Below are 121896 nucleotides of genomic sequence, written 5' to 3' on the forward strand. Positions count from 1 at the left end.
ATAGTGCCAAAGTTCAGAAATCTTGGGTTTACTGCAGCAGGCACAGTGCTAGGTTCTGTGAATACAAAGAATAAGATAAGAGTGTGGGTGTTAGAGACCTGGGTCCCATTCTTGGCTCCACCATTTACCAATAATGGAATCTTGAGCAAATTGCCTAACTTCTCTATTTCTAGCAGTGTTTTTTTTTTTTATATATATATATAGAGGCATGTTTTATTTGTTTGTTTTGTTTATACAAGCAGTGGGTACAGTCAGAAGCGCGGGAGGGTGAGAGAATTCACCAGAGCCAGAGAGGGGAGCAGAGCAGGCAGAAGGACCGAAGTACACTGCTGAGGGGAGCAGCGGGCGGCAGGAGAGGTCTGCGCGCCATGTGGGACCCTCCTCTGGTGGCCTGGGAGCAGCCGGGGATTGAACCGGCGCCGCAGAGGCCGCGGGCAGCTTCGCAACCCAGCGCTCAAACGCTGGGCCACCGGGGAGGCCCTATTTCTAGCAGTGTTAATGCCACTTTTCTCAGTTACTGTGAAGCTCTTAAGAGACAATACATGTAAAATGGTTAGCATAATAGCTAGCAATTAGCAGATGTGTAACTTAAAACAAAGGGGAAAACCGTCACAATCTAGAAGAACCCAAAGGGACATGCTGAGTCAATGCAATGTTAAGTCCTAGATGGGATCCTGGAAACCAAAAAAGGGCATAGGGCAAAAACTGAGGAAATCAACGTGAAGTATGGACTTTAGTTAATAATAACGTATCAATAATAGTTTATTAATTGTGACAAATGCTACTGCAGAAATATAATATTAATAACAGAACTGAGTGCAGGGCATAGGGGAGCTTTATGTACCAACTTCATGACTTTAAATTTTAAAAGTTGATTTAAAAAAGAAAAAGAAAGGGTTTCTTTCTTCCTCTTCCTTTCTCTGAACTAAGAGAACATAGTCCCTACCCTCAAAGTTAACTCTCCACCTATTCAAACCACCTGGATGATGTCAAGTCTCAACCTGTATTCAATCAAATAAAGACCAATAGCATATGAGAAAATAAGACATTATCTTATAATGTCTTATACACACCAGAGGATTTATCTCTTCACCAGAAAAAAACAAAAACATAAATATTAAGTTGTTTTTATTAAGAGAATTCTTTTTTCAAAAGAGGCTTTATAGGGCCTCCCCGGTGGCGCAGCGGTTGAGCGCTGGGTTGCGAAGCTGCCCGCAGCCTCTGCAGCGCTGGTTCGATCCCCGGCTGCTCCCCGGCCACCGGAGGAGGGTCCCACATGGCGCGCAGACCTCTCCTGCCGCCCGCTGCTCCCCTCAGCAGTGTACTTCGGTCCTTCTGCCTGCTCTGCTCCCCGCTCTGGCTCTGGTGAATTCTCTCACCCTCCCGCGCTTCTGACTATACCCAGTGCATGTATAAACAAAACAAACAAATAAATAAACAAATAAATAAAATATGTGCCTCTTAAAAAAAATTAAAAAAAAAAAAAAAAAAAAAAAAGAGGCTTTATAACATTTTGTTAAGAAAAAGCAAAAGAACATTCATTAATCAGTAACCCAAAACTCATGAAAACAGAAAAATGCTAAGAAATATGTTTGAATTAGTAAAAGTGGGCAGTTGTGACTGAATGGGAAAACCTTCCAATACACCAATAACAATACTGCAATACTGCTACTGCAAATTGGTATTGGTAATTCAGTTTATTTTCCCTTTCTATGGCATTAGCAATGTCATGCTGAAAATCAAGATTCCCTCTGAAAAGAAGGCTGCAGACAGGTAAAGTATGAAAACAAATCTCCACTAATACCAACTTAATATGCTAAGAGACCTATCAACAAAAGCAGGCATTTGTTCCTGCTTGAATTCATACAGACTAATGAGATTGCATATGGGAAGTAGTTTGAGCTCCCTGGAAAAGTGATACCAGGTGAATTTAAAGAATTAGGTTACAGTATAAAGGGATAACAGGATACAAACCACTTGTCTACATTGAAAGAAGTATCTTCAAAGTATTTGCTGAAGGCTACCAAAAGACTTGACTCTTCCACAAAAGTTAGGGCCAGTTCTCAAAACCCCTTTAAGGTATGAAAGAGTTACCAATAGGTAGGGAAACAAAGTACAAAGTTGCTTGCCAGAACACACAGAAAGACAATGGCAAAGAACCAAGAGCTGGAGGCTCCCATTACTATGTTCACTAAGACTGTGACAAGGCAACTAAAGGGTAGAAAAAGGATTAACTAATGCTAACAGGTAGCCTTCCAACTGTAGTTAGGAAAACAAGTGAGAAAGTCAGAGTTCCCTGTTCATTGTACTTGGTATGCACAGGACAGTGGTCTTTTCCTTGGGCTCAAATCCACTAACCAGCACTTCAGCTCTTGCCCCTGAGAATCATCTACTTAGCTTTGAATACACCATGTGAGGAGTTGTTCATCAATGCCCAAAGCCCTAGGTCTGGTATCTCAGGTGTTACAGAAAACAAGGTGCCGTGAGTTTAATCATGTAAACTTCGGGAATACCTCCACCCATAGTGAGCCAAAAGATTTAAGAATATTCCCAACATCATTTAAGTTGTAAAGCAAGGAGAAATTCTGTGCTCATCTGAATCTCCTAAATTGCGGCAGATTAAAGTCATTATTATGATTATTCTTAGAAAAGTACAAATGAAAAGCAGTTCTCTATCACAACTTATCGTTAGCATGTTGAAAATTAAAAGGAGCATTTCTGAGCAAATCAAACACAAGACTGGGGCCACTGAGATGCACCCATTCGAATTGAGTCAATTCACTGACCACAGTCATCTTGAGGAAGGAGTCAGTTTCACTGGTTGGCATTTTAGAAATGAAAAGACTGTGTCAGATGGGGAAATCACCAATTCCTAAAACACCTCCCCTTGTAACTACAGAAAGAGTGAAAAGCTGTAACTGATCTAAAAGAGAAAAAAAGTATGTGCATATATTAACTCTTCACTGAGTAGCAGATATGCCAGAATCAGAATTTTAGAACTGATCATCCAATCCCGTTCATTTATTTGAACATTTACAGAAACCAAGCTGCTGGGCCTCCCTGGTGGCACAAGGGGTTAAGATGCAACCTATGAAGCTATCCCCAGCCACTGCAGCCCGAGCTCGATTCCTAGCTGGCTGGGGAGCTACCCACACCGAGGGGCAGACCTTTCCTTCCTCGCCTGCTGGTCCCCTCAGCAGGGTATTTCAGTCAGTCTGCCTGTTTTGTTCCCCACTCTGTCTCTTGTGAATCCTCCCACCCTCCCGCGTATCTGGCCTGTACTCCAGTTCTTGTAAGCATAAATAAATACATCTTTAAAAAAAAAAAAAGAAAGAAAAAAACCAAGATGCTAAGCAAACTACCTCCAAATTAAGCTGGTGGCAAAATTCATCAAGGTCTTTCCTAATGCCACGTAACCATTAAAAAGGTCAAAAACGTCTATTCATTGACATACTGTGTTTACCCAGAAAGTGTAACTAATAAATACCTGGAATGCCAAGTCCCTGCCTGCAGAACTTAACAGAAATCTCATCATTCCCAACAAGAGTTTGGAGAACAGTTTGTGCAAGTGAGGTGCTGTGCGCCTGGCCACACAGTGCAGCCAGGTTTGTGCCAGAGACCGGGGGCAAAAGCTCTACAATTCCAGACGTACTTGTCATAAGCGATGATGTGGAGCATTATCTGGAGACCTGAGGCGAGTTCCTGGCACGCAACGGGCTCTCAGCCGGCGCGCCGTGAAGTTCAAGTTCAGGCTCTAGAGTAAAAAGCTGCGCTCTGCCAGGAGGGCGGCGGGGTGCGCAGACCGCAGCTCAGCAGAGGGGGCGGCCCCGCGGCGGGGGCGCCGGCCCCCGTGGACACAGCCGTGGGGGGCGCGCGGGGGCGCCCCGGGCCGGCTCACCGGGGGGATCCCCGCCCCACGCGAGAGCCGCAGCCTGCGCCCCACCCGCCCCCCCCTGGCCCTGGGACCCCCAGCTTCCCCCGAGCGGATCCTCGGCACCTACCGGGAGGCTTCTGCGCGGGGCCGTGGAGAGCCGGGAGGTTCAGCGCGGCTGCCTTCTCCCGCACCGTGGCCATGGCCGAGCCGCCGGACAGCGCCTCCTCCGACCGCTGCTCCGCGCCGTGGGCGCCCGCGACGCCAACGCCGGTTAACTGGCCCGGGGCGGGGCGGGGCTGCCTCAGGCCCCGCCCCATGGAGCCCCGCCCACAAGGACCGGGCCCCGCCCACAAGGGCCCGCCCCGCCCCCTCACCCTCGGGGAGGCCTCCGCGCGCCACACGCGGCGAGTCACGTGCCGGCCGGGCGCTCCTGACCTGCGGCCCCGCGCGCTGAGAGGAGGTGCGGCGGCGCCCGCCCTCAAGGAGACCTCGGTGGCGACGCGAGTCGCAGCCAGGTAGAAAGTCTGGCAGGGCCCCCTTTATCCCTCTCCACCTCCCCCCTCTCCTCCGGGGTCGGCCTCGCCTGGCGGCCCCGCACCGCCTCAGCGGCGGGGCCGGCGTCCCCGGGCGGATGCTCCGGCCGCCGCGGGCGCACCTGTGACGTGGGGGCGTGTTAGCGTCGGCCTCGCGGCGTTTACAGTGACCCAGAGATGACACGAGCTCATGCAACATCTTAGAAAATGGATCTGGAGCTGAAGTGTTTAAAATTTTCTTAGGGCGATAAGTGGAAGACCCAGCTTCTCGCGCGTCTCTTCCCGTAAAGCACAAACGAATCTTTTTCTGGCCCAGAGCAGCCTTCTCTAGAGGTCTCAGGAGGGCAGCAGCCAAAGACCGCGGGCTGGCTGCTGAGGTAACTGCTGCGCCTTCAAAGTTACTCTGGGCCAGGTGTGTGGGAACAGTTTGCTGGGGAAAGGAAGTGAAGCCGAGGAAAGGAGAGAGGGCTGTTAGTAGGAAGTTGGAAGGGGTCGGGCACTCAGGCGTCCCGCGCTGGGGTACCCCTGAAAGGATGAATTACCTCAGAAACCAGTAATTCAATTGCCAGGTACGTGCCCATTTTTTAAAAAAGGTTTATTTATTTATGCATACAAGTGTTGTAGAGCAGCCCCGATACAAAACGGGGTGCCTGACTGTGGGTCCTCACCCGCGCGCTTAAAAGGACTTATCAGTGCTCTACTGCAGGCACACGTGAAAGGTTAATAAAAGGTTTATTTACAAGGGAAGGGGAAATGAGGAAATGTACAGCTCAGGGAGAAAAGTGGGAGACAAAGTTTTAAATGACTCCTACCCGATCTGCCGATCAGAAATCCCAAAATGGCACTCTCAGAGCTGGCGGCGAACCAGGAACCGTAAAGCCTGGAGGTGAGCCACAGCGAGCCCCCCCAAGGCCCACGTGTTTGGTTTTTATATCCAACCTGGCTGCCCAACTCCACCCTCAGGTCCCAGCCACCCTCCCTTTGGTGGTGATGGGATTTGTCTTTCCCAAAGGGAAAGTGGGGAGTGAGAGGATTCTCCAGAGACAGAGTGAGGAACAGAACAGGGAGATTGACTGAAATAAACTGCTGAAGGGAGCAGCTGGTGAATCAGGAGAGGTCTGCTGTGCCGTGTGGGTAGCTCCCTGGCTGGGGCTCAAACTCGTACTGCAGTGGCTGCAGATAGCTTCATAGGTTGCTTCTTAACCCCTTGCGCCACCAGGGTAGCCCTACTTGCCCATTTCCCCCCAATTTTGGAAATTTGCAATCATTTCAAACCTTTGGTGTATATAGTAAATGTCAGAAGGCGGATGCCTGCATGGTCTGCTGTTTAACTGGGAGTTCATAACTTGGCCTACTGGAGGAAGGGCCTATGTGGTTGTTTCGGAGAATACATATACTAAGAAGCTGTTACCCTAGGGACCAGAGTTTAGTGGATGGAACATAGGGGAGGGGCAATCATTGCTCCTAAAATTTAGAAAAGGTTGCCAATGGCTTAGTTAATCCATTTTTATGCACTTTCTCCCCCTGGTGGTAGTAAACACCGGCCTCACATCAAGGAATTTCTTTTGTGATTTCTCAGTGGACAGCTTCTCACAAGGTACAATTTAGGACCAGTTTCCACACCCTTAAATAAACCAATTTTTCCTGTGCTGCATAATTGAGTGCTGGGGTACAGGCCAGAGTCGCGGGAGGGTGAGAGGATTCACCAGAGACAGAGCAGGGAGCAGAACAGGCAGACTGACCGAAAGCACTGCTGAGGGGAACAGCAGGCTAGACAGGAGAGGTCTGCTGCGCCATGTGGGATTCTCCTGGCCAGCCGGGAATTGAACAGCTGCCGTGGAGGCTGCAGACAGCTTCACAGCGCTGTGCTCAACCCGCTGCGCCACCTGGGAAGCCCTGGAATCAAATCTTAACACCAATAGTGGGTCTTTTGAAAAAGGCAGGTGACTTCAATGACCACGTCAAAACTTTATTTTTTTTAAAGATTTATTATATTTATTTATGCATACAAGAGCTGGGGTGTAAGGTAGAGTTGTGGGGGTGGTGTGTGTGTATGAGGATTCACCATAGACAGAGTGGAGAGCAGAACAGGTGCATTGGCTGAAATACACTGCTGAGGGGTGCAGAGGTTGAGAAAGGAAAGGTCTGCTGCACCATGTGGCTTAGCTCCGACTTGTGATTGAACTCGTGCAGCAGTGGCTGCCCTAGCTCCATAGTGCTGAGACTTAGCCTTTTGTGCCACTAGGGAAGCTCCACTTTGAAACTTTAAGTAAGAAACAGTTCAGAGTTTTTACCAGCTTGTGCTATATTTGTCTACCTCATCTGAAATGCTGTATTTCCTTTTTACCTATCCACATTCTACCCACCCTGGAGGACTAACAAATCCCCTCTTCTTCACTAGACAGATTTTTCCAGATTACCCTGATAAATTCTTTCTCTGACCACTGATGGTATTTATCTAATACATTACCATTTACACCCTCTCCCCACCCCTTACTACTTAATCATTACCACACATATCTTGATTGCCTAACTGTAGGGTAAGGAAAAATGTCAGGCTCTTTTGCCCTCCCGCCATCAGGATAGATGATGGATCCTTGAGGTCCTGAATGCATGCCTGATGGCGGGCACCTGGAGTATGGTGTGGGCATAGGTAGATGGGATTCACCTGGGCTAAGACTGTGCTTTTTAAGGGTGGCGTCAAGGGGACATCAGTAGAAGCCGAAAGAAGCCTGAAGCAGAGAACGCCAGAGAGCCCAGATAGAGTGAAGATTTGCTGGGGGCTGGGAGGACTGCCAGCCTCCCAGCCCCCCAGCACCCCTGCCTGCCACGTACCCGTTGAACCCCAATAAAAACCTGCAAAACCACTGAGGACTCTGACTGCTCCTTTACCCAGTCTGCTGGATCAGAAAACCTGCTCAGTGGTCCAGTCCTGCCTTTACACTAACAAAACAGGGAAATTGTACAGTCAGGGAGCATATTTTAACCTCTCAGATTTCTTTCAGTTTCTGTAGTGTTGGGCACATAGATGTTTTGATTATATATTATCAAAATATAAAGCTTTTTTTTTTTTTTAAAGATTTATTCACACAAGAAACTGAGGTACAGGCCAAAGATGTGTGTGGGGGGAGGGGGGGTTAAGAGGATTCACCAGAGAGTGGGGAACAGAACAGGCAGATCCACTGAAATACACTGCTGAGGGTAGCAGTGGGCAAGTCAGGAGAGGTCTGCTGCACCATGTGGGTTGCTCCTTGGCCAGCCGGGGACCAAACTCATGCTGCAGAGGCTGCTGATTGCTTCATAGCGTGATGCTTAACCCCTTGCACCACCAGGGAGGCCCCTAAAATATAAAGCTTTTAAAAATATCAGCTTCATGCTTTTTAAAGTTTAAATGTTCAAGAACCTCTAGTTTAAAAAAAAAAACAAAAATTCCTCATATCTATAAAGTATTATATATATTATATATGGTTTACAGTGTGAAGGGAAATTTCTTCCATCTCTTTCTGATCAGTGAACTGCTGCTCAGTCTGCAGACTTTTTTTTTCCCCTCCTGAACTGTAAAACTACCAGCAGTATTCCCCAGGTAAATTTTACACTGCTTTATGATTTTGTTTTTCTTTACTTAAAAGGGTGATTTAAAATCACTTTATTGATTATTTCTCAAACAGGTGTGTCGAGTCAGTATTATTTTTAACATTTGGGCAAATTTCACTTGATTTAAACTGTCTGAGCTAGTATGAGATATGAAACAGAATAAAAAAGTTTATGATTCTCTAATCTGTTCTGATGCAATCCTAAATCCACAAACACACAAAAACACCTAGAACAAACAACACTTCTGATTTCTTGAGTAATGTAAACCAATGATAAGCAAAAATCTTTTGGAAAATAATTTTTTTTTTGTTATTAAGAGTCAATTTAATGCTACCTTTTTGGTAACATTGGAAGTGTAATTTTTTAATTTCCACCTGAAATTTTGACTAAGTCAAATTTCAAATCAATAACCAAGGCTCACCCTAGCAAAATTAGCATAGCAGACTCTTTGTGTTTAGGAAATTTATGCTTTCATCCTCACTCCCAATTTTGGTGCCAAAGAGTGGAGGAAAAGAGGGAGAGGGCACTGAAAACAAAAGGGAATTAGACCTATTTTTTGGAAAGGATCTGATGTATAATTTGGTGTGAATTGAAGTTAACAAGTTATCTTTTCCAAGATTCCATTTTAATCTCAATTTTTAATAGAGTAAAACAAGACTGTCATCCATTAATGAAATTTTTAGCAAGAGTATATTATGGGGCCTCCCTAGTGGCGCAAGGGGTTAAGACGCAACCTATGAAGCTGTCCGCAGCCTCTGAAGCATGAGTTCAATCCCCCAGCTGGCCAGGGAGCAACCCACATGGCGCAGCAGACCTCTCCTGATTAACCCACTGCTCCCCTCAGCAGTGTATTTCGGTCACTCTGCCTGTACTGCTCCCCACTCTGTCTCTGATGAATCCTCTCACTGCCCACCTCTGGCCTGTACCCCAGTTTTTGAATGCATAAATAAATAAATCTTTTTAAAAAAGCTGAAAAATTTGAACAAACTTCTGTATAATTTTACTTTAATACTTAAATCCTAAAAGACTGATGAATAAACTAGCATTAATAATGAATTACTTTTCATGTGATTGAGAGTGGATTTTTAAAGCTTTCTTATAAGTTGAAGGCTGTGGGTGCTGTGAAAGTATCAGAATAAATCATGTTTACCATAGCATTTTGTAGAAATATTCCAGTTATTCACAGTCCACCCCCTTTGTCCTTTGTATAAGCCCTATCAACAGTGATCCTTCTCAGGGAGTAGTGAAATACATTAAGTGGCTCTTTTATTCTTTCACTCTGTAAGTTTCAATTAATTAAAATCTGATATATATTATGACTATTAATCAGAACATATAGTGAAGTCGTGTGACTACTTTAGGCTGTTAAACTAATAAGTAAAAATAAACCCTGACCATTGTCATAATTTCATTGAGGTCTTCAGAATTTGAATTTATTGACTTTTTATTAGTGGAGTTTCTTCTCTTTCCACAAAATAGATGTTGCTTTATTTTTCTTCTGAAATAATATGTATAAACTCAAAAGTTACCACTATGTGATAGTCTTATAATCAAAAAGTTTATTTTTGTTTTATTTAATTTGTTTGATTACCAGAAAGGAAGGGCAAAGTGGGGAGTAAATTGGGTAAAAGAGGTAAACTGTATGGTGAAAGGCAGAATTGTGTTTTTAGTGGTGAACTTAATCTATATACCCATGTTGATTTTTAATGATACACACCTGAAACTTATATAGTATTATGATGCAGTGTTACTTCAATTTTAAAAAGGATTTAAAAATTGCTGAGGGCCTCCCTGGTGGCGCAAGGGGTTAAGCACATCACCAACTGGCTTGTTTGGTGTAGGTGTGCTTATCCTGAAGTCTTCTAATTTCTGTTTCTGTCTAAGGCCTTTTATTTTTTAAGATTTATTTTATTTATTTATGCATACAAGAACGGTGGTGTAAGCCAGAAGTGGGGGGGGGGCGGGGGAAGGGTAAGAGGAGTCACCAGAGACAGAGTGGGAGCAGAATAGGTGGATCTACTGAAGTACACTGCTGAGGGGAGCAGCAGGTAAGACAGGAAAGATCTGCTGCACCTTATGTGGGTTAACTCCCTGGCCTGGGATCGAACTCATGCCACAGTGGCTGGTGATAGCTTGATAGCACTGAGTTAAACCCTGTGCTGCAAGGGAGGCTCCTGTCTAAGGCCTTTTACTGTGGGGAGGGTATTTGGAATGCTCCTCCCTTAAAGTCTTGTGACCTCTCTTTTCCGTCAATTTTTAGTCCCCTGAATTAGGGATTAAGAGTTGAATTCTCCTCTATTTACTTACCATACTAACATCCTGCTTTCTTTGGAAGATTTGTTCAGCATCATCTGGTGTCACGGTGAATCTGGTTTCATTCAACATTCTCTTGAGCACATTTTATTAAATTTGAAACATTTGGATCATACATACATTCTGGTACAGATTTTTTCCTTTTTAAGATCCTTTGGCAGTTTCAGTTGTCGTTTGGCAGTGGTAAATTATAAATTGGTGCTTGGAAGTCTGAAGTATATATAATTTAATAATTGCCAGTAGGATTGTACAAAAATTTTCCATCTCTTCTGCATTTGGAAAAAGCTCCATAAGTGATTTCATTATGCAGCCGGATTTGAGGGCAGCTGGAGTAGGTGATCAGTGAGATTCTAGATCAGATTTAGACAATAAGTGAAACCTTATATCTAAGAGCCCATAGCAGCACACTCAATTGGTCACCCCTAGTTGCTTTCTTTTCTGACACTTCATTTTTTTCTCTCCAAAATACCAAAATACTGCAGACATCCAATTATCATTGCTTGAGGGTTGTTTTAAATTAGGTATTTTAAATTAGATATTTTCCTTCTGATTTCCCAATGTTTCAAGGGAACCATTCTTTCTATGGTTCAGTGTCTAGTAACAAATTTCATTGGTTCTTACTTATGGTATTAAATCAATTATTACAAAATATTTATTGCTCTTTTATCCCAGGTACCAGAATGTGATCCAGTTTGTAAGGCTTGAAATTCATCATAAATCTGTGGGTCCACTAAGATAAAAGGGGGAGAGGTGAAGGAGTTGGGAGGTGAAGAGGTAAAGGAAAGGGAGAGGGAAACAAAGAGGCATATAATAATACAAAACTAAAATCCAAAATTAGGTATATTTTTCCTGTTTCTGGGAAGATGGAATAGAAGTACACATCCCCACTTGTCCTACTAAGTTGAACTAAAACCCCTGGATACTACATATAAGAAGACTCTGGGGCCTCCGTGGTGGCACAAGGGGTTAAGCACCCACTATAAAGCAATCTGCAGCCTCTGCAGCATGAGTTCGATCCTCGGCTAGCCAGAGAGAAACACACATGGCGAAAGCAGACCTCTCCTGTCTTGCCCGCTGCTCCCCTCAGCAGTGTATTTCAGTCAGTCTGCCTGTTCTGTTCCCCACTCTGTTTCTGGTGAATCCTCTCACCCTCCGCATCTCTGGCCGGTATCCCAACTCTTGTATGCATAAATAAATAAATCTTAAAAAAAAAAAAAAAAGACTGAAGGGTGGAGGACAGAAGGCAGACTGGGTAGGATTCTTACAATCCAGGAATGGCATGGTGATGAGTTTTCTTTTGCCTGGTAATCCCAGATTTAGAACTGAAGAAGCTGGCAATGCGGATGTGCCCAGGGACACAGGGAAAAAGCCTGCTCTTTCCAGCCAGATAAGTATGAAGACTTCAAGGTAGGAGAATTTGTTTTAGTTCTGACTTTGTTATTAACAAACTGTGACTTGGTAAACGCTTTCCATTGTCAGTGAGTAAGTCCAGCATTATGACTCCAAGCTGGGAAAGAAAAGGAGTTGTGCTTTGAGCAAAGTGTACTTTTCACTGCTTAGACTAGAATATTTGTCAGATAAAGAAGTGTATAAAGAAAAATTCTATAATACAAAAGCAATCACTCTTAACATTTGAGGCATCTTTAAATGTTCTTTTAAACAATGCATATATTTTATGTATTTGAAATCCTATACCATATGACTAAAATTTTTCACTTGCATATATTTTGTTTAATGTTAAAACATATTATAAACATCTTAGCCACATTCTCTTTTATCACATTAATATACCAAACTGCACTTGGTCATTCCATTAGAAAATACATGGTTTTTATCCATTTGAAGCCATCTAAAAATGACTCAAAGCAGTTTTATATTTAATCTTTCTGCTGCATTTAAATGTTTGTTACTTTTAGTTTACATTTCTTTGGGACATTGACTGACATATTTGATAAAGCCCTTAGAAGTAAAGGGTCATTTGGAAATATAAAATGAGGGATTCCTGTGTTTTCTGTTTTTAGACAAGGCCTTGCAATTGTATGCAGAAATGAGATTTTAACAAAATTCATAAATATTAAGAAAGTCTCATAGAAGAAGTAAATATTAAAAGGAAACTATAAATTAGGACTTCAACAACTAAGATTGGAATTACAATATTGCTTCTTTCGTAAATCTTGTTTTCTGATGTTTGTGTCATGAGACTAAATGAAGCCTCCATTTAACATGATTCTTCATAATTAAATCAACATTTATTGGGGAATGCTTTTAGAATAGCAGAGCAACTTTTAAAAATCCGCTCCAGCATAAAGCCATGAGGTTACTGGCAATGGCCTAGCTGAACTTTTTCAGAACTCTGGAAAGTGACCAAAGCCTTGTAACAACCTGAGGGCAGTTTCTTCAGAGTTGTTTAAACTCTGACTGCTATGTGCAGAGTGAACTGAAAGAAAACAAGTTGGGAAGGGGGGAGAATAGCAATTCATAGGCTATCCTAGTAATTCTGACAGCTGATGGTGCTTTGTGGCTTTGTTTGGGGTTTTTGAAATTTTTTTGAAATTTTTTATATTTTTTTTAGTATATGTGCTGCTGAAGCAAGCACATTTTTTATTCTATTCTATTTATTTTTTAATTTTAAATTTTTTTATTTTTTTGGTTTTTGATTTTTTTAAATTTTTATTTATTTATTTTTTGGATGGTGCTTTGAACCTATAAAATGACAGCTGGAAGAGAGAAATGGGGAAAGATAAGATTCATTTAGAAACTGGCTATTACTGCTTTTGAGAAGTTTAGATTATATGACGAGAGAGTTTCACTGCAAACTGCAAACCTCTGAAAATACTAATGCAGAAGAAAAAGGTATATATAAACTGTTCTTGCTTCTAGATAAACCAGAGAGATAATTATAATGCAATCAGTGATAACTGGACTGGTTTTCAACTTTTCTTTTTTTTTTTTTTTTTTTTAGATTTATTTACTTATTTATTTATACAAGCACTGGATACAGTCAGAAGCGCGGGAGGGTGAGAGAATTAACCAGAGCCAGAGCGGGGAGCAGAGCAGGCAGAAGGACCTAAGTACACTGCTAAGGAGAGCAGCGGCAGCAGGAGAGGTCTGCGCACCATGTGGGACCCTCCTCCGGTGGCAGTGGCCAGGGAACAGCCGGGGATCGAACCGGCGCTGCAGAAGCTGCGGGCAGCTTCGCAACCCAGCACTCAACCGCTGTGCTACTGGGGAGGCCCTCTTTTTTTTTTAAGATTTATTTATGCATATAAGAACTGGGGTACAGGCCAGAGGTACAGAGGGGTGGTGAGAGGATTCACTAGAGACAGAGTGGGGAGCAGAACAGGCAGATTGACTGTAATACATTGCTGAGGGGAGTAGCGGGCAACAGGAGAGGTCTGCTGAACCATGTGGGTAGCTACCTGGCTGGGGATCAAACTCCTGCTGCAGTGGCTGCAGATAGCTTCATAGTGCTGCGACTCAACACCCTGCGCCACAAGGGAGGCCCTGGTTTTCAACTTTTCTATACCATAGTTGACATGTCAATGGCTGGTATGGACTGAAATTTTTGCTCCCCAAATTCATCTGAAGACCTACCCCTCCATGTGGTAGCACTTGGAGATGGTGCCTTCAAAGTAACTAGGGTTAAATGAGGGCACAAGAATGGCGGTCCTCACTTTGTGATTAGTGACCTTTGAGGACACAGCAATAAGGCAGCTGTCTAAAAGTCAGAAAGAGATTTCACTAGCAGTTGACTCTGCTGGACCTTAATCTGAAATTTCTAGCCTCTAGAACTGAAAGTAAGTTTCTGTAGCTTAAGCCACCTATGGTATTATTATAAGGCCCAGGGAAGATTAATATAGTGACTTCCGTCTTTCGCATTTGGATGGCAGAGTACTTGTTCATGAGTTGCAGGGACATACTTAAAGAAAGGCAAATTTTTGCTTTCAAGTTTTTCTCTTCTGAATGGTGCTTTAATATAATATATAATCTTCTTGATAGTGAATTGTTTGAAAACTCCTGTGATAATGTTAATGCATTTGCATTAGCCTTGGTTGTGAATGATCCTAACTTCCTGAAACCTACTGAAGTCAAATAACATTTTCTTGTAATAAACTCACTGGAGGACTGACATTGAAAAGGCCTACTACCAATTGGCCCATTAACAGTTTTTAAGTTATTGATAAAGAATCTATGTAAACAAGACTAATTTTAGAAATTCATTCTAAAGCCAGGTTCTTTCTGTTAGACTGTTGCCAGTGTTTTGAATTCTCCTGCTTCATTGCTTAAAGAAACCTATACTCTGATGATAGCCTATTTATTTTAGTGCATTAAATGGATAAAATATAAGAATTAGGAGAATGGACTCTGGTCTGTTGAGAAGCATTGTGGGAACTGGGAACGTGACATGTAAAGTGGCTATTATAAGGGATTTTTTTTTTTAAGATTTATTTATTTATGCATACAAGAACTGGGGGTAGGCCAGCGGTATGGGGGGTGAGAGGGTTCATCAGAGATAGAGTGGGGAGCAGAACAGGCAGATCCACTGAAATACACTACTGAGGGGAGCAGTGGGCAAGATAGGAGAGGTCTGCTGTGCCATGTGGGTCAGCTTCCTGGCCAGGGGCCAAATTTATGTTGCAGTAGCTGGCAATTGCTTGATAGTGCTGTGTCTTTAACCCCTGTGCCACCAGGGAGGTCCAAGAGAGATGTTTAAAAGACAGATAGAGAAAGCACGTAATATACCATCAACAGTAGAGCATTTCAAATTACTTAGAGGCCAGCTTAAAAACACATTAAGCTGGGCCTCCCCAGTGGCTCAGTGGTTGAGCGATGGGTTGCGAAGCTGCCTGCAGCCTCTGCAGCACCGGTTCGATCCCGGGCTGCTCCCCAGCCACCGGAGGAGGGTACCACATGGTGCGCAGACCTCTCCTGCTGCCCGCTGCTCCCCTCAGCAGTGTACTGCGATCCTTCTGCCTGCTCTGCTCCCCCTCTGGCTCTGGTGAATTCTCTCACCCTCCCGCAATTCTGACTGTACCCAGTGCATGTATAAATAAAACAAACAAATAAATAGATCTTAAAAAAAAAAAAACAACAACAACACATTAAGCTGATTTCAGGGCCTCCCCGGTGGCGCAGTGGGGTTGAACGCAGCGTTGTGAAGCTGTCTGCAGCCTCTGCAGCGTGGGTTTGATTCCCGGCCAGCCAGGGAGAGACCCACATGGCGCAGCAGACCTCTCCTGCCTTGCCCACCGCTCCCCTCAGCAGTGTCTTTGGTCCATCTGCCTGTTCTGCTCCTCACTCTGTCTCTGGTGAATCCTCTCACCCTTCCACGCCTTTGGCCTGTACCCCAGTTCTTGTTTAAAAATAAATCTTAAAAAAAAACTGATTTCAGATAAACTCACTTATATTCACCTGTCTATTTAACATACCTATTGAGTGCCTATTCTGTAAATGATTTTGTGCTGTTAGAGATATCAAGACTATATGGGAAAGACCTTAAGTACTTTTTGACTGGTGATATATCAGTCCAGTTTCTGATTAATATTATACAAGATGAACTAAGTGCTGCTAGGGGGTGTGTATAAAATATGTGCTTAATGATTTTGATATATCTTGCAAATTAGTAAAAGACAGTAAATAGAGCATTCTTAATATACTGCTATACCTCTTTTGGTATAGCCAACTGAATCACTTTACTTTCTCCCAACATTCTAGCCTTTATCCTTACCTCACTTTTAGGATGAGAACACAGATCCAGATTAGGTTTCACATGATATGTCTAAGGATAGTGTTAGTTTAGTGGTAGTACTGAAGCAGAAACTATTCTCCTGAATAAAAACTGGTATTATGCCTTCTTCCTTGTCCACTGTTAAAAGTCCTCCCAACCTCTAAAACTGTTCAGTCATTACTGAATCCATGAAGCCTTCCCTGCCCTTCAAGTAAATGAACTCTCCTCTCAGAGTATTTTGCTCATAATGAGTGTATTTTTTAAAAATTTTTTTAAGATTTATTTTTATTTATTTATGCATACAAGAAATGGGGTATAGGCCAGAGGTGCAGGGGGTGAGAGGACCCACCAGAGAGAGAGTGAGGAACAGAACAGGCAGATTCTACTGAAATACACTGCTGAGGGGAGCAGAAGGCCAGACAGGAGAGGGTCTGCTGTGCCATGTGGGCAGCTCCCTGGCCAGGAATTGAACTCATGTTGCAGTGGTTGGCAACATTTTTTTTTTTTTAATTTTTCTTTTTTTAAAGATTTATTTATTTATTTATTTATTTATACAAGCACTGGGTACAGTCAGAAGCACAGGAGGGTGAGAGAATTCACCAGAAGCAGAGCAGGGAGCAGAACAGACAGACTGATGAAATACACTGCTGAGGGGAGCAGCGGGCGGCAGGAGAGGTCTGCGTGCCATGTGGGACTCTCACCCAGTGGCCGGGGATCGAACTGGCGCTGCAGAGGCTGCAGGCAGCTTTGCAAGCCAGTGCTCAACCACTGCACCACTGGGGAGGCCCAGCGATAGCTTGATAGTGCTGAGACTTGTGCTACCAGGGAGGACCCAATGAGTGTATTTTTTAATTAATCTAAGTTTTTTTGTCACTCTAAACACATTAAAAATAATGTATTTGGGCCTCCCCGGTGGCGCAGCGGTTGAGCTCTGGGTTGCGAAGCTGCCCACAGCCTCTGCAGCGCCGGTTCGATCCCCAGCTGCTCCTCAGCCACTGGAGGAGGGTCCCACATGGCGCGCAGACCTCTCCTGCCGCCCGCTGCTCCCCTCAGCAGTGTACTTCGGTCCTTCTGCCTGCTCTGCTCCCGGCTCTGACTCTGGTGAATTCTCTCACCCTCCCGCGCTTCTGACTGTACCCAGTGCTTGTATGTATAAATAAATAAATAAATAAATCTTTAAAAAAAAAAAAAAAAAGCAATGTTTAAAAATAATGTGTTTAAAAATAAAATAAAAATAAAAATACTAAGAATGCTAAAAAATGGGGGCCTCCCTGGTGGTGCAGCGGTTGAGCGCTGGGTTGCGAAGCTGCCCGCAGCCTCTGCGGCGCCGGTTCAATCCCCGGCTGCTCCCCGGCCACGAGAGGAGGGTCCCACATGGCACGCAGACCTCTCCTGCCGCCCGCTGCTCCCCTCAGCAGTGTACTTCAGTCCCTCTGCCTGCTCTGCTCCCCGCTCTGGCTCTGGTGAATTCTCTCACCCTCCCACGCTTCTGACTGTACCCAGTGCATGTATAAACAAAACAAACAAATAAATAAATAAAACATGCCTCTATTAAAAAAATATATATTAAAAAATACTAAAAAATGATGGCCCTATATTTCACTTTTTCATAAAAACTCACCTATCTTTATAAAACTCTTGTATTGTCACTTTTTACCTTCTAATGTTGCAATTACTATTCTTTACTAAGGTCTTTAATGCCTTTATTGCAAAGTCCAGTGAAGACATGCCTGTCTTTTTTTATTTTTTAAAGATTTATTTATACATACAAGATCTGGGGTAAGGCCTCCCCTGGTGGCGCAGCAGTTGAGTGCTGGACTGCGAGGCTGCCCACAGCCTCTGTAGCGCTGGTTTGTTCCCTGGCTGCCCGGGGAGGGTCCCACCAAAAAAAAAAAAATCTGGGATCTGGGGTACAGGCCAGAGGTGCCAGGAGTAAGAGCAGTGGGTGAGATAGAAGTCTTTTGTGCCATGCAGGTCACCTCCCTGGCCAGGGATCAAACTCATGCTGCAGTGGCTGTGGATAGCTTTATAGTGCAGAGCCTTAACCCCAATGGCCACCAGGGAGGCCATGACTTGCCTGTCTTTACCTTTTTAATATTCCCTGTAACTTTCCTTTCGTACATCCAGTTATTTATCAAATATAGAATGAAAATGTACTATGTTCCAGACACTGTGCTAGATGCTGGATTACAGTAGTTAAAAAAAAAAAAAATTGGGTCTGATCACCAGAAGATAAGATCAAACAGAAGAGCGCCCACCAATCAAACCACCACAACAAAGTGTCCTAAATGCTGCATTAGATGAATCACAAGGCATCTAATCTCGAACTAAATTAAAACCTAATCTGGTTCAATGGAATGATGTTAAGTGGGTATCTGAAGAATGAGAGGTGAAGGAATTTCAGCAGAGGAAACATGAAGAACTGGAGGTAACAAAAATATGTTTATTTAAGGAATTTAAAGAAGTTCCTTCAGATAGGGCCACAATGGGAAAGGACAAGAGACCTAAGGAAGGCTTATAGTGTGATAGTTTGGATGAAAGGCAATAAAGTAATGGAAAGGCTGTGAAAGGACAGGGGAAATTAAATACTGGCAGCAGTTTAAGGAAAACATCTCTACCACGTCCATTATTTTTTATTTTGCTAAATAATTTTCAATGTTGACTTCAGATACTTTAAGGAGATAAATTTTTAAAAATACGTATTTGCTTTGGGTGAAAATAAATTCTCCCTGCATTATGGGTAAATTAGATGGAAACTTATTTTTACAAAGCAATTTCTTGACTCCTGATTAACATCACAAAAAGATAAGGTTTAACAATATACTACTAGGTAACTGTATCTTTTATTTGAAACCAGGTAACTCTAAATTATTCATTGCTAACCTAACAACAGATATATATAACCTAAAATGATCAATAATCTAGATTGATTCTACTTCACTTTGAAATGTGGTGTTCAATTTTAACACGGGTATTTGTGAAATCTACTTAATGTCATACCACTTACAAAATGGCCAATCCATTAATCTTGTTTTGAAAGATTTATTTATGCATACAAGAACTGGGGTGTAGGCCAGAGGTGCAGGAGGTGAGAGGATTCACCAGAGACTGAGTGGGGAGCGAACAGGCAGATGTACTGAAATACACTGCTGAGGGGAGCAGCAGGCCAGACAGGAGAGGTCTGCTGTCATGTGGGTTAGCTCTCTGGCTGGGGATCGAACTCATGCTGCAGGAGCTGGCGATAGCTTGACAGCACTGAGACTTTAACCCCTGTGCCACCAGGGAGGTCCCAAAATATTTAACATTTAAAAATATTCTATGGAGGGTAAGGCAGAACTTTAGTCTGAAAATTAAAGGATCAGCCAGAACAAATGCCTTTTTACCTATTCAATGGTGTCTATAAATAAAGTATTAGGATTAGCAGTGACTTCTAGCTATGCACCATTTTCAAAAACATTAGAAAGGTGACTTTATGAATTTATATTTCTTTATTTAAGGGCTAAAAGTAGTATTTGCCACAGAAACACAAGTATTTTCTGAGATTGTCAGTTGAGGCTGACTTAATCATTAGAGAAAATGATGGTGGATTGTGTAACATTTGTATCTAGTAACTTTAAGATTCTAACAGGAATATGTGGTGTGTGAGCATTCTATAACGATGTTTTTGGATAATACCTCAGTTTTTAATTTTTTTCTTTCTTTTTTTTTATTTTTAAGATTTATTTATACAAGAACTGGGGTACAGTTCAGAGGCACGGGAGGGTGAGAGAATTCACCAGAGTGGGGAACAGAACAGACAAACAGACCAAAGACACTGCTGAGGGGAACAGCAGGCAAGGTCCGCTGTGCCATGTGGGTTTCTCCCTGGCCGGCCGGGAATCAAACCCGCTCTGCAGAGGCTGCGGACAGCTTTACAGCGCTGTGCTCAACCTGCTGCACCACCAGGGAGGCTCTCAGTTTTCAATTCTTAAAAAAAAAAAAACCAACAACCAAGCCCCAAACATTCTGATTTCGTTGCTTAAAAAAATTGTTTTCATTTTAATGATCTGAGTTAGTAACAAACAAATATACAAAATTGTCTTTCACATTTCCATACATCATATTATGGACCACTTAAAACTCTGGACTACAAATGCAGGTTTCTTTGTAGCCTTAATTTCAATTATTGTCACTTATAAATAAAGGTGATTTGTAAAAACATGCATTTGTGAACACAGATGCCAAAAGTTGTACATGTAAGTTAATGCACAACCAATAATGTACATTGTTCATTTGTGCAGTTATATGCCAAGAGTAACTGACATAGAAGCAGTTATCCTGGGGCATTTCACACTATTTGAAAAGCATTTCTGAGAAACAGATGAAAGTACAATCTAAAACAAAAATTGTATTCTACAAATACAATAAAATTCACAACTTGCACATCTGAAACAACTTTTAGGACCCAAAGCTGACTCAATAACCCAGCTGCTATATTGGTTTCTGGTTATATCTCTAATGTCATAGGTTGGAAAGTAGCTGCTTTAATGAAAATAAATATATATTAGAAGTGAGACCTAAAAAAATGTGAGTAAAGCTTTGACAACAGCACTAATGTATAGTCATCAGTGTATTTTCATTTGAGAAATCTAAAGGTATTCTGAACATCTAAGCCATTTTAAGATTTTCCATTTTACCAATGTTTTCTATTTGATAAAATTATAGAAGATGGGGTATTTCTATTGTTGATTTACTATGATAATTCATAAGTCATTATAAATTAATACCTTAATAGAGGACCAAGTTAATAGAAACTGGATTATCATGAAAATAAGAACAAGGAGGCCCAGTCTCCAGCCACTAAACTGAACAGGCAATAAACACCAACATTAAGTGATTTTTTTACTATTAGTTCCAGATACCTGTAGGTAGGAAAAGCCAATCTGTCTTTAAAATGTTTTCCTATGTTGTGGCAACATGTGCTTTATTTAACTATCTACCCCTTAAAATTATTTCTATATTATAAATTCCAAAGACCTGGCAAGAGATGTGAATGCTAACCAACTAGGTATTTATTCAAGTCACACAAAAAAAGGACTCATGTATGGTTGTCATAATATTAGTTTCCCCTTTTCTCTAAGATTTGAGGTTTGATGTCTTTGCCTAGTTAAGAGAACATAGTAGAAAACAATTGGGTTTCATCCAGGCATCTCAGAGACTTGGCCTCTGATATTGTGAAATCTCTTGTTATAACTAAAATGAGTACAACTGGAAACAATTTGAGGGCAACAACAGTTAAAAGGAAATGGGATATTTTCTACAGGAAAACATAAGATCAACTTTAAGGAAACATTTCTGTTTTCCATGGGCCTTACAGAAAATAATGTGACTAGTAAGTTCAAACATGTACTTCAAAGTTACCTAAATGTATGATGGCTTTTAAAATATTTAAGCCATTAATGATTCAGGAAAGTAAAGGGAAGTTATGTAAAGATAAATACTTATAACACTCTATTAGGAGACGCAGTTATTTTCTCTTCACTTTGGATAGAAACCAATTCTGTCCAGAGTCAGTATCAGAAAGAAATATGGCTGCTTCCTACTCATTCACTTAGCAAAATTAATTTTGTGCTACTGATTGCTGATATTTTCTCATTTGAATTAGACAAAATGAATCTAATTGGTTACTTTTGTTTTTGAAATAAGCTGCCTAAAATATTTTTTTAAAACAACTGCAGAAATGAAACATTTAACCCTTGAGTGAAATTTCTGTGGGTATTTTGTCTGATGGCAGCTACAAGGATTGTTGGATTAAAGATTATTGCTTTTAATAAAAAAACCATCAGAAATAAACATGTAAGCTTAACTTAAAAAATCATTTTTCAACCAATGCTATGTTTAATTCTCAAATCAAGTCACATGTTACCTTCAATTCTTTGCCAGTTTACTGAGTTTTTAAGTGTAAGAAGTTAGCCTTTTTATTAAAAATCAAGACAACAGCAATATGGGCATAAGCACATCTTACTTGGGCACCGGGCAGTAATACTGCTTTCTTGCTAAGACTTAAGGCACTAAATGGTGGTAAAATAAACAAAAGTATGATGATTAACAACTTCTTCAGATAGATCCTAAAACGGAGATCATTTAGGACACTAGTAAACCTTTTTCTCAAACAAATAAGGCATCCTGTTGGCAAACACAAATAAAACACAAGGTCATGTTGAACCTAATACATTCACTGTCTCAGCTAATCTACTTGAAATACTAGCTAATAAACTAAAGAAAGCTACAATAGCATGTATAAAGGTTGGAAAGGCACCAAAAGGAGAACTCTACGACTTCCAGTTCTAATAGGTAAGCTGTGTTTAACACTGCATGTAGTCTGATTTTCAATTTTATTCTTTAGGATGTAGAATGTGGCTAGAATTTTACTTCAACAAATCAGTTAATCAAGTACAAGTTTACTAAGAAATTTATTTTAATGTATTAGAAAATTGCTGCAGTGTGTAACACAACCTCATTCATAAAGCTAAACTAATTCTGGTACTGAATGCATATTCTGGATAATACTGAAGCAAACCTGTATAAACAAAAATGGTTACCTCAAGATAAAATTCACAATGGAAATTCAATATATAACTAAATAAGATTTACTGAAAATGAAAGTGTAGCACAGATATATCAAACATAATTATAACCACATTTTTTCTTGTGAAAAATACAACTATTAGTGAAATAAAATGTACAATTGAAAAAAATTTCCAAAGGGAAACAGTATAAAGGAATATACTTTTCTTTGTGATAGGGAAAATAGTATGTCATTGTGTGTTTTTTTTTTTTATCACAATATAATTTGACACAAAAAAAGTCATAGAATTGCACCAATTCCACATCCAGTTTCCTGAACATGTTAAGAGTAGGAGTTCATAAAGCAGAATGAAGTTTCTGAGTTTTATATTTTAAACTGATGATATTCTCATACAGAATGTCACATTACATCAGATCTGTTTACATAATATACAATACTTTGTTTTGTGGCCAGACATGAATACAAACATATGCTTTCTGCCACCTTTCTTTTATTCTGGTACTTAGGGAAAAAAATCAAGTTACTTAAGTGTTATCTCTCTAGCAATAAAGAAAAATTATATTTAGTGCATGCTTTATCATTTGTCAAAAAACATTTCTGAAAATAAAACTCAGTTATCCAATGGTTTACAAAATAGAAAAGTCATTCAGTCAGATAAAAATGTGGTGGGATGTAGGTCCATTTCCAAAGGACTGACTCTGTGGGTAGCACCACTGTTCTTTAGCAGAGGTCTGGATGCCAAGTCCCAGGATCACAGCAGGTGGCCTGCAGGAGACCATTGCCTGATATTCTGTTATCTGACACCCCAGACCCTCTTTGACAACCCTTCTCCGCCATTTCATTAGTGCTATGAAATCTATGGGATTTTTGTGGAAATGTTAGGAACATTTCTGCTGTACATGATTTAGAAGTTCTCCAAATTTTTCAAATAGGTCTTCCACCCATTTTACATTTTTCATGCAAAGTTGAACAATTTCTTCCTGTCCTAAATCTTCATTTTTTTTCTGCACGGAAGAAATCTAAAATAAAGATAATTGCCACATTAGCTTATGCTTATCACTTTATAAGTGGACAAAACTTTCTCAATTCCTTTCAGTGGTGTTAAAAGCCAAATGACAAAATTTGGAATCAATTCTGCATTTCAGAACATTGTGAAAACTGTCAACTATTTTGCATGACCATTTTTATTTCCTCCTTTGCTAGATAGAAGTAAGATTTTATGAACATCTTTCCATACCAATACTGAATATATAAGGTATAACCTTGAGCCTACCTAACCTTTTTTAACTAGAGAGAGAGAAAGAGTGCTAGTCAGAAAAAAGCAGTACTACATAACCATCAGAAGTCTGAGGAAATCAGGCCTTCTATCCCACTCATAAAATGATAGTACTGTCATACATATTTTTTTTGAGCAACTTAAGTTATGAATACTTAAAAGTTACAATTAATTTTAAATAATTTTTTTTCATATAGCACCCACATTTCACTGCAGTTAAGGGATAAGGTCATTCAAATGATAAGGCAGACAGTGAGATAGCAAAAGTGTAACTAAAGTGAATTAAAGTAGGATCATTATGCATTATGAGAGAACATGCAATAAAGTGTTTATTATGGCAACGTGAAGCAAGCCCTAACAGCTTAAAAACATTACCACTTACAGTTCCTGTGAGACATGGTAAGGCTCAGTTTAATCTGAGCACAACATGTAACACAGACTCACAACAAATCTTTCAGACATTATTTACAGGAGAATACAGGACCATATACAGAGGCCCATATATATATATATATATATTTTTTTTTTAACAATTCTCTTATATTAAAAAATACTATGCTACAGTCTACTTGAGTTGAAAAACATACATTCCTTTTGAAAATAAATGGGAAAAAATTACCTCATCTTTACATATCAGATAAACATGGTATTTATAATGATGGAGTGAATGATACAAAGAATACAACTGTATTTTCTCTGGATCAACAGCAAACTCCTATAGAGAGAAAAAAATTTACAGATTATTTCACGTATCATATGGGCTAAGAATACTTTTATGAAAATACTTTTATAAGTATTTACAAGTCTCAATGGAAATCGTAAAAGTGCCTTGTATGGATAATAGCTTGTATTAATATGGGTAAGAGGTTTATGCAAAGAAGTTAAATTTTAAAATTTTCATTCTTTTCCTTGAATATAAATATATAGTGTTTAGAAAATTTTGAACATTGAAAAATGTAAACAGTAAACATAGAAAATGACATAAAACAATCCCATGATCTCATGTTTTAGAGAGAAATATGGTTTACAGAATGTTATACACTTACCCAGGTTTTCCCCATGTTTAACATATCCATTAATAAGACTGATTTTGTAATGGGAAGGGAATCATACTATATATATTGTTGTGTAACTTTATTTTTTATAACATGTTTTTTCTAACTAAAACTTGAGTATTTTTCTATTTATTATGTATATCCCTCCCCCAATATAAACAATAAGAAGGCAAGGATTTTTTGACCATTTTTCACTGTAGTTTTCCTGGTATGGAAAATGTACACAATAGGTACTCAAAAGCTTTACTGAAAGAATGAATGAATCTCTCTCTTCTTTTAAAAAAATATATAGTATTACATTATCTGGATGGCTTTTTATTTATCCAATCTCCCACTGGCTCTACATCACTTAATTTTTCTTACAAACAATTCTGCAATGCAAAGACATACATTTTTATGTACTTGTGACTGTATTTCTACAGAATACATTTTTTATATATTCTGTATTCATCTTATTGGGATTAGTATGTTGCCAAACTTTTCTGAAAAGGCAATAACACTGACTGTTTAAAATGAATGAAATTCAATTTTGAATATTTTGCAGATATGGAATCTTGCAGATATTGAATCTTCTTATGGAATGTAGGCATGTTCACTTATCTGTACACATTTGTATCCAGTGTCAAAAAAACCTATATAAAAACATAAATATAGGCATGGGATAACCCTTACTTATTAATCTATTAAAAAATATTTGTGAGCACTTATTATGTGGCTATACTAAGCCCCTGAATAAGATTGAGTCCCCATTCCGTAGGACAGAGCTGCTCATTCCTATCTGAAAAGACCACACATTTTACAACAATATAAAAAGTACTTGTTTTAATGCTATAAGCATCAGTTATATTAACGAGGGGAAAGGTATAATTACATCAATTAATATATACTTACTTGTGCAGATTTAGTGGTTTTAGAAGTCCTTAGAGTTTTCTTATTATAAGCTTTGCCATTCATTTTGATTTTAGAAATAGCAGATCCCCCATTCTTTGCTTTAGAGTCTCGAGTAATTATAGTTAGTTCAGGAAAACTTTCCAAAGCATTCTTAAAAATAAAGCAAAATAATTGACTTTAAAAGAAAACCAATCTAAATTCTTGCTATTCAAAATTTATTTTTTTAAATATGGGGGAAAAATACATAATGTGAGGAGATACTGATGGGTGTGGTAAATATAATATATACAGATATGTACATTTACAAATGTGGTGTGTTAAACATGGCCACAAATTCCTTGTAGTTCCTCCTATCAAGATAGGGAAATTATTTCCCCATCCCTTGAATATGGGCTAACCTTATGACCTGCTTCATGCAATAGCACATGGCATTGTGAAGATTCCTGAATGAGGCAGAGTTCTTTCTATAATGGCTCTCTGGCTTCAAGGTAGGGGAAAAAGGGACATACAAAAATCTCTTGAAGTTCTACCAATTAAACCACAGTTCAAATCCTGATCCTTGGCCCAATCTTACTATAATGAAGTCATCTGAGCCTGAGATGAGTATGCGAACAGAGGAAAACGTGAAGCACTATTCTTCTCTGGCTTCCCCAGTTCTCTTACTTCTTTTGACTACAGGAAAAGCAGTTGTGACATAAGATTGTAAAACAGAACTTGATGATTTTTCTGACCACCCTGACATAGTAGCTACCGCTGATAATTTAGTGGCCATTTGGCAGAATGAACTCCACTCCATTTTTGGAAAAGCCAGTGACATTTTTATGACCTTACCTATTTGACAAATACTGACAGGAAAGCTATAATTAACTGAATATTTGCAGCTAGATTTAACTAGTTTTAATACCGTTTTAAATTAAATTGAACTACCAGTATTTATTATTTTGACAGTAAATGGATTCAAGTGCTCCCATTATATTATCAGAATAGAATCTAGTTCTTATTCGATAAGCTCAACCTTTTTATAAATAGCTACAACCAAATAGAAAGAAAGTCAATCTTTCAAACTCTTAAGTCCCATACACCTGGTATTGTGACCCCCCCCAACAGTACATTTTTAAACAGATAATCTAATTTTTTAAAAAAGATTTATTTATTTATGCATACAAGAGCTGGGGTGCAGGTCAGAGATGCAGGTGGTGAGAGGATTCACCAGAGACTGAATAGGGAGCAAAACAGGCAGAGTACTGAAATACACCGCTGAGGGGAGCAGCGGATGAGACAGGAGAGGTCTGCTGTGCCATGTGGGTCACTTCCCTGGCTAGAATCAAACTCGTGCTACAGTGGCTGCAGACAGCTTCATAGTGCTGTATCTTAACCCCTTGCACCAACAGGGAGGTCCCTAAACAGATAACCTAATTATTTTTTTAGATGTAAGTTTTTGCTAATAAACCATCTGAAGGAAATACCTTGAATGACTGATCCAAATGAAGATTCAAAAGAAGTCTCTTTCGGTTATCATTCAACATGCTATCTATTTTTTTCATATGAGGCAAAAGTAGCTCATCTAAAACAAGATAAAAATTGATTGGAATAAGATATCTGTCAACACAAAAGCTTGTTAAAAATTCAACTTTTTCTCAAAACATTAATATATTAAGACATTTAATTCATTAACTTAAAGTATTGCTTTTAAAATACTGTCATGAAGCTCTCTGTCCACAGCTAACTTGAAAAGAGATTAATAATAGCAAGTGAGAAAGAAGCAGGGAGGCATGATTATAGGATCAAAAGTCCTGGGGTTTAACCCTGTCACTGCCACTAGAATTGATTAATGGTAGCGATGTGGTTAGTGGGCAAGTTGCCTAATTTCTTCAGACCTCATTTATCATCTGAACAATAGTGTTACAAAATATAAATTCTTCTAATATTATAAAATTTTATAAAATACTGTGATACCCTTAGTTCACTGTAGGGAAAGCAAAATGATTAAAATCCAATGTAAAAAAAAAAAATCACAAGGGAAGCATCAAAACAGTTATTTTAGAGAAGAATAAAAGTATGACAAAGATTACTACCCAAAACTTTGCTGCTATTCCATTTTGACCCCTCTGAACATTAAGCTCTTTTAAGAGAAGCACTTTCAGAATGTAAATTATTTTGGTGCCATTTTAAGTAAATTAGGTTACTAAATTATTTCTTAGTTTACCAGCACAATAACATATTTTTAATACTAATTACCTTTAATGACCTTTCTAAAAACATATATGTAATCCTCAGAATCCAATTCTTAATTTTATAGTTGAATAAAATTGACTTTATATATTGGAATACAGCACAAGGGCAGTGACCTGTGAAAGACGACTTCCTCAAAGTCCTTAGTGAGAAAGCTTTCTAAAGTCGCTGTACCACACCAGATAATTTCTTTGATCTTTCTAGTAGTGTTTAAATCTATTCAAATATGGTAAGAGTTTAGTTTTAAACTCTGCCGTAGTCTGCCAGCTGGGGTTGCCCTCAGACCTCCAAATGCCGGGAGCCTGAGAAGCATGACCCAGGAATGGTTCGCACCTTCAAAGTGCATGTTGGTGAACTTGAAGCCTGTTCAACTGTTGTTTGGTGTGTTTAATTCCACTAAAGGTGAACTCTGTCTCTGTGCTTGTGCTCTGCTGCGCTGGGAAGCGGACCCCAAAGGTGCTTGATTTCAGTAGCCTCTGGCTGCAAGTTGGGTGCCGGAGCAGCAACCTTATTCTGTCCTGGTGATGGGTAGGGACGCATGTGGTGTGTGTCCTGAAATCACTGTGACTCCTGCTTAAACTTTAACATTGACCAAAATGTATTGTCCTAATGCTAATGAATGTTCGGGGACTCACAAGTGTCTTGCATCCTTTTCTAGCCCCAGAGCTGCATTAGGAAAAGGAAGTCATTCTTCATGACTCCCCAGTTCTTTGCTATTCAAAGGACTGCACATTTGTTAGAGATTATAGCTTGGTGCCTTGGATTTAAAGACTAATTTTCTATGCTAGCTTTTATATAGAAGGCAGAGATTCCTCACAAATGAGTTCCTGCTCTTTTTCTGCACAAATGTCATGTGTTGAAACACTGTTAAAGCTCCAGGTAAATGTGTGCTCTTTGAAATAAACTTTGCAGCTACAAAAACAAAACAAAACAAAAACAAAACAAACAAAAAAAAAACAAAAAAAACAAACAAAAAAACAAACAAAAAACAAATATGGTAAGAGTTTGTATTTTCACAAAACAACTTTTGAGTATTTATGGTTACTTAAAAACTATCAACCCCCACACATTAAGTAGAGAAAAATAAGAAACCTATAATAGAAAAAAGTCATTAAGAACACAACTGCTCCCCGCCCCTGCCAAAAAGACCACAACTACCCAACAATTACCACTATTAAGAGATGTATAGTTATTATGCAAGGAGTTTTGAATGTGAGAAAATATTTAATGTGAAAAAGGCCAATCTGGGGAACTAACTATTGGGTTTTAATTGTGGTTCTACCACTAATGCATTCTATAACTTGAGGAAATACATCTAATCTCTTTGAACCTTAGTCTACATAACAAACATTTTATGATTTGTTTTATTTATTTATGCATACAAGAGCTGGGCTGTAGGCCAGAGGTGTGGGGGTGAGAGGTTTCACCAGAGTGAGGAGCAGAACAGGTAGACTGACTGAAATACACTGCTGCAGGGAGCAGCAGGAGAGACAGGAGAGGTCTGCTGTGCTAGCCCCCTCACCAGGGATTGAACTTGTGCTACAGTGGCTGCCAATAGTTTGATAGTGCTAAGACTAAACCCCTTGTACCACCAGGGAGGCCCAAATAAATGTTTTAGACTAGGTAATCTCTTATGTCTCTTCCAATTCTACATGACTTTAGAATGACTAATGTACTAATTATTGTCTCTGATTAAATAGTAAAAAGCAAATAACAAAAAGCAATGGGCCAAAAGTTAGAAGACTGAATTTTAACCCTCTCTCTGCTACTTGCAAGCTGGGGGCTCTTAAACAAGTCTCTTAACCTCTTTAAGCCTTAGCATCTTCACCCACAAAATGGCTAAGTTGTCCTGACATTAAAATAAAATATGTCAAAGAATGGAAATAGTAAAATAATATATATTAATAGGCAGTGCTGTTGAAGTATATTGTTATATTCTGTTATTACTGATTAATCTTCCACAATAGAAGGGTAATGGAAACAGGCTCATTAATCTTTTTATTCCTTTTAGGTGTCTCTGGTGACTGCCATAATAGCTAAAGAGTAAATATTAGTGAAAATCATTAGATCTATAAATTACCAATTTATTTCATGTATCCATTTTACCTCTTTTATTATAAGAAAAAACTATGAAAGGAAGAGTATAAAGGAATATTAATAAATATATACAAATATATAGATTATTTTACTGTTAGTCATTTAGAAAATACTCTGTGATGAGTCATTCACTGGCTACAAATATGGAATTTTATTCTTAACACCATTATTATCTGGTTCATCTTTTCAATTTGTGAAAAACGGAATATGTTAACATCCGGACCTGCAACCTTGTCAGTAGAATATCATGAGGAAGATAAAAATTCTAGAATTGGAAAAAAACAAGTTCACAGGAACATAATTTTTCCATTAGTAGGTATTGATAAGAATATATTCAATATAAAGTTGTTCAAGTATTCAGACAATTCATAAGACAATATAATTTTATAGAAACAGATCATGAATTTAACTGGCAATGCAGAGGTAGGTCTATGTAACACAAACCTGTTAAACAAGCGACTAACAAACAAGAATTTTTAAAATCCAGAAAGTACCACCACAAAGTACTACTTATCCAATTGTACCATTGCTCTTCTCCAAGGCTTGCATTGTGTCAGGATCCAAAGCAATGCTAACAAGCAATTCCATGTAGCTCTTAAAGGTTTCTTTCATTGCTCTTGTGTTCAAAAAACGAGTGACAAAGGGAGCTGGAGGGTCAAGTCCTGGGAGAGAGACAAGATAAAACATATTCTTTAATGACAACTTTAAAAACACTTTTGTGTATGAGTCAATAAGCAAATAATTCATAATTAATTTCTTCAAATTCAAGGTTCTCCCATCCTGTTTTGAAAAATACCCTGGGATGAGAGATTCTCAAAGTTGATTTGTGTCTCACAATCACTGGAGAACTTTTAAAACATAATACCAGATTACTGGACTTTTTAAGAAATCCTTCATGTGGGCCTCCCTGGTGATATAGGGCTTAAAGTCTCAGTGCTATCAAGCTATCACCAGCCACTGCTGGTCAGGGAACTAACCCACATGGCACAGCAGACCTCTCATGTCTAGCCCACTGCTCCCTTCACCAATGTATTTCAGTAGAGCTGAAATACAGCAGCAGTAGAGCTGCTCCCCACTCTATCTTGTAAAATGAATCCTCTCACCTGTTGCACCTCTGGCCTGCACCCAATTTCTTGTATGCATAAATAAATAAAATAAATCTTAAAAAGAAAAAGAGAAATCCTTCATGTAAGTCACCATAAAATTCTGGTCCAGAGCAAAAACCTAGTTTAAAAAATTCATGTATACATTATCCTTGCATGGAGATAATTTCACTCAAATTCAGTGGCAGGAGTTGCAAGATGAGACGTTTCAATGTTTACTGTTTTTCATTCAAATATACCACTCCTATCATAGCATTTAACTGCAGCTCTTAGAGCATGGTCAAACAATCAAGACCCCTAAGGTCCTTTTGGTGGTCTCTGATGTCAAAATTATTTTCATTGTAATATAAAGATGTTATTTACCGATCTTTTCCCTCTCTGTTGACATTTGTAAAAGTAATGTTAGATAAAACTTCTAGTGCCTTACTTAGGATGGGTTAAGACTGTGACACCAAATTACTAAGTAGCTATATAGTTTGCCATGAATTTATTATGTTGTTGCCATGCATTTGAAGAGGAAAAAAAGCTTAGTTTCACTTAAGAATAGTCCTTGCTGAAGCAGCAAAATTACTAATTGTATAAATCTTTACTCTTGATTCTTAACATTCTGTGTAATAAATGAGATACACACACATATGAAGTATAATGGTGATCTCTGTATATATAAATATACAGTTGTTTGAGTCACTTTTACCCCCATGGAACACTATTTTTATCTAAATCTAAAGAGATGACTGACACACTATGCTTATTCAGAGTTAATAATCAGAGACATTTTCTTTTCTTTTTTTAAAGATTTATTTATTTATGCATACAAGAACTTGGGTATAGGCCAGAGGTGCAGGGGGAGAGGGGAAAGGATTCACCAGAGACAGAATGGGGAGCAGAACAGCGCATTGACTGAAATACACTGCTGAGGGGAGCAGCGGGCGAGACAGGAGTGGTCTGCTGTGCCATGTGGGTTAGGTCCCTGGGCGGGGATCGAACTCATGTTGCAGTGGCTGGTGATGACTTGATAGCACTGTGTCTTTAATCCCTGCGTCACACCAGGGAGGCCCTCGGAGACATTTTCTTAAAAGTTAATGAAGTGAACTTGTCCCTTCAAGGAAAGCAATTAACAATATTTGTCACCAGTGATAAAATTTGAGGTTTCTTTTTTTCTTTTAAAGATCTTTTCTTTTAAAGAACTGGGGGGTAGGCCAGAGGTCCAGGGGGTGGGAGGATTCACCAGAGACACAGTGGGGAGCAGAACAGGCAGATGTACAGATATACACTGCTGAGGGAAGCAATGGGCAAGACAGCACAGTCTGTACCACACTACACTAGTTCCCTGGCTGGGGACTGAGCTCATACAGTCACTGTGAGCAGTCGCTGTGGCATCCCTGAGCCTTAACCCCTAGGCCACCAGAAAGGCCCAAAATTTGAGGTTTCAAGTGAAAAATTGGAATTCTGGAGAACTTGTAGTTACCACTGAGAGTACAACAACTTTCCAATATTTAAACACTTTATTGATTAAATCATTAATGTTCTAAAATGAAATGTACAACCAAAATGTTGAAATTCATAAAATGAAAAAAAAAAAAAGAAATTCATAAAATGCTTAGAAGAAAATATAGGGGGCAAACCTTCATTGCTTTGGCTTTGACAATAGATTCTAAATGATACCAAAACCAGAAGCAATTAAAAAAAGATAAATTTGGCTTCCTTAGAATTTCTAGTTTTTGCTCATCAAAGGATTAAGAAAATGAAATGTCAACTAACAGAATGGGAGACATTTTCCCAAATCATATACTAGGATAAGGGTTTATTAATTAGAATATATAAAGAACTCCTACAACTCAAGAAAAGCAGAAATGTCTCAAAAAGTGGGCAAAGGAATTGAAAAAACATTTTTTTTCCAAAGAAGATAAACAAATGGCCAACAAGCACGCGAAAAGACATTCAACATCATTAGTCATGAGGGAAATACAAATATTGGCACACTACTCCATACTCATTAGCTAGTAGGTCTTTCCTGCTATCCAAAAGTAGTTTTTATATTTGATATGATCTGGGAGGCTATTTTTTGAATCTAGGAATGCTGTCATTAGTAATTTATATGGAATAATTTTTGAGCATTACAGGACCCCCAAACCTCCACCAAATCATATCAAGTCAAATCAAGTGCTTGACATTCAGCAAAAGGGGAACCCTGTCATAAGCAAACAAACAAAAAAATAACAAGTGTTGGTGAGGATATGAAGAAACTGGAGTTGCCCCCCCCACCCCATGCATTCATCGATGATCGAATTGGTAAATGATGCAAGCACTGTGTGAAAGTTTGGCAGTTCCTCAAAAAGCTAAATCTATAATTACATATAATTACCATATGAACCAGCAATTCCTAGTTATATATTCCAGAGAGTTGAAAACAAGGACATCAACAGGTATTTTTTAGGCAAGTGTTCATAGCAGCATATTAAAAACAATCAAAAGACAGAAATAAGCCAAGTGTTCATTAATACAAGATAAACAAAATGAACATATAATGAATAAACATACAATGGAATAGTATTCAATCATAAAAGGAACGACATTCTGATACATGCTATTACATGGATGAACCTCTGATACATGCTATTACATGGATGAACCTTGAAGTCAAATTCAGAGAGAGAAAATAGATTTGTGATTTATAACCGCTGGGGAAGGGGAAGTACAGGGAGTTATTACTTAATGGTTATCAAGTTTTTGTTTGGGGTGACAAGAAAGTTATAGGAATAGTGAACATGTATAAGAATGTAAATTAAAAAATCCTGAATTGTATACTTAAAAATGATTAAAACTGACAGATTTTGTTACATGTATTTTCCCATAACTTTTTTCTTTAATTTTTTGAAAAATTTATTTATTTATTTATTTATACAAGCACTGGGTACAGTCAGAAGCACGGGAGGGCGAGAGAATTCACCATTGTCAGAGCGGAGAGCAGAGCAGGCAGAAGGACCGAAGTACACTGCTGAGGGGAGCAGCGGGCGGCAGGAGAGGTCTGTCCGCCATGTGGGACCGTCGCCTGGCAGCCGGGGATCAAACCGGTGCTGCAGAGGCTGCAGGCAGCCTTGCAACTCAGCGCCCAACTGCTGCGCCACCGGGGAGGCCCTTCCCATAACTTTTTAGAATGTTAAAAAAAAAATGAAATATGTACACCAGGTGAGCTAATGTTTTCATGTGACCAAGCAATGATGTTGTAAAATCTCTCATGGATAAAAGATAAATTCAAAGGGTAAGACAAACTAATAGATTTTTAATATAACAAGCACAAAAAGTTCAAGAAACTACTATTTATTGTCAAGTGAAAACTGTGAGTTAGCAAATAAAGACAGTCATAATTTCCTGAAAAGATAATTAAGATACTCACTCCCATTTCCCAACTATATGGTCTATATAAGGCTGGGGTTTCTTCATATGCTTTAACCCAAATGATACATTAACGACAAACCAAAAGTAGAAGCAAATATGAAAATGTTACTCTTCTCACTAAATACTTTTAGTTTAGGAAAATGGTTTTCTAAAAAAAACTGTTTCATATGTAACAGATTTAATTTAAATAAATAGTTTAGAAATTTGCTTAAATAGCATTTGGTAAATGTTATTGTGTATATCCCACATAAACAAAAATGTTTTGCAATCTTCAATTAATCTAAAGATTTTAAAGAAGTCCTGAACAAAATATTTGAAAACCATGTGCCTATAAATCTATTGGTTTTTATCCATATTGCTTTCTTTTTAAAAACACCAAAAAAATGCTTGCTTTACTGTTAGTGACACCTAGTGGTAAACTCAAATTACCAAGGAAAGAAAAATGTATCTTGATTGTCATTTGAGGAAGCTATATATTGAAGTGCAAATTCAGAACCTCAAGCTCTATTCTGAAGAGTAAGCAGGCATTCAAATGGCAAAAATTATGTGTATCTTCTATAGGTACTCACAGCACTGAATTTTTTTCTGAATTCTGATGTGTATACTTAAACAATTCATAAGTAGCTTAAAAAAATAAAGTAGACTTCTGCACTGAAGAATTTCAATTACAACCCTATTTCTATTGAAATATTCTCTGTGACCAGCTCCCAACCAATGGTACTTGTATCAGAAACTATCATGAATATCACCCTCAATACCCAATTCATTATTCAACCTTCTCCATCCCTACTGCAACTACTTAGGCTCACACTTTCAATTAATAACGAACCATGATGTCTTATTCAAATTTTATTATGGTGCTCCCTACTTAAATCCCTCTAAGGGTTCTCCTTCGTTTACAGGATCACAAATTTTCAGCCTTTGCATGATATACATAGCCTTCCATCATCTTCATTTTTTCCTGCCTATTTTCAAGTTTATGCTTTAGAAGAACACGGGTCAGTAAACCACCTCTATAAAGGATCAGATGGAAAATATTTGGAGCTTTGCTGATCAAATGTGATCCTCATAGCAACTATTCAAATCTGCTACTGTAGTGGGAAAGCAACTGTATGAAAATATATAAATGGATCAATGTTACAACAAACTCATTACAAAAACAGGTCACAAGTCAGATCTGGCTCACTGGCCATAGCTTGACAGCTTATGCTCTAGACTACTGAACTGCTTGAAATATGTTCCATATGTTACAAGTTTGATAGCTAACAAAATGTGCTGGTGTAGTCTTGGTTTTTACAACTATCACAAGTTTTAATTTCTAATATAGGAAATATCAATAGATATAACCTAAATAAATGCTTTTTGGTATCTTTAACAGTCTTTAAGAGTGTACTAGGGTGCTAAAGCAAAAAGTTTGATAACTGCTTATCTATTTCAATCTTACAATTTCATAAAAGAGAAAACTAAGGGGTAGAAAAGTTACTAAGCTTAGTCGGTGGCAATTGCTGGTTAATGGCAGATATGCAGCATTATAACATTAATACACGGATTCCAAATATACATGTTTGGGAGCATACAGGGTATACATATATGGAAGTATATACATATGAAATATACATAATGCATATTAGAGTTGCTGCTTCTTTGTCTTTTCTTTTTCCATAAACACAGAATCAGTTCAGAAGTAGGGGACTTATCTGATCTAATCCCTATCCTACCCAAACAGATTAAGTAAGATAACTGGCATTACTGAGGCCAGAACTCACCTAGATCTTTTTTCAGTTCACTATTCCTTCTATTTTACAAAGTAATATGTGTGGGCAAATGTGTTTTCAGTTAGTGTGTTCAGGGAATGTGAACTTATTTTTATAAAAGTCTAAGAAGTACTTAACTAGGTAGCCAAATCCTCCAATGAATAAAATTTTGAATTGTCAGCATCACTGCTCCTTTCCATTCATGTAGATAATCTAATGTTAAGTATTCATTTCATATGGAAAACTCACCCTCATCATCACTACTACTAGAATGGATCTCAGGAGATGACTCAGATTGGGATGATGAAAATTCTTCTTTCCATTTCTTCCGTTTCTTTGGTGGTGGCTCGGCCTTTACTTTTAACTGTTTAACTTTGGGTTTTGTGGAAGGGGCTTTTGTAGTTGTAGTTTTTGGTGTTGGAGGATCAGAAGTTTTACCACTGCTACTTGGCTTAGATTGAACAGTTCTGCAATATCACAAACATATCATTAATGCATTTAAATCCTATTAAAATAAATTAGACGAAATGAAGAGAATTATTGGTGAAAAGTTTAATTACCTCACTAATATCTCCAAATCCTACACATTTCCAACAATGATTCTCCCCAAATTCTCTTGAAATGTATACTTTACTGACATCCAATATTCACTGATTAGGTACTATTAATTCAATCTTTATTTCTCTCTCTTTACTCTTTCCCTAATGTTACGAACTCATGTTCCAGAGTATGAAGGCTATACAACAATGGGCTTCAGGAAATAATGCATGATAATGATTAAAAACTCTCACAGGCTCTGGTGGTGCCAGGTTTTGATGCAAAGACCCAAGGGCACCTGCCCTAGCGTCCCTCAGAAAGATTTGCTGTATGTTAGTCCTGGAGATTTAGGAGGATAAAAATTCTATCATAAAAATAAGGTTGGCTATTTCCAATATGTCAGATTCTTAATTACACTAGACCTTCAAATAGCACTAAATTGAGAATGTCTAGGATCACACCCCCAATTCCCATATAGATCACAGGGAGTATGGAGAGGTCAGGTATCTTCCAGATTCATGCTCCAGACAATAGACACACATTATATATAATTCTATTGTATACTTGCCAACTGAAATACAAGTCTGTTTTTTTCCTCAAAATTTCTCATTTCATCTTATGAGTGAAAACTAAATAACAGATTTCAGAAGGCTATCTTACTCCAGGTCACCAAAATCCATAACTCAAATTTTCTGATTCTGAATTCTCCCTGCCCCCCACCCCCACCCCCAATAGGGTGACACTAAAAGGACTCAGGGAGAGAAAAGAGTAACTGTTCCACCATGGCTAGTCATGAGCTTTATAATTCCTGTCAATAGTTTGTAAGTCTTTGTACATACATGACATCACCAGTAGTAAGCCTTCCAAGAATCATTACACAAATAAACACACACACACAAGAAATACCTGATAGTTTGTGAAGACTTATTTCTTGGCTTTTTGGAACACACTCTAACATACTCCTTTTTGTTTGTGTTTTCAATGAACTTCACATATATCCTTTTGTATTTACTTTTTGCATCTCCAAAATAGCCAAGATACTAAAGAAAGAAACACTTTGTATTACATAATTATGCACTCCATACATAAAATATTACTTTGTCAGTTCTATCAATATTGAAAAACTTAATGCAAGTTTTCAAAATGTAGCTGTGGCCAGGCTTACTTCACTCTGAATAAAAATGATGCCAGGTTTATTCTTAACTGCAAGCCCGCACATATAGCAATCTCATTGAACTAATCATCAGGTGCTTTCTTAACTCAATGTCATTAAACAATTACATTAGTACAAAAGAATAATTTTTTTCTTAGTTTTCTGACAAATCAGGATATAGGGCAGAATAATCAATATAAGAAAGCTCCTGGATCCATCTGAACTCTTCATAGTCTAACACTAATTCCTTTCCTTTATTTCGATTCAGCAAGATTATAATTAAATTTTAAGTAATTGGTATTTACACAATGATTTTATTTTAAATCAGTTTATAAGAGTATTTATGTCTATAGCTCAAATTTTATACTGTTTTATATCAGAAATGCTTAATATAAAGTATATATTTAAGTTTAAAACATTTGTATTTCCCCCAGAATCACTCTCAACAAGATAAGAAGGCTAATGTAAAAAAGTATTTTACTTACACTATTTGTAGCAGCAAATTCTCTTTGCCCATCTCGAATTTCAGGAACAAACTTCTGTAATAAAGCTTTTTGTACTTTCCAAATAGCTGGAGGTTCTTTTCCTGTTTTTAAAGCCTCCTATAATAAGCAGAATTAATTACACTTATAAAATAACAACATATTTATATATCCATAGAGTTGAAAAGAATCTTAAAGACTTATTTGGCTCAATCTTTCACTTTTTACCTAGTTGAAGTCCCACAATAATTCTTAATCTTGTCATTCAGTTTCTTCTTAAATTCTTATGGAGCACACCAATATGCAGAGTAGCCCATTACTCTTTTGTATGGCTATGGCAAGTCCTCCACATGATACTCATACACTGCTTGTGCAATTTTGTAACAATATGTACATATTCACAAAGACCAGAAGCAAATATCCTAAAACATTAGTTAATTGTAAATGAGAGGACAAAAATTTGAATGTTATTTTCCTCATTGTACCTTTATTTATTTTTTTTTTTATAGAGGCATGTTTTATTTATTTATTTGTTTGTTTGTTTGTTTTATACATGCACTGGGTACAGTCAGAAGCGCGGGAGGGTGAGAGAATTCACCAGATTCAGGAGCAGAGCAGGCAGAAGGACCGAAGTACACTGCTGAGGGGAGCAGCGGGCGGCAGGAGAGGTTCTGCGCGCCATGTGGGACCCTCCTCCGGTGGCCGGGGAGCAGCCGGGGATCGAACTGGCGCCGCAGAGGCCGCGGGCAGCTTCGCAACCCAGCGCTCAACTGCTGCGCCACCGGGGAGGCCCTCATTGTACCTTTAAATGTCATTCCTCTCCATGCCAACTAAAAAAATCAAAAGCAAATGAATAAAAAACCTGAAAATAGGTTTTCTTAAATATAGTTAAAAATTTTTTGTATGAAATTGTAACATTCTACTCATAGTTTTACAAGTTCAGATTTTGAAAACAAATCTGATTTGACTTTCACATTATACTCCTGTTATTTAAATTGACATCTACTAGTTTGATTTTCTTAACACTCACGGTAACATGAGATAATCACATTTTTGCAGTTAAACAAGATAGATACATGCTATTAAGGTCATCATGAAGGTTATCAAAGGCAAGCCCACTAAACGAGGACATTTATATCTGTGAAAATTCACATCACCTTTAAAGTCTCTATGTCTTCAATCTTTATAACAAATTCATCACGTTCTCTGTATTGACCTTCTCCTCCACTTTCTATGTTCTCGTCATCTGTAAAACCTTCAATGGCAACAGCATCTTGACCTTTCGCAAACTGGTCTGAAGGAAGACCATCAAGTTCGATAGGCTTTGGGTGTTCTGTAGAGTTTACATTTTCCAGGATATTTACTGCAGATGAAGTAGAGTAGAGAGATTCTTGCTTAACTGTACCCACAGTGGTGGAGGAAGTAGTAGCAGAACCAGTAGTACTGGTAGATGGGTTAGTAGTTGCTACCTGTAGGGCTTCTGAAACTAGACCAAGCATATGCAAATCAGTAATACAAATAATTCAACATTTACTTGTATTCAGTAAAATTTGCACAGTTTAAAGACAGACTTGATTATTTATGCAATCAAAGTGTTTGAAATGATGAAAATCACAGTAAAGACATTAAGGGATGGCTGTTAACTTCCCAGAATCGAAGTAAGAATTACATCCCAATGAGGATCAGACTGAGAACCTCGCTTTGGTAGGACTTTAGTAGTACAAAGATATTTTAAAAGAATAGACATATAAAAGTGATACAAGATAAAAGGAGTTAGCTGATCAAAGCTGTGAAGGATTCCCCAAAGAAAAGCTGATTAGATATGGGAAAGAAAACAATACCCCCCAAATACTTTGAAACCACACTAGAAACTACAGAAAATATTGTGTACTAAAAATACCAGACAAAATGGACAAATCCCTGGAATGGCACAAATTATGAAAAAGGATTCAAGAAGAAACAGAATGTCTGAACAGACCAATAACAGAGAGAATAAAATATATACCTCACAAGCATAAGCACTGGACCAAATGAGCTCACAAATGGATTTCAGCAGTTCACAAATGGATTTCAACTAATGCCAATCCATCATTTATTCCAAAAAATAGGAAACATTTCTTTTTTTAAAAAAAATTTATTTATTTATGCATACAGAGCTGGGGTACAGGCCAGAGATGGGGGGGGGGTGAGAGGATTCACCCAGAGACAGAGCGGGGAACAGAACAGGCAGTCTGACTAAAGTACATTGCTGAGGGGAGCATCAGGGGAGACAGGGGAGGTCTGCTTCGCCATGTTGGTTGCTCCCTGGTGGGCCGGGGATCAAACTTGTGCTGCAGACGCTGCGGATTGCTTCATAGTGTGGGGCTTAACCTCTTGCACCACCGGGGAGGCCCCAGGAGGAAACATTTCTAAACTAAGTTTATGAGGCCAGTATCACTTAAACCAGACAAAAACACCATGACAAAACTATAGACTAATATCCTTTATGAATATAAATATAAAATTCAACAAAATATGAACAAGTCTACTAATCATAAAAAGAATTACACATCATGATCAAGTGGATTTTATCCCAGGAATACATGCTTTGTTCACCATTTCACAAACACCTTATTAACATAACAAGGGACAAAGCCACAGGATCATCTCTTTAGGTGCAGAAAAAGCATTCAGCAAAATTCACTATTGTGAATTTAAGCATTTTCATGATGAAAACACTGAACAACCTGAAAATTGACAGGAATTTCTTTACCATGATAAAAGACCAGCGATCCCTTTGCTTTAATGAACTACAGGCAGCAGGGGCGGGGCGAGTGATCACCGGGTAATATGCAAAAGCTGTCCCTGATGAAAGTACTCTCTGCTTTGAGTGATGGAGGGATTCAGAGGGAATCAGAGCTCAACCTGAGGCAAATCCAGAGCTATGAAACACAGAAAAAAGGAAAAGCAGATTGGCAAGGAAAGTAAATGAGAATTAAAGTGCTTGACAACTAACTGGAGCAAAGTTCTCTTGATTTTAGCTAACATGGGACCGGAGGGGCTGAGGGTCTTGCAACAGTGACCATCTCAATGAGGTGGTCCTACCTGTTTTGTACTCCAAATTAAACAGCCTACCTGTTCTGTACTCCAAATTAAAAACTACCCTTTTATAGCTATTGAAGTTAGGAAGGTATTAAATGGAGCTCTAGTGTTCAAAAGTCTTTATATTGTCCAGGAAAGTAAGGTATTAACAGATTTTGAGAAGTTGAAAATGCATATTATAATTTCTATTATGACAAGAAAAAGAACATAACATTTAACCAAAATAATCAAGGTGGGGGAGAGCTGGTAAAAATAGAGATGACACAAGACTGACCATGAATTGATGATTATTAAAACTAAATGATGCATAAATTGGCTTAATTATACCAATGATCATACCTTTGCTTATGTCTGAAAATATACACTCATAATAAAATGTTAAGCAAATATTTTTAAATTAATTAATTTTTAAATATTTATTTATTTATTTATACAAGCACTGGGTACAGTCAGAAGCGCGGGAGGGTTAGAGAATTCACCAGAGCCAGAGCAGGGAGTAGAGCAGGCAGAAGGACCAAAGTACGCTGCTGAGGGGAGCAGTGGGCACAACAGGAAAGGTCTGCGTGCCATGTGGGACCCTCCTCCGGTGGCCGGGGAGCAGCCGGGAATCGAACCGGCGCTGTAGAGGCTGTGGGCAGCTTCGCAACCCAGAGCTCCATCGCTGCGCCACCAGGGGAGGCCCACTAAGCAAATATTTTTAAAAATAATGCATCATTTCCAAATTAGTAGAGGGGAAAATGTATTAATACTCTATGACACATAAACAAAAGTATAGTGTTTAGTGATGTAAACACAGGTGGTAAAATTGTAAAAGAATAGTAAAGATTATGACCCAACTCAACTAATGCTTAGTTCTGGAGGCTATGAGTCAGGTTTAATTTAATACTCAATTTATTTCCATAGTTTCTTACTTTCAAATAAGTAGCATTTAACACCATAAATTTTCTCATTTGCCCCACACTCTTGGCACATTCTATTGGTTTCAAAATACAATTCTCCACTGTCCTTTCTAAATTGTTTGTTGTTGCATTTTCAGATTTATGGTAATTTTATCATGAGTGTGTTTTCCTTATATATTTTGTATTTCCATATTACTTCACAAAGAAAAATACTCTGAAAGACAACAGAAATGTGGAAAAATATACTAAAATGCTAAATATAAGATTAGTGAGGCAATATTAAAAACAGAAATGGGAAATTAAATGGAAAAAGATTTTTATTATGATAAAAGGAAATTTAACTGTTAAATTTTATGAACCCAATTAAATGGGTTCAAAACACATCAAGTAAATAATATTTAAAAAACAATAAAACATAGTTGGAAATTTTAACACACCTTTTCCAGGAATCAACAGATCAAGTAATCTAAAAACAAGCATAGGGAGGATTTTTAAGAACTTTTTATTATTAAAATTTTCAAGCATACACAAAAGTAGAAAACACTCTCAAGTACCATAAGCCAGCTGAAACAATGCTAAACATTTTGGTATAGTTCTTTCATCTAAACATTATCCTTTTTATATTTTCTGGAATATTTAAGGCAAATTCCACAGACCAGTCATTTACCTCTAACATACATACTGTCCCTTATTACAGTAAACATAAAATAAAAAGATAAAGAAAGATCTGAACAAATTACCGAATAAAATCTATTAGCACCTGCTGTTTATGGACTATTTATAAAAACAGACCATTTACTGGGACATAGATTGGCCTGGCCCCTATAAAAGAAAGTGTGGAGGTTTCTCAAAATATTAAAAACAGATCTACTATATGATTCAGCAATTCCACTCCTTGGTGTCTACACAAAGAATGCAAAAACACAAATTTGAAGGGGACACACACACACTTCTGTGTTCATGTAACAACCAAACTGCCCAATGACAGAATAGTGGATTAAGATGTGGTATATATTCACAATCAAATACTCAGATATAAAAAAGGTGGACTTTTGCCATTCGTAATAATATTGATGGAACTGAGCCAGGTAGGATAATGCGAAGAGAAGTAAGTCATAAGGAGAAAGACAAATACTGAATGAATTCAACTTACTGAGATGAATTTCAAAGATACAAACTACCAAAACATAGTCAAGAAGAAATAGCTCTCTATCAAATATTGGCTCTCTATCAAATAAATTGAATTCATAGTTTAAATTTCTGACAAAGAAAAGTCTAGGTCCAGATGAATTCACTAGTAATTTCAACCAACCATTTGTTGAAGAAATAATACAACCCAGTCTCTTTCAGAAAATAGAAAAGAAGGAATACTCCCCAATTCATTTATGAGGTCAGAAATAACCAAACACCAAAACCAGACAAAGTCATTATAAAAAGAAAACTATAGAGCGATATTCATTGTGAACACAGATGCAAAAAGTATTAGAAAATTGAATCCATCAATGTATAAAAATGATAATATATCAGTCAGTGGGATATACTCTGGAGAATGCAAGGCCACAAATATATTTGAAAATAAATCAAAACTTGTCATTCACCATGCAGAGAGATTAAGTACATAATCATCAGATGGAGAAGCATGATACAATTCAACCTTCACTTATTATAAAAACTCAGTAAACTAGGAAATATAAGTTAACTAATGCGATAAAAGAAATGTGAATATCATACTTAATGGCCAAAGATTCAGTTCTTTCCCTCAAAGATTAAGAACATGTTCAGGATGTCCAAACTCACCATTCTTCAAAGCAGCATACAGCATATGTGTTAAGATAGGTACTAAAAAGATGTAAGATTGGAAAAGAAATAAAACTAACCTTATTTGCAAATGACATTTTCTACATTGACAATCCTGTGGAAGCCCCCCTTTCCCAAATCCTACAAAAACTGACTTATGCAAATTCACAGATCTTAGGATCAACATACACCAACTAATAATTAGAATTTAAAATTTTCCAGTGTGGGCCTTCCTGGTGGCACAGTGTAAAAGTCTCAGCACTATCAAGCTATCGCCAGCTACTGTGGCATGAGTTTGATCCCCAGCCAGGGAGCTAACCCACATGGCACAGCAGACCTCTCCTGTCTCACCCACTGCTCCCCTCAGCAGTGTATTTCAGTAGATCCACCTGATCTGCTCCCCACTCTGTCTCTGGTGAATCCTCTCATCCCCTGCACCTCTGACCTAAACCCAGTTCTTCTATGCATAAATACATAAAATATTAAAAAAAAATTTTTTTTCCCAGTGATCTCTGTTCAATAAAAGACCTGACAGTAAGGACTAGATTGATGGTGATGATTTTTTTTTTTTTAAGATTTATTTATTTATTTATTTATACAAGCACTGGGTGCAGTCAGAAGCGCGGGAGGGTAAGAGAATTCACCAGAGCCAGAGCAGGGAGCAGAGCAGGCAGAAGGACCGAAGTACACTGCTGAGGGGAGCAGCGGGCGGCAGGAGAGGTCTGAGCGCCATGCGGGACCCTCCTACGGTGGCCGGGGAGCAGCCAGGGATCGAACCGGCGCTGCAAAGGCTGCGGGCAGCTTCGCAACCCAGCGCTCAACCGCTGCACCACCGGGGAGGCCCCTTGATGGTGATGATTTTAACTGAAAATGAGAGAATAATAGTTATCTGGAAAAAACTAGTTTTAGACCCACATTTTAGGATAGAGATTACAGCCTAGTGTCTGAGCTTTAAAAAAAAAAAAAAAGGAAAGGACAGAATTCTAGATAAAGAAAAACCTGTTCAAAGGTTCACAATTGTAAAAGGGGGTTCACAGGTCAAAGTTGTCACAGAAGAAGGAAAGTGGAAAGAGTGGAACAAGAGACTAAATATGGAAAGAGAAAATGTTTACGTATCTAAAATTTTTTTCCTAGGAACACTAAGAAGTACTTCAAAGTAGAGAATAACCATCAGTTTTCATTTTTTATAAAGACAAATTGATAACAATGTGGAGGATGGACTGGTACAGAGGCTGGTAATAAGTCTGTTATAATAGTCCAAGAAAGAGATGATGAATTCTTGCAGATGAGAAAGCATTAGGTATGGTAAAAAGAGTTTCAAGGACCTAACAGTAGGATTGGATCGATGTTGATGAGTTTAACTAAAAAATGAGATAACAGCTGTAAGAAACTAATTTTATTTATTAATTTTTTTAAGTGAAGTAGCATTGCATTACAATGTTACATGTTTCAGGTGTGCATCAATGGAAATGAATGTTTATCTACTACATTAAGTTTATCACTCAAAGTCCAGTTCTGTCATTCACCACCATGTAGTTGTCCCTTTGTCCCAATACTCACCTTAGGTTAGTGTTTTAGAATAGTGATTACAAAAGATTTGTTCTAGAAATGCAAGAGGGACTATAACAATAATTGCAAAGCACATTTAATTGAGGGAGAATATAAGAGCTTAACAGGATTAACGACATCCGTGATGTCTTTGACATGATGCTAATTTCCCTCTATAACAAAATGAGATTTTTTAAAAGAAATTATTTACATTTATTCTTACAGATTATTTGGGATATCATTATTTCATATTAATTTAGTAGCTAAAGGTGGTCTCAAGTAAAGAATCTATCAAAAGTATCACAAAATAAGGTTTAATTCTTAAAATACCACTCTATACAAGAGAACTCAGCAGAAATACTGACTATAGAAACAGAAAAATCTCAGTTCAGATTCTAGCCCCATCACCTAAGTAGCTGTATGAACCTGGGCAATTCATTTACTTCCAATTAAATCATCTGTGTATCGGAGATAACAATGCATATCTCAAAATACTGCTACTGGTTCCTGGTAGAGAGAGTAGTTATTTTATTGTTAATTTTTTTTTCTTAATATGTTTCTTAAAATATTGTTTTTATACTTACCTGTCATTTATATAAAGCAGTGTTCCTAAAAAAAGCTGTTCTAAATGTTCCCTTAACCAGAGTAAAATGAAAAACATACCCAGTAATTTGGGCATATAATCTGGAGTCAACACAAAAGCTTTAAATTTAATTTATATTAATTGTGTGTTGTAAACAACATAACCATACTTGAAAGTAAAATGTTATCTTCAGGTATAATTGGCATACCAAGAAAATATCCCAATTTGTATACTTATTGTAATAAGGTCCCCACTACAAAGCCTCATATCCGTAAAACACCTCAAGATATCTTAGATTAGGGAAAGCTGGAAATTATACTATGTAAATTATGTTGCATGTAGCAAAAAGAAAAACCAGAGTTTTCCTATAGGTAAGGAACATTTAAAAAACATGTTCCTAAGATACAAACCTATGCATTTTGTCCTGAAAATTTATCGCAGACCTACTTCATAGCTAAGAAATTTATAACCCAGAAAAATATATGGTGGCAGTGGTGATTATGTACGTGTGTATACATGCCTGCATGTATACACAGAGAAAAATAATAGTGGAAAGTCATATTCATGAATCTAAAAACTTTACCTGTTTTTTTCTTTTTATCAGAAGTAGCATCCAAAGTAGTTAAGGTAGTAGAGGCGCTTTTATAAATATCATGACTGCATATTCCAGAGTCATCTTCATCTGACGAAAATGAAGATAAATGATCCAAGTTTTTAAGATCATTATCAACTTTTTCCAATGGACTGTTACTCCCTGTTTCAGACACTAAAGGTGTGGGTGTTGTAGATGAAGTCTTTGGGAGGGGTGGGGGACAAAAGGTACGAACAATCTGGGTCCCTGGTCGTTTAGTCCTGTTAGGCATTCTCACAGCAAGGGTAGAAAACTGCTGCTTGGGTCCAGATTTCAGAAAATCTAAGAAAGAGGCAATAAATCCTGTTTTAACCTCTGGCTGTTTTTCTTCTACTTCTTTGATCTTTTGTCTCATTTTTTCGTGATGCTGATAACCATCATGGCAGCTTTCCGAGGAAGGAGGAGCATATGGTAAATATGTATCTGTTCCCCTTGGATTTTGACGTTTGCTGTGAGCAGGTCTTTTCAGCTGTTTCTGGTTACTGTTCTCTTCTTCTTTAGTTTGTCCTTTTCCTTTAGTTTTTTTCTTCTGAAGGCTAAAATGCATTAAATCTTGGTTTTCTTCTTCAATCTTGACACTGATTGCATCCCCAGGTTGGGCCATGGTCAACAGTGCAAGAGCACTCCTTGTTGGGTTCATAGACACACCACTGTCATCACCCCCTAAAGTGAATTCACTCTCTGATGTGGCACTCTCTCCACTTATACTTCTACTACTGGAAACAATCTCTTGGTTTCTGTTATTGCTTAATGTACTATCAACAGGAACTTCGCTATCTTCTTCAGATTCATGATTGGTAGCAGACTGTTTCTTGAATGGACCAGAACTTTGCTCTTGGACTTCATGACTTGGTCCAACCACTGGTGAAGTTACTTTAGATGCTTTATTTTGACCAGGTGTGTCAATATGCTGTTGATCAAGAGACATTTTTGACTGAAGGCTAGGTACTGGTGGAAGGTTTACAGTAACTTGATTTCCATTTAAGGAAATATCACTTATATTCTGTGGCTTTCCTACTGTAGCTGTTATGGAATTAAAATCAGAAGTCACATGCCCAGTATCTAATGGTTGCTGAAAATGATTTTTAGAATCACCATCTTCAACAGCTGGAATGGTTTCATCTGAAGTTGCCTTGGAAAAATCAGAAGGTGTAACCCCACAAGCTGCTGCTGTAGCTGCTAAAATATCATCCACATTTGATAAAATATTTCTTTCATCACTGAGAAGCATTGCCTCTGGGAAACATATTGAACCAAGAGAAACAAACTGGTTCTTTGAATCATGTTGATTTGTTTCACTAAAATGGCCTTTTGTTGTTAGATGTTGTTGTAAGGGTTTTGAAGACTCAGAGAGGTCCATTTTCATAATTTCAGAATTTTGAGGATGAAGTTGTTGCTGAGAATGATCACCATTGCTTTGAATAACATGACCATCAATTTGAAGGAATGGATGCACTATTTGTTGTGGACTTTGAACACGCTGTACTTGTAAAGGTGCCTTTACTTGTCCTAAACCTGCTTGCAGTATAGACTGCTGAAGAATTTGTAAATCACATGTAGGATCTAAAAGGACCTGTGTATTAGGAAGAGATGCTTGACGGCCATGCCCTAAAGCATGATTTGGAATTTGAATCTGAGATGAGGCATTAATAATTTGATCATGCTGTTCTTGGACCTTGGCTTCATGTACCTTATGTATAAGAGAATGCTGCTGGTTTGGGTCTTTAATATTCAACCTTATTTGTGGAGTTTGCATTAAATTAGTTGCTGTCTTAATTTCTAAGGAAGCTGCATTATCGACTTGACCAATTTGTTGGTTCAGCTGTGTCACTGAACCAACCATAGTTTCTTCTTTTTTTGATACTTGTAAAGCAATCCCAACAACTTGATCTTCAAGACGGGAATTACTTCTGATTACACTCTGAGAATACCTGTCATCTGCCTTTGACACTTTATAAGTTGATTCTTGAACATTAATTTCCCCATCTGATAGCCTTTGTGTTGATGACTCAAGAGACACTTGTGGCTGTAATACCTGTAACTCTTGCATTGGAAAATCATCGTCTTGCTTTGAAGATGTATACACAGTTGAGTCAAGTTTTCTTTCGGCATAGGTCTTTGGATCAGGGGAAGGTATGTTATTCTGTAATGTCTGACAATGAGTAGAAGACACAAAAGATGATGGCTGGACAGCAGGCAAAAACTTTTGGGACTGGGGAGATGATGACCCTTGATTCTGAACATTCTGGGAAGAATGCATAGAAATATAATTCTGAGTTGGGCTAGAATCTGGCAAATTCTGAGCCCGAGAGGCAGAAGAATAAGAGAGAGAAGGGGGCGTTAATGTGAGGGACTGCCCAGAAGCAAAGCTTTCTGAAGGACTAACAACTGACAAAACTTGTGACTGAGATGAATAACTAACTTGTGTCTGGCTAACTGGTGATAAACCCTGAGAGTGACCAGATGAATAACTCTGTGACTGGCTAACTGAAGAGAGATCTCTTGTTTGAGCAGAGTAATTCTCATTTGTAACTGAAGATAATATCTCTTGCTGATTAGATGAATAATTTAGCGTCTGATTTTCAGAAGTCATAGTCTGAGATGACCCAGAAAAAGTCAATGTTTTATATAAGGAAGGCAATTTTTCAACTTTGCTGGACCTATAAACCTGTGAATGAACAATAGATGGCACATTATGTGGCTGAACTAAACCATAATTTTGAGACTGACTAACTGATAAAAGGCTTGGTAGCTGTGCTGTAGAATATATTTGTGCTTGGCCCGATACTACAGAACTCTGGTTATGTAAAGGCTTGGAATAGCTTAGTGTTTGTACAGGAGGAATAATATTTTGAGGTTTGGGAGTCTTAGTTGATGTTAGTGGTTGTTTTGCAGAACAGCTTTTTACTTCTGTAGTAGAAGGATACCCTGATGATGGAATTGCAGATGAGTAAGACTGAGCAAGTTCCACTGAGACTTGGGAGGTCTTCTGTTGCAATCCTCCATTGCTCACCTGAGTAGAATCTCCAACTGGACTACAGGATAAAGATGACTGCCTGGTTGTTTCCTGAAAATTAACTACACTTGTATTTGATAGATAACTATGTAAGGAATGCTGTGAACCAGTCAGTTGTGCCTGAATAGACTGGGTACCTGAAGGCCGCTGATGGTGTTTAATAACACTACATTCTCGAAGAAGAGCTCTTTCAATGGAAGCAGTAGAACTAGTAAAGAGAGCTGAATTGTAAGCTTGAGGAGTTTGCTGGGCTCCCCCAAGTGCTGAAGGCAACAAACTAAACTGAGGTTGTAAAAGATGGGGTGCAGACTCTTGAGCTGAGCGATATGTTGAAGACTGAGGTGGTATGCTGTTACTTAACGCAGAACTGCCCAGGCGTTCAAATGCCAAAGCGGTTGGAACAGTTCCCTGGGAAGTCTTGATTTGTAGCAAAGGGTCATGAGGACTCAAAATTCCATTTGATGTAGTGTTAAAAGTTGAATCCTGAAGCACCAAAGGTGAGGTGGTAGCAAAGTTTCTATTGCTGAAGGTGGTGGGATGCTGATAAGCAGAAAGGGCGGAGGGTGGAAGTGTTCCAGTGGTTGGCAAGGGTCCAGTAACAAACAGCTCGGCTGCTGCTGAGGAATGCATACCTATAAAGAGAAAGCAAAATGATCTTTATGCAATCACAGCACAAACACTTACATGTACGTTTTCTTTTATTTAGTTATATATTTTTTATGCATACAAGAACTGGGGTGTAGGCCAGAGGTGTGGAGGGTAAGAGGATTCACCAGAGACAGAGTGGAGAGCAGAACAGGCAGATGTCCTGAAATACATTGCTGAGGGGAGCAATCAGCAGGACAGGAGAGGCCTGCTGCGCCTTGTGGGTTAGTTCCCTCGCCAGAATTGAACTCATGTCTCAGTGGCTGGTAATAGCTTGATGGTGCTGAGACTTTAACCCCTGTGCCACCAAGGAGGCCCTATATGTACATTTTCATAGTAGAAACATTATTTATTAGAAATTTGTCAGACTCTTCAATCTTACAAAGTTTTAACAGGTATGCATTATATAACCTTCAACCCATTAAAACTCCGTAGGATTGAAAAACCTGAAAAAGTTACAAAGGTATTTGAAATTCATATATAAATGATATATAAATGTCAGTTTATATGTAGTTAAGTAAGGTCATCTGAAAATAAGAAACCTGTAAAAATGCACATAATCTCTAGTGATTAATTTACCCTAAAATACCAAGGCAAAATGCCAATGGACAAACCAAAATTTTGATAACATTAAAATTAAAATACAGTCAGTCATCCTACGGGATACACTTAACAATAGTGAGATTAACAGTGCAAAGTTTTGGGTCTTCCTGGTGGCTTGGGTAAGTCTCAGTGCCATCACCGCTACGGCCTGAGTTTGATCCAGCCAGGAACTAACCCACATATGGCACAGCAGACCCTTCCTGTCTCACCTGTTTCTCTCCTTAGTGCATTTCAGTAAATCTGCACATTTGATTCCCCACTGTCTTGGTGAATCCTCTCACTCCTCACTTATGCCCCTCCCCATACCTCTGACCTACACCCCAGTTCTTCTATGCAAAAAAAAGTGCAGTTTCTTTTATCCAAATATGTGCATTTTTAGAAATCTCTCGATCTCTTCCATTACAAGTTTTGATTTCCTATGAACAACTTCCAGTAACAGATGCACACTTGTCATAAAATGCTGATCATAAATAGTGTTGTCAAGAAATGCTTAACATTTTAGTCACATTTACCAAAAGTAAAAGCGTGTATATCTTTGTGATCCAACAGTTCTACTTACAGAAATTAATCCCATGGAAATATTTGCACAAGATATTCATTAGGTATAAACAACCTAAATGTTCAGCAACAGGCGACTGATTAAATAATTACGGCATATCCTAACAACACTGTTGGTATAAACATTAAGTGAAAATATATATATATATTTTGATATATAAAGTTATCAAAAAAGTAAACACCAAACTGTTAACTCCTCTCTAAAAAGTGGGGCTATAGTTTGGAATTATTACTTTCCACTTATATACATTTTTTATTGTTTAAATTTTTGTGTGTGTATAAGCTTCCATCAAAAAAATTTTTTGATTTTGGAAAAATGGGAAAAAAAAATTCTGGCTCTTTGAAAACATTCTTTCATTTGTATCCATTAAATGTCAAAAACAGTATTACTACTACAAAGATATAAAACACATAGCTACAATTGAAACATCAATAACATTTAAATTAATGTTTAAAATAATATAATCATATGACAGAATAGTAAGTCTGACTAAACAAAAGTTAGTCCAGAAAGCAAAAACTGGAGCTCTTGTGATTTTTAATGTTTTTTGCTTACACAAAAACAATTCTTTCCTTGGATGCAGAAAAAATGTTGCTAACTAAGGCACACTGGAAAACTTTGTTAATGAAATTTATATCAGAATGATAAACTACTATTTCCTATATTATTGCTTAAAAATATTTCCTCGGGGCTCCCCTGGTGGCGCAGCGGTTGAACGCTGGGCTGCAAGGCTGCCCACAGCCTCTAGCAGCGCCGGTTCGTTCCCCGACTGCTGGCAAGGGTCCCACAAAGCAAAACAAAACAAAAAAAAACAACCCTCAAACATGCTATAACATTTATTTAAAAAAAAAAACACCTTAAAAATTACACTTTCTATCATAATGAAAAACAAAAAGATATACAATTAAAAATAAACAATCTGAGGGGAGAAAATAATTGGGAAATGAAATATGAAAAATAAAATAGTAAAGTATAGGTAAATGAAAAACTATACTATTGTTAACTATTATAATGGTTTTCATTAAATAGAATTTTAATCTCTTCAATTAACTTTATATAACACTGATGATTAAATTAGACCCAAAATTATTTTTTACCTTACCATCTACACAACCTAAAGTCACTAAAAAACAAATTAACAATAATGAAGTTCATTCACCAAAAAAGGGATAAATATATGATGTGATGGATATGTTACCATCTCAAATGTTGTGGTTTCACTTTAAATATCTTACAATTTTATGTTAATTACACCTCAATACAACTGAATTTAAAAAAATTTAATCTTTGGGGCCTCCCTGGTTGCCAAGGGTTAAATTAAGTCTCAGTGCTTCCACCACAATGGGCCACTGCTGCGGCTTGAGTTTGATTCCCAGTCAGGGAGCTAATAACCCACATGGCACAGCAGACCTCTCCTGTTTCATCCACCATTCCCCTTAGCAATGTGTATCAGCTCCCCTCAGCAATGCATTTCAGTAAGCCTGCTTCCTACTCTGTCTCTGATGAATCCTCTCACCACCCCTCCGACTCCCCACCACCTCTTGCCTAGACCCAGTTCTTTTATGCAAAAATAAATAAAAAACTTTAATCTTTGCTTCTTTCAAGTAAACAAATATCTAAATCAGGCAATAACTTCACATCTGTCTTCTTAATTTCAATTTGTTAGTTTTTGTAAGACTGCTGAAACTGAATTTCTGTTACTAACAAATTCTTGAATTTTGTCCACCTGAGAAATGTGAAAAAATTCCAGGTTTTAAAGTTCACTGGAAAATCAATAATTAACATCACTTTCAATCACATTACCATAATGACAAGGCAATAAAGCATGTATTTTTATTAGGAATGCTACAGAACTTAAAAATTCTAAAAACAAAGAATCACCTGTCTGCCAGGATGGAGCCCTGAATTGTGGTAAAAGAGTAGTTCCTGAAGAAGCAGCCTGAGCAGTTCGGGATTCAACAGCAGTGAGAAAATTCATCACTGAAGATTCTTTAGTGTTAGTGCTGGCACTGTTCACACTAGTATCAAATATTCCAGAAAGACCTACATTTGAAGATAAAATATATACCAAAGTAAAGATATATATTAAAATTAAATTCTGACCTTATTTTAAAAAGAAATCTTTGAAAATTGAGACCAAATATTTTATAACCCTAAACTGTTTTTTTAATACAGATATTAGTTTAACCAACTGTATTTATAATTTAAAATCTACAAAGATCCATAAACACAATATCTCAACTAATTATGTAGCTATTCCTTATCAGTAAAAAAACTAAGCCTTTAATCTCATTTTCATTTCAACATTTCCGTTAGCATGGCTATGTCCTACACACACTCATAACCCTACATTTGAAAATTGATGTTTCTTCAGTTACTAAATATTCCCATATTTGTGTTATGTTTTACAAGAGAATTTTTACCAGTTGGCTGAGGTGTGGTAGCATATCCAGAAAGCTGATGAGAGGCTGCAAACGTCTGTCTCTGAAGAAGATCTGTTTCAGAGTGTGAGGGATGTCCTTCTTCATAGCTTAAACTAGAAGAGAGGAAAAAAAAAAAAATCGGTGACCAAAACCACAAAGCCCAAACCATAAGATAAAAATATTTCTAGTAGACAACAGAAGTCTTTGACTAAATACCTGACCTATAGATCAGATCAGTTTGAGGATACGGTCAAAATGAGTATTATATACTGAATATATACTAGGAGAAAAATAACATGGATTTTCCTTAATTCAACTTTACTTCCAACAGAGTCCTTTTTACTTGCAGAGGTAACATGGGAAGAGCAGTATCCTGGAAAACAGGGCCTCCCTGGTGGCACAGAGGTTGAGCGCTGGGTTGCAAAGCTGCCTGCAGCCTCTGCAGCACCGGTTCGATCCCAGACCACCGGGTGAGGGTCCCACATGGTGCGTAGACCTCTCCTGCCGCCCGCTGTTCCCCTCAGCAGTGTATTCCGTCGTCTGTCTGTTCTGCTCTCCCCTCTGGCTCTGGTGAATTCTCTCACCCTCCCACACTTCCGACTGTACCCAGTGCTTGTATAAATAAATAAATCTTTTATTTGTGTGTGTGTGTGTGTGTATATATATATATATATATATATATATATCTCCTGGAAAACAGGAGAGCAGAATTCATCGTCTTAAGCTCTACTTCTGGCTTATAGTGTAACCTCAATAAGTAACTCAACTGATGTTGGACTAAATTCTACCTGTATGAAAAGGGTCTAGTCAAAGTAATCTCTAATGTACCGCTAATACTGACATTCTATGGCATATCAGATAATTCAAATAAATTAATAATAATTAATACTATTTCCCAATAACTCATCTAGAAAATGTCAGAACAAGGTATTTTTCTCCCCTTCATTTTGAATATTTTAAATGCATGGAAATACTGAAATAGCACGTGGAATACTATCAGTCAAGATTAAACAACTGTTGGGCCTTCCCTGTGGTGCAAGGGGTTAAGCACCACACTATGAAGCAGTCCACAGCCTCCGCAGCGCCAGTTCGATTCCCAGCCAGCCAGGGAGAATCCCACATGGCGAGGCAAACCTTTCCTGTCTCGCCCGCTGCTCCCCTCAGTAGCGCTTTCGGTCCGTCTGCCTGTTCTGCTCCCCACTCTGCCTCTGGTGAATCCTCTCACCCTCCTGCGACTCTGGACTGTACCTCAGCTCTTGTATAAATAAGAAATAATCTTAAAAAAAAAAAAAAAAAGATTTACTTATACATAGAAGAACTGGGTTTATGTCAGAGGTGCGGGGGTTGAGAGGATTCACCAGAGACAGAGTGGGGAGCAGAACAGGTGGATCCAATGAAATACACTGCTAAGGGGAGCAGTGGATGAGACAGTAGAGATGTGCTGCACCATGGGTAGGTTAGCTTCCTGACCGGGATCGAACTCAGGCCATAGGGGTGATAGCACTGAGACTTAACCCCTAGGCCACCAGGGAGGCTCTAGGCCTGTGTCCTTCTGACCTGTCTGTCTTCCTTGTGCTTAAACACATCCTTGCTTCAAGCATAAGACTTTTCAGGGTCATCTTGTTATTGTCCCTGTGGCAGACTTGAAATCAGTCATTTCTCCAAGGAGCCCTTCTGAATAATAAGCAGTGGTATTTAGAAACTAAGATTTCTTAGTGTTCGATTACTGTGGTGTCATTGTAGGTCCGTTCAGTAGACAAAGCTAGGAAATACATGTATAAAAATCTGAATTCATACTGACCACTCTTACTCAAATCCAATATAGATTCCTCATGTTCCCCCATTTCATACATGTATCTCTTCCTATAGTCAGAATCCTAGTTCACAACTATCATCAATATATTTTACTTGTGAGCTATCAAAAAAACTGTAATACAAACTGCCAAAATAAACCTACTAAAACAATGTCAGTAATTCTTCACAGCTTCTTGTTCCTAGATTTTATCCCACTAGGAATATATAGCTAGAAAACTGATTCAAAAGTAAATAGAATAATTATTTTTCTATGGCAATATAAGTATAAAAGTTGGATTTCATTTGTTTGAAGATTTCATGAGGATTATTTTTGTATCTTTTAACTTTTTTTTTCTGTGAAGAACTGGGGTGTAGGCCAGAGTTGCAGGGGGTGACAGGATTCAGCAGAGACAGAGTGAGGAGTAGAACAGGAAGATTTACTGAAATACACTGCCAAGGGGTGTAGGAGAGGTCTGCTGCACAGTATGTGGGTTAGCTCCCTGGCTGGATCAAACTCAGGCCTTAGTGGTGATAACACTGAGACTTAACCCCTAGGTCACCAGGGAGACCCAAAACTTTTTAACTTTAAAAATCAACTTTTTATTGAGGTACAATCTACATGCAACCATTTTAAGTGTATCTGCTATTGACATTTATATACAAGTATTCTGTGGACGCATGTTTTTTACTACTCTAAGTTAATATATAGAAGTGGAATTATTGAGTCATAAGGTAGGTGCATATATCATCTTACGTTACCATCAGTAATGAATCAACATTCTATTTGTTTTACAATCTTGTCAATACTTGATTTTCCTCTTATATTTACTTTCTAGGTAGGTATATTGTGGTATCTGATTGTGGCTTATTTGCAATCCCCTAATAGCAAATGATGAGATCCTGTTATATGCTTATAGGCTACTCTTTTTAGAGTTTCTTGTGAAGTTTATCTTTTCTCCTTTAAAAATAAGTGGTTGTTAGCCATCTGTTTGGGTTCTAAGAGTTTTTAAACTATATTCTGGACCTGTACTTTAGTTAGATATTGGTTAAATATTATATGTCATAAATATTTTCTCCCAGTCTGATAAGCCTTTTCCTTTTTTTCCCCCCACTTCAAATTCTGGCAAGTTTTATTGATGACTTAGATTATCTGAGTTAGTTGTGCTTCTTAAAAACTCATATTCATTTTCTTTCATTTTTTAGTGTCTTTAAATGACAAAGTTTTAATTAATTATATTGTAGGAAAAGCATTTAACATACAATTTACCCACTTAACAAATTTTAAAGTGTACAATACAGTGTTAATAGTGGGCGTTATGTTGTACTGCAGATTTCTAGAAGTCATTCATCTTATCTAACCGAAACTTTCTATCTTGAACAATTCCTCATTTTCTCCCCAGCTCTTCCACTCTAACCAACCACCACTCTACTTTCTGTTTCTAAGTGTGAATACGTATGAATGCTTGATCAACCCATATTATCACTAATTTTCTCTTTTATTATCAGTGCTTCAACTTCTTTCACTTAGGATATTTCAAGATTCATCCATATTACAACATGGATATACCACTACTCTTTTCTATTATATGGCTAAAAAAATACCACAATGTATGAATATGCCACTTTTGTTTCGCCACTCAGCTGGTGAAATCTGGGTCATTTTCACCTTTGGACTACTATGAATAATACTGCTATGAATATTCATATACAATTTTTTTCATGTGAATAAGTTTTTAATCTCTTGGGTGTATACCTAAGAGAACTGCTGGGTTATATGATAACTCCATGTTTAACATTTTGAGAATGACCAAAGTGTTTTTGCAAAATGGCTGTACCATTTTACATTCTCACCTACTACATTTAATGGTTATAACTGCTTAACTTCTTTGCTAATACTGCTATTCCCTGTCTTTTAATTATAATAGCCATTCTAGTAGGTGTGAACTGGTATCTCATTGTGTTTTGATTTGCATCTACCTAATGATGTTGAACAACTTTACATATTCTTACTAACAATTTGTATTTTTAAGATTTATTTATTTATGCAAAGGTGTGGGAGGTGAGAGGATTCACCAGAGACAGAGTAGGGAACAGAACAGGCAGACTGACGGAAATACACTGCTGAGGGGAGCAGCGGGAGAGACAGGAGAGGTCTGCTGCACCATGTGGGTTGCTCCCTGGCCAGGGATCGAACTTCTGCTTCAGTGGCTGTGGACAGCTTCATAGGTTGCGTCTTAACCCCTCGTGCCTCCAGTGAGGCCCACAATTTGTATTTCTTGAAACAAGTCTATTCAAATACTTTGCCCATTTTTAAGTTGGGATGGCTTTCTATTATTGAATTATAAGAGTTATTTAAATTATATATATGTAGTTGATACATTGTTTTTAAGAATTGCTTCCCATTCTGGAGATTGTCTTTTCACTTTATTAATGCTATCATTTGCAGTCCAAAAGTTTTAAATTTTGATGAAGTACAATTTATTTTTTCTTTTGTTACTTGTACTTTTGATAACATAAAAAGATTTATGCCTGTGTTTTCTTTAAGAATTTTATAGTTTTGGGCCTCCTCGGTGGCGCAGCGGTTGAGCGCTGGGTTGCAAAGCTGCCCGCAGCCTCTGCGGCGCCGGTTCTATCCCCGGCTGCTCCCCGGCCACTGGAGGAGGGTCCCAGATGGCGCGCAGACCTCTCCTGCCGCCCGCTGCTCCCCTCAGCAGTGTACTTCGGTCCTTCTGCCTGCTCTGCTCCCCGCTCTGGCTCTGGTGAATTCTCTCACCCTCCCGTGCTTCTGACTGTACCCAGTGCATGTATAAACAAAATGAACAAACAAATAAATAAAAAAATAAAATAAAACATGCCTCTATAAAAAAAAAAGAATTTTATAGTTTTAACTTTTACATGTAAGTCTATGCTCCATTTTGGATTAATTTTCATATATAGTGTGAGGTAGTTGTCCAACTTCATTCTTTTGCTTCTTATTTCAAGTATAACTTGAAAGTCTTTAATTAAAAAAGAACCCTATTATTTCAAATATCCCCACCATTTTATCTGTGTTTCAAATTATGGCAGCCATGCTTTATATTAAAACAATCTATACACACACACGTACACATACACGCACACACACACCACACCACACCACACTTCCTTACTTTATCAGGTAGAGCCTAGAAAAAGTAACACCCCAGTAGCAAAAACCATGTCTAAGGCCCAGATCTTAGTTTCTATTACCATTCTCTATGAAAAGAAAACAGAGCTCCCTTGAGAAATGGCTGGTTTTAGTACTGTGCAGAAAATATACCAGATGAGCCTTGAGCATCTTCCAGTGCAGAAAGTAAGAAAGTGTTTAAAAAAGAAAAAGCAAAGAGAAGGCGTGAAAATGCTAGGGAGTATGTTATGTGAAGGGACACAACACAGAAGCCAATTGAAAGAGCTCCCAATAACCAAAGGTGGAACATTTTGAGCAAAGTAGTATTGGATTGCAAACCAATTATAAAATGAGTCTATACTGATACACTAAAATGAGTAATTATCAATTGAAGGGAAAAACAAGTCAACCCACATAGTTCTAAATAATTTGTGTAAATATTCTACCCTGAAGAACGTGGATCATAACATCCCACTCTGAAAATATACACTGCACCTCAGTGACTTCATTCCAAAGAGGATAGTATAGAAGGGGGAAAAAATAACTTTACAATAAGAAAATCTAGTAAACACTACTACCCATGCAAGGTGATGATAAAGCTCAATATCAATAGTGATAAAGCATGTTGATAAGCTGTGCCCTTGACATGATGTGACAAAAATGATAGTCTCTCTGGTCTCCCTCTGAAAAACCTATAACTCCAGTTTGATCATGAGAAAAAATGTAAGGCAGATTCCAAGAGAAGAGTATTCTACAAAATACTTAACCTATACACGCCTCAAACCTGTTAAGGTCATCAAAAGCAAGGCAAGCCTAATAAATCCACAGACAAGAGGAACATATTAAAACAAGATAAACGAATGTGTAAAGTGGTATTCCTGGAAAGAAAAGAGTATTAAGTAAAAACTAAGGAAATCTGAATAAACTACAAACTTTAGGTGATAATAATGTACTAATAACAGTACATTAATTTTTAAAAAAGATTTATTTTTATTTATTTATGCATACAAGAGCTGGGGTATAGGCGAGAGGTGGGAGGGAGGGGTGAGAGGATTCACCTGAGACAGTGGGGGTCAGAACAAGCTGATCTTCTGAAATACACTGCTGAGGGGAGCAGTGGGCAAGACAAGAGAGGTCTGCTGTGCCATGTGGGTTAGCTCCCTGACCAGGTATGGAACTTATGCCTCTCATCCTGTAGTGGTTGACTATAGCTTGGTAGCACTGAGACTTACCCCATGCACCACCAGAGAGGCCTAACAGTATGTTAATTTTAACACATGTGCCATTAGAATGTAAGAAGCTGGTAACAGATGGGGGGGGGGGGTTTATGGGAATCCTATATTATATTCTTGATTTCTCTATAAATCTAAAACTATTCTCAAAAATACACTCTACATTTTAAAAAATCTGTAAGCCATGTCAAATCTGAACAAAACTCCTTAAGGACAATGATCAAGATAATCTGTAAAAATCTGTTATTGTTTGGGGGTTTTTTTCTTTTTTTTTTTTCTTATAAACCCATGCCAACTCCAGTAATTTCTTTAGTAGGCAAGAACTAATCACAGTACCTAATTGGTCTCTCCACTCCCGCCGTTGCAGAAAAAGTTATCTTACGGTTTATATCCATGTCATATATATACATACATCCATATGCCATATATCACCCACATATCAACAACACAGGTCTACTCCTTGGATAGCATACTCAAATCTGTAATACTCAAGAAACAAAACACATTCCAAGTTTAAAAAGATCAATTAGCAAAAGTTCCATGAAATATGCTAAATCCCGGATAAACAAGCCAGTACATGCATGCAAGTAATAAGTTACTTAAGCACTAACTTAATAGTCATATTCAGTTAAGCGGTTTTAAGTAGTCATATAATCTTTTCTCTGTGTTCAAGAATTTGAACGCTGAGAAAACATACTAATATAAAACTGAATTCTCATTAAGTTTTGAAACGTTGCTTTATTCTGACATATATACCAACTTTTCATAGCACAAACAGGAAAAAACCCTGAATTGAAAGTTTTACGTCCCAGATGCCAGTCCTGATTCTGCAAATAACGTGTTTCAAACTTCAGCAAAACAAATCTTGTAAAGTCCTAGTTTTCCTATTTATGTTATTGGTCTTTGTATTTCTGATAGTCTGAGTTAATCTAAATATTTTTATTCTATTACACAGTATTCTTTTATACAAAAATCTGTCTTTTAAATTGAATAAAGAAATAAACAGTGAGTTCACTGAACTTTGTGAGTGGAATTCTAGCATGTCTCTCTGTCCCACTCATACCTAAATGCCAAATATTTTACTAATCTCTACTTTCTTTTAATCATAGTCAGAATTAAAAACAAAAACATGAAGCATAAGAATGAGCCCTTATTGAAAAATTACTTATTGTGAATTTGAAAATGTATCTTGAGCCAAGTAATAGCTGTAATAAATAGCTGTAATAGCTGTATATTTGCTTTGCAAATATAGACAATAGGATTGAAATCCAGCTCTGTACTTCAGCTTAAAGTTGCAGAATTTGTAATCACATAATCTTTCTCTGTCTCAGCTTTCTCCTAAAATAAGAGGAATAACAATAATCACTTTCATAAAGTAGTTGTGAGAATATGTTATATATGTGTTTGGCACACAATATTCAATCAATGATATTTTGTTGCACCTAAATGTAATAACTCCTTTTATACAACTTCATTTATTGACTACTAAGTATGCTAGGCAACAGAAGATAAAGAAATACAGAGGCATGATAATAACAACATGGCAGAATAGGGAGGTCCTAGTAAATCTCTTCCCTAAATATAACAGGAAAAAAATAAATTTTGCTCAGAGGAAATGTCACCAGTTCATCACTAAATGAGGTATTTACACCACATAAATTTAACTCTAAAAACTGGTGGTTTGCTGTGGGGGCCAAAACAGGGAGAGGCTGAGGGAGCTGTAACCAGAGTATCAGTCATACCAATCACCTGACTAACCAATAGCTAGGGACCTGGCAGACTTAGAAGGCACACGAATTGTGCCTGGGGAACTTTTTCAGTGAGGCTGGGGGAGTGCATACCTTCACGCACACAGGAACTACGATAGTTTTTTTCATGTATAGAAAATCAGGCTGTTGGTAGTATAGGTGGCAGGACTCCCTCCCGCTTCCTGTGGGGATATCCGACAGACCTGCTGTATGCCGTGTAGCCTGAGTTGCAGAGTGGAGTAGAAAGGAGACAGGACGCTGGAATTAGAGCTCCAAGAAGGAGTGCAGAGTACTGCTCTGGAGAGCAGGGGAAGAAGAGGCAGCGTAAATCTCTCTCCCTGGAATAACCCCACCAAGACTGAAACCGTCCAATTCCCCAACTGCCAAGTTAAACAAAGAAGATAAACACAAAGGCACTGTGCATTAACTAGAAAAGGCAAAAAGACAACACATGACTAAGAAACAGGGGGCATCTGAACACAAAATGGAAAAGTTAGAATAGTCCAGAGACCTAAATAAGGGATATAGGATTCAAGGACCTAAGAGACAAAGATTTTATAATAACTATCTTAAAGGAAACTCAGTGAGGTCCTAGCAGTTCCATCATACACAGAAAAGCAGGTTCAGGATCTTAGAAAGAAGATCCAGGAACAAAATAATTTCTTTACTACAGAAACTGAACATATTTTATTTTATTTTATTTTTTATTTAAATATTTATTTTTTAAAAGATTTATTATTTATTTATTTATTTTATTTACACAAGCACTGGGTACAGTTAAAAGCGCGGGAGGGTGAGAGAATTCACCAGAGCCAGAGCGGGGAGCAGAGCAGGCAGAAGGACCCAAGTACACTGCTGAGGGGAGCAGCGGGCGGCAGGAGAGGTCTGCACACCATGTGGGACCCTCCTCTGGTGGCAGGGGAGCAGCCGGGGATGGAGCCGGCGCAGCAGAGGCGGCGGGCAGCTTTGCAACCCAGCGCTCAACCGCTGCGCCACCGGGGAGGCCCTAAATATTTAATTTTATATAATTCTTACATCTTTTTTCATCTTTGCACAATGTATTCATTTTCATTTTGGTTATATTCCCCATACAATTGCACCTCCCCCCTTATTTTGGCTCTAGTCCTTCCTTTCTCCGCCCCTCCCCCTCCCACCCAGTGTGTCTCTGGTTTATAGTTGCTTGTTGATTTTGATTTTTACTTTGTATTAATTAGTCTTTTTCCTGGTCTCTTATTTAGGTTTTCTAAATTCCTGCTATGAGTGAGACCATCCGGTATTTTTCTTTTTCTTTCTGATTTATTTCGCTGAGCATGATCCCTTCTAGCTCCATCCATGTTGCTGCAAACTGCACGTGTTTATCTTTTTTGATTGCTGAGTAATATTCCATGGTGTGTATGTACCACACCTTCTTGATCCAGTCATCTATTTTTGGGCATTTGGGTTGCTTTCATATCTTAGCTATTGTAAATAGTGCTGCTATAAACATAGAGGTGTAGGTATCCTTTGGAATTACTGTTTCTGTGTCCTTTGGGTAAATACCTAAGAGTGGAATTGCTGGATCATATGGAAGCTCTATGTTTAGTAGGTCCAGAAATCTCCACACAGCTCTCCATAGTGGTTGGACCAGTTTGCACTCCCACCAACAGTGTAGGAGAGTTCCTTTTTCTCCACATCCTCGCCAACATTTGTTGTTGCTAGTTTTTTAAATATGTGCCATTCTCACTGGTGTAAGATGGTATCTCATTGTAGTTTTGCTTTGCATTTCCCTGATTACAAGTGATGTTGAACATGAGACTGAACATATTTTAAAAGCACAAAGAAATGCTCAGTCAAATGAGGAAATATGCAAAACCATGTAAGTAGACTTAAGCTGGGATAATAGAGAATTTCAGAAATTGAACATACAAATGTACACATGAAGTTGAAAAGAAATAAGATTTAGGAAAAATGAAGAAACTCAGAAATATCAGAATCCATTGGAAGAAGAAAAAGGATAATGGGTTCCAAAAGATGAAGAAAGGGAATACAGGCATTTTTTACAGAAATAGCTGACAACCTCCCAAACCTAAGGAAATAATTAAAACATGGATGCTCAGAAAGACAAAAGAACACCCTCATTTCTAAATGCAAAATGACCTACACCAAGACACATCATTGTTAAATGATCAAGTCAATGAAAAAGAAAAATACTAAAGACCGCTATGGAGTAAAAGAATGTAACATACAAAGGCACCTCAATCAGACATCATCCAACTTCTCAGTAGATACTCTCAAGGGTAGAAAAAAGTGGAAAGACATATTTGTAATTTTAAAAGATAAAAATCCATCAGCCAAGACTACTCTATCCTGCAAAAACATCACTTAAATCTGATGTAGAAATAAAGGCTTTCCAAACAAACAAAAGCTAACAGAGTTTACCACAACCAAACCCGCCCTACAAGTAATGTTCAAAGGAGTTCCTTTACATGAAAATAGAAAACAAAGTGATAAACAGTATATGGAATCAGAAGTAATAAAACATTTAAGGGCAGGCCGACAAGGACAATCTGTATAGTTAAATGAGAATGAATCAATACCAGCACAAAAAGGGCTACGTTAGGTATCTAAAGCTTCATACAATCCTCATAATAACCATTTGATACAGTCCTCATAATAACCACAAAACAAAAACCTAGAATGGAGATACCTAGAAGAAAAAAATGAAGAAACTGACAGAACCCCAGGGAGAGCCATCAAAATGAAAAGGCAGGTAAAAACAGATGGAAAAATAACAGAAAGCTAAAACAACCAAAAAAACAAAAGAATGACAGTAAATAAGCCTCATATTTAATAATCACTCTAAAGATGAATAGTCTGAGCTCATCAATTAAAACAGAATGAGAGGTTGGATTTAAAAGCATGATCTTAAGTCAGTAACACAGAGGAAAAAAAGCAGAAACTGCTGTTGTTATATCTGATAAATTAGATTTTCAGATTAAAAAAAAAAAAGGCAACCAGGGACAAACAAGCATTGTATGATGATAAGGCAACAGTTTATCAAGAAGAGATGTAACTATCCTTAGTATTTACACACACAACACAGGTGAACCAAACTATATAAAACAAATATTAACAGACCTAAGCATCTCATTGGCAGAAACCCAATGACAGTAGGGGATCACAAAATACACCACTTACATCAATGACTGATCATCCAGAACAAAAAGTTAACAAGGAAGTAATAGCTTAAAATGAAGTAATGGATCTGATGGATTCAATAGACATCTACAGAACCTTCCATACCAAAAGAAATGAATACATATTCTTTTCAAGTGCACATGGAATATTCTAAAGGATAGATTATATACTGGAAAACAAAATATCTAAAAAATATATTAAAATTGAAATTATATCAAACATCTTTTCTGACCATAATATAAAGGTAGAAATCAACCATTAAACAAAACCTTGAAAAACCCCCAAACATATTGAGACTAAATAGAATGCTTTTATAACTCCTGGGTCAATGAAGAAACCAAAGGAAAAATAAAAATTACCTGGAGCCCCCAAAAGATGAAGAGACAAGTTACCAGAACCTAAGGGATACACTAAATGCAGTATTGGAAGGAAATACAGGCCCATATCAATAAACAGGAAAAAACTTCAAACATCTTACACTACATCTGAAGGAACTAGAAAAAAACTAAACAAACCAAGAGAATCAATAGAAGAGAAGAAACTATAAGAGTGGGACTAAACTAAATATAAAGGAAAAAGAAAATACAAAAGATCAGTGACACCAAGAACTAGTACTTTGAAAGAACAAACAAAATCAATACATCCTTAGCAAGGCTCACCAAGAAAAGAGAAAACCCAAATAAAACACATCAGAAATGAAAGAGGTGAACTGTAACAGATACTGAAGAAAAACAATGGATAATTAAAGGCTACTATGAACATTTATATGCACGCAAACCAGACAACCTAGAAGAATCAACAAATTTTTAGAATCATACAACCTTCCAAGACTAAACCAAGATGAAATAGACAGTTTGGACAAACTAGTCACAAGCAGAGAAACCAAAAGCCTCCTTAAGAACAAAGGTCTAGAACTAGATGGCTTTGTTACTGGAAATGCTGTGTCCTGCTGGTTGTCACCACAGATGCCGATAAGCAGAGACAGGAATTCAGTCTATAAGAAGCAGTTTTATTTAGATAGCTAGCCAGCGATATGAAAATGGTGGGCACATCACCCTGAAGAAATCATTCACCAAAATGGATGGTTCAATCAGTGTGGATGAGGCATGGAACCCAGAGACCACACTAGTCTGAAGAAAAAGTACAGTCTCTTAAATCACTTATATCCAGAGAACCACTCCACAAACCTGCCTACAAGAGGTCCCTGAATGTCTCTATCTTGCTATCTGCCTCACAGTTGCTCCTGGGGAGCTGAGCAGCCTGGTCTGCTGCAGTCCAGGAGCTCAGGTCCTCGCCCAGGAAAAGGACAGGGTTCCAGGAAAAAGGCAAGGTCTGTAGGATGACCATTGATCTATGTCTTGCAGCAAGGGAGGAGTAGAAGGATTACTGGTGGGAGGGTTGTACATACAGGGAAAAATAACTATAGAAAGATGACCCAGGATGTAAGAAAATAAAAATATTAAAAAAAAAATAAATTTGTGGGTCTCCTTGGTGGCACTAGGGGTTAAACACAGCACTATGGAGCTATCCATAGCCACTGCAGCAGATCTCTCCTGTCTCACCTGCTGCTCCCCTTAGCAGTGTATTTCAGTCAGCCTACCTGTTCTGCTCCCCACTCTGTCTCTGGTGAATCCTCTCACCCCCCCCCCACTGGCTTGTACCCCAGTTCTTGTATGCATAATCTTTAAAAATAATAGGGCCTCCCGGTGGCGCAGCGGTTGAGCGCTGGGTTGCGAAGCTGCCCGCGGCCTCTGTGGCGCCGGTTCGATCCCCGGCTGCTCCCCGGCCACTGGAGGAGGGTCCCACATGGCGCGCAGACCTCTCCTGCCGCCCGCTGCTCCCCTCAGCAGTGTACTTCGGTCCTTCTGCCTGCTCTGCTCCTCGCTCTGGCTCTGGTGAATTCTCTCACCCTCCCGCGTTTCTGACTGTACCCAGTGCATGTATAAACGAAACAAACAAACAAACAAAACAAAATAAATAAATAAAAAGCATGCCTCTATAAAAAAAAATAAAAATAATAATAAAAACAAATTTGTATTTAGAAAATGGGACATTGTTTTTTGTTTGTTTTTTTGAAAGATTTATTTTACTGGGCCTCCCTGGTGGCGCAGGGGTTAAAGTCTAGCACTATCAAGTGATGGCCAGCCACTGCAGCATGAGTTCCATCCCCGGCCAGGGAGCTATCCCACATGGCGCAGCAGACCTCTCCTGTCTCACCCACTGCTCCCCTCAGCGGTGTATTTCAGTAGATCCGCCTGGTCTGCTCCCCACTCTGTCTCTGGTGAATACTCTCACCCTCCCACCTCTGGCCTACACCCCAGTTCATGTATGCATAAATAAGTAAAAATAAATCTTTAAAAAAAAGGAAAAGAGGGGCCTCCCCTGGTGGCACAAGGGGTTAAGCACCACACTATAAAGCAATCCACAGCCTCTGCAGCACGAGTTCAATCCCCAGCTGGCCAGGGAGCAACCCACATGGCAAAACAGACCTCTCCTGTCTCACCCACTGCTCTCCTCAGCAGTGAATTTCAGTCAGACTGCCTGTTCTGTTTCCCGCTCTGTCTCTGGTGAATCCTCTCACCCCCCAGCATCTCTGGCCTGTACCCCAGCTCTTGTGTGTAAATCTTTAAAAAAAAAAAAGAAAAGATGTATGCACTTTTATGTTTACTGTAGCATTAGTCACAATAGCACGTCATGAAAACAATCTAAATGCCCACTGGTACATGGTTGGATAGAAATTATGGAACATGGGCGCAGCAGTTGAGTGCTGGGCTGTGAAGCTGCCTGCGGCCTCTGTGGCGCTGGTTCGATCCCTAGCCGGCAGGTGAGGGTCCCACATGGTGCGACAGACCTCTCCTGCCGCACCCGCTGCTCCCCTCAGCAGTGTATTTCATCAGTCTGCCTGTTCTATTTCCCACTCTGGCTCTGGTGTATTCTCTCACCCTCCCGTGCTTCTGACTGTACCCAGTGCTTGTATAAATAAATAAATAAATCTTAAAAAAAGAAAAAAGAATACATTTAAAAAAAAAAAAGAAATTATGGAATGTATACTCAAAGGAATACTACTTGGCTATTTAAAAAGTCAAAATAGTGCCTTTGGGGACAAAACAGATATATTCTTAGGTGATTATGCTAAGTGATATATACCACAAAGTGAAAAGACAGTTACCAGATGGTTTCATTCATTTGCAGAATATAATCAAAGAAAACAAATTGGCAAAACAGTACAGGAATAATTCACACACACTGTGAAAAATATGCTAGCTACCAGAAGGGATTAGTGAAGAAGGGACAGAGGAAAAATGATAGGAAATTGGCACTGGAGTTTTGGTGGACAGTGATTGAGGCATGTGCATGTATGGAGAAGTGAAACTGTACTCCAAAAAATAGTTATGTAAACAACTGACAAATCAATTTGAGGAAAAAGAATAAAGAGGCATAAACAAATAACTAAGCGTAACATAGCATGAGAAGGCTATAGGAAATAAGGAAATAGGAAATAAGGAAATAGGAAATAAGGCTATAGGAAATAGTTATAGGAAATAACTATTGAACGGAAGAAATTATCCAATGAAAGAAAAAAGAACATTTCAAGAGAAAATATACTAGATAAAGACCAGGAAATGCGGGCCTCCCTGTTGGCACAAGAAGTTAAAACGCAGCATGATGAAGCTATCCCAGCCACTGCTTCCCTCAGCAGTGTATTTCAGTAGATCTGCCTATTCTGCTCCCCACTGTCTCTGGTGAATCCTCTCACACACACTCCCATCTCTGGCTTGCACCCCAGCTCTTGTATGCATAAATAAATAAATCTTTAAAAAAAAAAAGACCAGGAAATGTAAATAAGATAATACATTAGTAGACTTGCAATTCTGTATGGTTGTACTGGGGGATGGGAGTATGAGTCAGATAGGAGCCAGAGTATGGAAATTTATTATCACAAAATAGGACCTCACAATTTATCTTAAAAGGAATCAAGAGCCTCTAAAGAATTTTAAGCAGAGAATGATTAAATCTTTATTTGAAAAAATATTTTTTAACGAGAGAAGGTATCATTATCATCTGCTGGGTTTTTTCCCAAACTAAACACTTCTAGTTCTTACTTCTAGAAGATAATTATTCGTAGTTTTGAGATGGGACCCTGTAAATCTCTCTGAAAAAGCTTTTAAATCAATTCTGTCATGTACCTGCACTAGAGAATCACTACCTTAGAAAGATGATCTGATAAACAGTGTTAGGAACAGAACAAGCCTGAAAGCAGGAAGGTCAAGTTCCTACCCAGGTTAAAAATTGAAAGAATCAGAACAGGGGCCTCCCTGGTGGTGCAAGTGGTTAAGACACAACCTATGTAGCTATCCACAGCCACTAAGGACAAGTTCAATCTCCCGCCAGGGAGCTACCCACATGGCACAGCAGACCTCTTCTGTCTCGCCCACTGCTCCCATAAGAAGTGTATTTCAGGCAGTCTGCCTGTTTTGTTCCCCACTGTCTCTGATGAATCCTCTCACCACCCACACCTCAGGCCTATACCCCAGTTATTGTATGTATAAATAAATAAATCTGTTAAAAAAAATTTTAAGAACAGTGGCAGTAGACATTTGCAAATTCTTTTTTAATATTTCCCACAGAAGAACTGGGGTGTAGGCCAGAGGTGCAGGGGAGTGAGGGGATTCACCAGATATAGAGTAGGGGGCAGAATAGGCAGATTTACTTAAATACACTGCTGAAGGGAGCAGTGGGCAAGACAGGAGAGGACTGCTGCACCCTATGCGGGTAAGCTCCCTGGACAGGGATAGAACTCAGGCTGTAGTAGTGAAAGGGCTGTGACTTAACACCTAGTCCACCAGGGAGGCTCCCGACATTTGCAACTTCCTAAAAATTAGATTTGATAAGACTTACTTGGTCAACAGTGATTTGTAGAAGATGACAAGGGAATAATGAGCCACCCATAAAGCTGAACACATTTGTAAGATTTGACTTTGGATTCATTAAGTTTGAAATAAAGGATTCATAATGGATACTATAAGAAATACTCAGAAATAATTAGTAAATATTCCTACTTAGAAATAAGAAAAGAAATTTGAGCTGGAAATGAAAAATCAGGACTCATTACCAACCAATTGGGTTATTTTAAGTCATAGAGGTGAGTAAAATTCCCAAGAATGTCTTACTTGACATGTGGGTGGAGGACACAAGTTACCCTACTGGAGGACACAATGATCCTTATGGGCACAACAGGAGTTAGACTTTTTATTCCAAGTGCATTATTTTCAACCAAAGGATTTTTATGTATGGGAGTGACTAAATAAATTTTTAGAAGTGACTCTAGCTGCTATCTGGTCCCAAACTAAAACTAAAAGCAAAGGGAATTCTATAATGAAATACACCTTTTAATATAACTGTTTCCTCTCCATATATTACTACCCAAGTAGCTCTACATTTCACTAAAAATTATTTTAACAATAAATATTTAGAATGTAGACTTTAATAAATTTGGCTTCCAACTGCTGATTTATTTCATAGCAATATCCTTTAGTTTAAAATAGTGAGGAAAATGGGCCTCCCCTGGTGGCGCAGCGGTTGAGCGCTGGGTTGCGAAGCTGCCCGTAGCCTCTGCAGCGCCAGTTCGGTCCCGGGCTGATCCCCGGCCACCGGAGGAGGGTCCCGCATGGCGCGCAGACCTCTCCTGCCGCCCGCTGCTCCCCTCAGGAGTGTACTTCGATCCTTCTGCCTGCTCTGCTCCCCGCTCTGGCTCTGGTGAATTCTCTCACCCTCCCGCGCTTCTGACTGTACCCAGTGCTTGTATAAATAAATAAATAAATCTTCTTAAAAATGAATAAACAAATAAAATGAAATAATGAGAAAAAAACAAAGTTGCTAATGAAATTTCCTTTCTTTGAAAATCATGGAAGAGATAAATCTGTAAGTTTAAAATGATGAACTCTCAGGATATTATTACTTGCTGCTTTTGTTTCTTTGTTTCTCTTTTTTTTTTTTGTAGTTTCCTACCTCAATGGGGAAAATTGTTTCAAATCTGGTGCTGCCAACGGATACAATACATATACTACAGAAAAGGGAAAAAAGGAATTTTATTATCTTTTTAGCAAACACTGGGAGCTGTTTCAGACCTTTCCCCATACAGTCTCCTGTGGTCATCCTATGCTGCCCCAGCCCCACAGAATACCATTCTTGCTGAAGACAATTCTTCCTTAGAGCCTAAAACACTTTAGGCACAAACAAGACAACGTAACAAATATTTGTGAATTACTTAGCCAACACTTTTGCATCTCCAAGGTGTGTCTGCCACTTTGAATAGCTATCATATCAAGATATTAATGACTAGAACCAAAAAGACAGTAACTGTTGACAAGGATGGGGAGACTTGAACCTTCACATACTGCTGGTGGGAATGCAAAATGGTAAAGCCATTTCAGAAAATAATTTGGCAGTTCCTCAAAAATGTTAAATGTGGAATTAACACAGCACTCAACAATTTTGCTCCACAGTATCTACCCTAGAAATTTGAAACATGTTAAACAAAGGCTTTTATGCAAGTGTTCATAGCAGCATTACACAAAAAAATGGAAACCCAAATGTTCCGCAACCATGAAATGAGCTATCAAAAGAAAAGATTGTTCTACTCTAAGTATTGAAATATGCTACAAAAGAAGGAATCTCAAGAATATTATACTTAATCAAAGATCCCAGACACGGGGACTCCCTAGTGGCGCAGCAGGTTGAGGGCAGTGCTTTGAAGCTGTCCGCAGCCTAGGCAATGCGGGTTTGATCTTGGCCGGCCAGCGAGAACCCCACATGGTGCAGCAGACCTCTCCTGTCGCGCCTGGTGCTCCCCTCAGCAGTGTATTTCTGTCGTCTGCCTGTTCTGCTCCCTGCTCTGTCTCTGGTGAATCCTCTCACCCTCCCGCAACTCTGGCCTGTACTCCAGCTCTTGTATAAAAATAAATAACTCTTTAAAAAAAAAAAAAAAAAAAGAACCCAGACATAACACCACATATTTTATGTTTTTCTGAAGGCAAATCTATAAATACAGAAAAAGATCAATTGTTGGCTAAGGTTAGGAGTGAGTATTGGGCATGAGATTTCTTTTGGGGGTAATGACAGTGTTCAAAGATACAATTGTGGCAACACTATGGTGATATAAATATATTAAAAATCACTGAATTGTATGCTAAATATGGGAGAATTTCATGGTATGTAAAATAAATCTCAGTAAATGTTAAATTAATTAAAAACTCCTGGAAGAGTCCAAAGTCTGGATTCAGTATCTACAAAGGAGCAATTTAAAGGGTCTTTGGCTCATTTGTAAAACCTCATAGCATAGCTAATTCCTAGTATTTTGTACCAACGTTATTGTTCAATCTAATATGATTTTTTAAAAAGATTTTATTTATTCATTTACACAAGCACTGGGTACAGCCAGAAGCACGGGAGAGTGAGAGAATTCACCAGAGCCAGAGCGGGGAACACAACAGGCAGACTGACAAAATACACAACTGAGGGAGCAGCGGGCGGCAGGAGAGGTCCGTGCGCCATGCGGGACCCACGTCACGGCCAGGGATCGAAACGGCGCTGCAGAACCTGCAGGCAGCTTCGCAGCCCACCGCTCAACCGCTGCGCCACCAGGGGAGGCCCCAAACATGATTTCTTGAGATAAGAACATATAACTACCATGCATCTTAATTTTTACTAAAAAAAAAAATATATATATATATTTATTTATTTATTTAAGATTTATTTATTTATACAAGCACTGGGTACAGTCAGAAGCGCGGGAGGGTGAGAGAATTCACCAGAGCCAGAGCAGGGAGCAGAACAGGCAGAATGACAAAGTACACTGCTGAGGGGAGCAGCGGGTGCAGCATGAGAGGTCTGCACACCATGTGGGACCCTCGCCAGTGGCCGGGGATCAAACTAGAGCTGCAGGGGCTGCGGGGCAGCTTCATAGCCCAGCACTCAACCGCTGCGCCACTGGAGAGGCCCCTCCATTTTATTTTGTATGAACAATATATTTTAAGTTGGTTAAACAGAAGGTGTTTTTGTTTTCACTAAGCAATATCAAATAGTGGTGTGGTATGGTTATTTCCTGTTTAGCGGAGTGGTAGGGCTTATTCAAAACTCAGTCTTTCAGTTCAAAATGTTACTCACAACAAAGAGAGACAGATTTTGGCATTTGTAACAGATGCTCAAGAAAAGCAATGTCAAAGTCAAGGAAACTAAGTTTCCACCTGTTGCTGTTGGGAAATAAATGAAATGTGATGGTTATATGGCTTATATGTTATATGGGTTATATGGTTATATGTTTAACTACATCCCAGATAACAAGAGTCAGTAAGGCCTAGATTGGACACAATTTCAAAATGTCATTCCATCATTTTTTTCCTTTTCAGTTTTTTGGTCACCACCTACATTGCTGACCTTTCCTTTGAATAAAGACAAAATTTTCAGGGGCAGTTTTTCCCATCCCATATTTTCTGTAACACTTTTCTATTTATGAAGTATTTGACTGTTAGAAAAGTCATGACGCATTTTTGCTTGAAAAATAAAAACTACGTAATGATTTTTCCGACAACCCAATATTATATAGTCGGTTACATCTCATGACACATAATAAAGTTCCTATTTCCATCATTCAAATATATATGGATACTATGAAATGTTTTATTTTAGCTTCTTTGATGTGGCCTGTTTGTGTTCTAGTCTTTCCCTTATCAAAATAAACTTCTTCCTTGTTTGACAAACTAATAGAGCCAATTTTTACTAACAGCATATCTCTATTGACTATTATTATTTAACATGTTCCAGGATTTCTAGTATTTAGAGTAAGACAATCTGTCTATAGATAAACAATTTATCACAACAATTCACATTTGTGCACTCCTTGTTACAGGCAACCACTTATAAGCTTTGGTTTAATACAGGATCTTAAGATTTTAGATTACAGAAAATGATTTTCAGGTGAATCAAAATCCAAAGTTATAATATTTATTTTGATACTCAACATGCTGTTTCTTCTTTCCCAACAAATTAAAAAAATTAATCAGAAAATTTCCAGAAGCTTATAAAGTTTCATACTTATGTTTTCCTATGGAATTTCCATAAACATATAAGCCCATTAGCCAAAGACATATACAAAAATCACTATTTTATACTATTAGTCCTTATTTTTTACTGTTTTAGGTCTTTTATACTGTTAGTATAAAATGCTGTATTATTATGCTATTCTAAAGTTAACTTCAGATACCAAGGGCAGAAGAATACTTATAAATTGCTTTAAAAGATCCTACATATTGTGGTTATATAAAAAAAAATTAAGACTTTATCTTTCAAAATAAAATAAAATGAAAAAATTAAAAACAGGTATTGGAGGAAACAGACAAAAAGACTATCTTTCAGAGACACACTAAAATTGAAAGAGATACATATATGGTCTTAAAATTTGCTTTGAGACAATATAAAGCAAATACAAAGTTGGAAGAGAAACAGGTGGGGATGTTGGAACAGGACTGAACAGATGATGCTAAAATGATACTAACATGGTGACACTAATATGGTGCACAATAAATGAAGGCTAATTAGCTGGTATGCTATATCAGTTTTTATTTTATATTTATTTAAAAGATTCTATTTGGGCCTCGGTTAAGCACAACACTGTGAAGCTATTCGCAGCCTCTGCAGCACAGCTTCTATCTCTGGCCATCCAGGAAGCTACCCACATGGTGCATCAGACCTCTCCTGTCTGACCCACTGCTCCCCTCAGCAGTATATTTCAGTCCATCCGCCTGTTCTGTTTCCGCTCTGTCTTTGGTGAATCCTCTCACCCCTGCCCCACACTCAGCCTTTACCCCAGTTCTTGTATGCATAAATAAATAAATCTTTAAAAGAAAAGATTCTATTTATTTTTGCATAGAAGAACTGGGGTGTAGGCCAGAGGTGCGTGTGTGTGTGTGTGTGTGTGTATGTGTGTGTGCGCGTGGATTCACCAGAGACAGAACAAAGAGCAGAGCAGACAGATAGACTGAAATACACTGCTGAGGGGAGCAGTGGGCCAGGAGAGGTCTGCTTGCCATATGTGGGTTAGCTCCCTGGCTGGGGGGTCAAACTCAGGCTGTAGAGTTGAAAGGGCTAAGACTTAACCCCTAGGCAACCAGTGAGGCCCTATAATTAGTTGTTAATAGCAAGGTTGGAAGCAACAAATCTGAGGACACATTAAAAGTCTTCGAAGCAATTTTGATCATTATCATGGTAAACATCAGATTCAATCTACAACTTTCTTTCCTTAAAGGAAAAAAAAAAAAAAAACACAGTTAGTACAAAGACATTAATCACAACAGTAAAAGACCATCTTTAGGTTTTTTTTTTAATAGGCACAATTCTATTTAAAGTCCATCCTTCCAAATGGTTCACACTTTTGTTTTGGCATCATTCCATCAGACCCTCTGAGACTAGCCAAATCAAGCTCTCACTTCAATAATTCAATTGTCTATTAAGTGAGGACAGTACCAGCTGCTTTGCCAGAGTAATATTCATGTTGCAGTCTGCTATGAGAAATTGTTTATAATGTTAACTCATCTAATTTAAGCAGATCCAAGCAAAAGTATTTTAGCTTATCCACATTTTTGTGTTTGTCAGGCTTCACTGAGTCAGACAAATCTGGTCTCAAGTTATTTAAATAGGATTAGTGATCACACAGTAATAAGAATGATGGCATTAAGTCATATGAAAATTTCATTATTTTATGTTTAGTTAGACCCTACAAAATGTCTGTTGGCCTACCAACATCAGACAAGCTAATCTATAATCAAGATCCCTAAAGAAACTTGTACTAAAGAAACCAAACTTAAACTCTGAAAAATTAAATAACAAGTCAAAACAGAACATGCTTCAGCATTAAATATAGACTTTAGTAAATCAACATTTAGTTAATACTTATTATTATGTGTTGAGGTATGTAGAAGGTAAATACCAAATAGTTCAAGTTCAACTGTCAAGAAACTCCCAAGTTAGTGGACAAAGACCAACTATAAACAAGAAAAGAGAAATTTATTATTAAGGATTGATAACTGCTATGGAGAAACCTAAAGCAGGGTACTGAGATACAGAGTGATTGGGGGAGGATGGGACACACTACCATTCCGTTGAGCAAATCTCTCTAACCAAGTGACATTTGAAACTGCATGAAGTGAGGGAGAAAGTCAATCCAGATTTATCTAAGAGAAGAGTGGGCCTCGTAGAGGAAACACTCCAAGGACCAGGAGATAAAAGCACACATGCTACATTTCATGAACAATGAAAAAATGGTGTTTTTCATGCAAAATAAAAGAAACAGTGGGAAAGATAAAATCTGTGTCTGTGGGACTGAAAGAAAATGATGTCACAATTGGCCCATGTCCTCCCATTTACCTTTTCATATTATACAATATCCCCACTATTTGCATACAGCTAGCACACTGATTAACAAATGCTTACTACAAATCAGAAAGAAAAGAAAACTGATTGCACAAGGCCTAGACTAGAAAGACCTAGCTAGATTGGTCCGACTGGGAAAGTCAGGAAACTGTCTAACAGTCCAGAAACAAAATGAAAAACTGCAGTAGGAAGATTAAAATAATTGATTTTTTTGTAGGCAAGCTTAGCAAAATCAGTTAACATTTTGTCTCTTTTGGACTAGTGGGCAAAATAACAAAGCAGAAACCAAAAAACCCTTACTGTAGTACCCTGTTTCTCAAAGTAAAATATCTTTTATTTCAAAAGATTACCTTCAATTCCTTGCACAAATATCAGCATTTCAATGAACCCACCTAGTCCACTCTATTTAAATCTACAATGCTTCCCACTACCACCTTCCATTCTTCCCTACCCTGATTTTCTTCTTTTTTTCCCCCAGATCACTTAGATAATTTACAAAGTTAAGTTTATTATTTATCACCTGTCTCACTCCACCAGACAGGGATCTTGGTTTTGTTCACTGATATAACCACAAGTTCCAGGACAGTGTTTGGTATATGAGAGGTACGCAGCGAACATCTCTAAAATTCCCCTACCTATGTCAATGATTCAATCTGATATAAACTCATACCCAAATTTTCTCTAAAATCTGTTAGCAGAAATGTGCTCTAAGAAATAACTATAAATATTAAGATAACTGGCAAATATTAAGATAATTTCCTGGCAATAAAGACTAAGTCTCAAGGAGCCAACATCCTTCACCAAAGTCTCCCATCATGGATTTCTTTTTCTGACATCATTTGCCTATTCTACCTCATCCCCCACACCTAAAAGGTTTTCCGTGAGAGCCAGAACAGCTTGTGACTTAACAGCACATATTGAAGTTACATAATGGGTTCTACCTTTGCTACTGACTGGCAGTGTGACCTTGGATCAGTTAACAGTTTTGTGCTTGAGTTTCCTTATTCGTAGAATGGACCAGCAATAGTACCTATCTCAGAGCTGTTGTGAGAATGAAATCAAATCACAAATCATCATAAAAATTCTAACACTGTTGCATTATTTATAATAGATAAGCTGTGGAAGCAACCTCAGTACCAACTGAGAAATGTTTGGATGAAGATGTACATATATTCAATGGAGTACTATTCAGCTGTAAGTTAAGATGAAATTTTGCCATTTGTAACAAAATGGAAAGAAGGAATTATGCAAAGTGAGGGCAGTCAGAAAGATAATTATGCAAAGTGAGGTTAGTCAGAAAGATAAAGACAAATATTGGGGAATGTAAGAAACAAAGCAAATGAAGTAACAAAGCAAAATAAAAACAGTAAATACTGATAACAAATTTGAAATTTCTAAAAGTGCAGCAGTTAGGGGGTTAGAGAATGGTAGAGGGAATATAGTGGATGGTGGTAGGTATTGTGCTGCTTTTTCTTCTTTTATTTTTTCTTTCAAAAATAAAAAAGTGTAACACAACCAACAAACATAAATAAATAAATGAAAAAAATTATAACACTTCCTGACATGTGGTGATATTCAATAAATGGTAATTATCACCAACAGCTAAGGCTCTACTTTCCATTCCCAGAAAACTTAATCTCTTGGATTCCACCATTGTCTCTATACAAATGTCTATTCCAACTCCTAAATTCACCTGTCTGGTCTTGTCAGCTAAGAACAAATACTTTGAAGAAAATAAATGTGTTGTAATAAAACAGATTTGGCAGTCAGGGAAGGCTTTTGTAAGATGATTTTTAAGCACAGATAAGAATGTCAAGAAGTTAGGATGATAAAACCTGGGTCACCCTGGACAAGCAACATAAGCATCACTCAAGAACTGGTTAGAGGGCCTCCCGATTGGCGCAGTGATTGAGCGCTGGGTTGCGAAGCTGCCCGCAGCCTCTGCAGCGCCAGTTCAATCCACTGCTGCTCCCCGGCCACTGGAGGAGGGTCCCACATGGCGCGCAGACCTCTCCTGCCGCCCGCTGCTCCCCTTAGCAGTGTACTTCGGTCCTTCAGCCTGCTCTGCTCCCCTCTCTGGCTCTGGTGAATTCTCTCACCCTCCAGCACTTCTGACTGTACCCAGTGCTTGTATAAATAAATAAATAAATCTTTAAAAAAAAAAAAAAAACTGGTTAGAAATGTAAATTACTGAGCGCCATCCTAGAGCTACTGATTTAGAAACTGGAGAGCTGGGTTCAGCAATCTGGGTGATTCTGAAGGATCCTCTCATATAAGGACCACAGATGTAGGGTAAGACAACATCAGAGAATCACCAGACTTGTTTTTGCCTTAGGACATTTGCCCATGCTCTTTCCTCAGACCTCAGGGAAATGATATTTCCTCAAGGAGAAAATTTTCATTTATTTACTTGTTTGATTCCCCACCAAAGAATATAAGCACCATAAGAAGTGATTTTGTTTGTACTGACTCTGAGCTCCCAGTGTTTAGAAGAGTTGCAAGGCATGTTTGTTGACCAAAATGAATTGGTGTTTCTATTTTTCTTTACAGCATCATCCTTCTTCAGTCACCAGGAAAATAGTACTTCCTTTTCTTTTAACATGTACCTGGTCAACAATTTTATACAATTTGATTTTTTTTTCATTTACTTTTATTTATGCATACAAGAACTGAGGTACAGGCTAGAGGTATGGTGGGGGGAGGGGTTGAGAAGATTCCCCAGAGACAGAGCAGGGAGCAGAACAGGCAGACTGACTGAAATACACTGCTGAGGGGAGCAGCAGGTGAGAAAGGAGAGGTCTGCTGCGTCATGTGGCTTAAGTTCCCTGGCCAGGATAGAACTTGTACTGCAGTGGCTTCAGATAGCTTAACAGTGCTGAGACTTACCTACCCCCTTGTGCCACCAGGAAGGCCCTATAATTTGATTTTTAATGTCACACATCTATTTCTTCCTTTATTACTATCCATCTCCTACCCTTTCTGTGATGGTTAATTTTATGTCAACTTGAATGGTCATGCAGTGCCTTGATTAAACATTATTTCTGAAGTCTATGGGGATGTTCCTGGATAAGAAAAGTATTTGAATCAGTGTACTAAATAAGAATGCCCTTTCCAGTTCTGGGTGGGCATCATCCAATCCATTGAGGGTCTGAAAACAAAAGGGGAAAATGAAAGAATTTGTCCCTTGTTTCCGTTCTTATAGCTTGAGCTAAGACATCTCATTTTTCTTGCCCTCAGACTAAGGTATTATATCAAGGGCTCCCGTAGTTCTCAGGCCTTAGGACTCAGACTGAATAATAGCCACTAGTTTTCCTGGATCTCCAGACTGCAAATCAGTTTCTAAAATCAGGAGTCATTCGTCATAGTAAATTCCCATTATAATTCTCTTCTGTTTCTCCAGAAAACCTTGACCAATACACAAGTGGCTCTAGAGGAACAGCATTTTAAGGATGAATTTTTGGAATGGGTTCTGCAGTGTCTGGAATTGACTAATTTGATTAGATTAAAAGATGCTGAAACAATTATTTTCAGTAGTTAAAAAAAAAGGCACTGATAGTCAATGGCATAAACTATTTGAGGATATGCAAAATATACACACTGGATACTCTTACTCAACTCCTTATAAAACAGAATTAGATGATTCTGAACTTTTGAACATTTTTTTGAAAACATTGTTCCTAATGTCTGGAAAGTGGTGAAAGAAAATAATGAGTTCAGGGATTCAAATGCTCAGTACAAGCACCTCATAAATAACCAAAGAGCTTTTAGGAGTTCTGAGGGACTGTCTTACCTCCTTAGTCTTGCAAGAATGAAATTGCTGAAAATCAAATACAGAACTTCATGCTGTGACTGACTGAATCATACCACAATACCAAAACCACAACACAAAACCAGAAGCAGTTTGTCTTCCACTGGTAAGGCCAGCAATACACTTTCACTATATGATCTCAAGGATGTAACAACTTACTAGCCCTCTCTCATAATTTAGTTCAGAGACCTTGATCACACTATATATATCATACTGGCCTATGAGATCTCACACATGCTGACTGTACATAATAAATAAGGAGTAGCAACTACTCTAGACTTATTGGTAGAACATGTATCACAGGATGGTAAACAAATTAGACTAAAATTCAGAGAGTATCTAGGAGTCTAGAGGTATGGGACATGCCCAAGATATTCCCACTAAGGTGAATGGTAAATTGCCTCTGGTCCTCCTACAACCAAGAATGAGGCAGTGGCCTCTGGTCCTCCTACAACCAAGAATGAGGCAGTGGGCCTTTCTGGGATCTTGGAGGCAACATAGCCCTCATTTTACCTTACTAATAAGGACCAGTCCTTGAACTTACAATACAAATACGCTGTGATAGAGAGTGCTACTCTGGTGTCCTTACCAGTAATCTCCCTTGCATAAATCTACACTCATCATGGGGCTGCTTTGAACAGTAGACTAAAGGACATGATGCTGTCTGTGCCCAACAGAGGACCAATCCTTAAGCGCCAGCAGATTTTACTTCCTCTCTCTTTGGAATTGGAACACTTGTTCTTGGAAGCGCCCTCCTTCTGCTAATCCCTTTCTCTACCATTTATGCAACATTAACAGTCTTAGATATTTTGTATGTAATCTGCATGAAAAATATTTCCATGATTCCCTTGAACTTGATATAATTTTCCTCTAGGTCCCCAAACCACATTTGCACTTCTTCAAAATAAAGACATTCTGCCTAGTAGTATAGTTATTTCATTCATTTACAGTGTGTCAGACATTGTTCTAAGTGTTGATAATAAAGCTAACATTCTATATGCTATCCCATATGCTGGACACCATTCTAAACTCTTTTCTGAGTCACCTAATTTAGAATCATCAAGAACTCTAAAATTTATCCTCATTTTACACAATGACCTCAGGCACAGTGATTACAAACTTGTTTAAGATTAATACTGCAAGGCGTGGAGTCAAAAAGCCAAAAACTCTGACTCTTTTACATCTATAGAAGTAAACAAGACATGTAAGATCCCTGTTCCATGGAACATGCACTCAATTAGTGGTTAGTGGCATGGGGAAAAGGTAGTAAAAAATGAAAAAGAAACAAAATTACCTCAGAGAGTGATAATGTTATGAAGAAAATAAACTTTCTGCTATGACATAGTGATGAGAAGTTACTTTAGATAGGGCACTCCCAGAAGGCCTTTCTAGAAAGATTAACATCTTGGAGAAGATCTGAATGTCCATGAGAAGGAGCAAAGCAAAGACCTGGCAAGAAAAATTCAAAAAGAATAATAGCCAGTGCAGATTCCTAAAACACAAATAATCTTCACATTTCAGGAACAGAAAGCCAGTGCAGCTGAAGGATGATGGTAGAACTGGAATGATGAAGTAGGAGAATTAGCCAAGGTTCAGATTATGTAGGGTCTTGTATGACATCATAAGGATTTTGGATTTTCCTGAATAACACTAGGTTTTAAGCAGGGTAATGACATTACCTGATACATATTTTGAAAATTAACTCATGCTTAATAAATTTAAAAGGACTAAAGTAGAAGCACAAGGAAAGCAGTAAGAAACAAATGCAGCACTCCATGCTGGAAATTCTGAGTATGGAGATCAAACTAACAAGATTTGCTCAGAGGATTGGATATGGGAGGAAAGAGATGAATCATAAATGGCTCCACCATCTTGACCCTGAACCATGAAATAAGAGACAGTAGTATTTACTGAGGGTGTGAAAATTAAAGGAGGAGACCGGCTGGAGGTTAATAATCATGTCTTGAACATACTATATTTGAAATACATATTCAGTGTCTAAGTGGAGATGACAGGGAGGGAGCTAGAGCGATAAATAGCAAATCTAGAGCTATAAATTTGAAGTTATATGATATATCTGGCAACTCACCTAGGGTGAATGGAGAGAGAAGAAAAAAGGAGGAAACACCAATGCCAGTGAAGGGTCATGCTGGACCCTTCGACATTTAGAAGCCAAGTAGAGAGGCAGCAAGTGTATTACCCTGTCACTGTTCTGAATCATAAATTCTTTGATACAGGACAGTGTCTTTTTCATTTCTGTGATTCCCTACAGAACTTAGCTTAGTTACAGAAACTTAGAAAAGTTCACTACATTTTAATGATTGAATGAATACTTGCCATTTGATTTCTCAAGCTTTCAGAAATACAGTACTTAAGGATAAAGGCAATAGTGCCTTCCATATAGTAGGCACACAAATATTTACTATATTTTGCTTGAAAAAAGTCATTGCTTATTGTTCCTGAGAGCACAACAAGGAGAGGCAGTAAGCAAGCAGCAACCTATATCCATCCTTACACTTTTTTTTTTTAAGATTTATTTATTTATTTGTGAGCCAGAGCGGGGAGCAGAACAGGCAGAAGGACCAAAGTACACTGCTGAGGGGAGCAGCGGGCGGCAGGAGAGGTCTGCGCGCCATGTGGGATCCTCCTCCGGTGGCTGGGGAGCAGCTGGGGATCGAACCGGTGCAGCAGAGGCTGCGGGCAGCTTCGCAACCTAGCACTCAACCGCTGCGCCACCGGGGAGGCCCCATCCTTACACTTCTAACCAATCATAATCACGAATACACTAAAGTCTTCATCAAGGTCCCTATTACTGGGCAAAGGGGAAGACGGAACAATAGAAGCAGCAGAAGGAAGAGAAGGGCTTCCAATTTTCACACTAAGACAGAGCTTTGGTTCCATGTCAAATGGAAGTATTAAACACCAACTATATGGGGGGGGTCTCCCTGGTGGCTCAAGGGGTTAAGCAGCGCACTACGAAGCAATCCGCAGCTTCTGAAGCATGAGTCAATCCCTGGCTGGCCAGGGAGCAACCTACATGGCAAGGCAGACCTCTCCTGTCTCTCCCGCTGCTCCCCTCAGCAGCGTGTTTCAGTCAGTCTGCCTATTCTGTTCCCCACTCTGTCTCTGGTGAATCCTCTCAACCCCCGCATCTCTAGTCTGTGCCCCAGCTCTCTTGTATGCATAAATAAATAAATCTTCAAAAAATATAAAAAATAAACACCAACTATATGCCAGGTACTAAATACCAAATGCATAGCTGTAAACAAAACAGAACGTAAAGAACTTCCATTCTAGAGAGGAAGATACCTGTTACATAAACAGCATAAAGGTATATCTAGGTATTACATAAACGTATTGTAAAAACATATACAACTGCACAAATTAACAGGGGTCAAGCTTGGATGGCAGTGGGTTTCTATGTGAAACCTTAGGAAATTAAATTGGGAGATGGGGAAAGCATGAGTTATCTAGGTGGAAGTAACAGCATATATTATAATTTTAAGATAGGATGATCCAAGGAATTTGAAGTAGGTCAGTAAATGCAGGACCACATAAGGTCCATATAAGAGGAATTTTTAAAACTTGACCTGAAAAGGTAGGTGTAGCCATGGAAAGGTTCTAAGCAAAGGAGTAACAAGACCCAACTGTAGATTTACGTTTTGTTTTAACACTTTGGATGCTACGGGAAGAATGCATTGGTGGGAAGAAAAAATTCAAGATGACTTAGGAGGCTACTTACAGTTATCTGAGTGAAAAATAATGGTAGCTTGGATTAGGGTTGAGCAATGGAAACAGAAATAAGTAAGTGATTTCCAGATATATTTATTTATTTTTTAAAAGATTTATTTATTTATGCATACAAGAACTGAGGGACAGGCCAGAAATGAGGGGGGTAGGGGTGAGAGGATTCACCAGAGACAGAGTAGGGAACAGAACAAGCAGACTGACTGAAACATACTGCTGCGGGGAGCAGCGGGAGAGACAGGAGAGCTCTGCTGGGCCACGTGGGTTTCTCTCTGGCGGGCCGGGGATTGAACTCGTGCTGCAGATGCTGCGGATTGCTTCACAGTGCGCTGCTTAACCCCTTGTGCCATCAGGGAGGCCCGATTTCCACATATGTTTAAAAGATGAAAAAGCACTGGGGCTTAGTAACTGAGCACACACAACTCCCAGGTTCTGACCTGAATAACTAGGTGAAAAACGGTGTAATTACTGAGATGGGCCTCACTAGAAGTAAATGGGTAGGGAAAATATGAGTGCATCACTAAATGCCCTTATATACCCAAGTTAAGGTTCAAAGAAGTTGCTGACATGTGATTAGGTGCTCAGAAGAGATCTGGGCTTTAGGTACATATACAGGCATCTCCAGAGATGGTATGTAAAGTCATGGGCATGATGTGATGTCCTCAAGAGGGAGCAACAGAATGGTTAATAAATTATATTAATTCCAAGCCCTGAGGAAACAACATGTACAGATTAAAGAGCTAGTGAAGAATAGGGGAGAGCAGTGGGCCAGAGAGAGAAGAGGAAAAGTGCTATGGAAGTAAAAGTAAGCATCTTTCTATCAGGAAACAAATGGCCATTAGTGACAAAGATCACTGAAATAAGTTTATCATTGATGGATGGTTTCTAGATCAGCCTACAGAAGCTCATTTAATTCACAATAGGTACACTACAGTATTAAATGATCTTACCTTGAAGCTGTTTTGCAGTACAGGAATTAAACAATGCAAGCTTCAGACCTATGATGCCAAGGTTTAAATCTCAACTCCTTTATTTACTGATCTTAATGTTTTTATGCCTCAGTTCCCCCATTCATAAAGGAAGGTAAAGATAATATCTACTTCAGGCCTCCCTGGTGGCAAAGGCGGATGAGCGCCGCACTGTGAAGCTGTCCACAGCCTCTGCAGTGCTGGTTCGATCCTGGCTGGCCGCAGAGAAACCCACAGGGAGCAGCAGACCTCTCCTGTCTCAACCGCTGCTCCCCTCAGCAGTGTATTTCATCAGTCTGCCTGTTCTGTTCCCCACTCTGTCTCTGGTGAATCCTCTCACCCTCCCGCACATCTGGCCTGCATGCCCGTTCTTGTATAAATAAGTAAATCTTAAAAAAAAGAAAAAAAAAAAGATAATACCTACTTCAAAGGATTTTTGTGAGAATTAAATAAATGTATATTAATTAAAACAAGAGCTAGCACAAACTGACTTGTGCATGATAGCTACTATTGTGTACGACATTGTTTCTATGGTAATATACTTTGTGAACACCAGAAGTTCATTAGAAATGAATTTTCACAAATTTGGGATTGTCCCCACTCCTCATAAATTGTTATCTTACAAGGCCTTTTTCAAAAACCTAGAGGGAAAACTCTAGTTTTAAAACTTACTCCAAATGTCCTTCATATAATAATTACTTTATTTTTTGGATGGATACCTATCATATTTATGACACATTCATACTATAATTAGAAAAACAAGTATTAGGAAATCTTTTAAACTGGTGGCAAAAACAAAACAGATTTTCAGGTTAGAAAAGCAAAAACCAAAAATCTATTATAAAACATTTGCATTTAGTTACTTTCTGGTACCTATATATCCAAATACAAATACACTTACCATGATGAAATTACCTGTCTCTTCATGTTCTATACAAGATATAAATATCAGGTAGAGAAAAGTCAGCAGGTCTGTAGCTTCCTGATGATGGTCTAATTTCCAAAAGTGTACAGAGGTATTTACAGTATCTAAAATAGCCCCACACAAGTATTTCCAACTGCATGGTGACAGACAAAGTATTGATATGCTCATTTGGTACTAAAACTAACCAAGAAGAACATATATAAACGGAAATTTAGAGGACCAGTTCTTATCTGTGAACATCCCATGTAGTCCCTCGCAAGTAATATGTTAGAAATAGTCAGAAATATCTCTATAAACCACATTTAAGGTAAGAATGCATCATTTTCACTAGTTTTTTATACTCAAACATTAAAACAGTAGAAATCCTTTAATATCAGATGGATCTGTTATCCCCAAAAATACTGTTTCAAACTCATAACTGTTTAGCAACGATTTTTTCCATCTACTGAGGAGACTGCTACATTTCAGGAGTGAAGACATAGAGTAGGATCTTAGATTTCATGTCAGTAACAACTGAATGTTAATACCATATGTTAGTTTCAGAATAGGTTACTAGGAACAAGGTGACAGACAGGCTAATTCTTTATGGATAAGTATCCATATTACATCATCACACGTACTCATTTGCACCTTTAAGAAGAAACTGCCACAAGGGGGACAAAAACATTCAACTAATACATGAATTACGAAAAAACTATTTTTAATGTTATAAAAATATGAATAGGCTTCTGAAAATATAGAATACTTAAAGATTGGGCATATTTCAGATTCAATATTTTCACTGTTACTGAATTCACAGAGGACATTGTGCAATTTGAGAAATAAAATGAGGTACAATTAAGAAATGTGTGTAGCCCTGTACAGATGGCCTGATCCTAACACAAAATGTTAACAAAGCAAGTTGGTGGGGGAGGGGGAATTCTGCATTTCTCCTGGTATAATTTAGCTGACCCCACTCCCAAAATACATTTTTTAAAAAGGAATGGGGTGGAGGTTAGCACTTATGAATGAAAAACTTCCAATAAATAAAATTTGTTTTCTAAATGGATCTACTTACTGTTTTCATATGTGTTTGGTAAGTCATTCTTTGTTACTTTGATAAATAACATTTAGAATATATGACAAGTAGATTTTAAGTTCTTGCCTCAGAAGTACTCTGCTAAAAGAAATAGAAAAAACGAGGCAGCATTTTATTTCATTTACCTAATAAAGCATTCTTCACTTAAAACATAAAATATGCTTCAGGAATACCTATCATTGCTGTTCACTGAAGAGAAATTTTAATTTGTGAACTATCATATTCCATGCAAAAGCTACCTGAAAGAATGATAGTAAAATTACCAACAGAGAAATAATGGAAAAAGTGCTCTTTTTTATTAAACTCCTTAAAATGTCTATTTGTATATAACACAAAGTTATGATTATTTGTGAAAGGCAATTATTTAATTCTAAATTAGAACATCCTATTATTAATTTTTTAAACCGTAGCTCTTTTAAACAAAGGACCTAAAAATGTCTAGGAAAGCTTATTTCCGTTTTCTTGAACCAAATTTTTCTCATTTTTTCACAATCATCCCAAGGTACTATCTAAGACAAAGACCAATTACTCTTCTCTTATATTCGCCAAATCATGAATGTGGAACTTTCATAAAAACAAAGAAGATTACCTAGTACACTGTAGTATATAAAGTAAAAAAAAAAAGTTCACTTTCGTAGTGACAATAATGAAGAAATCTGAGAGATCATAAAGCCATGCAGCTTCCTGTTGGTAGCTGAGGATGAAGTCATTAGCAACCCAGGATTCCCTGGTCCCCTGGTAATCAGAGGCTGCACCTACCAGATTCTGCATTGTTCGGCAGAGGTGGCTTTAAAACACCCCGCTCCCGAACCGTCCACACCAGACCACGCCTTCCAGTTATCATTCAAATGAACCGTTTCTCGGTGTGGCACTATTACACATTTCCCGCGAGCTTAAATATCTAGTAAGAGTCAACATTTTACATTCCCTTGGTCGTGCTGGAGCAAAGATGAACTCTTGAACCCCGCGCGACATAATGAGCCGGGGCTCCAGAAGCCGCGATGGGGCAGCACGCTCGGTTCTGCAACCTTTATGGAATTCACCGAACCCCCCACCCCTCCAATTTCCTCACAAGTCCTAAGTCACCCCCCCGACTCTGAAGGCAAAGAAATTCCTTACTTCCTGCTGCTGTTAACAGGGGAGGAAACCCCAGAGTAACTCTGAACGCGTGGAAGAGAAACAGCTCCATCCCGGCCACCCCTGCAAACATATGTCACCCAGCCCCGGGCGAGCGTTCGCGCCCCGCCGGGCCCCCTCCCGGGCCCCCAGCCTGGGCCTCCCCCGCCCCGCAATGTCAGGGACCCGCTCGGTGCCTCTTCCTCTCCCGCCCCCCCACCCGCACTTCAGGGGCCCCCCAAGCCCGCATTGTCGGGCATCGACGTTCCAATACAATGGAATGTCACTGCCCCGAAAATCTCGGCACCCCGGAGCCAGCCCTGGATCTCCCGGATCGCCGAGCTCAGCCCCGAACCCAAACTTCTCCGCGTGAGAGCCCAGGACCCGCGAGGGGACGGAGCCCCGCGGCCGGCCGCCCCCTCGCGCGTCCCGGCCAGCCCGGGCGCGATTCCAGCCCGGGGCGCCCCCACCCCCGCGCCGTCCCGCGGCGGCAGCAGCCGCTCCCCGGGCGCGCGGCGAGAGGCGGGCCCCCCGCGCGGGCCCCGGGCGGCGCGGCACGGGCGCGCAGGCCGCGAGCAATCCCCGGCCTCTCCCGGCCCGCCGCGACCCCGCCGCCCACCCGCCCTACCTGGCCTTGAGGCTGGGGCTGCTGCGGCTGCTGCTGGCGGCGCCGGCCGCGGCGCGGGGCTCGTAGGCCCAGGCGGGGGCGGGGGGCGGCGCGGCGGCGCTGGCGGCGGCGGCGGGGGGCGCGGGCGGCGGCGGCGGGTCGGCGAAGCCGGAGGTCGCGTAGTTCCTGTCCATCGCGGGGGCGGCGGCGGCGGCGGCAGTGGGGGCTCCGCGGGGCCCAGCGCGAGGGGGGCGGGAGGGAGGGAGGGGAGGGGAGGGGAGGGGCGGGGGAGGAAGAGGAGGCGGCGACGGCGGGAGCGGCCCCCTCACATGGCCCCGGCGGGCGCGGGCGGGCGCGGGCGGCGCGGGCGGCGCGGGCGGGCGGGGGCGGGGCGGGGGCGCGCGGGCCTGTCTGCCGCGGGAGCGGGGCCGCGGCGCGCGGCGAGGCCCCGAGCAGGCGTCAGGGGAGCGGCGGCGCTGGCGGCCGGGACTCGCGGCGGCGACGGCGGCCGCGGCGCCCCATGTTGGTGGATTTCCCAGGATGCACCTCCCGCCCCCTCCGCCCGCGGCCGCGCCCCGCCCCCCGCGCCCCGCGCGCCCCGCTCGCGGCCCGGCGGCCCCAGGCCTCGGCGGCTCCGGCCGCCTCGCGGGGGCCGGCGGGACGGAGAAGGCGCGAGGCCTGCGCGCTCGGCGGGCCCCGGGGCCCGAGGGGTGCCCCCCCGCCCCGTGCCCCCGCGCTTGGAGGCGCCGTCCGCGGGGGGCGGGCGGACCCCGGCGTGGGTGCTGCGAGGGGGCGCGGGGCGTCTTGTCGGCGCTTTGCCCGGGGCGCGTTATTTGCCCCTTCGCGCTCCTTCGTGTGCCCCCCGGTACTCGGTTCCCATAACGCGCTTTCTCTCTCCGCACCTCGCCCAGACCAGAAACAGCTGAGCGGGCTGTTTGCAAAGTTCCGTTTACTCCCTTCCTGCCCGAAAGCTCGCCGGGCTGGAGGACCCTTTTCCTGCTGTTAGGGGAGATTTATATTCAAAAAGATTCAAATTCAAACGTATTCTTTTCCAAGCAACCCTCCCCACCCCCACTTTGGCGATTTCCACCACCCCCCGCCCTTTCTAGATTCAGATTCTTCTATCCCGAGATAAATACTGTCTCTTCATTGATTAACCCAACCACCGACTAATTGCAATGAATTCAAACTCTCTGCACATTTAGTGTTGGAGTTTTTTTGTTTGAGACTTGGAATCTAACTTCTATCTGATCTCCAAACTGTTTGGTGGGGAGTAACTTAAGATTCTTTTGCCCGTCAGAGTTGTATTTTTTTCTAGTAACTCGTGAATAGTGAAACTTGGAGGTAAGAAAAATTGTTGGTCCTCGAGGCATGAACTAAAAGCTAAAGATAACAATAAAGTTTATATTTATTGACCACTAAAAAATCGATACTGATTTAACACCTATTAAGTGCTTAGGGCAAATATCTACCCCTCAAGATAAGTACAAAAGGTTTAAGCAAATCAGACCTACTAAATTTGATAACATTATCTCTGATCACCATTTTTAAAGCAGCTTAAACTTCAGCAATATCGGGTATTGTATCTGCTATTACTTCCGAGATTAATTTTGCTCTCGGAGATTTTGTTTTCCTCCAGGCGCCTACCTCCTTTTGTTCCTATTCATTCCTTTTAGTAAATCTTTCTGCACCTGTGATGCTTGGAGTCTGGTCCTGGGGTGGGGAAGTAAGGAAGTTGAGTAGTTATTTACAAATGAATTCAAACGTGTAGACACTAGTGACATTGCCAATTTTATGTTAATTCCAGTATGCATTTTATGAGGGTATCTTTGAGAGTGCTTTCCCTGGGGAAGGAATTTGCCACATAATATGAGATCCTGCAGAGAAGTAACTTAAGTCTTCCTTACTACATTTATTTTTCTTACTGCAGACTGCAGATGGGCAATCTAAGTATTCTCTACAAGCTATTACATTTTAAAGTATTTCTGTGAGCACTACACTTTTGTCTCTATGGAAGTGGAGTGGCATGCTATAAATGTTTTATGGCACTTAGTTTGAGATACACACAACTGGTACTTAGAGTGAGTTATGCAGGCAATACCAAACAAGTGGCAATAAAACCTTTATAGTCTCTTACGCCATTATATATAGATAGTTTGTTTATGTCACATAAATCAGAGAAAAGATGTTAAGGGGAAAATTGTATTTAAAAATAGTATTACATTTTCACCATATATGATGCTCCTTTTCCTACTAAGTGGAATTTCCTTGGTTGACCCTAAGTCAAGAGAATATATTTCCAGTGTTACAACCTGTCTACAGGTGACAGCTTTAAACCTTCTTGATAAAATTGGTGATCCTTATCTAATAATTTTCCAACTGAAAATATACTTTCTTTCAACTATGTCCCAATTACGCTGTTTTAAGTCTGATCCAGACAGAACAAAAATCTATAAGGGGCTTTGTTCTTACTTTATTTTATTTTATTTTTTTAAGATTTTATTTTTAGGGCCTCCCTGGTGGTGCTAGGGGTTAAGCACCACACTATGAAGCAATCCGCTAGTCTCTGCAGCATGAGTTCGATCCCCGGCTGGCCAGGGAGAAACCCACATGGCGCAGCAGACCTCTCCTGTCTACCCACTGCTCCCCTCAGCAGTGTATTTCAGTCAGTTTGCCTGTTCTGTTCCCTGCTCTGTCTCTGGTGAGTACTCTCACCACCCCCACCCCCACCCCCCCGCATCTCTGGCCTGTACCCCAGCTTTTGTATGCATAAATAAATAAGTCTTTAAAAAAACGGATTTTATTTTTATTTATGCATGCAATAGCTGGGTACTGGCCAGAGATGCGGAGGTGGGGGTGGGGTGAAAGGATTCACCAGAGACAGAGTGGGGAACAGAACAGGCAGACTGACTGAAATACACTGCTGAGGGGAGCAGCAGGTGAGACAGGAGAGGTCTGCTTGGCCATGTGGGTAGCACCCTGGCCTGCGGGGTGGGGGTGCTGCAGAGGCTGAGGATCGCTTCTCTGTGCAGTGCTTAACCCCTTGCGCCACCAGGGAGGCTCTGTTCTTGCTTTAAATAGAAATGTTCACTGCATTCTTTGGAACATCTTCATCTTTCAAGATCTAAGGTAAACATCATGTTGTCCATGACATTTACCCAACTTCCTAGTGCAAAACCAATTGCTTCCTTTTCATTTGCTTTATAGTGCTTATTACAGTTATTATATGTAACGCTATCATGTTGCTTTATAATTAGTTGAATATCTGCCTCTTTCCCTTACACATCATGAATTTCCTAAAGGCAAGAGTTGTATTTAACCTACCCTTGTGTCCACAATATTTAGTGATTTGCCTGGCATTTTATTGGCTCTCAATACATGTTTATTGTATGAATAAATATAGACACTATTTTAAAAACATTCAGAAATTCATTGTAGTCATTTTATGTATTCCTTTCTGAAACAAGCAAACAAACCAGTATTTCTATCTCAGTCCTAAAATTGACTTGAAATTGAAGATTTGAAATTGATTAGATCAAAGGCAGTTTGGTTGGTTGTAAGACGCATTTTTTTTTTAAGATTTATTTATTTATACAAGAAGTGGGGTACAGGCTAGAGGCATGGGAGGGTGGGATAATTCACCAGAACAGACAGACTGAATGAAATACACTGCAGAGGGGAGCAGCGGGTGCGACAGGAGAGGTCTGCTGCGCCATGTGGGTATCACCCTGGCCAGCAGCCCAGAATCAAACCACGCTGCAGAGGCTGTGGACAGCTTCACAGTGCTGCGCTCAACCTGCTGCACCACTTGGGAGGCCCTAAGTCCTACACTTAAGCAGAAATTTTTCCTCTTACTCCAACTGTTGTAGAGCAACCCCGATATAAAACGGGGTGCCTAACTGTGGGTCCTCACCCACACGCTTAAAAGGACTTATCAATGCTCTACTGCAGGCACACGCGAAAGGTTAATAAAAGGTTTATTTACAAGGGAAGGGGAAATGAGGAAATGTACAGCTCAGGGAGAAAAGTGGGAGACAAAGTTTTAAATGAGTCCTACCCAATCTGCCAATCTGGAATCCCAAATGGCGCTCTGAGAGCTGGCCACAAGCCAGAAGCCGTGAAGCCAGGAGGCGAGCGACAGCCAGCCCAAGGCCCACGTGTTTGGTTTTTATACCCAACCTGACTGCTTAACTCCACCCTCAGGTCCCAGCCACCCTCTCTTTGGTGGTGATGGGATTTGTCTTTCCCAATGTCTTGATGGCTTTAGTCTGAAGTGGGAGTGGAGTCCACAAATCCTGTATGGGATTAGCTCAGGACATCCTTTCCCCCTAACACAACCCCATCTTCACTTCCTTCTGAGTTTATTAGCTAAGAGTTAGTGACAACTTAGAGTATGTCCATGACAGTGTCCCCACATTTTTCGAACTTCTGAACAAACTACATAAACACAGGTTTTATGGACTCCACCCCACCCCAGACCAAAGAGATCCAAGACACCAAGGACTACAAATCCCATAATGTCATCACCACCAAAGGGAGGATTGCTGGGAACTAAGGATAGAGTTAAGCAGCCAGTCTTGTTATATAACCAGATATGGTAAGTCTTGGGGGGGGGGGGTCCTTGGTTTTCTCTGGCTTTCTGCGTGCTATTGGGGTCCCAGCTCAGCGGAAATTATAGGACACATTCACCAATTTATCTCCATCTTTCTTCCTGAGTTATTCTATTCTTCATTTCCCCTTTTTGTAAATAAACACTTTATTAACCTTTTTATGTGTGCCAGCAGTTGAGTCTCATTAGAAGTCCCTTCCAAGCACATGGATGAGGACCCAGAGTCAGGCAACCCATTTTACATAGGGGTTGCCCTATAACAGTTTGGTACCCAACATGGCAACATGGGCCACTAAGTAGGATGCTTGAAGGAATTACATTTAGTTCATTACTTTCATTTTGTAGTTGAGGAAACTGAGGCCCAGTGTTCAGCAACTTGCTTTAAGGTAATGGAAGCAATCAGCTGGGGGAGGGAGCAATGGAACTCCATCTCCACTGAAGCAGACATGTTTATTAGCTTGTTGGTATGGGGCAGAGAGGAAATTTCCCCCTACCTTTCTGGGTTCTTCTGACTGATCAATAATTAAATTAACATCAGACATTAGTAGGAGAAAAGAAAAAATTTAATTGCACACATGCAGAGAAACTACCCAGATGTAGATCCTAAAGCAAATGGTGCAAGACGAGTATATCTTGAGCTAAGGAATGGGCTAAGGGACTTGGGGTTTCAAGGAGAGAGGAGGGGGTCTCAGTATGGCAGCGACGACTTATTTGACAAAGCCAGATGCTCTGTAATTAGATGTTTACCCTGCCATGTAGAAAATTTTCTTCAATAGAAAGGTTATTTCCAATAAAAGTCCTCATTCTATGTAATACTTCCAGTTTTCATTCTTTTAGATAGTTAAGGGAATGGGCAACATTTCTCCTGAGTCTGGAGATTCTTGATTGACCTTAACTCTTAATCGATATGCTAAATTGACATGTTCTGGAAAGGCCTATTGGGCATACTAGAAAAGCCAATCTGACCATTATGGGGAAGACTACCCTCCATTAGGAAATGCAGAATTTGAAGTCGCTTTACTAGAAATGTAGTCAAGAAGTCCATACATTCTCATGCTACAAATAGACCAATCATCAATTAGAAAGATCTAAGAAGGTCAAATGATTTCACTGATAATATCAGAAATGTAGGAAATGATTAGGTTGTTTTCCACTGTTCCTTTCTATTGTGGCATTGTCTAGTCTTTGCCCTGTCTTTGCCAGGTTGACCTTGATTTCAGTCTTTTAGGTTGACACCAATAATTAAATTAAAACAAGGAAATGAAGTAATTCCCACTGTCATTTCTCTGTCTCCAAGCCTTGACCTTATCAGTCATCTTTAATTCCTCTTTCCTGTCTGCTATAGCCCTCAGAAGACAGCAATGGAATCAGAACAGCTATATTTAAAGCCTGCTTTTTTTTTTTTTTTAATATTTATTTATTTATTTATACAAGCACTGGGTACAGTCAGAAGTGTGGGAGGGTAAGAGAATTCACCAGAGCCAGAGCGGGGAGCAGAACAGGCAGAAGGACCGGAGTACACTGCTGAGGGGAGCAGCGGGCGGCAGGAGAGGTCTGCGCGCCATGTGGGACCCTCCTCCAGTGGCCGGGGAGCAGCTGGGGATGGAACCGGCGCTGCAGAGGCTGCGGGCAGCTTCGCAACCCAGCGCTCAACCGCTGCGCCACCGGGGAGGCCCTGCTTTTTTTTTTTTTTTAAAGATTTATTTATACATACAAGAACGACGATGTAGGCTGAGGTGCGGGGGATGAGAGGATTCAAAAGAGACAGAGTGGGCCTCCCTGGTGGTGCATGGCGTTAAGGCACAACCTAAGAAGCTATCCACAGCCATTGCAGCACAAGTTCCATCGGGGGCCAGGGAGCTACCCACATGGCGCAGCAGACCTCTCCTGACTTCCCCACTGCTCCCTTCAGCAGTGTATTTCAGTCTATGTGTACCCCACTCTGTCGCTGGTGAATCCTCTCACCACCAGCACCCCCCCCAAACCTCTGGTCTATACCCCAGTTCCTGTATGCACAAATAAATAAATCTTTAAAAAAAGAAAAAGACAGTGGGGAGCAGAACAGGCTGATCTACTAAAATACACTGCTGATGGGAGCATCAGCGGGTGACACAGGAGAGGTCTGCGGTACCTTATGGATTAGCTCCCTGGCAGGCCAGGAATCAAATTCCTGCTGCAATGGCTAGAGATAGTTTGATAGCACTGTATCTTTAACCTCTGTGCCACCTAAAGGCCCTAAAGCCTGTTTCTTTGGAAGACTTAAATAAATCTTTAAAATAAATAAATAAATATATCTGCTCCTGTCGACCATAGCTCTTTTTTTTTTTAAGATTTATTTTATTTATTTATGCATACAAGAACCGGAGTACAGGCCAGAGGTATGGGGGGGTGAGAGAATTCACCAGAGACAGAGTGGGGAGCAGAACAGGCAGACCAACTGAAAAACACTGCTGAGGGGAGCAACGGGCGAGTCAGGCGAGGTCTGCTGCACCATGTGGGTAGCTCCCTGGCTGGCCGGGGATCGAACTCATGCTGCAGAGGCTGTGAACAGCTTCACAGTGCTGTGCTTAACCCCTTGCACCACCAGGGAGGCCCTTGACCATAGCTCTTGTCATCAGAATAACCAATATGTGTTGAAAACATCTGCATTAGATCCTGCACTGTAGACTTTACATGGATTTTTGCATTTAAGCCTCAAAATAACCTTTAATGTAGGCCATGGTTATCAATATTCACATTTTACAGAAAATCAAGGTTTAATGAAATTAACTATCACCCCAAATCATGCAAGCTAATATAAATTGACAATAGAATAAGTGGAGCTCGAAATAGCTGTGTTTGACTCTAAAACCCCCAAAATTTGGGGCCTCCCTGGTGGTGCAAGGTGGTTAAGTCACAGCAATATGATGCTATTGGCAGCTACTGCAGCATGAGTTCGATCCCTGGCCAGAGAACTGATCCATATGGCAAAGCAGATCTCTACTGTCTTGCTCACTGCTCCCCTCAACAGTGTATTTCAGTCACTCTGCCTGTTCTGCTCTCCATTCTGTCTGTGGTGAATCCTCTCATGCACACACCCCTGCACCTCTGGCCTGTACCCCAGTTCTTGCATGCATAAATAAATAAATTTTTTTTAAAAAGAACTAGGGTGTAGGTCAGAGGTGCGGGGGTCACGGGGGGGGGGGTGTGAGAGGATACACCAGAGACAGAGTGGGGGATAGAATAGGCAGATCTACTGAAATACACTGTGGAGGGAAGCAGTAGCGGTGAGACAGGAAAGGTCTGCTGCGCCATGTGGGTTAGCTCCCTGGCCAGCTGGGGTGGTTGGCGATGCTTGATAGTGCTGTGTCTTTAACCCCTGCACCACCAGGGAGGCCCTATGTCTGTCTTTTATAGAAAAACTTGTAGTTGGACTTAGGGTCCTCTTGGGTGAGCCAGGATGATCTCAGCTCATGCTCTTTAATTTAATTATAGCTTCAAAGACCCTTTTCCCAATAAGTCCATATTGACCTTGGACACATTTTGGGGGGGTACCACCAATCAGCTCACTACAGTGTCCACTGATGATTCTTTTTTTTTTTTAAAGATTTATTTATTTATTTATATATACAAGCACTGGGTACAGTCAGAAGTGCGGGAGGTGAGAGAATTCACCAGAGCCAGAGCGGGGAGCAGAGCAGGCAGAAGGACCTAAGTACACTGCTGAGGGGAGCAGCGGGCGGCAGGAGAGGTCTGAGCACCATGCGGGACCCTCCTCCAGTGGCCGGGGAGCAGCTGGGGATTGAACCGGCGCCGCAGAGGCTGCAGGCAGCTTCGCAACCCAGCGCTCAACCGCTACGCCATCGGGAGGCCCTGATTCTTTTTTGTTTAAAGATCATTTATTTATGCATACAAGAACTGGGGTACAGGCCAGAGGTGCGGGGGGTGAGAGAATTCACCAGAGACAGAGTGGGGAACAGAACAGACAGACGGACTGAAACACACTGTTGAGGGGAGCAGCGGGCAATTCAGGAGAGGTTTGCTGCGCCATGTGGGTTGCTCCCTGGCCAGGGATCGAACTTGTATTGCAGTGGCTGCGGATAGCTTCATAGGTTGCGTCTTTTTTTTTAAATATTTTATTTATGCATATAAGAATTTTATTTATGCATATAAAATAAGAATATTTTATTTATGCATATTTTATTTATGCATATATATTTTATTCATGCATATTTATGCATATAAGAATTTTATTTATGCATATTTTATTATGCATATAAATATTTTATTTATGCATACAGGCCAGAGGTGTGGGGGGGGAGAGGATCCACCAGAGACAGAGTGGGGAACAGAACAGGCAGATTGACCGAAATACACTGCTGAGGGGAACAGCAGGCGAGTCAGGAGAGGTCTGCTGCGCCATGTGGGTAGCTCCCTGATTGGGGATCGAACTCATGCTGCAGTGGCTGCGGACTGCTTCATAGGTTGCGTCCCAACCCCTTGCGCCACCAGGGAGGCCCCATCATAGGTTGTGTCTTAACCTCTTGCGCCACCAGGGAGGCCCTCCACTGATGATTCTTGCTTGAAGCAATTGTTTTTTTTTTTTTTTTTTTTTAAAAAGCCTAAAGCTTTTTTTTTTTTATTCATGTTTTTTTTTTTTTTTTTAAAGATTTATTTATTTATTTATTTATATATACCAGCACTGGGTACAGTCAGAAGAACGGGAGGGTGAGAGAATTCACCAGAGCCAGAGCGGGGAGCAGAACAGGCAGACTAACGAAGTACACTGCTGAGGGGAGCAGCGGGCAGCAGGAGAGGTCTGCGTGCCATGTGGGACCCTCCTCCGGTGGCCCGGGAGCAGCCGGGGATCGAACCGGTGCTGCAGAGGCTGCAGGCAGCTTCGCAACCCAGTGCTCAACCGCTGCGCCACCAGGGAGGCCCGAAGCAATTGTTATTATGGTTACCAAAGAGAGAGTGATTTTTTTTCTAACTCCATTAATCCTTCTCTAATCATTCTACAATGAGGAAGTTTTTGTTATCTTTCCATGCATTTCAATATAAATTCATGGGTTCTTATTTTATTCAATGATCTGTGCAGTAAGATATTAACTTAGTAGGTTGAGGCTGTTTAAACCTGTACATTCCAAAGAAAGTTTGGACTCTTGCCAGGCTCTTGTGCAGTGACTTATAAGATCCTACCTGTTACTAGTGTCTTTGTTTACCTGAGACCTTGGTCACACCAGATAGTTTATGCTAACAATGTGATTTATGGTGGGGATTTTGGATCACACAATATCAGCTTGACCTCTGGAGAGGCTGGAGGATTAAGGTCAGTCATAGGGCAGTCAGCCTTGCTTACGTGACTGAACCCAACAAAAACCATGGTCACCAAGGCTCAGGTGAGCTTCCCTGGTTGGCAATACTTCACGTGATTAATGTCCGCAGGACTCCACTGGAAGAGGACAACTATAAGTTTGCACCTAGTTTCCCTTATACTCTGCACGGTGTGCCTTTTTCCATTGTCTATTCTTTTCCTTCAACAAATTGTAACCACCAGCATATTAAATTCTGTAACCTGTGTGTTCTTGTATCAAACGATCAATGTGATGTCTGCCTATGGATCCTTGAACACAGGATTACAATTCATTACCATATTTATTCTGACATTCAAATAGTCCCATATTTAGCAATAATGCTCAAATACTTAATTACTTTAAATATTTCTTCACAATAAAGGGCCGTTAGAATATTTTAAGCAGGAGGCCTCCCCGGTGGCGCAGTGGTTGAGCGCTGGGTTGCGAAGCTGCCCCTCAGCCTCTGAAGCGCAGGTTCGATCCCCGGCTGCTCCCCGGCCACCAGAGGAGGGTCCCACATGGCGCTCAGACCTCTCCTGCCGCCCGCTGCTCCCCTCAGCAGTGTACTTTGGTCCTTCTGCCTGCTCTGCTCCCCGCTCTGGCTCTGGTGAATTCTCTCACCCTCCGCGCTTCTGACTGTACCCAGTGCTTGTATAAAATAAATAAATCTTAAAAAAAAAAAAAAAAGAATCTTTTAAGCAGGGAATTACATATCGAAGTCATGGAAAACATTCCCTTGCCCTTCCTAACTTGCAGTTCTAGTCGACATCGCTAAGGTGGGTGAAATATAAGTGCATCCATGTGAGAAGCACAGTCACTTAAGAGGTTTACACATGCACACACCACCACTGCAGCTGCTGCCAACCACCACTGCGCCAACAGCAGCAAGAAAAGAAAAAAAAAGTATCTCACTTCTTAAGATAGCCCTGTTATACTGCTGTTGTCCTGGTGGCTTGCAAACACAACTCAAAGCAAATATTTTCCAGAAGTTTTGCTGCTATAGGACTGAACCTCAAATCAAGGGTGGCGGAATGTGGGTTCCCAAATCTTCCACAACTCTCAGCTACAGCTTCGGCATGAGACCACTAAAGCATACTCTGCCTGAGCCGAAATCTTCCTACATAGCTGTTTTATATCCTTTCTTCTGTTTTGGTTACTTCTTTGTTTCCAAAACCTTTACGTAAGATGTTGGTAAAGGAAGTAGTTTGGGCGAGATCTTGAGTTTACTTAATTATTTATCATGCATGTTAATGTTAGTACGTGTATACCAATTACCAAGCATATCATTACTTGATATCACATTCAATTTTGGGATATGGGATTTCTCAGTTCGTTAACATCTAGATAAATGAAGCACAAAAATCTTGTGGCAGTCCAAAACCTGCTCCCAAATTTCTGCCAATTCTAGGGAAACAGAGTCTCTTGTTCAACATGTCTCCAGTCTCTTCTGTTTCCATGAGTGCATCCTCCGTCCAGTGGAGAAACAATTTCATTCTTATTCTAAAATTCTACACACCAAAAAAAATTCACTCATGCAATTCCAGTTAAGTTCCCATAAGATTTAGGCCTCCCTGGTGGCACAGGGGTTCAAGACACAGTGCTATCAAATACCTACCGCCAGCCACTCAGCACAAGTTTCATCCTTGGCTGGCCAGGGAGCAACCCACATGGAGCAGCAGACCTTTCCTGTCTCTCCTGCTGTTGCCCTCAGCAGTGTATTTCAGTACATCTGCCTGCTCCCCGCTCTTCCCGTGGAGAATCCTCTCAACCTCCGCATCTCTGGCCTGTACCCCAGTTCTACGTAAAAATAAATAAAATCTTAAAAAAAAAAGACCATCTTTAAACAATAGATTTTAGTAGAATTGAAAGATAAAATATAGAAAATTATGGTGAAAGTTTAACAGAAGGAGAAATAAATGGAAAATGGTGTATCAATCCAGGAAGTCTAATAGTCAACTGTCAGGAATCATGCAAAATGTGAAGAAAACAAAGGAGAAGGAAGTAGCAACAAATTATACAAGAAAATTCTCTAAAGTTGGGAGGCATAGCTCTCCAGATTGAAAGGAGGTACTGGAGGGACTTCCCTGGTGGCGCAGTGGTTGAGCACTGGGCTGCGAGGCTGGCCACAGCCTCTGCAGCGCCGGCTGGTTCCCGGCTGCCGGTGAGGGTCCCACAAAAAAAAAAAAAAGAGGTACTGGATGCTAGGAGTAATAAATCAAAACTCACACTAAAGCTCAGAATTGAGGAAAAAAAAAGACTTGAAAAGGTTCTAGATGATGGAAACTAGACTAGTAAACAAAAACAACAGGAAAGCCAGTGTTATGGACTGAAATGTGTGTTCATGGGATTCATGTGTTGGAGCCTGTCTTCAGCATTCAGAATGTGACTGTATTTAGAGACAGTGTCTTTAAAGAGGTAATTAAATTAAAATGTGTTGTTAATTTGATCCAATCCGATAATCCAATAGGATTGGTGTAGCCCCAAGAAGAGAGGATTAAAGATACAGACACACAGATGGAAGATAGTGTGAAAACACAGAGAAGGTGACTACAAACCAAATTGAGGAGAAGCCTCAGCCTCAGAAGAAATCAACTCAGTTGATTTTTTTTTTTTTTAGGATTTATTTATTTATGCATAAAAGAGCTGGGATATAGGTCAGTGATGTGGGGATGAGAGGATTCACCAAAGGAACAGGTAGGCTGACTGAAATACACTGCTGAGGGGAGCAGTGGGAGAGACTGGAGAGGTCTGCATGTGGGTTGCTCTCTGGCTGGCCAGGGATCAAACTCATGCTGCAGTGGCTGCAGATTGCTTCATAGTTTGGTGCTTAACCCCTTGGGCCACCAGGGAGGCCCCAACTCAGTTGATTTGATCTTGTACTTCTAGCTTTCAGAATTGTTAAATAAAAAAGTTAGACACACACACACTAATGGACATCTTGGCTGTTTTCAAGTTTTGGAAATTATGGATAAAACTGACTTTTATATATTTAAAGGATTTCTGCTTTTAAATATTTAAGGGATTGTGGGGTCAACATTGGATGCTCTAAAAAACTCAGTATTTGTGTAAGGTTTTTGTGTGCACATAAATGTTCAACTCCTTTCGGTAACTAGGAGTATGGTTGTTAGATCATATATAAGAGTATGTTTAATTTTGTAAAAAAAACTGCCAAATTGTCTTCCAAAGTTACTGTACCATTTGCTTACCCACTGGCACTGAATGAGTGTCTGTTGCCTTACATTGTCACCAGTATTTGGTGCTGGTATTTCAGATTTTGATCATTTTAATTGTGATGTGATAGTAAGTCTTTGTTGTTTTGAATTATTGCTAATGACATATAATGTTAGAATCTCTTCATATGCTTATTTGTGTCTGTATATTTTCTTTTGTGAGGTATCTCTACCTGTCAGGTCTTTTGCCCATTCTTTAAATTGCGTTGTTTGTTTTCTTATTGTTGATTTTTAAGAGTTCTTTGTATAATTTGGATAATACTATTTTATTAGATGTGTCTTTTACAGCTTTTTTTATAGCTTATCGTCTTATTGCCTTGATTAAAATAATTTTAACGAATATAAATACTAACATTTATGCATAACCCAATTTGATCCGAAAGTTTTCAGATACTCTCAATGTTTAACAGGAAGTAATATTTTATAATAATCAGTGTTTATTTATGTGTATGATACTTTGTATTATTTATTAAATTTCTCTTAACCTAAAAGTACTACTACTCCTAAAAGGAATGTAATATAGTATTACATTACTATATTTTCTTCAGACTTTTAAATTATGCATCAATAGGGCCTCCCCGGTGGCGCAGCGGTTGAGCGCTGGGTTGCGAAACTGCGCGCGGCCTCTGCGGCGCCGGTTCGATCCCCGGCTGCTCCCCGGCCACCAGAGGAGGGTCCCACATGGCGTGCAGACCTCTCCTGCCGCCCGCTGCTCCCCTCAACAGTGTACTTCGGTCCTTCTGCCTGCTCTGCTCCCCGCTCTGGCTCTGGTGAATTCTCTCACCCTCCCGCGCTTCTGACTGTACCCAGTGCATGTATAAACAAAACAAACAAACAAACCAGCAAACAAATAAATAAAAGCATGCCTCTATTAAAAAAAAAAAATTATGCATCAATATAGGCTACAGAAAGAAATTGAATTTTAAAAGGCAGTATATTATAAATTTGCTTCAAACAATAAATTATACATCAAAACTGTGTTAAAGGGCCTCCCTGGTGGCCTAGAGGTTATGTATCAGCCTTATCATTGCTATGGTCTGACTTTGATTCCAGGCCAAGGAGCTAACCCACTTGTGGCACATCAGACCTCTCCTGTCTCTCCCACTGCTCCCCTTAGCAGTGTATTTCAGTAAATCCACCTATTCTGGTCTCCACTTGTCTCTGATGAATCCTACACCTCTGGCCTACACCCCAGTTCTTCCATGCAAAAATAAAAATAAAGTTGCTATATCTTTAAAAAAAATGTGTTAAAGAAAATGGCACTTTCACAACTGCAGCCAAATCATTTAAATAGTCCACTGGTGAAAGGTGTATAGCAAAACCGTGCAATGAACACTGGTTCAAAAACATGCAATGTGCTGTACATATTTAATTCCTGTAATGGCATATGTCAGTTTATACCATTATATGAGAAAGAAGAGTGCTTAATGAAACAAGCAGTAAATATTAGTATAAAGTTTATTTACAATTATAAAAAAGTGTCTGTGAATAGGAAATCCATTAATATCCTTTATAAAAAAAAAGCATTCCAAAAATGGGTTGCTTTTTCCCAATAATGAAAATACTGATATGTTTGTATTGAATTATCTTAAACTGTTACGGAAACAAGCAAAATATGTTGGCAGCAACACAATACAGAAGGTGGTAGGCATTAATATATGTCAACATATTCCAAAATGTCACACATGCAGGATCCACAGAAAAATCTAGTTTTTTCAGGAAAAATTACAGAAATTCTAGACATTCCTGTGATAGTATAAATGCCATGCACAATATTTCAAATAAAACTAATAATTAATAAAAATTTAACTCTCATTCAATTAGAACAAAAACAATATGAATAGTATGAAATTGACCTTTTGTTAAGTACATACAAACATTTTACATTAAAAATCTCACTTGTACATATAGGAAAGTACACATGCACATAAGTAATCTGAGAAGTAGGAAAAAATGATTAGAATTTCATAGGTAAACAGGAAACCAAAGTCACCAAGGACACTGTTGCTCTTGTTTTTATTGTTATGGGAGTTTTCACTCCAGTCTATGTATTCTCTCAGAGAGCACATTATGAATAGATACCAACACTTTGACAAAGAGTTTGTGCTCTCTCTCTCTTTTTGGCACTTTGAAAAGAGAATATTCTGTGTAGAATTATCTATCCTCCTGAAGCTATTGCCTTATAAAAGAGTATGTGTCTTTTTTCCTAGCCCAACTCCCTTTTCACACCCATATTCCATTCATTTCCTGATTGTAACTTAAAGGGATATGGATTTAACTATGTATAAGACCTTGGGTCAAAATAGATTTAATGGTCAACTGGAAAGAAACAAAACAGATCAATCAAACGATATTAAAAAATACACCACCAAAAGTTGTAAGAGGAATAGGAAAAGGTGAATGAGACAAAATATTGCATATATGGGAATAATTTTGAGACATTTTCCTTTCAAGTACTATCAGCATTTTTCAGTTATGTTTCTATCCATTTTTTTTTGTTTGTTTTATGTTTAAAGAACAGAGCTCAACATTGGGTACTCTAAGAAATCAGTGATTTCACAATCTTGATGAATTCTAGATTCATTCAAGTTAGAGCAAGTTTTATACTAAATATGTTGTATAACAAATCGAGGCTCTTGCTGGGCTGAGGGGGTTGTCACTGGTTCTGAAGCTTACTTTGCGGTTATACTCTTATGAGTCAATGGGAGTAAACAAGCCCATGGAATATTTCAAATTATGATTCAATAAAATAATATCAGATCTTATATTTCTATTCATCCTAAAAATACATATTGTGAGAATACATATGTTCCTATCTACATGCACACATATAGAGCAAATGCTTGTAAATTTCTTGCAGATTTAGAATTATGTAAGAAGATCTCCTAATTTCATTATTTGAGACAGTGGAAATCTATAGTTGCAAGATTGACTTGAAAAGTGTGTTTATTCATTTTAAACCTAGCTCCTACCAATGCATTAAATTTGGGGCAAGTTATCTTTCTATGCCTTAGTTTGATTATTACAAAGTGAGCAATATAGAATTTGCCTATGATATTTTAAAGAGGATTAAAACAACAGTAAAGTGTAAAGTGCAAAATTACATGGAGAAAAATGCTTATGTAAAGCCAAGGTATGATTAATAGCAAAATTCTTATAGGCATTTATGTGACTTAAAAAAGACCACTTTTCCTAATTACATCTAAATGTTGCCAGTTGATATTTTTGCAACAAGCAAGAAACTCTGAGAATCTAAAATAAAAATCTTGTTACAATCTGTAATGATTAAGGTCATGTTTTTCCTGCCTTAAAACCATGCTGTTTTTAAAGAGACACAGCACACTATTTTATGATAAGTGCTTTCTAAACATTTAATTTGGAAGCAATTACCAAATACATGTGGGTTTTCATCTAACTTCTGTAAAAATTATAAAACAAAACATTTTATAAGTGGTCTTAAATAATAGGAAAATGCAATACCTGACAAAAACACAACAGAATTTTCTATAACTCAGGAGTGTGTTATTTCTTGAGTTCTTACAATGAGGAAACAAATTCACATAAACGTACATACCCATTTATAAACATTTGTGTACACATACATTCATTCAAAGGTTTATAGCAGAAGTTTATGACTTTCTTAAGGAGAGAGTGGTGATACATAGGGTTAGAAGAAGAAACAAATTGCAGTTTAAAAAGATTACCTATGGTGTTTTTCTTTTGTGTTCAGACATTGGGAGATACAGAGATTGCTGGTAACTTTAATCAATGTTACTTTTATAGCAGAAAAGTAAAAGACTTTTCTAGGTTTTCAAGCTATTATTTATAAAGCTCAATAGATTTTCAAGATAAATAACTACATACAGTTATATGTACATAATGTAGCAATGAACATTACTAGTCAATAACATGGGTAACTATCAAGTTTTAGTCATTTCTAAGTTTGAGACCCATTTGTTAGTATAATAATTTACTTCTTTGTTGGTATAATAATTCTTGCCAATACAACCCTGCACCCTCTGAAGAATTAACTCTATAACAAGTAGTATTTTCCTAAAAAAGAAAACTACTGACCTCACTTCCATAATAAAAAATGACTGATGACAAGAATTAACAATTTAAACCTGTAAAATATGGTAAATGTTATGCAATAATTTAAAATATAAAATGAACTGATTGTATCAAATCTTCCAATTTATACTGAAATACGAAATTCTATGAAGTGCTTCCAACTAAATAGAAATCCTAATAAAAAGAGGGTCTAATATTATAACTTGGGATATCCTCATGGTTAGAAATTCTAACTTTAATATCACCACAGGAAATCCACAACCTTTACCTGAACAAAGGCTACAGATAGTTCACCACTTTTAGCTATGCCATCTATGCAACAGAGTATTTTAACCATTAAAATAAATTAAAAAGTGCTCCTCTCTTCACTTCAAGAAAATGATTATGATAAAATTCAGGTCCAAGATCCCAAGAGAACTTCCGTGGTACAGTCCACATGCTTATTCCTCCTTTCCTCCTTGCAGATTGTCATAAAGGGATGAATTGACCTGTCCTTTTTTTTTGGTCCCAGGAAAACAAAGTATTCAAATCACATGAGTTTCCCTATCCCACCAAGACAGCAAGGTGGGCTTAATGAGATGGGAGTGACATAGACTTTTTAAATACCCTAAACCCTTTCGTTGGCCCGGGATATGGGGGTGGAGGCGAAGCGTTGTGTTTTCTGGTCAGTGCCACTGCCTGTTCATAAGAAGGGAGTCCTGTGTCGTCCACTAAAGGAGGCGATGGGGACAAGAAAACTTCTTCAGGTCTTCTGAAAATGATTGAAGGAGTGTGTCGGTTCCTTCTTACGTAGGCAGCTGAAGAACTAAATAGAGAGAGCTTTTAGATTTAGGAAAGGCAGCACTTTCAGGTTATGATGGCAATATTAAAAAAACCCAACTGACTATTGTGATAAAAAAAAATTGAACCCAATTTATTATCATACAACAGTTTTGTTTTTCCCATAAACTCCGAAAAATTTTGGTAACTTGAAAGTGCAAAAGCTTTGAAGTCAGATATGAAACCCGAACCGGTCACTTGATAGCTATATGAACAAAAGTGAGTTACCTAACTCAATGTCCTCCTCTGTAAAATGGGGATAATAAAAACTACCACAACAGAATTGTTTTGTGTGGACTGAGGAAGACGTTCTATGGAAAGCATCTGGCACTGTCTGGAAAACTATAATTAGGGTTCAAGACAAGACAATTCCCTTTTATTTATTTATTTATTTATTTATTTATTTGTTTGGTTGGTTTATACATGCACTGGGTACAGTCAGAAGCGCGGGAGGGTGAGAGAATTCACCAGAGCCAGAGCAGGGAGCAGAGCAGGCAGAAGGACCGAAGTACACTGCTGAGGGGAGCAGCGGGCGGCAGGAGAGGTCTGCGCGCCATGTGGGACCCTCCTCTGGTGGCCGGGGAGCAGCCGGGGATCGAACTGGCGCCGCAGAGGCCGCGGGCAGCTTCGCAACCCAGCGCTCAACCGCTGCGCCACCGGGGAGGCCCAAGACAATTCCCTTTTTCTCCTTTTTCTCCTCCTTTTTCTCCTCCTCACGAATTAAAACTTTCTGAAAACATGATGTGAAACCAAATCCAGGCTTTGCTGAAAGATGGCACAGCAAGTCAAGGAAATTACTGCCACAAAGATCATCATAACAGCTGATGCCTGTCTGTCTCCTCTGTCTGCCCCCTGCAGTTCTGCTGATTGGTCCATCCCTCCCAGATAGTACTTCCATCACATCACCTTTCTCGCAAGAAAAAATTTTATAGGGCCTCCCCTGGTGGTGCAGCGGTTGAGCGCTGGGCTGCGAAGCTGCCCACAGCCTCTGCAGCACCGGTTCGATCCCTGGCCACCAGCGAGGGTCCCACATGGCGCGCAGACCTCTCCTGCAGCGCCCCGCTGCTCCCCTCAGCAGTGTATTTCGTAGGTCTGCCTGTTCTGTTCCCCGCTCTGGCTCTGGTGAATTCTTTCACCCTCCAATGCTTCTGATTGTACTCAGTGCTTGTATAAACAAATAAATAAATCTTTTAAAAAAATTTTTTTATATCCAAAAGGGCAGGTTTATTATAAAAGGGAAGGAAGGGTAAAGCATGCTTGCACAGATACAAGAAAGGGAAAAGTTTGTTAAAAGAGAGGTTACATAGTAGCAGACGGGCAGCCTTGGGAGGAGCGCTTCCTCTGCTGCTTTGCAAAGGGAGGTCAGCGGAGAGAAGCTCCAGCATGGTCACAGGTCCCAGGCAGGCAGGAGGGCCACTGCTCTGCAGAGGGAGAAAGCTGACTGCCAGCAGCACCTGCATAGCCACAGGCGGGCAGGAGGACTGCTGCGCTCTGCAAAAATCTAATCTGCAGCCTACTTTCCAATAAATCAAGTTGAAACTTCTGTGCTTCCTTTCCCAAACCTCCCTTATTCTGGGCTTGCCTGAATTTTCATTACTCTATGCTGCTTGCCAAGGCAGCCCCTTTACAGTTTTCTGTATGTGCAATCGGTTCTCTGTCCCTTCTCCGACACACTCCTTAGTTCATGGCCCTAGGTCACATCAATGACTCCCAGAGTTGTTAGGAATCCCAGCGTGGGTTGGACTCCCCCGCTCTCTTTGCAAGTATATTTTTCTTCACACCCTTACTGAGGGCATCCTTTAGGCATCTTTGCCTTCTGCCCTTTTATCACATTCAGAGAACTTGTCTACTCTCATGGCTTCAGCTTTTCTCTTCTAATAGATGAATTCTAATTCCATCTCTGTTGTCCTACTTTCTTACCTTAACAACAAAGAAACATTTTTATTGTGGCAATATAGATATGAATTTTGCCATTTTAACCATTTTTAAGTTCAAAATTCAGTGGTAATGATTATATTCACAACATTGCACACCATCACCACCATCTCTCTCCAGAACCCTTTCATCACCTAATCAACATCATGGGCTTGTTTGCAGAATTTTTAAGTGTGAACAGGGATAAATAAACATCAATTTTGAATAACTTGTTTAGCACCTGGTGCTTCTCCTGGATAAGGTTATTTCTACACTTAGTCATCTACCTTACTGAGTTGATTAATTACAACTTTTTCTTATGGTAAGGATTCTGAGGTTCTGTTATGCAAACAATTATGACTATGAAATTTTATGAAGATTTATTTCATGGTCTATTATCCCATTTTATTTTTATTGTAAGTATCAGTAAAGATAGTTGAATCAAAAACAAATAACTCTACTTCTCTTTGGGTAGCCTCATGTCCAGATCTGTTAATTCTGTGACTCAGTTAAATTATGGGACTTATTGGGGCCTCCCTGGTGGCCTAGGGGTTAAGTTTAAGTGCTATCACCACTACGGCTTGAGTCTGATCCCTGGCCAGAGAGCTAACTTACATATGGCACAGCAGACCTCTTCTGCCTCGCCTGCGGCTCCTTTTAACAGTGTATTTCAGTCAATACACCTGTTCTGCTCCCCACTCTGTCTCTGGTGAATTCTCTCACCCCCTGTACCTCTGGCCTACACCCAGTTCTTCTAAGCATAAATAAATAAATCTGTAAAAAAACAAACTAAAAAAAAAAAAGGGACTTCTTGCCTCTGGAAACCATGTGGAGACACTGATATCTGCCTCCTGCTTATGAAGGAAATACTGAAATATCAAGTTAACATTTGTATTCTTTTGTAGAACCTTAGAAATAAGACAATTAAACTGTTTTTGTAAGTGTTAAATTAGGCAGTCAAACAACTGTCATAGAATAGAGGAAACTGAGGAGAGATAACAACTAAATGCAATGTTAAATGTAATGTACGTGGGCTTCCTTGGTGGCACAGGGGTTAAAGTCTCAGCGCTACCAAATTGTCATCAGCCACTGTGGCATGAATTGTATCCCCGGCCAGGGAGCTGACCCAAATGGTGCAGCAGACCTCTCCTGTCTCGCCCACTGCTCCCCTCAGCAGTGTATTTCAGTGGATCCGCCTGTGCTCCCCTCTGTGGCCTACACCCCTGTTATTGTTGGTATCAATAAATAAAAATAAATCTTTAAAAAAATGTAATATACCAAGGTCAGTTTTGATTTACAAGTCTTGTTTTGACAAATGCACTGTAGTAAACATAAGATACCGTTAACAGTGGTGAAAACTGAGTGAAAGATATATGGGAATTTTCTGTGCTATCTTTGCAACTTTCCTGTATATTTAAAATTACTCCAAAAAAAAAAAAAGTTCATTAAAAAGTAGGCAGGCATTTGCTACATCCATTTAAAAATAACAATATAAAATGTTGTGGGCCTCCCCGGTGGCGCAGTGGTAGAGAGCTGGGTTGCGAAGCTTCTGGCAGCCTCTGCAGCGCCAGTTTGATCCCCGGCCGCTGGGTGAGGGTCCCACATGGCGCGCAGAACTCTCCTGCCGCCCGCTGCTCCCCTCAGCAGTGTACTTCATCGGTCTGCCTGCTCTGCTCTCCCCTCTGGCTCTGGTGAATTCTCTCACCCTCCTGACTTCTGACTATACCCAGTGCTTGTATAAATGAATGAATGAATGAATGAATGAATGAATGAATAAAATATTTTTACTAGGTACTTACCTTAGATGTGGTTGCCTGTTACACTTAGTGATACAAAGGTAGTAACCAAGTAATCCAAAAATGACCAGGAATACTCCAGCAGCAATTAATCCAGTCAGAATGCCCATAACATCAATTTTCTCTCTGTTACCTTCTTAAGAGAAATAATTAAAATAACATAAATATTACATAAATATAATAACTGATCTCAATAAATTTAACACTGGGTATAAGCACACTATTAAGTATTTAATAATTAATGCTGATTTCTTTTCAAAGTCTTTGTGCTTAAGACATAACTTGAAATAATTTTAAATTACCTTTCCTAAAAGCCCAGTTATGGTTTTAATTCTTTGGAATTGGTCCTTAGGACATGGTAAATGGATAATAGTGAACATTCAGGGGAATAAACATCTCTTGTTCAACTAGACACATTTTGATATTAACGACCAGGATAAATGTATTAAAAGAAATTTATTAAACATGGTTATGTAATACAGTTTCCCTATGGTTGAACCCCACCTAAGGGGAATAAAATAACTAGTAAACAAACAAAACAACCTGCCAGACCAAGAAGCAGCTAGAGATGATAATATAAATAAAAGAAAGATTCTCCCCTCACCAGAACTGATTTAATTCTAACAGTCTTAAGTTACCTAGTAGCAAAAGGATTCTATTCACTTGTGATGGTAAAAAGGAAAATTATAATAGTTTACTACTTGAAACTAATGGAGTTCTTCTTTTATTCAATGCAAGTCTTGACTTAGCTGAATTGTTTAAAACAGCTTTCAGCCTATTATCTCATTTCCTTAGTATCTCACCAAACTTGATTTTCAGTGTGTAAATAGATGAATGTGGCCTCTCTGTCTTAGATAGCCCTTTGTATAATTGAGAAATCTTCCTTGGATTTACAAGTCTTGTTTGTTGAGCAACAGCCAAACTCAAACAATGAAACTAAATGTATTATAACAGACAGAGTGTGGGAAAAACATTACATTTCATCAATTCTTGCCATACCTGATTTTGTGGTTGGTCCTTTAATGGAATATTCCTGCCAAAATGTCATCTAAGAGAAAGGTAAATTTTACAAGTTTATTTAATTTCTTTATTATCATTTCACTTAGTACCAATGACCTAGACCAGGGGCAATAAATTCTTGGCATGTTCCACTGGTAGGATACCAGTTCATTCAAGGGGGTGACTCACTTTTATTAAAGTTCCACACCCACAACTGTTTCTTCCAACTCTAGAACTGGTCGGGGGATTACTGCCAGTGGTAGCTCTATTCTGCTGAACCCTATTACTCTCCCGTTACCTGCCCAAAGCCCCCATTCAGGCATCAGGAGGAGCCTTTGCATTAGAGAATCAGTGAAAATACCAAAGATGGAAGTTGAGATAGGAGACTCATTATCATGTTTGAAAAGGAACCCAAATTTTCCTAAGTTCAGTGAGGTCCTCAGTTTGCCAGGAGATTTTGTTGAAAGGTATTTATTGATTTGGAGGGCCATATCTGAGTGTTTAAGCTCAGTTTGTTATATGAGAGAAAGGAAGTGGATTTTAAGACAATTAGATAAAATCAGGAAAAGGATTTGTGAAAAACAACACAATCTCAATGGTCACCACTACAAAGTATATGCTTTGTTTTCCTTCTCTAACAGATGCAGCAGACACTTGCAGGGGATGGGAGGCTGGGCACAATTATGGAAGAATAAAGAACTAGGTTCCATTACCAACTACTATTAAAGGCTATCTGGACAGGTTCTGATTGCCCAACATGTAAAATGAGAACTCATAAGGAAGGGACAAAGAGGCTGGATTATTTAATCTACAAAAGTAAAGGGTTTGGATCACTTAACAGTCTTCAAGAACATGAGTTTGTAACAGACAGTGCTGCCTGTTTATTTTGTACCTTTTTGAGATTAACAAACAGCATTTAATTATATTTTAAGTGAGAACTTCAAAAGTTTCTCCCTTAAATTACATAGTTATACCAAATAATACATTCTTGAGAGCAGGGACCATATATTTTTGTATCTTTGGTGTCTAGCAGAGCACTTGTCAATGACAACATTGGTTGTGGATAAATATTTGAGAATAAATATAGTAATCAAAACAGGTAAGGTCACCGACAGGAGAAATTGCTCTGAGCCAGAGGACTAACACAAATGATCTCCTGATGTTCATTCACCACTCTGTGATTGTTTTTTTTAATACAATAAACATTAACCACACTAAATTATAACATAATGAATAATTTGCTGATTACTATAAACCCAGTTAATTAAGTAGAAAGCCAAGTTTAAATAATTAATATGTTAAGACCACAGGAAGAGATAATAGGTACACAGACCTGATTTATTTAAAGCATAAAATCTCTAGTGACAGAAGTGCCATTTTCTTAAGTACAATTTAATAAATTTCCAGGCAATTTAACTTAACATCAGCCACCAAATTACCGTTTTATCTTCATCCACAAAAATCTCTCTGGCTTCCTCATAATTACAAAGTTCTTCTCTGCATTCTCTTTCTAGGTCACCGGGAGTGAAGAGCTCCAAATCAAATCTATTATACAGGAGGTGTCTATGTATGAAAAGGTTTGCTTCTTCTTTTGATTCAAAGACTAATAGAGAAATAGAAAGATTTCAAACATTGATAAAAATAAGGCAAATGTTTCTGTTTCAATTGTGGAAAAAGTGACTAGTACTCTTCGTGTGGTCTAATTATACCACACTTTCTTATGGTTTTAAAATCTGACAAAAAGAAATACCATCAGCAAAAATAATTTTTGATAAATTTGACATAAACATTAGCATCCTTCCAGAAAATATTTGAGTTGGCTATGTCCAACATTATTAGCATAACTGAAAATATTTAAATATCATTTTTGCCTCCAGTGAATAATTTTTCCAGTAAATAACAGGCCAGACAGGTTCCCTATTATTGGCTAAGAAGAATTAATCTGCCAAAATGAAGAGAGTATTGAACTAAGAGAGACAGAGATTCTTGCTTTTCTTTTTTTCAGTTTTTAATACTTTTAATCTGCATTTTTAAAAACATGTGCATTCCAATAATTTAAATCATTTTTACAATAACAACAAAATGGTATGCTAACTGCATTTTACAGCCTGAAGACACCGTGGACCAGCTTAGTTTTTACTCTAGATTTTACTATTGGCCTACTCAGTTTCTTCCTTTATCAACATGCAAAGTCGTTTTCTTTCCTGCCAGGTAGATAGATGGGAAAGGTAGGCTGGGCCTTGGTTGTCAGTAAGTTCTCTATTCTTTGATGACAATCATTTAAACTTGATCCAACTTCTTTGCATTTTACAAAGTTACACAGTCGAAAGAAGTAAAATAAGAAGGCAATGTTTGTGCAATGTGTATATTGATGGTGCACATCTCTTTATGATTCATTTGGGTGCGTCTTCTGTTTAATAATTCCTTGGAAGTCAGTGGATTTTTCTCTTGCATTTCTGCCTTGGAATTTTTTTTAAAGATTTATTTGATTTATTTATGCATGCAAGAGCTGGGGCTTAGGTCAGAGGTGTGGGGGGTGGGGTGAGAGGATTCACCAGAGATAGAATGGGGAGCAGAACAGGCAGATTGAAATACACTGCTGAGGGGAGCAGTGAGCAAGACAGGAGAGGTCTGCTGAGCCTTGTTAGTCACCTGCCTGGCCAGGGATTGAATTCGTGCTGCAGTAGCTGCAGATAGCTTCATAGAGCTTCAACTTAAGCCCTTGCGCCATCAGGGAGGCCCTGCCTTAGAAATTTTGACTTATCAACTTTCTCAATCTCAGCCATATGGTGTTTGTCAGACGTGGTTGTGAGGAAGTGAAGGAGGCATGTGAGCAAGCAGTCTGCTCTGGGCAGTGGCTGCTGCTGCGTGTATAGATAAGTTTTGATTTGGCTTAGTTATCAACTGTATATCTTGGGGTAAGTCACTTCTATCTTTGGGTTGCTGTTCCTCATTTGTAAAACTGGGACATGAACTAAATAATCACTAAGATCTCTTTAAGTTATAAAATTATAACATGTATAATTAAACAATTATGCAAATTAAGGTCATTATATCAATCAATACTAAAACTTACAACACTTTAACCTTCTAAGTTAACAAAGTTGTATTTCATTATTTTTTTGTGCATTTGATTTTATTTTTCAGGTGTTCAGATTTATATTTGTTAATTGTTACTACTTCATCGACCACCATACAATTGTCCCCCTTTACTTTATTTATTTATTTATTTTTTTGTGGGATCCTCCCCGGTGGCCTGGGAACGAACTGGTGCTGCAGAGGCTGCAGGCAGCCTCACAGCCCAGCACTCAACCGCTGAGACACCAGGGGAGGCCCCTCCTTTACTTATTTTAATCTAGCCCCTGTTCCCTTTCCCTCTGGTAACCAGTTCTGCTGTCAGAATCCAAGGGTGTTTTGTTTGTTTGTTTTATTTATTTGTTTATTTTTGTTTCTTTATCTTCCATATGAGTGAAGTCATATGGCACAAAATTGTATTTTAATTATAAGATTCACTAAAAGATATTCAGCCCCTCCCAAAGAAACAGTTTCTTCCACACAGTCTCTCAAATATGTGTCTAGAATGCTTCAAGAGATTCCCTCTGCATTTACTTGTAATGTAAATGGTAAACAGAGAGACTTAAGCACAGTTGACACAAAACCAAAATATCCCACCATGGCAGTATTTTCCAAGCCCACACACTTTTAATTTGTTTTTGTGTCACAAACATTCAGTGATCTTGCTCCAGATCACATTACTAAAACTGGCACTAAGAAACTCTCTGAGAACTACATCAAATGTTTAAAAGAATTTAAAAATATTGTTATTTCTCACTGCTATTACCAAAGGAAGAATATATTACAGAAGTCAATTAAAAGATGATAGATAACAGGGCCTGAAATATTGATATTGGTATGTGAGTGACTTCAGGTTGGTCATTTATTCTTAGCTCCTTGTCCAAGGTATTTTTTCCAACCAAGCCTGAGTCTTATAGAGCTGCTTTTTCTCAAGTAGCCACTAGCCATAGATGGCCACTGAGTCCTAGAAATATAGTCAGTCTGAATTAAGATGTACCATAACCATAAAATATACATGGGATTTCAAAGACTCCATTAAAAAAAAAAGAATGTGAAATATCTCATCAATTTCTCATAGTTAGAAATGATATTTTGCATATATTAGTTTAAATTAAATATTAAAATTAATTTCACTGATTTATTTTTATTTTTCAATGTGGCTATTAGAAAATTTTGAATTATTTATGTGGTTGACATTTCTATTGGTCAGTGCTATTCTAGACTATTTTCTAAGGTGTTTTCTTTATGTTTCCTTCTTTATTTTTTTGTGTAGAAGAACTAGGGTGTAGGCCTGTGGTGTGGGCATGAGAGGATTCACCAAAGACAGAGTGGGGAGCAGAACAGGCAAATCTACTGAAATACACTGCTGAGGGGAACAGTGGAAGAGACAGGAGAGGTCTGCTGCCCCATGTGTGGGTTAGCTCTTGGCCAAGGATTAAACTCAGGCCTTAGTGGTAACTGTGCTGCGACTTATCCCCTAGGCCACCAGGGAGGCCCTATTCTAGACTATTTGTTTCTATGTTATAAATAAAATAGATGGGCTTTCTCAATTCAGGAAGGAGCTAGAATGGAATAATTGGCAATAGTCATTTTAAGAAATATTCTAAAAGGTAAACCAGTGAAATATTTCTGTTCTTTCTTTTCCCTGTCTTGTAGATTTTGTGCCACCTACCAAAGGGAGGTAAAGTGAAAAATTTTCCATGTCTTCATCTCTCACTAGAGTTCTTGCAATGACCTTTTAAGTAGTTTCTGGCTCCCATATAGTTCTGTTTTGAACATTCTGGTGTAGATATACTGGCTTCCAACACCGGGTTCTCTCCTGCCTTTGTACTTACTATTTCCTCTGAAAAAAACTTTCTCTCAGTTTGCCCTCTTATCTCCTTCAGTATTCTGTTCAGGGTTATCTTGAAACTCCATCCTATCCACCCACCACTATACTTTGTTTTTCTTCATAGCTCTTATCACCATTGGGTGTGCTATATGTTTACGCATGTTTTTGTTGCCACATTGCTAATGCGCCATTAAAACGGGAATGGTGGGCCTCCTCTGGCAGCGCAGCGGTTGAACGCTGAACTGCAAGGTTGAACTCTGAGCCGCAGCCTCTGCAAAACTGGTTCGTTCCCCCGCCGCTGGTGAGGGTCCCACAAAAACAAAAACAAACAAACAAAAAAAACAACCAAACAAAAAAAAACAGGGAATGGTGGGGTCTCGCCTGATGGTGCAGGCCGTTGAGTACAGCGCTATGAAGCTGTATGCAGCCTCTGCAGCGAGGGTACTACCCTGGCCGGCCGGCGAGCAGGCGAGAATCCCACATGGCACAGCAGACCTCTCCTGTTTCTCCCGCTGCTCCCCTCAGCGGTGTTTTCTGTCAGTCTGCCTGTTCTGCTCCCAGCTCTGTCTCTGGTGAATCCTCTCACCCTCCCGTGCATGTGGCCCGTACCCTGGTTCTTGTATGCATAAATAAATAAATCTTAAAAACAAAACAAAACAGGGATGGTGGTGTCTGGCACAAAAGAGATGCTTAAAAAAAAAATTACTTACTGGTGGCCTAGGGGTTAAGTCTCAGCGCTATCACCTCTATGGCCTGAGTTTGATGCCCAGCCATGGAGCTAACCCACATATAGAGCAGCAGACCTCTCCTGTCTCACCCAATGCTCTGCTTAGCAGTGTATTTCAGTAAATTCACCTGTTCTGCTCCCCACTCTGTCTCTGATGAATCATTTTACCCCCCTCTTTGCCCCCCCCCACCTCTAGCCTACACCCTAGTTCTTCTATGCAAACAACAACAACAAAAATTACTTACTAAATTAATGAATGAACTCAACTTTCTTGTAGTGGGAAGGAAATGACCACAAGTTAACAGAACCTCTGTATGCTCCTTCTCAGATATTTACATATCTCTAAATTTTATTGCTAAAAAAGCACCAAATATGACAGTCATCTGTTCAAGTAAGTTATCTGAGTTGTAAAAACACCACACCCTGCCCGCCATATGTGAGTCAATAAAGCTACTTTCACTTTCGAAGGAAAGTAAGACAGTCAGAAGCATTTTTATTCCTGAAATGATATTAATTTTTTAAAGATTTATTTATTTATGCATACAAGAGCTGGGGTACAGGCCAGAGATGCAGGGGGAGAGGATTCACCAGAGACAGAGTGGGGAACAGGACAGGCAGACTGACTGAAATACACTGCTGAGGGGAGTAGCGGGCGTGACAGGAGAGGTCTGCTGCGCCATGTGGGTTGCTCCCTGGCTGTCTGGGGCTCGAACTCCTGCTGCAGAGGCTGCAGATTGCTTCATAGTGCGGTGCCTAACCCCTTGCGCCACTGGGGAGGCCCCCTGAAATATTTATTCCAATAAAAGACTCCTCACCCCTGCATTGCCTGTGCCTTCCACCAGCTATTTGCCACTTCCTTGGTGTGAAAGTTCCAATTCAGCCACCTTCAGTGCCTTATCAAACGATTTCTCACCTATGACCTCTGGAGAAATACTGTCCCTTACTCTTCCTTACTATTTCTGTTCTAAGTAAACCTGAATTAATTGAAAGAATCAAACTTCCCAGCACCTCCATTTCCTGAACTTCTGGTAAGAATTCCTGTTTTCCCTCTGGCCAACACTGAGAATGCACTGACCTTCGCTCTTTTGTATCTGCCCCCTCTGATTCTCCTCCCATCTCTATTCTCCTGCTGGGAGACCTTCCTAGAAAGCTGTCTGTACATTCTGCCATTTCGAGTCTACCAACACAGATGCCTCCCTGGTGGTGCAGGGGTTAAAGACAGTGCTATCAAGCTATCACTAGCCATTGTAGCATGAGTCTGATCCCTGGCCATTCAGGGAGCTAACTCACATGGTGCAGCAGACCTCTTGTCTCATCCACTGCTCCCCCTCAGCAGTGTATTTCAGTAGATCTGCCTGTTCAGCTCCACAACTCTGTTCTCTGGTGAATCCTCTCACCTCCCCCACAACTGTGGCCTACACCCCAGTTCTTGTATGCATAAATAAATAAATCTTTAAAAAAAAATCTACCAACACAGATATTCTATTCTTTTCCTCTCTTCTGCTTTCCCATGTTTTCCAAATAAATTCCCTTTTGAGTCATTTGAACTCCACCCTTGGGCTTTATCGGAATTTAGCTGAAGATGTCGTATTTTCCTAGTTGCTTTTCTTATCTCCATTTATTATATCTCATTTGCAGATAGAGAAAATTGGCTTATGTGCCATATAACTCTTCTGAGGCAAAGATACTGCTGCTCACTTTTCTTCTTTGCTGTTGAACATTCTGTTCCTACCTCTTTCATAGTTTATAAAGACTATCTCTTTACACCCTGCCTCCCCACCAGATGGAGAAGTCCTCCAGGTTGGGATCATAACCTTGCATTGCCAGCACATAGCATGAAGCAACTCATAGCTAACACATAGTATGTACTAATAAATCAATTTAAAAAATATATAGGGCCTCCCTGGTGGCACAGGGGTTAAAGACAGAACCATCAAGCTACTGCCAGCCACTACAGCAAGAGTTTGACTCCCGGCCAGCTGCGGAGCTAACCCACATGACACAGCAGACCTCTCCTGTCTTGCCCGCTGCTCCCCTCAGCAGTGTATTTCAGTAGATCTGCCTGTTCTGCTCCCCACTCTGTCTGCGGTGAATCCTCTCACTCCCGCACCTCTGGCTTATACCCAAGTTCTTTTGTGCGTAAACAAATAAATCTTCCAAAAAGTATATATATATATGTATGTATGCCCTCATTTACATCTCCCACAGATATCACCAACCTTCTATGTGCACATTCCTTCCACAGTTGGTGATATCCTTGAGAATGTCTTTTATGCTTGTATAATGTGAATGAACACTCTCACAAGCACTTTGGGTATCACCATTTGGTCCCACTGAGCATGAAGTATTAACTTTATATATGAGTGTGCTTGGGTGGTCCTAAGAAGAATCTACTTTCAAAATCTCCCTATGACACTAACTAGCCTATCCAATTACTTAGTATTCTTCCATTAGGATTTGAGTCCTTTAGGTTAAGATATTGCGCTATCTTAAACCACACACACCCGCGCGCACACACATACACACACACCCATAGGAAGTCTTAACATACTAAGCTGTATTAATGATTAATAAGTCATCAAGGATTATTAGTGTAATAGATCCTCCCCAAATGAAATGAGCTCAGAGTAGGAGCTAATGAGAAAGAATAAGGGACAGGAAAATATGGGGAAGTAGATCCCGAATCCTGGCACTAGTAGGGTGCTAGATAGGAGAAAGCTGAAAGTCAAAACCCTTTTGTGTAGCCTCCCCTGATGGCTCAGCGGTTGAGCACTGGCTTGCGAGGCTGTCCACAGCCTCTGCAGCGCCAGTTCGATCCCCAGCGAAGGTCTCACACACACACACACACACACACACACACACACACACAAAACCCTTTTGTGTGTGTGCTGTCCTTGCTTTTTTCTAGATTAGTTTTTTAAATGTGTACAGGAACTAGTCTGTTTTTGAAACAGGAACCAACACATAAGATGTGAACTTGTAAGCTTAGCAAGCCCCAAATCTACTTTTCTGATAATCATCATTCTTTATTCAGATAATCAAATAATTTAAAATCAATAAGGAGGGCCTCCCTGGTGGTGCAAGGGGTTAAGACACAACCTATGAAGCCATTAGCAGCCACTGCAGCCTGAGTTCGATCCCCTGCCAGGGAGCTTCCCTCATGGCGCTGCAGACCTCTCCTGACTAGCCCACTGCTCCCCTCAGCAGTGTATTTCAGTCAATCTGCCTGTTCTGTTCCCCACTCTGTCTCTGGTGAATCCTCTCACCCACCACACCTCTGGGCTGTACCCCAGTTCTTATATGCATAAATAAATAAATCTTTAAAAAAAATAAAATCAATAAGAACCTCAGAACCAATCTGCTCCTCATCTCGCATCATTTTACAACAACAACAGCAAAAAATTCAGGTTGAAAGGAGTTAAGCAAGTAGCTTGCCCAGGGTCTCACTACAAGTCCGGACTAGACTTCAGGCTCCCTGTATGCCATCTTTCCAGGAAGGAGTAATTATAATTATAATTACCAAATAGTCTCCTCTAGACAGAACGCCCTCTCTGATTTTCAGAAGTTGAAATCGTTAACCACAAACCAGGTCTTCACATATTTATCAAAAGAAACTCGCAGAAATAAATTTGTGTAAATTACACGTAACACAACAAACCACATTACCAAATAGGCCGCAAATTAAACTAAAGGATGTTTTAGTGCTTCTATGATTGATGGGGGAATGTAATTTCACATAGCACACTTTCTCGTTTGCGATCTCTAAGACGAGGCTGCAGTTCGAAAGGGGGTTTTCTGGAGGCCTGAAAAGCACGAAAGCACGCTTACCTTCTCCCGCATGCCTGGACTCCCCCGGACTTCTCGTGTAAGGAGGAAACGCGAAGGTAGCTATGGGCAGTTGGCTGAGTAGAACCAGAAGCGTAAACATAGTCTGGCAACTGTCAAATAAACTAACAAATAGCAACAAATCAAAAAACAGTCCAAAGAAGCCCCTGGCTCAGCCCTGGAGTTTCTGAGAACTGAGTCACCGGCTGCGCCCGAGCGTGGTTTCGGTCACCAGGGCCGACCCGCGCCAGGAAAGCGGCCCCAAGAGCGCCTGGGGACAAATGCCGCGCGCGCCCCCGGACTCGGCAGATGGCTGAGCGGGCACTTGTGGCCGCAGGCGACCCTCTGGCTCTCGTGGGATTCCGACTCCGTCCGCCCAGGAGGCCCCGTCCGAGTAACCCGTTCCCCGCCGGGGCCCAGCCTCCGCGTCCCGCACCTGCAGCTCCCGGCGCATGTTCCAGATGCTCCCGGGACAGAGCCCCGTCGTCGGGTGGTCCCTGAGACCGCCAGGCCCTCGGTTT

General features: G+C 39.5%; 3 protein-coding genes across 6 annotated transcripts in view; all 3 read right to left on the minus strand.

The window, feature by feature from the left end:
* Positions 1 to 4074, minus strand: part of DEPDC7 (DEP domain containing 7) — a gene marked incomplete at both ends in the record, with an annotated part of 15457 nt that extends 11383 nt beyond the window's left edge. Inside the window, one exon of the mRNA XM_084238400.1 lies at positions 4002 to 4074. Within this exon, the coding sequence (XP_084094526.1) occupies positions 4002 to 4074 (73 nt within the window). The remainder of the gene's footprint in view (positions 1 to 4001) is intronic.
* Positions 4075 to 23488: 19414 nt separating this feature from the next.
* QSER1 (glutamine and serine rich 1) lies at positions 23489 to 89340 on the minus strand (the record flags this gene model as incomplete). Of its 4 annotated transcripts, XM_084244979.1 has the most annotated exons (13): positions 23489 to 23629; positions 24506 to 24601; positions 25833 to 25982; positions 27299 to 27396; positions 30686 to 30823; positions 36667 to 36884; positions 37861 to 37994; positions 38593 to 38709; positions 39747 to 40069; positions 47081 to 50776; positions 53833 to 53994; positions 54375 to 54487; positions 89168 to 89340. In XM_084244979.1, the coding sequence occupies 13 exons, from the start codon at positions 89338 to 89340 to the stop codon at positions 23489 to 23491; spliced, it is 5559 nt and encodes a 1852-aa protein (XP_084101105.1). The 4 variants fall into 4 exon arrangements, with proteins under 4 accessions (XP_084101105.1, XP_084101108.1, XP_084101106.1 ...); XM_084244982.1 differs by lacking the exon at positions 53833 to 53994; XM_084244980.1 differs by lacking the exon at positions 30686 to 30823.
* Positions 89341 to 106959: 17619 nt separating this feature from the next.
* On the minus strand, positions 106960 to 121478 carry PRRG4 (proline rich and Gla domain 4; the record flags this gene model as incomplete). The annotated part of the gene is made up of 5 exons (XM_084229394.1): positions 106960 to 107194; positions 110922 to 111054; positions 111918 to 111966; positions 113357 to 113520; positions 121373 to 121478. The coding sequence occupies 5 exons, from the start codon at positions 121476 to 121478 to the stop codon at positions 106960 to 106962; spliced, it is 687 nt and encodes a 228-aa protein (XP_084085520.1).
* Positions 121479 to 121896: the final 418 nt, after the last annotated feature.

Source organism: Talpa europaea (assembly GCF_964194135.1).
Source record: "Talpa europaea genome assembly, chromosome: 1".
Lineage (NCBI taxonomy): Eukaryota > Metazoa > Chordata > Mammalia > Eulipotyphla > Talpidae > Talpa > Talpa europaea.